Source organism: Pelecanus crispus, chromosome 9 (assembly GCF_030463565.1).
Source record: "Pelecanus crispus isolate bPelCri1 chromosome 9, bPelCri1.pri, whole genome shotgun sequence".
NCBI lineage: Eukaryota > Metazoa > Chordata > Aves > Pelecaniformes > Pelecanidae > Pelecanus > Pelecanus crispus.
In genome coordinates, this window is record NC_134651.1 from 28,711,918 (window position 1) to 28,825,155 (window position 113,238).

General features: G+C 44.3%; 2 protein-coding genes across 3 annotated transcripts; one reads left to right on the plus strand and one right to left on the minus strand.

The window, feature by feature from the left end:
* The first annotated feature begins 9,370 nt into the window (after positions 1-9,370).
* On the plus strand, positions 9,371-86,389 carry VPS8 (VPS8 subunit of CORVET complex). 2 transcript variants are annotated; one of them, XM_075717049.1, is made up of 40 exons: positions 9,371-9,404; positions 10,699-10,785; positions 12,242-12,309; positions 13,512-13,665; positions 13,769-13,828; positions 14,684-14,791; positions 16,282-16,362; positions 17,461-17,631; positions 22,948-23,022; positions 23,709-23,744; positions 25,976-26,066; positions 27,168-27,214; positions 28,065-28,154; positions 28,541-28,587; positions 29,113-29,335; positions 30,293-30,382; positions 31,814-31,865; positions 32,149-32,191; positions 32,975-33,047; positions 37,134-37,253; positions 37,854-37,925; positions 40,570-40,689; positions 41,889-41,945; positions 43,270-43,352; positions 44,710-44,794; positions 45,833-45,931; positions 49,521-49,610; positions 50,069-50,115; positions 55,085-55,226; positions 55,926-56,015; positions 56,441-56,483; positions 57,262-57,365; positions 61,322-61,383; positions 62,011-62,030; positions 62,857-62,939; positions 70,531-70,611; positions 72,025-72,194; positions 72,869-73,037; positions 84,600-84,680; positions 85,413-86,389. In XM_075717049.1, exons 2-40 carry the CDS (start codon positions 10,705-10,707, stop codon positions 85,560-85,562), a joined length of 3,558 nt encoding a protein of 1,185 aa, XP_075573164.1. In that variant the 5' UTR covers positions 9,371-9,404; positions 10,699-10,704; the 3' UTR covers positions 85,563-86,389. The 2 variants fall into 2 exon arrangements, with proteins under 2 accessions (XP_075573164.1, XP_075573165.1); XM_075717050.1 differs by lacking the exons at positions 9,371-9,404; positions 12,242-12,309; positions 62,011-62,030 and having other exon boundaries at positions 10,715-10,785; positions 61,322-61,400.
* Positions 86,390-89,658: 3,269 nt separating this feature from the next.
* C9H3orf70 (chromosome 9 C3orf70 homolog) lies at positions 89,659-109,014 on the minus strand. Its single transcript, XM_075717099.1, has 2 exons — positions 108,843-109,014; positions 89,659-90,215 (listed from the first exon to the last, which is right to left on the minus strand). The coding sequence occupies exons 1-2, from the start codon at positions 109,012-109,014 to the stop codon at positions 89,659-89,661; spliced, it is 729 nt and encodes a 242-aa protein (XP_075573214.1).
* Between the last annotated feature and the right edge of the window lie 4,224 nt (positions 109,015-113,238).

Consider the following 113,238-nt stretch of genomic DNA (forward strand, 5'->3'; position numbering starts at 1 on the left):
GTAATTGTCTAAAGAACCTTTTCTATGTTTAAATATAATTTACTCTGTTTTCATGTGGAAGAAACCAGAATCAGTATACAACCATCATCTCATACAGTATTAATCTTCTTCTCTCCTATGACATAATAGCTGCCAGCATTAGGGAAATTAAAATCTGTTCCTTGGGAACTGGAACTTCTGACCCATGGCTACCTGCAGGCTTGCATCATACGTTTCTCCTTCCCTGACCTTCCCCAGCACCAGTCACCTCTGTGTCCCTTCATTCTGTTATTCTTTCCTTCCTCTTATCACCAAACTTTCTTAAAAATTTCTGAGCTTGTGCCTCTGTTTATCCAGCTTACCAGCTGGGCGAAAACAGCTCTTGAATTGCTCCCATACATGTCGAGTTTTTGTGCGTTTTGTCTATGCAGCACCAAATCCTTAACAATTTTAGAAACTTCATTATCATCTTTACTTTTCTTTCAAAGTTGGCTGAAATTATTCAAGAGACCAAAAGTTATAGGGGACAGGGTACAATGGAAGAATGGGAACGACTGACTGTGAGACTTGCCTTCCTGGGTATTTAGACATTAAACTTTGATGCCATTTGCTTAATCTAGTATTGAAAAAAATTACAGGATGTGCTTCATCTGAATATAAATAACTTATCTGCTACAGTCAACACATGATCTTACTGAGTTTTTAGTAGTAGATCTTTGTGTCTTTTCTAAAATTTGTCTAGTGTGTGGAAATCTCCAATATCACTGCTATGGAACACATTTTTACTCTGATTTTCCTCGTGCTCTGTCTATATGCAGACGCTATGAAGTCAGTAAGTTTTTAAACAAGAAGCTGTTCTCTGCAAGTATCATAATATAGAGAGATTGTTTTTAGCATTTTACACTCAAGAAAGGGCTCTAGGACTCTATATAAGCATGCAAAGAGGAAGGGTCATTCTTACCTTTGTTGTGATTATTTCTGCATCAAGTCCATTTAAAAGGATGGAGTACTGAATGTCCAAGACGCTTAGTATGCTTTGATATTTCAATTGATGTATTTTGTAAGATTTGTTTGTTTGTTTTGCTGAATGCAAGTGTGTTTAAGCAAAGTTTTCTTTGTTACACTGTTGATTACTTTGGCCCAACATGTTTACTGTTATTTTGGCCATGATCTTCGCGAGGCTGTGTAGTCTGTAGTTATTCAGTTCATTTTGTGGCTTTTAGGAAACTTAGCACAATGCCAGCTTTGCACTAATTGGCTTTTATTAAAATAGATGTCAGTGCTTTGAAGAACTTCTCTGCGTACCTGCAACAGGGCCTTTAAAGCTTTCTGATCTCTTGAAACATAGAAAGTTGTTGTTTATACATCCATGTACTGAGCTGTATTATTACAAGGGCATTCAGCAGGTTGAGGAAAATTATGACTCCCCTCCATTCTGCACTTGTGAGATCACATCTGAAGTACTGTGTCCAGTTTTGGGCTGCTCAGGACAAGACATTGATGTACTGCAGCGAGCCCAGTGGAGGGGGGGCCACCAAGATGATTACGGAGCTGACGCACACGAGGAGATGCTGAGAGAATTGGGTTTCTTCTGCATGCAGAGAAGGTGGCTAAGAGGACATCATGTTGCTATCTTCTACTACCTAGTGGAAAGGTATAGAAAAGAGAGACTCAGACCCTTCTCAAAGGTCCATGGTGTTAGATGAGAGGCAGCGGACCTAACTTGCAACATAGGAAGCTCTGATTAAATTTTTCACCATGAGGGTGCTGAAACATTAGATAAGGGTTGAGAGAGGTTGTGGAATCTCCTTCCTTGGGGATATTCAAAACTCAGCAAGGCCCTGAGCAAGCTGATCTTGTTGACTTTGCTTGGAGCAGCAGGACTGGGCCCGAGACCTCCATAGCTCCCTTGCAACCAAAGTTATTCTGTGAATCTATGCTGTAATTTAAAGGTGATGAGGAGTGAAAGTATGTCATCCAACTTTGTTTCAGATACGGGCACAAATGCTTCCTGGACACTTATGTTCTATGCTAAATTCTTCCAGTTCTGTAACTAAAACTTGTGCATTGATCCCAGTGCTCTCAGATTTATCTGCAGAGAGAGAAATCCTCACAGGATATGGCTGTATAAGGCCTTCTTGTGTGCAAAGGGAGAGGATTAGTGCTCTGGCTTGGTTTTATTCTGTAATTTAAACCAGCAGTTTGTGTCTGTAGACCGATCAATTTCTGTACTTTTTTTATGAAACCATTTTTCTAGGTTAAATCAGGATGAGATTTACTTCCTGAAGTTTTGTAATCTGTGCGCATTGTATATACTGTGCAATGGAAACGTCACCTTTTTTTTTCCTGCAAAAATGTGGGTCCATTTTCTGGTTGAACGTTGCTGATGTTTAAATATCTTTGAGTAGTTTTGTGTCACTAGCAAATTTTTTAACCCCTTTTTTTTTTCTTTCATATATTTGACTTTATGCAGCTATTTCGTTTGTCTCTTTTTCATAAGTCCACCTGTACCTCTTGACTTGTCTGCTTTGTCCTTTTTAAGGAAGATTTGGGTAGCTTTTATTCTGCTTTTTTGAATGCTTCTGTTGGCTCTTGAAAAATTGTCACAGGACAGTTCTCAGATTGCGTGTCTAATCTTTGAAAAACAGTATTTTTCTTGTAGATTAGAGTTGGATTAGATGCCAACTCTTCGACATCCTGTAAGTGTTGCAGAAGTGTTGGTAGGAAGGGATGTCTGGAAGCCTGTAGTCACCCCCCGATTTGGTGCAGGACTGTCACCAATAACTGTGTTGGGGCAGCCTTGGCTTTGTCTAGCCAAGTCTTGAAAAACTCTTATGGCTGGAAAATACTGCCCAACAGGCAAATGTGTATGCACAGACTCCTCTGGTAACCGGCTCCAGGGCCACATAATCTTGCATGGGAAAAAGAATTCCTAACAACCCATCTAAGCTCTCAATCTGCCGTTTCTGGTATTTGCCATTTTTTATGTGATCTGACATTACTGAGAAGAGTTTGGTGCTCTCATTTTTTACCTATCTTTCAGATAGTTCATCTTCTATTTGATGCTTTGTTACCACATTTGGATAATGACAGTTTTTTGTGCCTTAGGAGTATGACCCTTAGCTGGTTTCTAGTGCTGTGCTCACTTGGGGGATTTTTTTTTTTTTTTAATATAAATGAGGGCCATCCTTTTGCCAAATTCTTTCTGAAACTTGTTTGGAGTTGTCAGCATTGTGCAACTGAACAATTAGGCTATGTGCCATGACTTTTCTTGAGGATTGCTAGCTGGAGTGGAGAAGTGCTCTCCCAGCAAGCCTATAACAATTAACAAATAATCTTTGGAGGTTTTTTCCTCCATCTTGCTAGAAGAGCTAAGAGGTTTTTACACTACTCCAAAACTAGCCCTTAAACAGAACTCACTGAAGTGTGTTATTTTTCATGAAGACTTTATGTTCTGGACAGAAAATTTCTATATAGCTACACTTTGTTTTGATTAATATTGAACCATTTATTTCCTCTGTTGGCTGTAAAACTTATGGTTAGTGTCCTGAGTCTTTGTTGGGGTGTGGGGGTAGCATGCTATCTTGAGAGAACAGGTAGTGTAAGTACCTAAAGACAACATTAAAACTAGATTTTGGGGACTGTTGTCCTTGGTTGTTTTTTGAAGTTAATGGGGAGTTGATTTTTTTTTTCTTTTGTCTTCAATACAATGAAGTCCAAATTTATAAACTCATTTTTCTTCAGTGATTCCATATGCTTTTTAAACCGCTTGGTTTTAAAACACTAGCTATCACAGTATCCTCTCAGTTACTTGAATAAGTCAAAAGGGGAAATGTTAACAAGAGGAAACACTATCAGCAAAATATGAAGGTTGTCTCTGTCTTTGAAGATTATCACATATATGATGTTCGTTACTTTAGTCCTTTATTTTATATTGATTTCTGGCTTTTTCTTTCCTCTTTTGGCCCTTTCTGTGTGGACTGAAAAGGAAAAGGTACAGTAACACTGCACTGTGCACGTACCCTGCATGAACAACTCCTGTCTTGCCCAGTTTGCATGTTGTCTGTGCCAGAATTTAAGATGCCAGATAAGCAGCAAGTAAGGTAGTGCAGTAACCACTCAGTGGATAATACTGCTGGCCAGTCTGGGAATTGGTTATTGAATGCATGTGCATTGCACACTTCCAAATTCTCCAGGCAAGAACAGCAGAGGAAGAGGTAACTGTGCTATTTATAATGTTTTAGGGCAGCAGGTCCATAGCTGTTTGTAAAGGCATTATTTTGGGGCAGGACAAAGGCTCTTCCATGAGATCACCATCCATCTGTTTCTGCCTGAGAGCTGTCAAGTGGGAGCACTGTGGAGTAGGAACCCAATTTAAAGAGCCCACAAGCCAGAAACTCTGTGAAACCCATGCAAGCAGCTTCTGAAAGCCCTGCTCATGCACCAGTTATGCAGCTGAGGAGGGAGCAGTGGGTTCCTAATGTGGGTAGGCACAGGTGGTCTGACTTAACCCCTGCTCTGAGTAATCATTTTACTAGCTTAAGCTGAGGGCAGGGGGTGGGGAGGAGGGTTCAGCATGCCGTCGTTTAGGGGACAGATGTGTTATTGAGGGAAATGGTGTCTGCAGCCTGTCCCATTAGCTCACCATCTATTGTCCCCCTGATCCCCAGGCCCAAGAGGGAGGAAAGGACCTATTTGTAGAATTTGTAACATTTGAGTAATTCTGCAGGAAATAAAGCAGGCCTTTCAAACCTCAGGAAAATCATGGCTTAAGGAAAAGGTCTTGATAAAAACCTGGTGATCTGAGAAGTAATAACTTCTGGAGTGCTATGCTTATTCCTTTTTTTTGGGAAGTGACTTAATTCATATTCACAAACTCATTTTTATTCTTCACTTGTAGAGCTGTATCAAAGTCCCATCTTGTTTTGACTTCAGACTTTGAGAGCAACACAAATCATTACTACCAGAAATTTTTGAGATGAAGAATTACTTTATGTAAATTGCAAAATTAAAAACATATTTTTGACAATTGATAGCCACCTTTGTTTCAAGCATTTGCAAAAAGCTTTTTATGCTTAATCCTAAATGTGCCTTAATTCAAAGCTGATAATATTAGTCTGGAAAATCATGAGACTAGCTTTTATAATCTTTTGCTTTTATCCATTTTTATTACTTTACCAATTGATTAATAGGAGCTCATTGATTCAGGCATCTTGCTTTGCTTTGGAAGTGATTTCGTCCATCTTATTCGTAGTTATTTTTTAAAAAAAAATTATCTGATGGCTACTCCTTGTCTGTCCTCTTTTGACTGGCTGCTGGAAGCAAGAACAAGTACTGGTATGGTGTCATGGTTTAACCCCAGCCAGCAACTAAGCACCACGCAGCTGCTCACTCACTCGCCCTGCCCTGGTGGGATGGGGGAGAGAATCGGAGGAGTAAGAGTGAGAAACACTCCTGGGTTGAGATAAGAACAGTTTAATAATTGAAATAAAATAAAGTAAAATAGTAATAGCAATAATAACAATATAATAATAACAGTAATAATAATATACAGAGCAAGTGGTGCACAATGCAATTGCTCACCACCCACCAACTGATACCCAGCCAGTTCCCAAGCAGCAAGCGCTGCCCCCTGGCCAACTCCCCCCAGTTTATATACTGAGCATGATGTCATATGGTATGGAGTAGCCCTTTGGGCAGTTTGGGTCAACTATTCTGGCTGTGCCCCCTCCCAGTTTCTTGTGCACCTGGCAGAGCATGGGAAGCTGAAAAGTCCTTGACTAGCATAAGCAGTACTTAGCAACAACTAAAGCATCAGTGTGTTACCAACATTCTTCTCCTACTAAATCCAAAACACAGCACTATGCCAGCTACTAGGAAGAAAATTAACTCTATCCCAGCCAAAGCCAGGACACATGGGTTTCTCTGGGGTTAGCTTTCCAAGTGATCATTTCTCAACTCTGAAAATGCATGTCTGGCAAACAATGGGCGCTTCCTTCTTAGGAAGGAATAACTTGAGTCATACAAAACATTTAATTTTGGGGTGGAGTGGGGTTATTGTTTATTTTGAAGTGACGTTGTGGGTGAGGGAAGAAGAAAATGGATTTGAAAGTTCATGTGGGTATACATACAGAGGTGTGAAGCTGGATTGAAAGTAGTAGTGATTCTGAAGCTGCTGCCCTTTTCAGAGAAAGCTGTGAAAGATTCTCCTTTTCTGTGCCTTACAGGAATCAGGTTATTGATTGACTTACTGACAGGTTTAAGCTGAAGTGGAAGGAACAGAATGCAATTTAATAGCAAGAGCTGCAGTATTCACCTTATTCTTAAACATATTTCTATGGGTAGCAGATGCTCTTTTTGTAAATGAACTGTATTTCCAGACCTCTGGAATAGGAATTATTTATTTGGGACGTGAAGGACACCATTTGGAGAATACCTCTCTGGGGAACTTGTTTTCCAGCTGTAGCTCTGTGTTCTCTGAGCTTCCATGGAAATCTTCCATGATTTTTCTTCCTTTCTTTGACCTGTTCTGATCTATGCCATGCACACCCTTGTCACAGTGATGTCAAGGTGTTTTCTAGTAGCATGGGAATAGATGATTTTTATTTCCATCACATGGCTTCTGCTTTCATCTTGTCCTAATAAGGAGAGTTGTGTGCAGAGCAACGGCCTTAGTTTTGAAGTATTTCCACTGCCTTGTGCTTGGTAACAGAGGTGGTGGCTGAAACATCCTGCCTGGCCCCTGGAGGAGAAGGTGCTGTGGTTTGCTGTAGCTCCCTGGCGTCAGACTGACCTTCAGGAAGTCTCTGCATTGTGCTTGAGTGGCAGATGCAACAAATTCATTGCGTGTTGCTTTTTAAATTTCGCACTATAGCAATACTGAAGTAGTTTTGGCTCCATGTTCCTCTTACGTGTTGAATGATGGCAGCCATTCACAGTATAGTCACTTGAATTGTGTACATCCTTTGTTTACTTAAACATGAGTGTCAAGGCTTACAAAATTTAGATATCTACTTAAACAGTAACTTGTGTGACTGTCAGAGCTTTCAGAGCTGCTTCTGTACACGTAGGTTCAGACAGCTTGAACCCTCACATTCTCCTTGGCTTTCAGAGGATTTTTTCTTGAACAATGTCACATTCATCTGGAAAGCTAATGAAAAGTAGTGTTTTACACAGTTTCAGATAATTTAACTGTGAAAAATAATCTTCATCTACCTGTAGTTTAACTGAACATCCCTTACAGTAGAAGCAGTATCTTTATGAAATGTTTTTAAGTGTAAACAAGCAAATGTCAGTTCTCATTTGAAAATGCAGCTCCCTTGTTCTGTGTTTGGCATAAGCCAGACTGCAGAGGAAGAAAGGGGAGATGCTTCCTTCTTCATGCAGCATCAGGTGTTGTGCTGGCAGGCACAGCAGAGCAGAAGTACAAGAAGAACAGGTAGTCTTTTCCAGAACTGCCTGGGCTGCTTGTCACCTGATGGAGATGATGATTTTCATTGATAAGGTCAAGCAAAGGCACCTTTCTCTTTTCCTCCCACAGATTTCAAGAGCAGAGCTCTTCAACATTCACAAGAATCCTGATGTCTCTGAGCACCCATAACATATGGTGTTCTCTTGACCACTACTGTTGTCATGTTTTAGATAAAAACTGACAGTTTTCTATAAAACCTGAGCCTTCCTTGCGCATTTGCAAGACAGAGCATGGCCTTTCTGTCTCTCTCAGGCTCTGTCTTACTTGGTGTGCAGAACAAGTGGTGTTTGTAACACCCTCTCTATGCCTACCTCTCTGCTACCACTATGCAGATATTGCAGGAAAAGGAATTTTTTACTTTCTTTTGGGTCACCACAGCGGACGAGTTTATCGAGGTAGATGCAGGAAAACAAGGAATAGAGTGGAAAAAGTATTTGAACATGGCCCTAGCCTCTTTCTCCTCACCCTAAAGAGTACTTTAGAGTAATCCATGAGTTCAGGTACTCTTCTTGCTAGTGTTTATTTTGGTCCTCCCACTAATGCCTCTTCATACTGGTAGAATTTGAAAGGTGATTCCCACTGTGTGTGTGCTCAGCCATCAGTCTGTCTGTGCAGATTGATGAATACATCACTTCATATTGGGGATGAAATGAGAGATATATCCATGCTCTGTTTCACATCTAGCACATTGCTAGTGGTGCTGAAACTTGGAAAAATATGTCCCATGCCTTGGGCGGTTCTTCCAGGGGGTTTCTGGTGCTCAGCTGCTGTCTGTTCCCCTGGATGCTGTCCTTTCCCTTCCTTGCTCAAGGTGTACATACTGTAGACAGTGTTACCGTGGTGCTTCTGATGCATTTGGAATCTCTAGTCTTCATTCCAACAGTCCTCACAAAGCATTTTTTATTCCTCCCCCACTCAAAAGCAGGACAGAACTGGAGAGAGGTGGAAAAAGCAGATCCAGGACATTTGTTTTCTTAGCTTTTAAGAGCAATGCACCAAAGACAGGCAGAGGGTTATCATTTGTAACGCCTGAAGTGCAACATCTTATAAAGCAAATTTTAGTCTCTTGTGGTGGAAGCACACAAGAACTGAGCACAGACAGAGGTGCCTGTTGTTTGCTGTCTGCAGGGGGCAGACAGGGCATGGCCACGCAGCAGTCCAGTCCCCTAGGAGGCTGTGCAGGCATTAGCACCTCTTTTGCAGTAGCCTGTGTCTCAGGAAAGGAGGTTCTGTCACAGTGTGGTGATCATTACTGTTGCCTTATAAAGTAAGAGCTATGTGCACTAGAGCTCACCGAGCATTTTAGCTGTGCAGCTTGGGGACACAAGTTCGTTTTCCCTCCAGCTTCTGGCCTTTATCAACAAAACCAAGTTATGTAAAATTACACTTACCAAAAACCTGTGTTGGGGATTTGTAGTTGATGTTCAAATCGGCATGCAGAAGCATAAGGCTCAGAAGACAGAATTAATTTTCTGTCATCTTCTTTGCTACAACTTAAGCACCATTGTAGAATAGTAAAAGGAAAGCTAGATACTGCTTTGATTTTTCTAGGAGTTTCTTCAGTTTTTAATACCTCTGCACTTCCATATTCCCTGTGCCTGTTTTGTACTTTTAAAAATAATTTTTGTATGTCCCTGCAAGACAGAGTCCCTCTCTCTCTGTACTAACATGTGCTCTCATCTTGTAAACTCTTTCTAAGAACTTAACTGTAAGCCTATGAATCATTAATGTATCCCTAAGTGAATTGTATATGTAAATAATTGCATGATGTTAATTTTAATAATTGCTCTGTCTTTCTCTTTAATTTCTTACTAATTGTTCTGCTCTAGATCAAAACCAGGCTCTTCGACTGTGTCTGGGCAGCACTGCTGTTGGGGCCCAGTATGGGGCTATCTCTGCTCTCAGCATCAACAACGACTGTTCAAGACTCCTGTGTGGCTTTGCGAAAGGACAGGTAATTCCTACAGGATAAAACGGTCCAGTGCTCTGTCCTTCTGCAGACTGTTACTGAGAGACTATCCAGAGGTGACAATAGCTCCAAGCCAAGCACACTCAATATGTAGCTGTTTGGTAGTCGGTTTTGTGCTGAGAAGCAGTATGCATGACTTGATCTGCCCAGAGCTTTTTTGGCCAGCCAGTTCCTGCATCCAGCGAGCTAACTCAGACAGATTGTTTGGGATAGGTTCCTGTAGAGGAAATGGGTAACGCAGAATATAGTGAAGTATTCAATTAATCATGGCTCATTGTGACACAAGTCCTGCTCCTGATAAACTGAAATGTGCAATGGCGCACCAGGACAACCAGCTTAGTCTTTCTAGGTCACTCTGAGATATATGCTTTGTAATTAAAGCTTGTTTTACTGTGCTTTGTTTTTCTTTTTAGTTTCATTTCCTTTTGCTCCTTTGGCTTTCACCTTCATTTCTAGATAAAACACACTCCAGTGCATATGATAGGGCTAAATGACAGACTGCTCCAGACTGTGTGGAAATACAGATTTGATCCATGCAGAGCAGTGGTCAGTTTTAAATGATACTCAGATAAAATATTTTGGAGCGGCAGTTCTGAAACATCTGGTCTATGAAGCTTTGATAGATGATTTATGGAACCATATAAAATAGTATTTCCAATAAAAAGTTTGATTCAAATTGTAATCTCAGCTTTTCTGGGCTAAATATTCCTCAGCTAGGCAGTAAGTAGTTTGGGACTCCCTGTTTGTTAGTTGAGAAATTGCCTGAATTTAATATCCAAGCACAAGCCAAGCTGTATACTGCTACCTGACCTGCCATACTGGGCAAATGCAGGAGGAGAGGGGTGACAAGGTTCATGGTAGCCATGGAGATGCTTGAGTTTTGCTAATGGGCGTTAGCAGAGATTATTCAACTGTTCACTGATTCTGTGAGAGAGAAATACATTGAGTGGTGGCAAAGTTATCGTACATTCTTTAATGGTATTATCAGGCGGATAGCTGTGAGGTGAGTGAGTTCAGGCATGTGGTGAGAGCTTGCCAAAAGGACATGATTCAGAGTTGTGAAGATAAGTCTAATGTTGTCAACAAGAGTATAATCAGATAAGTAAACTGCTTGTAAAAACAGGGTAGAAACAGATTTCAGATCACTTTTCTTTGATATGAAGACCCTACTAACCTAGGATGATATTGGGAATATAGAAATTTGTTGATGTACTAATGCACAAGGTGATGGAGAGAAGCCCTTGGCAGTAAATGTGTACTGAGAACAATCTGCTTGCAGATCACAATGTGGGATCTGGCCAGTGGGAAGCTGCTACGATCAATAACAGATGCCCACCCACCAGGAACAGCCATTTTGCACATTAAGGTAACAAACACTACATGTATTCCTTGTATACTACTTTTTTTTTTTTTCCCTTTAAAACACACTTGTGTTCAGTCAGATGTATTGACTTTCCTTGTGTAGTACTTTTAGATTTACAGATGAGAGCAGCTACCTAGGAACTATATGGCGATAGTATCCAGAGGTGAGAAAAATGAGCAGAAATTCTATTTAAAAAAGAAACTGAGTATTTTGAGAGCTGAAATAATAGTATTGGCTGTGTGTTATACTATAACAACAGTTGTTGTCTGTTACAGCTCCTCTCTCTGATGTCAAAATCTGTGAAGAATTAGTTGCTAGAATACATTTCTCTAAAACTTGCAGTGGTTTGAACTGGATACATGACTTGCCAACTTTAAACTTAAAAGAGTCTGAAGTGTAGAAAGTAGTTTCTGTCAGTACTTTTTCAAATAACTTGTTGGGAATGTTTGGGTTGAAAGACAAATCATCTATGGCTTCTTGTTCAACATACTGTTACCATCGCACACAGAAACTCATATCTGATTTTGTGCATGGCTTTGTTTTATGTAGACCTTTCGTACCAGAGCATAATGCTCCTTGGCAGCCTGGTCAGAGCAGTGACTTTGGCGCATCACCCAAATTCTTCTCTCTCTCCTCCTTTCCCAGACCTTGCTGAGACATCCCAGACCCATACAGTGTCACACATGGAACCAGTGTAGTGGGTCTGGTGGGGCACATTGCTCAAGGACAAGTTCTCATGTACTGGTTGGTCTGACCTGGCTAACCGAAAATGTTTTGTGGGCATGAAGGTGCCCCCTTACTGCTGCATCTTCCACAGTTCCATCTCTGCCATCTTTGCCCTGTGCATAAAGATTAATGTTCCCCTGTGCCAGGTCCCCTGCTCCTAGTGGCCCCCTTCTCTAGCTCATGACCTGATGGCAGTACCAGCGTGGAAAAGTACTCAGACACTGCTATACAGTTCAGATGCTTGTGCTGCTAGATGCTGGGTTGCAAAGTCCTCCGGAAGCATGCCTCAGCTGTGGCTGTGACCCATACTTACCTTGATTATTTGGTATCATTAGTAGTTCTGGATGTTTCTCTTTTTGGTCTGTTTGTGACTGCAGCCCATTCACCAGCTCTGGCACCAACCCATGGGCTTGAGGCTGTGAGCTGTTCTAGTGGTAACACAGGTTTTGCTATGCTGTAGTTCTGAGCTGCAGTGGAAAGTAATGGGACTTTGGTAACAAAATCTAGCAATAGGGCTTGCTGGAGAGGTGAAGATGAAACACAAAACCTTGTTTTTCTTACACATCATAAAAAAGCCAGTAATTGCCACAACTCTGTATGTTAAAGGTGTCTTTCTGGTAGGTATGATGCTTGTACTTTTGTGTGCTGTTAATAATGCCATAGCATACATTTTTCTATCATTTTTTTTGTAGTTTATTTCTTAGTGCCACTTTTAATCTAATTATCTGCTCAGTTTACAGATGACCCAACGCTTGCAATTTGCAATGACAGCGGAGGCTCCGTATTTGAACTGTCATTTAAGTAAGACAATAACTCTAAGTACCCATAGAAAGTACAAGAAACTAATGCTGGGTCATAGTTTCTAAAACCTAAACAAAAAGCCCCATTGGAACCAATAAAGCTGCTGTCGGAATGTTGAAGGTGTAATTTTGGGTTGCAGTATAATTTCACAGCTGAAGCAAGATGCTATCTGGCAGTGTAATAGTCAAAGAATAGCCTAAGTTGTTAAGGTATTGTCGTGGTTTAGCCCCAGCCAGCAACTAAGCACCACGCGGCTGCTCGCTCACTCCCCCTACCCCCGGTGGGATGGGGGAGAGAATCAGAAGAGTAAGAGTGAGAAACACTCCTGGGTTGAGATAAGAACAGTTTAATAATTGGAATAAAGTAAAATAGTAATGATAATAATAACAATATAATAATGATAATAATAATATACAAAGCAAGTGGTGCACAATGCAATTGCTCATCACCCACCAACTGATACCCAGCCAGTTCCCAAGCAGCAATCGCTGCCCCCTGGCCAACTCCCCCCAGTTTATATATTTAGCATGATGTCATATGGTATGGAGTAGCCCTTTGGGCAGTTTGGGTCAACTATTCTGGCTGTGCCCCCTCCCAGTTTCTTGTGCACCTGGCAGAGCATGGGAAGCTGAAAAGTCCTTGACTAGCATAAGCAATACTTAGCAACAACTAAAACATCAGTGTGTTATCAACATTCTTCCCATCCTAAATCCAAAACACAGCACTATGCCAGCTACTAGGAAGAAAATTAACTCTATCCCAGCCAAAACCAGGACAGGTATCAATGTATTGTCCAGAGTCTTGGCATTCCTTGTGGGTTCTTGGTAGTCGTCATAAAAGTGCTGCCTCTTGGTTTTCCTTGTTTCATTAGTGAGAGCTGCCATGCAGTAAGGGCTTGTTTTTCTTCTTGGCCTCTTCAGGGGGAGTAGAGACAAGGAGGAATGATTGACAGTCTAGGGAGTCTGATCATGTCCAGAAATTTCCAAAACATTACTGTTAAATAAGGTCTTAAGGAATTCTTGTCCGTATCTGAGCAGCTGCATAGGATTGCTTCCAGTGACACACTAAAAGTGATCCCTGGAGCTGTGTAAAGGACTTTTTAAAAACAATATTTATGAAGGATCACTCTTGAGATTTCATGAGATGGTTGGGCTGATCTCTTCTTGATAGCTAGCCACCAAGCTGATTTCTCTTCTTTGCAGGAGGGTTATGGGAGTGAGAACGTGTGAATCTCGATGTCTCTTCAGCGGCTCAAAGGGGGAAGTTTGCTGTATTGAACCATTACACGCAAAAGTTGAGCTGAGAGACCATCCTATCACCCAGTATTCACTGCTGGCCATGGCCTCCCTAACAAAGGTAACTTGCTGTTTGCAGAAAGCTTTGTGTGAGAAATCACAAAGGAGAAGTTTTCTGGTATATACTTAAACATTTTATTTTGCCTTTTTGTTTTTCTTGAAAGATACTGGTTATTGGCCTAAAACCATCTCTGAAGGTGTGGATGACCTTTCCCTACGGTCGTGTGAGTAATGAAGCCAAACAGTTGCTCTTTGGATTATGGCTACAAACAGTTCCTAGAGTGACAGGGATGAGATTAGGACCAGGTGTTTGGTATGCTACTTTATCAGTACACAGTAAACTCTGCATTGTAGAATTGCAGTGATAATCCGTTGTTCTGGTGTGTGCAGATTGTGGGCAGAGAGGAGGTGAAAAGGTTGCTTCAGCTGTAGCGATGTGAAGATGCTGAATTTCTCCATTAAGTAGGAAGGGAGGGAACACAGGAGCCCCTCAGCTTCTGGTCTTCCTTGCTGCAGCCTAGATGCAGCTACAGATGGGATGTTGACCTGATTATGGCTACAATCACCTTGGACTGGGGCCATTGCTTTACATAAGAACCATACAATAGAACCCTTAGTTGCAAGGACAGAAACAAAGTGGAATTAGAGCGCTAAACAGTCTTCTAAACTCTTGCTTACTCGCTTTCACTAGTTGCTGGTATAATTTCTCTTGGAAAAGCAGCTGGGGAATGCTGTGGCATATGTTGGATTGGGAGAATGGAGACAAGGCTGCTAGCAAGCTGCAGCTTGTCATAGTCCATCAATCCATGTGAGATTGGATCTACATTAAGCAGCTAGGACACAGGTTTTGTTCTGACTGGCTGTCCACTTTGCCAAGAGACACACGTTGCCCCTAAACCATGTGGCTGGACCAAAGGGCACAAGCTACTGCTCAGCTGCCGGCAGACCAGGAAATTGCTTTAAAGCCTGTGTGTGTACATGGCAATGCCAGTGAGTAGCAGCTGATGAACAGCATGTGTCCTGGAACTGAAATTCTGCCTTGCGTACCTTAAATACTGGCTGTGCTTTTTGTCTAACAGATGGACCCTTCTAGTGTCCCTCTTCTGGCGTGGCACTTTGTGGCTGTACAGAACGCTGTGAACCCCATGCTTGCATTTTGTCGAGGAGATGTCGTTCATTTTCTTCTGGTAAGCCTTGGATGTTTTATGCTGCTTTTCGGATAGTCACATCTTACTCGCATATTCAGTTGACTGAGCCTCTGTCTCAGTGAAAGTATGATATCTGCGTGCTAGGGATGTCTGCAGCTTGCAACCAGCTTGGGGACACAAACTTGTTCGTCATTGCTCTTCAGCAAACAGTGGTGCCCTTCCCTGAGAATCTGGAGGCATTGAGCTTTATGCATTCCAGAAGTGTTGACTTGCAGCTTATCTCATTTCTACTGGAGGCAGAAGAATGTGGATTGTTTTCAGGGAGATCACGTGAATTTGAGATAACATTTTATTTTTTGCTTTAAAATATGAGTCTGGAAAAACTTGTATAAACCACTGAGACAACAGCTTTCAGGTCCTGTTGGCATGTGACTTTAGGGCATGCTGCTTGTCCTGTTTAGATCTGCAGAAGTTACATATGCAGATATGGTTGTTTGAAGATGATTTCATGTCTGATTTCAGTATGAGAGCAGTACTTAGGCTTCAGAAAATCTGGCATTTTGGCTTTGGAGTGCTAAGCTTGTTTCCCAGCTGTGCTATCACCTTGGACCTTAAGCTTTGCTCAAGCACCCAGACATTGTGTTGTCTGGATTGAATCCTCTTTCTCCTCTATCTTCTCTCTTGGTAAACTTCTGGAGGAAGAAAATGGTGTATGTTTAAGCCTGTCTTGCTGGAGATGTCTGTGCCTGCAGTAGCACGAGCCTCTGCACAGATACCCAGCTTAGCTTTGGCCAGTGGTGCTGCTCTGCTTATAGGTTACTAAGCAGCAGCCATGTCACCTGCACGCAGGTCCCTCTTGCTGTACTTCAAATTTTCAAAATGTAAAAAACCCCCTTATTTTTCTTTGCAGAATGCTTTTTTTAGTGATGATGAATTAAAGCCAGTTTCACATTAGCGTTCTGTAGTTCTGACTTTACGAGCAGGAAGTACAGTAGTTCCTGCATGGGATGAGGAGAACCCTTGACTGGGAGTTATCATGCGACATCTCCCTTCAATTCAGTATTCCAGTGGGGCTGAGCCCCTTGGGAGTCAGTGAATGAGAATCAGTCCTCCTTTGGTGCTCTCTATACAGATGCTGGAGGTTTGCCCCCTTTTTAGAAACTGAATTGCCTTATATAATAGGTGAGGTGGAGCCGAGGGGAACAATTCCTTGAACACCTGTAGCGCCAGCTTGTTTATGACATACGACTCTTGTAGTACAAATAAATGATTTAAAATTCATCCAGCAGAGGGCAGATGCCTCCTGCCCCCTGCTCAGAGCCTTCTGTTTCCTCACTTACATGAGTGCATTTGAAAGTGAGACGTTACGCTCCATTTGAGAAGCGTGTGTGCTGCTACTGTACGCTCAGCAATCTTCTCTGAGGGGAGATCCAGACTCCTGAAGTTGGTGTGATGCCTTCTGGGAACAGAGAGGTTGAGCTGAGGAAAGTCTTTGAGTTTGAGTCAGCCTTGTCTGATTCCTCTTTTAGGTAAAGAGAGATGATACTGGTGCAATACATGTCACTAAGCAGAGGCAGCTTCATCTACACTATGACCTCATCAACTTTACTGTAAGTCTCAATACTATAGAATTGTTACTTTTTTTTTGCACTCGTTTTCTTGTAAATGTATCTCGATAGCCCTTAGTTCTATACTATCAGCTTTACAAATGTAGCATAAGAAGTGGCTGTGTTTATCTGGGGCTAACTAACTGAAAATGTCCTTAAATTTGGGACTAAGTGGAAAACCAGCACAAGTGAGATAGCAAGTAGTAGCTAAAGGACAAAAAATTAGTAGCATGGAGACAACAATACTGCCCTTTCTTGGGAAGGAGGGGTAGCCTTGTTGAGGAAATATTTTCAAGAGCCAGAGAGAGTCTGGCAAGAAAGATTTTTATTCTATATTCTCACTACAAAGAATGCAAAATTCTGTGTAATTGGCTCAGTAAAATTCTAGTGTTTCCATATATGAGTGCTTGCTAGAGCACCATAATTGTTTGATTCTTTCAACAAAAAAAATTGTTCAACTCTAAAACACATTTACAGAATACAATGAGTAAAACGTGAAAGGCCAAAATACCAAGATGGACATCCACATCAGCTGGAATTTGAAGTTTGTTAACAAATATGCTTGGCTGTTAAAAAAAAAAATAATCTGAAAGCAGTGGAAAAAAGCCTTTTTATTTGCAGGGTTTTGAACATAAAAGTAGAAGCCACAGAATATGAATGACAGGCTTTGAGTTAAACTTAGATGTACTATTTCTCTTTTTAATGCCTCCTGATGCCATATTTACCTCCTAAAGGATTTAAGAACAGGTGGTGTAGTAGTCCTGTTTTTGAGACCTTTGGATAGAAAGTATGCTAGAGCATAAATAGTGCACCAAGAGGACAAGAACTCTGGTGGATTACCATTTGTCTACAGGTGTTTTCTGTGAAGAAGGTTCCTTGTAATTTTTCTCAGCGTTAAAGCTGATACTCCAGAAGGACCCTCCCTATTTTTACCTTTGGAGTTATGCACAGGTGCTGTTTTGAAGTGACCGTGTATAGTAACAAAACTACTAGCCATCCTAGAACTTCCAGTATTGATACTCAGGCATATGGTCAGAGCCTGTTTAGTTGGCCTCTAATTGTGTATGCATTGCTGAAATCTGCAATTTGTTGCTTTGTCAGTGGATAAACTCACGGACAGCAGTGCTTCTGGACAGTGTGGAGAAGCTGCATGTTATAGATCGTCAGACACAGGAGGAGCTGGAGACCATAGAGATCTCAGAAGTTCAGCTAGTCTACAACAGCAGCCACTTCAAATCGCTGGCTACAGGAGGCAACGTCAGCGAAGCCCTGGTAGGCACAAATGACCTGCTTGTGTTAGCTAACTGTTTCAGAACAGTGGCCCTAAGTGGAAGCCTGAAGCTTTGGAAAAAAGCCTTTTTGAAGCATCTCAGAAGTCATACGTGGTGTTGATGTGGCTAACTGACAGACGGTTCATGTTTCCTTTTGTGCACTGATGTTTTTAGGAGCTGCTCTTAAGTTACTAAGGTTTGGAATACTCTATATAGGGAAAAAGCTGATGTGCTTTATTCTTCAAGAGATGACTATAGCCTTTTCTACTTTGTATGCCACAGTGCCTGTGCAGTACATGCATTCCCTGCCCTCATCTCGTAGATTGTCACGCAGGGGTAGAGAGGATGAAACATAGTATCTGTGCTTGTAGGTACTACAGTTCTTTTCTTGTTTGAAGTAAAACAACAAAACCATCCATGCTAGTGGAAGTTGCAACACTTCAAACATTGTGCTTTCTACACTTTCCTCTTTTGTTTTATTTGTCTGTCTTTTTTTTTGACTTTCATGCTTGGTTTGGGTTTTTTTTTTCTGGACCCTGGCCCACCTGGTGTCTAGACATGTTCTGTTCCTGAAGTAGGTGTTATTTTCAGTGGCTCCTGGTAGCTCCTGTAACCCACCTGTGCCTTCTGCAGCAGACTCACTTTGATGTGGTATTTGTATTGCCATAGCATTGTGGAGGTTTTTTTAAAGCCATGATTGTGGGATGAGTTATTGCCTTCAGTAAAAAATCATTTTCTCTTATTTTGGAAACAGTTTGCCAAGAGTGTGTGTAGGAAAGGGCCTTCCATCCTTGCATTCAAGCCTCCCAATGCTTCAGAGATAGCCCAGGGGTTCTGAAATTCCACAGCTGGACAGTATGGTTCCTATTTAATTCTGCTATAGCCCTGTGAGACTTGCTGGCCCAAACAACTAGCAGAAGGCTCATGTGGGTCTGTAGTTTGGATTGCAATTTCAAGCCCAGCATATGGTCATGACAGCTTCAGAAGCCCAAGGAGAAGTGCCTTCAGTGCAGGATGGCAGGATTTCATAAAAAAGACCTCTTTGTCATTGTTCCCTTTGAGCACCAAGGAACAGAGTGCTTCTTCCAGTCTGAATCATAGAATCATAGAATGCTTTGGGTTGGAAGGGACCTTTAGAGGTCATCTAGCCCAACCCCCCTGCAGTGAGCAGGGACAGCTTTAACTAGATCAGGCTGCTCAGAGCCCCATCCAACCTGACCTTCAATGTTTCCAGGGATGGGGCCTCTACCACCTCTCTGGGCAACCTGTTCCAGTGCTTCACCACCCTCATTGTAAAAAAATTTCTTTCTAATGTCTAGTCTAAATCTATTCTTCTTTAGTTTAAATCCATTAGTCCTTGTCCTGTCACAACAGGACTTGCTAAAAAGATTGTCCCCAACTTTCCTGTAGGCCCCCTTTAAGTACTGAAAGGCCGCAATAAGGTCTCCCCACAGCCTTCTCTTCTCCAGGCTGAATAACCCCACTGTCTCAGCCTGTCCTCGTAGGAGAGGTGCTCCAGCCCTTGGATCATTTTTGTGGCCCTCCTATGGACCCACTCCAACAGGTCCATGTCCTTCTTGTGCTGAGGGCTCCAGAGCTGGACACAGTACTCCAGGTGAGGTCTCATCAGAGCAGAGTAGAGGGGCAGAATCACCTCCCTCGACCTGCTGGCCACGCTTCTTTTGATGCAGCCCAGGATTTGGTTGGCTTTCTGGGCTGCAAGCGCGCATATTGCCGGCTCATGTCCAGCTTTTCATCTACCAGTACCCCCAAGTCCTTCTCCGCAGGGCTGCTCTCAATCCCTTAATCTCCCAACCTGTACTGATACCGGGGGTTGCCCCGTCCCAGGTGCAGGACCTTGCAGTTGCCCTTGTTGAACCTCATGAGGTTCACACAGGCCCACCTCTCCAGCTTGTTCAGGTCCCTTTGGATGACATCTCGTCCTCCTGGTGTGTCAACCACACCACTCAGCTTGGTGTCATCTGCAAACTTGCTGAGGGTGCACTCAATCCCACTGTCTGTGTCATTGATGAAGATGTTAAATAGTACCGGTCCCAGTACGGACCCCTGAGGGACCCCACTTGTCACCGGTCTCCATGTGGACATCGAGCCGTTGACCATGACCCTCTGGATGTGACCATCCAACCAATTCCTTATCCATCAAACAGTCCACCCATCAAACCCATATCTCTCCAATTTAGAGAGAAGGATGTTGTGGGGGACTGTGTCGAACGCTTTACAGAAATCCAAGTAGATGACATCCATTGCTTTTCCGTTGTCCACTGATGCAGTCACTCCTTCATAGAAAGCCACTAGGTTGGTCAGGCAGGACTTGCCCTTGGTGAATCCATGCTGGCTGTCTCGAATCACCTCCCTGTCCTCCATGTGCTTGAGCATATCTTCTAGGAGGATCTGTTCCATGATCTTCCCAGGCACAGAGGTGAGGCTGACAGGTCGATAGTTCCCAGGGTCCTCCTTTCTTCCCTTTTTAAAAATGGGCACAACATTCCCCTTTTTCCAGTCAGCAGGGACTTCACCTGATTGCCATGACTTTTCCAGTGTCATGGAGAGTGGCTTGGCAACTACATCAGCCAATTCCCTCAGGACTCTGGGATGCATCTCATCAGGTCCCATAGACTTGTGTACATTGAGGTTCCTCAGGTGGTCTCGAACCTGATCTTCCCTTACAGTGGGAGGGGCTTTACCCCCCTGGTCCCCATCTTTTGGTCCATCGATTCGGGAGGGGTGAGGAGAGAGGTTGCCGGTGAAGACCGAGGCAAAGAAGTTGTTGAGTACCTCAGCCTTCTCCTCGTCCGTTGATACAAGTTCGCCTTTCTTGTTCATCAAGGGGGGTACACTTTCTTTAACCTTCCTTTTCTGGTTGATATACCTGTAGAAGCCCTTCTTGTTACTCTTTACATGCCTTGCCAAATTCAGCTCCATCCTCGCCTTGGCCTTCCTGACCCCCTCCCTACACAACCGTGACGTTTCCCTGTATTCCCACCAGGACACCTGTCCCTGCTTCCACTGCCTGTGCAGTTCCCTCTTACTCTTTAGTTTGACCAGCAGGTCTCGACTCGGCCATGCTGGTCTCTTCCCTTCCTTGCCTGATTTTTTACACTTGGGCACTGAGAACTCTTGTGCTTTATGGAAGGTGTCCTTAAATATCTGCCAGCTCTGTTCCATTCCCCTGTCCCTGAGGGCCGTCTCCCAGGGGGTCCTTCTGACTAACTCCTCAAAGAGCTGCAAGTTTGCTTTTCTAAAATGTAGGGTCCTGACTGTACTCCTCGCTTTTCCCATGTCCCTCAGGAGCGTGAACTCCATCAATGCGTGATCACTGCAGCCCAGGCTGCCTCCAGTCTTGACATCACCGATGAGCTCACTTGCATTGGTGACCATCAGATCCAGTATCGCATCCCCTCAGGTAGGGGTGTCTATTACCTGGCTTAGGAAGTTGTCGTCTATGCATTCCAGGAATCTCCTGGATTGCCTACTGCTCGCCGTGTTGCTTTTCCAGCAAATGTCGGGGTGGTTGAAGTCCCCCAGCAGGACAAGAGTCTGCAAGCGCGAAGCCTCCCGGAGCTGGAGGAAGAAGGCTTCATCAGCAGGCTCCCCTTGATCAGGCGGCCTGTAGTAGACACCAACCACAAGGTTCCCTTTGTTGCCTCTGTCTCTGATTCTTACCCATAAGCTTTCGACCTGCTCGTGGCTATTCTTCAGGGACAGATCTTCACACTGTATTGATTTCTTTATGTAGAGGGCAATGCCTCTGCCCCTCCTTCCTCGCCTGTCCCTGAATGGCCAGATCTATGAGGAGTCGTTGCAGCCTTCAGATCTACATAGCTGCTGCTTATCTGGCTTTCACTGCTTTATCTGCTTCACACTGCTAGCATTGCTGTCATTCTTTCTGCTGCAGGTACGTACAGAGGAAGAAAGAGTCAGAAAGTGGAGTCGAGTCTTAAGTTAGCTTATGTACTGCCTGCCACATGATCTGAAATTGCCAGGCACAACCTCACAGAACATAGCTAGATATTGGCACTAAGGTGGTATACGAGCTCTCCTTGCTAGGATACGTTGTTATTCAGAGCCTTTCACTCAGTTCCAGAAACTCTGCAGTGTCCTGTGAGGACTTCTGGTGATTACCATCAAAGCCAGAGACATGTGGCTTGAAAAACTGGTGGGCTCAAATAAGTGCTGCCTGTTACAATGCTATTGTGAGTCTAGAAGAGACCCCTACTTAATTCACAGACTGCAAGTGGCAGATGAGATCTGAAGTCTGTAACGCCATTTTGAAATACTGAGGATATGAAACAGGCAGTCGCTTTCCCTGCATTTCAGTAGGAATTACAAGACAGCTATTCCAGAGTGATTGAGTCAAGGACAACTTCTGTTGGGAAGCTTTTTTTTTTCATGGCTCAGAGGATCAGAAATATACCTTTTCCTTTGTTACTTCTGCAGACACACTGGAAGGCAAATCTTAGATGAGGCTGCTACTCTCGTAAGAGACATTCTGGTTTCAGAGATGCCTGGGTTTGTGGATGAAGATTGTCAGACTCCATTCTTCTACTGCAGCATCTAAACAAAGATGCAGGGAATATCTGCTACTTCAGCCTTAGGTTCTGTGCTGAGCAGATTGAAATGTAACTATGGCAGTCCCTGGAATAGACACACTTTTCAGCAGTTGGAAGAGATACAGGAAGCTTCCCTACCTGAAAAGTACAGGACAAACAGCTCTAGCCTGTGTAATTGTGCAGCAGAGTGGGAAGCAAGCACTGCCCATGCACTGTGGTAAAATCTCTAATTTTGATGTGATCCTCCATTTCTCACTTTATAAATGTACCCATATACAGCCTTCTGAACACTAGTTACTGTCATTCAGACTTCTGTTGTAGCAGCTCTCACTTCAACAATATTCTTTCCATCTGTGTCTCCTACACATTTGCTCTTGAGGAAGATTTATGAAGAAGCAGATGGCAAGGAAAGAGCCCACATAACTTTTTTTGCATCTGAGGATAGACACAGAGCACTGCTTGTGGGTCCTCATGACTCTGTCATGTTTTCTGGGCAGCCAGAGCTCAGTAGCACTTTAAGCTGCATTCACAAGCAGGAAGGAGTAACAGCAGAGGTTTTTTACTTACTACTGCCTGGCAATCTGTGTTGTTCTCTCCCAATCCTCATTTTGATTTCTGAATTACAGAGTGTCTCTGAAGTTCAAGTGAGTATATGTTTCTTGGGAAATCTCCCCCCACCCCACCCCCCCCCCCCCAAAAAAAAAAAAAAAGGCAGTTTTACTTGTGTCTAATTTTTCTCCCCACAGGCATTGGTTGGAGAGAAAGCTTGTTATCAGTCCATCAGCAGCTGTGGTGGACAGATCTTTTACCTTGGAACTAAGGTAAATGTGGGGAGTTTTTAGTAAAAATACAGAGCATTCACTGTTGATGGTAGCTCATCTTCTGGAGAAGGGCAATTTTTTATTCTATGGAGATGTGAATCAGGGATCGGTTCTTTGTGCACTTACGTTGAGGGATTAAAGAAATGTGCAATAATTTGGTCTTAGCCAAGGTATGGGCTAAGTAAGACATCATAGTTTCACAGTATCCTGGTTCATGCTGCTTCAGGGTAGACTTAGCATTACTTTACTGACATCTCCTCTGTCCTAAGCTTCAATTTCTCTGTCCTAAATGTGCTAGTGAGTAAACAGAAGAAAATAAGACAGCAGGGAAAACTAGTCTGTCTTGCATGGAATGATAAAAGGAATATCTTATGCACTTTTCCTGTCCTGCAGTGCAGGCTGTCTGTGAAAGGGCGAAGAGAGGTGGCCTCTAGGATGGTGTGTGGAAGTAGGGGAAGAAGTGAGGGATGGTATATTAGAGCAAATGGGGTTTAAGGCCATGTAAAGGATGTTTTCTGTTAAATATAAACATCCAATTTATTCCTGCCATGACAAGCTTGAGGGTTGCTTTACTTAGCTTCATCTGTACCAGCATGCTCTGGTGGGTCTATGGGATACCACAGGCTGCATGAGCAACTGTAAGTAAATAACTTTTTGGTTTTTTTTTCTTCCCACTTCTCTTCTAGTCTGTTCACGTCATGACACTGAGAAGCTGGAGAGAGGTACGTTCAGAGGAAAACTGTATAGCTTAGTAGGTTTGAATTGATTAAATATAGCTTGAGAGGAGGGAGGGAGCACTTGTGAAGCATGTTCTGAGCACTGTGTTCAGGATCCCCGATTGCTACACACAGCCAGCACTGTAGGTACACTGCTTTCCACAGTGGGACGCTATGGGACTCCTGCTTGTGTAAACTTGCAGGCTGAATGGAGACCTTGTTCTCCTGAGCAAGACATAATGCCTTGCTATGTTTCAGCTTCTGTTAACAAGAGTTAGTATAATGTATGACTTCGGAGAACTGTGTAAGTGTAAGCCTTCTATCTGCCAGATAAGCATACAGGAGTGGAAGGAAATCTGGTTCATTGTATTTTGTCTCCAGCTACTGCAGGAGCTATGTCATAAAATCCATCAAAGACTACCTAGAAAGTTCATTGGATTTTAGATCCTTGTTTCTGTTGGTAGAAGATTTTTTTGGAACACCATTTCTCTGACAGCTGAAACCTTATCAATTTCCACACTAAAGTTCTTAGTGATCTATTTATGTCTATTTGTTCCTGAGTTGTTCTTTTCTCTTGAGTTAAACAGCAGTTTGTCCTTTCCGATAATCACTTTGCAGTATGTTTATTCAGTGCATGCATGTTCTCTCTCAGACTTTGTTTTGCAAGGCTAAGCAAAGCTCTTTCATCATTCTCTTGTAAGATTACCTCTCGATTGCTTTCTTTTTTCATAGTCACTGTTCTCTGCACCTCCTTTGTGCTCAGTTTCTTGAACATAGGTACGCACTTTGGCGCATATTACTCTGGGTAGGGTCTTACAAGTGCCACGCACAATGTCACCTGTTCTTCACTGTCTCTACTAGATATGTCATTCCTCGTGCTTCCTTGGGTCTCATTTTGCTGCTCCTTTCGCTACATGATATCAGTGGCTTGTGGCACTCTGGAGATTTACCAGTACCCCATAGTCAAACTTGATTTCTGCTGTAAGTTTTTTCTACCATTGGATTGCAGTGTACTTCTGTTACCCAGCTTTAGGGGCAATCCTATTGTGTCTGTCTTTCTGGTCTGCTGTTTCACATCACATGTTGACAGTTGGTCATCAGCAAACTTCATTAGTAAATTCAGCTTATGTCAAGTTAGTTGACCAAATAGTCATGCAGAAGAGGGCTTCAAGGCTGATTCTCAAGGAACTCCAATAGTCGTTTCTTTCCCGTCTCACGTTTCTCCTTTAAGCAGTGACCTTCACCATTTTTCCTCTTGTACTCATCCATGATTATAAGCTCCTCCATGTGACATTGTATCAGGACCTTTAATAAAATATGAACGGTTTAGCTCTGTTGAACTTTTATATGGTTGCTGCTTTTAGTTACCAAGATTGCTTTCCTCTGCTAGTTTTCCCTCCAGCCATTCACTACTGACTTTGGTTTAGTAAACTGTTAATGAAAAGTCTTGCTTCGACCCGTGATTTCATGTACTGGTTTTCCTAGAATTCAGAAGTCAATCACAACGTACATGCTCTGAGCCAACCTCCTTCTAAATTAGTGTATGGTTTCTGTTGTGCTGCAGGCCTCTTTATTGTAGGGAACTTACTTAAGAGTTGTAATTGAGTATGTTGGGGATTAGGGTGTGAAGCTAAGAGTTACTTCTTGCTGCAGTACAGAATGCTGGTCTGAGACTCAGAATCTCTCTTCTCTCAAACAGTACTTTAACATTTTGACCTAACATACCAAGACTAGTGGTGTTCGACCTTGTGTGCTAATAATTCCTTAAAGCAGAAAACACTTGTGATCAACTTCAATCCTTGTTGATTGTGAGCTCAGGAGAAAATAAAGGGTAGGATGAGTACAACCATATGTTGAAAACATGGCAGAGTTTTTTGTTGTGCTCTAAGTGATGAGGCAAGGATGGGAAATGGAAAATTTTTATTCTTTGTGATTGCAGACACTCGCTGATCCTGTGGGTCTCCATCCATCAAGCATCTGATCTAAAATGTAGCCCCACAGGGGTGTGATGTACTGAGGACTGATATTTCTTAGTCTTTTTTAACTGTCCAGAAGAAAATGTACATATGAGAGAATCTTTTTGAGATACTGTCCTTTACTGCAATGTGTTGACAGCTTTTGAGGTTTTCTGTCTCCTTGCTGTAAGGGATCATGACGTACTACTGGGAAATGCTGATCTTAAATGGGAGGGGATCATCTTTTCTGTAATACTAAGGTCCGTATTACTTGTTATTTAGAGAGTTGACCACCTTCTGAAACAAGAGCGTCTCACTGATGCCCTGGCTCTAGCTTGGTCTTTTTATGAAGGTAAAGCAAAGGCTGTAGTAGGTAAGTTTGTGTTTGGTGTGTGTGTGTGTTTGTTTCTTTGAAACCACTAGGGAAGGTTTTAAACTTATGCATGTACAGAAATCGCTTTCTCAGGGGAAAAGAAAAAAAGGTAATTGAATTGAAGAAGAGAAAGTAGGATGTGCTGCTTTGGGTTTGGCAGAAACTAGCACCTTTATATGGATTGGTTTGATTTTTTGAGAGGCCTAGTCCCTTTAGCAGCCTGCTGTTTTCAAATGAAAATCAGACTTGGTCTGTGTTGCGACTCCTATCTGTTACCACTTTGCCATGAAGGAGGTAGATCCAGGTGTTGAATATCTAGCCTGCGAAAATACTCCTGAAGGTCATGCATAACCTGTAGGTAATTTTCAGTGTGATGTTCTGTCAGCTCTGCCAAACAGGTACTTTCAGGTCTTCTCTGACTATACAACTGACTGAAAGAACTGCTGGGTTTTGGCACCATGTTTCCTATGAAGGTGGATGCTTTGAGAGCACTTAGCTTGTTATGATAAACATGTTAATTATACCAGAAACTGCTGCTTGAATGGTCTGATTTGGACCGGACACATTGACTTTTCAGCAAATAACTTCTGATGGTTTTGACAGATGAGACACAAATTCTACAATCCTCCTGCTGTGAAATTGCTAGTATATGAAGAGGTGTCTCATTTTAATGCATGAATGTAATGCATTTAAGCAGATAGTTTTTCAGTATTCAAAGAATTACTGTCTTTTTGAGTTGGCATTTAAGAAACTTTTTTCCCTTATAGTGCACTTAATTCAGCTTCTTTGCATCAAGGCATCCTCCAGCAATTAGCCTCATGTACACAGTCTTTGACAGCCCTCCATTAATTGTACTCTCAATGTTAAATGTCACTCAGATCTGTTCTTGCTATTCCTGTGCTGGAACAGTCTTTACATTGGGAGAATAAGCTCTTCAGAAGAAGACTGGGCTAAACACAAAATTGTGTATTTAGATATCCTGACCTCTGCATCTCAAGGGTAGTGGTGTTAGCATCTGAACTGCGGGATTTTTATATTTCCACTGATAGCTTAGACGAGAAAAGCTTCATTTCTTTCCCCCCCCCCGGCCCTTCTTTCCAGGTTTGTCTGGGGACACAAGCAAGCGGAAAGCAGTCATTGCAGACAGAGTGAGTCACTGATCTCTTCCTAACTGGATTTTCATGTATGCTGATGTGATACTAACTGTGTTCCTGGAAGGAATAGCTTCTATCCTCCAGAAGTTAATCCAGCTAACTCAAGAACGTGTGCTTGTGCCTCTCTTGCCAAGATCGTGAGCTGGATTTTAGAAGAAACTTGGAAATATCTTTTGGGTAACGGTGGGGATAAAATCTGCAGCATTAGCAAATCAACACGTGACATTATCATCCAGGCCTTGAGATCTCTGGTCCCCTCACAGTGGAGAGAAACCTTTTTTGTAGGTAACTCCAGAGTTTCCTGAACTTTGGTTGGCAAGTGTCTGTCAGTATGTAACTTGCTGACTCTCAGGATGGAAACTGCTCCATGCATATGTGAACATGGAATAAACTCTTCAACTGATCCTGTTCAGTTGTTACAGGAACCTTTTTCTGGGAAGGGTATGTTTAAAATACACAACTGTTGCAATAATTATTCAGCTGTACTTTGTTCTTGATGTATATTTTATTTGCAGGTAAATAAGTTTTGCTGTTTAAGATACTGTAACTTAAGCTTTTGGTAAAAACATGGTCCAGATGGCCTTATGCTTCAGGATGTGTTCATCTGCCTGAAAATTTGCTGGCAGACTGGCTGCCCAGTTTCTCGGTCAGTTAAAGTTAGTGTAGGCCTTCAGTATCCCACTGGGTCACTTCTGCGCCATGTCATGCCATTGTCTCTTGGCAGCCTCTTCCCTCTTCTCCTTCCTGCCCACAGTAGTTCATACGCAAAAGTCTATTAAATGTGCTACCAAGTAGGGCCTCTAGTGTAGGATTTGAATGAATTTTCTTGTTTATTGTATTTCAGATGGTTGAAATCCTTCTCCACTATGCTGATCGGACTTTGAAGAAATGTCCTGACCAAGGAAAAATCCAGGTTATGGAACAACATTTTCAGGTATGGTGCTCCAGAGGACTCTCTTGTATAGATCTTTTGAATTTTTTTAACCAGACTTTGCTTTGCTGCAAAAATTACTTGTCTGTTTTTTAAAAATATTACTGTGGTTCACCTGAACTCTCACCTCTGTTGTGTGCGCTAATGAAATCAGGACTTAGTTATGGCTAGGCGGCAGAGCAGAACCTGTACGTCCTCTGTTCTCTATGGAAGTGTGACTAGAGTTTTTCTCCATATGAACCAGCATACGGGAAAACCTGTAACTGTGCCAGCTACCAGCTGATTCAAATAACTCATTGATTCTGCTCTGTATTGGCCAGGCTTCATTTTGTACTCTGCAGGATGTGCTTTTTGGCAGTCCCTACAGCTTTTTTATGTTTCTTCTGCAGGACGTGGTGCCGGTCATAGTTGATTACTGTCTCTTACTCCAGCGCACGTAAGTCTGAGTTTGCAAGCCTGTCTCCCAAGGCAGATCACCGACCCATGTAGTCTTGAGTGCTGTCTCCTACAGTATCACATGGTTTAGAGGAATGATATCACATCATCATATCGTATATCACATCACATTTTAGAGGAATGCTTAAAAACTGATATTAAAGTCGGGGTACTCAGTACTCAAAGGAAAGTGTGCCGTAAATTTTCATTGATGTGTTGAGGAAGAAAACTTTGCTTCAAACTGTTTCTCCCACACCATCCCATTAAGAAAGAAGCTTCCTTGATAGATTTTCCTGTTGTCATCATTTCCCCTCCAACAGCAGTTTTTTTGCTGCAACATCCATAGCCAGTTTATTCTGTGTAGCTGCCTGTAGTATACTCCCATCAGTATAGGAGCTGAACAGGCCATTCAGCTCCTGAGTTTGAGAAATACAGAGAAAATGGAGTTTAATTTGGAACCCTCAGAAAGATAAGTAAGGAGATTTTAATAAGATTATTTGGTAACTAAACACTTCTTTCCCCCTAGGGATCTATTATTTAACCAGATATATGATAAGATGAGTGAGAATTCTGTAGCTAAAGGCATCTTTCTGGAGTGCTTGGAGCCATATATCTTAAGTGATAAGCTGATGGGAATCACAGCTCAAGTGATGAAAGACTTGCTGCTTCACTTCCAAGATAAGAACAGGTTGGAAAATTTGGAAGCCTGCATTGTGCATATGGATATCACCAGCTTAGACATACAGCAGGTGAGCTGTTGTACTGCATACTGTATTGAGTTCTTCTGAATAAATGACAACATCCCCTAGTCGCTGATGCAAACTTCTTGTGCTTTTAAGCACGGCATAGCATGTGGAAAACAAGGTGTCATCTTTCAACAGACAAAACTTATGTAGTCCAAACCATTCATGCCTTTTGGTCACTAATTTGTAACAGAACTTAGCCCTGTGTCCCTGGCATCAAATTCAATGAATGTGGGAATTATTTAGCATGGCTTTGTCCATCCTGTAACATACATGCTCCTATAAACATGTTTTGCTCCCCCAGTTTGTGTCCTGGCATAGGTTAATGCATCAGCAGCTAAATGTGTTGGAAACTACTAGTCCGTCAGGATTAGTCTGATATTCACAATCAGTCTTTTCTGTTTTGAGTACCTTACCTAGTATCAAAGGCTGCAGGGGCACAAAAAACTAGAGTTGTGTTTTGTCAGTTTGGCCTGTCAGCCTGCTTTGCTCAGATGCTTGCTCTTGCACGACAAAATTAATCGAGCAAGATGTTGCTGCTGGGTAGTCCTGTTTTCCTTGGCCAGTTTTTATTCCCACAGCATGGCTTTCCATTCCAAGGAGGGAACTGCTTGGGAACTCGACGAAATGATTCACTAACCCAACCAAAAGTCAAACTAGTGCAATCAAGGTTTTTGAAGAACTGATTTTTTTATTCCTTAACCTCATGCAGGTTATGAATGTTAGCATCTAGATGGTTAGATTCCATGTTTGCTGTGTGAGCAATAAGCTGGATACTCCTTTTGGGGATTTGGGGTCCTTGCAGAGACTAGTTCTGCAAGTGGAAATTCTCATTCGGCTTTAAATCATACTATTGGATGATGCAAATGCAAGGACAGAGATTGCATTTGAGGGACCGGGGAATGAGAAAACTGGGAGCTAAGAGCAGCTGTACAACTACTTTGTGTTTTGTTTGTGTTGCAGGTAGTTCTTCTATGCTGGGAGAACCATCTCTATGATGCCATGATCTATGTCTACAACAGTGGGATGAATGACTTCATTAGTCCCATGGAGGTAGGGAAGATGCTCAGTGCAGTGAGTTGTTGTTTGTGTGTTCAGCATACAGTGTTTCTGAGAAACAGCATTTCAAACCCAGTGCATTATCTTCTCATTCAGTGTGTATATATTCTTGTTCTTTTTCATTTCAAGGGAGAAATCATGTATGATATGCAGTTTATTTGACTAGATGCAGTAGAGGAGAAAAGTAATTTGAAATTACTGTGTTTTAGAACACAAATTTCCCAGCTGAGGTAGCAATGCTTTGCAAAGTTAAAGTGGGATATTTAGTTGTGTTAATAAAATAAATATAAAACAAAAGCAGCAGAAGAGAATAACATGATTACTTAGGGAGATTGCATTGCAAAACTGTCTGCTAACAGCTTTGTTGCTGGTGGTGAGCCTGGCCTATGTGGCATGACGTGCTGAGAAGGCATCAGCTTTCTGCACGATGGAATTAATGGGGGTGTAGGCATCAGAGGTTCTATGAACACCTCATACTTTTTTTGCTTCATACTGTTCTTCCTCTGCTGACACAATAGTAGATTAATAATGTATTAAATAGTAATGGAAACAAAGGGTGAACTTACCTGTGTACAGAATTCAGAAAAAAGGCTAGAAACAGTCCTTGCATTGAGGCAGGCTTTGTTCTTAGCACTTGGGTGTGATCTGTCAACAGTAAGCCCAGAAGTCAATGTAACGCTGTAACTGAAGGCCCTGTTGATGCTGCTGCAGGGAATCCTGAAGATGTGCCTGATAACCAATTGCTCTTGAAACCTATAGCTATAACGTCAAGATGATTCATTATGGAAACACTGCTGGTATTTTCTCAGTAGTGCTGAAATAGAGAGCTGGGTCCATTTGAGTGTGAAAATCTTAAACTGCCCAATTTTTAGCAGTTATAATCTCATTTGATTTTTCTCAGGAAGGAGACTCTTTAGGTGTTCATGATTTTAAAAAGGACTCCTGGAAACCTAGCACTAGCTGTACGAGTACAAATAACTTTTTCTGCTTTCTAGAGCTAAGTATTTAGACAAGTCCTCATTCTACATACCCAAACTAAAGGCTCTCTGGTGACCCTGCTAGGTAGGCTGAAGATTTGTCTAATCTCTGGTGGCAGAAGATTCAGGAACAGCAGTCGGGGCTGGTCACTTATGCTCTGACTGTTACTTCTGGGACTACTGAACATTGCTTTTTTTAAGTGTGGCCTGTGCTTAGGGTTAGATCTGATTGAATGACGGCTGTTTTTTCATATGTCATAACATCAGCTGGGAAAAGCATCCTTTGCCACATGTTGGTGTCCTCTGTGCCTTTTAATTGTAAGATGTGGTGAGAAAGCAGAGAGTTTCTGTGGGGAAGATGCCCTATTGATCTCTGCTTTAAAACCACGCAGATTCTTTGCTCTTAGCTTTTCCAGCTGCTTGAGCACTGCCTTCTTTCTTGTTACAGAAGCTGTTCAAAGTCATTGCTCCTCCACTGAATGCTGGAAAGTCTCTCACAGGTACAGAATTTTCCCTTCAAGGGTTTCTAGTTTTGATACTTTGAATATCTCTAGTCACTTCTAGCAGAGGGATGCAAAAAGGAAATACATATGCAATATAAGGGTCTCGGAGAACAAAAAAGTGTTCTAGTACTATTTACTGTGTGTAAATCTGCTCAACTTACTGTGTGTAAAACTCTGCATGCGTGTCAGATGAGATGTTTTGCTAATAGCTTGGAAAGAGAATTGCATCTCTTTATGTTGTCTTGTGAAGAAAAGGTAACAAATAATTTTTGTTTTGTAGATGAGCAGGTGGTAATGGGCAACAAGCTGCTTGTATATATAAGGTAAGGTCCTTTAGAAAGTATGTGAGGTGTCGCCTACCGGTGGCACCAGACTTTTAACTCACTATAGTTGCATAATCTTATAGTGTGTTTCAGGGTCTGAAAGATTGCGTAAAATAGCAATGGCTACTTTGTACAGCTAACTTAAAGTTACAATGGCTTCTTGTTAACACATTGTGTGAGTGGATAGGTAGAATAAAGTTGGAGACTTAGAGCTCAAGTTACTGCTGGTATGCCAAGACTGGGTCTTCATCTTTAGAATTTGGTTAGAGTGAGTTCTGTGTGTGACACGGTGCTCCTTGAACAAGGACTCCATAGCCTGAAAAGCTGTATTTTAGCCCTTTCTGCCATGCCTTTTGGGATAGCTATGTTCAGTTGCTGCTTACTATGTTGCCTATCATTTGCAGGAGGTCATTCTGAGATTGCACAGTAGTGATTAATTAGTGAATTCCTCTTTCTGGAATCTATTCAAGATTGTGAACATTAGATTCTGCATTGTTCCTGCTTCCTAAAATGCAAGAGTAAAGACTTTTGTGAGAAATATGGAGTTTCCCCATTACTATTCTGCTGCAGAATGGCATACCTTGGATGCAAATACATGCAGTGCATTGGCTTATTGTGTATTAACAGCAGTTCAGTACAATGCTTGCTTTCATGATTTACAAAATAAATTTGTTTGGCTTGTTTTAAGAACATCCTGAAAACCACCTCAAAAAATAAACTGTTCTCCTCAATCTGTTTAATGTCAGGATGTATTAAAAATGCCTTTCCCCTCCTTTTCTATAGTTGTTGCTTGGCAGGCCGTGCATATCCATTGGGTGATATTCCTGAAGATTTGGTACCTTTGGTTAAAAATCAGGTGAGCAACCTTTGGAAGGAAATTTTCCCATATGAGGTTTTTAGAAGAAGCTGCCTGTGTCTTATTTCATGGGTTTCTGATAGAAAACTGTTATCAATCTGATAGCTGTATCCTTGTGATATGAGTATATAGCACTGTAAATACCAAATGAGTTTTTAAAGAATTAAATCAAACAGTTGTTGCAGTCTGAACATTTAAACTTAATATTTTTCTTTCAACTGTAAATTGGGGTGTGGGAACATAAGAGTTCTTAGTGGCACTAATTTTGATTGTTTTTTTTCCTTATTCTTTATCACAAAGTTACCAGAAATTTGTAGCTGTCTCTTCTTTCTAAACTTCACTATAATGTGTCAAATATGGGAGGATCTTCCCTGTTTTCAAATGCATGTAACACAGGATTGACAGGAGTAGAAAGTGAGATAACATCAAAGAACATTAACTAAATATTCCTTCCTCTGTTTGCCTGTTGCTAAAACTTGAGTTCATGTTGGAGTTTTCCTGCCTCAGATATTGCCTTTGGCCTCTTTGCACAGCAAAGTGTAAAGTTCAGCACAGTCTTTTTCCACGATGAAGGTCCCATTAGATGCATTTCTGTCAGTCTTTGCCCTAGTATCCTGTCACCATATCTTCACCTCTGAGGCTTACCCAGTCTCAGGTATTCAGGACACACATGCATCTGTCCTCTAGGTGTAATTCCCATGTGCAGGGTGAGTATGTCTGCCCTACCAATTCAGTCCGGATCACACATCCACAGATACTTAGTAAATGGGTGGATGAGGTGGAGTGTGCCATGACTGCTGAGTTAGGTAGCATTAGGTAGAGTTCAGTAGGTAGAAATATCTCTAAGTAGCTCTTGGTTGCAGGTTTCTCTGAGGCTTTTGATTTTATGCTCATAATTATATTATTGTGTGTTCGTGCTCATCTGTGCTCATCAAGACACTGTATTTGCTGATGATAAATTTCCAGCCTTGTAATAACTGCAGGTATTCAGCTGAGGTCAAGAGTGCATTGTGATCAAGTGCTCCAAACTGCATCCTTGTACCCTTGGCTGGCGGGGTCAGCCAGCTACCTGTTTCAGTGGTGGCTGCTCCTCTGCCACTTCATACAGTCATATGTGGGCAATTGTTTGCCAGAGCTACTTAATAGGTTCAGGGTGCTGCAACACATCTCTCCTTAGGCTTATCTCAGGAACCCCTCTTGAGAGCCTCCTTTGGCAGGAGATTCTGGGGCCACAGAACTGGGAACGGGTTTAACATTAGATGCCTTTTGGTACTTGGAGAGAAAGGAGGATGCAGTCAGTTCTGAACTTAAACTCCCGTATGCATTTGATTCCAGTTGATGTGATTCCAGCTTTTTGTATGGGGATTTTGGGGTTGGCCTACAGCTTACGTTCCTGTTGTCCCTAATGTCTATGACTATATCTGAGATTTGGAGCTGAGGTGAATCTGTGATGGCTGTGAGGTCTGTGATTCAGGCTGTTTGACAACCGCTTCCCTTATGTCCTTATTACTACCTCCTGCCCACAGCACTGAAGGGAAGAGGCTTTCCCAAAAGACTATTCTACAGTGATGGTGTTTGGAAAGACAGTTTTCCTTTTCTGATAGTCCGTGCCACTTTGAGACAACTTAAAAGGTAGCCAATTTCTTCCTTCTGTTGAGAAAAGGCATAAAGCAACCCATGGCTTGATATTTTCCAGTCTTGTAGTGACTGTGTTAAGATCACCTGTTTTCTCAGTCTATTCCAGCTCTGGTTAGGAGGCAATAGGCTGGTACTACACTCCTCTTCATCCACCCATCTTGTCCATCCTTAGTTTGAGAGAGTTGGCATATAAGGCAGGATCTTAGCTGCTTCAGAAGAGTCTATACATATGTCTATAGGCTCTGAAGCTGCTTGTTTTACACCCTGTGGGCTGAGCACAGGCTGACTACTCATCTCTCATTCTTTTGTTGTTCTGCCTAGTCCCTCTAGGAAGAACTGTGACCTAACATCCAAATCATCTTCCCAGGGCACTTTAGGAACAGCAGCCGATGCCTTAAGGCTTCTGTGTGCTGCTATTATCCTGTGGCAGTGCAGGCTTATCCTACTGTCCTCCTTTGGGACAAGGTTTGATTCTTGAGCTACATCTCTTCATGTTGTTTGCCACCCTGTTCAGTGGACCATCTTTGGTTGACCGGATTCACCACACTGTTCCAAGTCTGCAACAGTAACTTTCCTATCAGGAGAAATAGCCTTTTCCATCTGGATTGCCCAAGAGATTGGCAGGTTGTTTCAAGGCAATAAGTATTATTGCATATGCCTTACATATTTGTTCAGGACAAGTGTGAGCATGTTCTTAATGGTTTCATTGTAGGGAGAGAGTACCTAGCTAAAATCACAGTGAACTTATGCCAAAAGTATGACTAGACATGCAGGTTACATGTCATGAAAGTTGGCTTGGTCACTGCCAAATAAATCTCCTTTCCTTATTCATTATTTCAGTCAGAGCCCTCAAGCTGACTATTTCTTTCTCTTTAAGCTGTGTCTGAAGCTTGGCCTAAGGCAAAGCTTAACTCCTTTGGAGTCATCTCTGACAATTTCTTAAAACAGAGGATGCTCCTGATCATAATTTTGTGCTCATAAAACTCTTTCCTGAGTTTCTGGCCAGTTTTACTGCAAACATTTTTTTGGGGTCTCTAGCATTTCACTTCAGTTTCAGGGTTTCAATAAGAGGAAGCGCTTTCTGTTTTGCACTTTCTCTTTGCATTACAATGGAACAGATATTTTTTGGTTGTAGGGTGGTTTTTTTTGTTTGTTTGGTTGTTTTTTTTTATGCTAATCCAGAGCTTGTAGCTATATGTATGTGGTAGCTCTGGGTTAACTGCAAACCCTTTCCTCACAGGATGTGCAAACCAGTCTGGCTCCCCTTTGCTGGATCAAGCACTAGGCTGTCGCCCTCTCCCATGGTCCTTATCAAGTTGTCCCCTGCACACACTGGAGCTGACACAGCAACAGACTATCACTTCCCCTCAAGGTCTGAGGGGAAGTGATAGCCCAACCAGCAGCAGTAGTTCTGGGGAAGAGCCATTTTATGGCTCTCCTTTTTATGACCTCTGATAGCATTCCTGAGAGCTTGGCTTAAGTAACACCTTTATGTCTGGATACTCGAACCCACTCTAGCTACAGTCTGGGTTTTTAGTTTTGTTTTGTTTTCTTAAGAGTTCCTAGCTGACAGGTGGGTATCAGGAGGCGAACAGGGAAGGTTGTGGGTCTGAAAGTCAAGCTGCTAACTCCTCCTGGCTTCACTGCCACTGTGGTGACAGGAAAATTAACTTGGAACAGGAGTAAATGAGAGAATGTGGCATTTCCTGAGGATGCCTGGGAGAGTGTATTGCCTGTCAGTTCTCCATGGGATCCCAGTGTGTATCTCAACACATACTCATGAGCACTAGCCAGTCTGCAGCAGTCTGCTCTCTTTCTGCTGGTAGCCAGATCTGTTGTGAGTGTGCTTGAGACAAGTGGAGTTGCCGCTGCCCTGTTCATTCCCTGGGAGGGTCTGGACACCTCTGTCAGTGGTTCAATAAAGGGAGTTGCCTTCATTTTGAAAGACGCTCAAATTTCAGGAACTAGAAAGTCAGTGGAGAAGATAAGAGTTGAATAGCACCAAAGTCAGTCTTTGCAGGGTGAAAAGCTTTGTGCCTCAAAGTGAGGGGGCAGATTGACTGGCTCTTCCCAAGGGAACTGCTGACAAGGAGAGGAGCTGTGCCCTGGATAAGGAGGAGTTGCACAGCTTCTCAGGAGAGCTGCCAGGAAGGGGAGGAAGTTTCCTAATTTCACATGCTTTGGTCTGCAAGTGTAAGCCTTAATTTTTGCTTGATCTTAAATATTGATTGATCTTAAATTGATTGGCGAGTCTAAGGAGGGGGAATTTTTTTTCTTAATAACAAGCAGCAGAAAACATCATTCAAGTAAGAACACTGATAAGACTCCTAAGGTACTTTAAAGCTTAAGTGCAAAGCAGGTAATGATGCTGGTTTCCCATGTGCTTGTGCTATCAGTTATCTGAAATCCATAGGAAATCTGCTGCGTTTGTTTGAATTTTCATTGCAGGTCTTTGAATTTCTCATCCGTCTGCATTCAACTGAGGGATCTGTGGATGAAGAGGTCTACCCTTATGTTCGTACCTTGCTGCACTTTGACACTCGGGAATTCCTTAATGTTCTTGCTCTGGTAAGAGATCGCTGATCTCCTCCAAGAGAAAAATGCAACACCAGTTCTGCCGTCATCTATGTCACGGTTGCATGATCTGTAAGATTCCTATCGAAAAGTTCGTGCTTTAGCTCAACCAGTAGTTACTGGCTTGAGGCAGGAACAGTTTTGATGTGTGTTCTGTAAGGTATCAGAGCAGATCATAATAGTCCTTTATGTCCTTAAATATAAATTGATGTACATGACATTATACCGTGAAGACTCTGGTAACAGAGGTCATCTTTAAAGCACAGCCAAAACAAGAATAAAGTATTTGTAAAGAGTGTTTTAGTACCTACATCTTTCTTCTGCATAAAGATTCATCTTCCTTCCTTTCCAAATTTGCTGAATTTCCTCTGTCTATTTCGACCTGTTACTTTTACCCAAATATGTAAGAGCCATTTTGGTAGTTACAAAAGAGAAAATTGTATCTTGGAACCTGCTGCCTAGGTGATATGCACAGAAAGGTCTTAAAAGCATTGTCAGCTTTATGATATGGCTGCTTCTTTGTGTTTGCTTGTATTTATGGGGTTGGCAGTGGAGAGCATTCTTCTCAAGGTGTCAGTGTTTTGCCTCATGCAGACTTTTGAAGACTTTAAGAATGACAAGCAAGCTGTGGAATATCAGCAGAGAATTGTGGACATACTTCTGAAAGTGAGTATGCCTAAAAATTAACCTGTGTTTACATCTGACTGATTATATACAACACTGTGCAGTAAAACCTGTAATTTGGATGAGGTGTTTCCAGTCCTGCCCTGGATGGGCACCTCTGAGGAGGTGGTGGGCTGGAGTGTGGATTCACCTCAGCCAAGGCTGTTGGTTGGATATTTGGAAGTGATGCTTCATGCACATTAAATATAGTGACAGAGGGGTCTCCTTTCCTGACTGTGCTTTCACCTGGGTTGTACTTTGTTGTCAAATTTTTCCTCTCTGCGCTGTTAAGTTTATTTTTATCTGCTTCTCATTGATTCCACTCCCTGATTCTTTCTGAGCAGGAAAAAAGGTCCCAGGAATCCTGTGCTTGGCAGAGTGCCAATGCTCTTCTGATAAAACCCTGCTCCCTGTATCTCTAAATGCTGTGTTTGGGATGTAACGTACCCAGAATGACAGGCCTATCTTTAGTAAATGGGAGAGAAGAGGAATGGCAGAGTTATCAGCCTGGTGCTCTAGAAATCACTTGTCATCTTCAGACCGTGTTCCTTAACAATGAATGTTCTCATTAAAAGCTATCGCTGCCAAATGTCGTTTGCTTTCCCCTTCAAAGCTGTCAGCATTAATAATGAGTAATTCCACTTGGAAGCTGTTTATGTATAAACATATCATAAGTAGCATTTCCCTGTCACTGTTATCATTGGAAGATGAGAGCAAGGGCACCAGTGAGTGAATTTGGTGACAGCACTACTGCAGCAGGCTGTGTTGGAGGTCCTGAGATAATGCCACTGTGGGGGAACTTTTGTGAGCCTGCCTGCGTAGGACATTGCTGTAAGGATGTTAGTTAGCCCTGTGCTGGGTTAGACCATGCTTTTTTGTGTCTTTAGCTGCTGTCAGCAGGAGGTGGCACATGGCAGCTGTGTTCTGGAGCTACCATAGGATGTGTTCCTGTGGCACGATGTAGGCTGGATCAAGCTTTACAGCCCTACTCTGTGCTGCTGGCCACGTAGCAAACGTCCACGACAACAGAACTCAACCTTGCTCTTGGAGGGGGAAAGGAGGGCAATTGTGAGAAGTGCTGCAGGAATAAATGCATTTGCAGGCAAACAATTTGGTGTTACGAGAACTGTCAGACCCTTGGTCTGGAATCTGCTCTCCTTTGGATAAAAATAAAAAAAACTTGGAACTTTTTGTTTAAATTTATCATTGGCAAAAAAACCCACTTAGGAAATAGCTGTGCTTTTAAAATAGTTTGGTCAACATAGATGTTCTGCTAATGCTAATCTAAACTTTGCCAAATATATAATCTTTTAGAAAGTCCACGTGGTTGGCCTGCAGCCTCTGTAAGGTTGCTCTGTTTCAGAGGTACAGTATTTTCACCTTCACATGGACTGACAAGGACCCAGTTTGTGAAAAACAAAGCCAAAATGAATAAAACACTCCTATTGTTTTAGTGAGCCATATTTTTAATGCTATTAGGTAACTTCATTCTGGCTAGACTCCTGAATGAAATAGCATTTTTAAACAGAAAATGAAGATTAAAAAAGAATGATAGCATTAGTTGATGTTTCAAGCAGAGCTCTACTTGATTCCTTAATGTCTTACCTGTCTGCCTCCACTTGTGTAACATAACCATTAGCATCTCGTGGGCATCTGGAACTCTGGGTCACTTTAAGAAATCAATTGTATCTCCCAAGCTTAGACTGAATGAGGTTATAAACTGTGACATGCTCCATGTCTAGGCTTTGCTAGAGCAATTCTTAGATGTCAGCTGACAGAGTTATTCAGGTGATGTATTTCCTCCCACCTAAACCCACTGCTCTTAGAGGTGGACTCTCCAAACAGGAGCATTTCACTTTCTCTTAGTGTTTAGGATTTTTTAGAAGGGTGAGACACCAAGTCAGGACACATCATGCTCATTTTTTATATGCCAGACAGGTGACAAGCACTTCTCAGGTTTCAAATCCTTTTGTAGCGACTCTTGGATATTCCGTTTTTCTGTAATTTCAAGTCAAATCAGCACAGCCACAAGTTTCTCAAAATATTCATAGACTAAGGGCTAATTTAATGTGAGAAAAGAAACTTTTCCCCACACCTACAGCTGTTTCTTAGTCATTTGATCAGTTCTTCTGCATACCACAACAGAAGTGGTGAGTGCCTGGGGCTTGAAGTCAAATGTATTTTTTTTTTCCTCCTATAATTATTAATTTTATCTTTTCTCCTCATATGACAACATTTCTCTGCTCAGAAGCGCTGTTACATGTCCAGTGATCAGCACTGACTACAGAGATAAGTGTGGGTTTGGAGCCCCTTCACGCCTGAAAATCAGGGACATGCAAGAATACTTCCCTTGAGTATACGACAGAAAGGTTGAGCCTCTTCAGCTTTAGGACAGAGGTGATTTAACAAGGGCACATACACTGTCTGTGTCTTCAGATGATACGGTTAAATGCCATGGAAGGTGGCTTCTCTTTTGACCTTCAGCATGGACTAGAACCAGGAGATTGTGTATATGTCTGGGGTAGGAGGAGACATGATGGCTGTACAGGGATTTCTTGTTGCAGTGTCCTGATTGCTCTCCCAAAGGCAGCTGCAGAATAAATCACCTGTGGTTTTATTTTTTCCTGTTCTCTCTAATGCTTCTCAGGTCATGGTAGAGAATTCTGACTTCACCCCATCGCAGGTTGGCTGTCTCTTTACCTTCCTTGCCCGTCAGCTCGCCAAGCCCAACAACACATTGTTTGTGAACAGGACACTTTTTGACCAGGCAAGTATTGCTTTGTGAGGGGTGGAAGAAGTTCCAAACAGAGTGCAGCACCGCAGAAAGCGTGGCTAGTGCTGTGGACTGAAGCAATTCTGGAAGGACTGGTGCATTGTAAAACAGGTAGCATCTTGCTGGGACTTTGTTGTGGTTTCAAAGAAGCAGAGTAGGAGAGACCACAGAAGCACAGTAAGCTATATTTCAGCTTGCCTGCTGGAATTGTGTGAGAAATAGGGTCAGGTCCTAGGACATGGAACGGCCTCTGCTCCTCTCCATGGAATGGCAGATTCTTGTGGTCACTAGTGTGTCAGGAGGGGCAAAGCAAAAGCCCATAAGGGCTGGAATCAAGCTGTTTATCTTTAAGCCCCAGTGAGCATTTGGTGGCTCTGTTGTCACTTGTTATATGTATGAAGATGCTGAGATAGGGAGATAAAGGATGCCAACTAAAACGACACTAGCAAGCTTATAGAGCTTGTATACATAGCTGGTAATTTCTAGTTTGCATGGCCACCATCCTTCTCTGCTGTTTGAAGTAGGCTGATATGCACCAATGCATGTCTAAAGCTTGCACGGGTTAAGTTTATATCTCGGTTTAAGTCCCAGAAATTCCTGGGACTGAGGAAGTGGCTTCAATGGCTACAGCAGTTCTGCTTTGATGATAATATGGATATATGAACACTAATAAAAAACGGTTAGAAAATATATGTCCTTTGTCATAATTTAAGACCAAAGAAGTCTGTGGAGGCTAAATGGATTTGGATTAAACACTGTAATTACAGATATATTAAATTTTATGAATTACATGCTTTCCTGTTTTTCTGGCAGGGATGGCACAGTCCAGGAGAGAAGTCGAAAGGGTCAGTGTAGTGGTTCCAGCTGTTTGGTGTGTGGTCCAAGGCAGGGTCATGGGGTCCCCTGAGTTCTTCTATATTCCCTGGGTTCCCCAAAGTTTGGTTCTAGATCCTAGTGCAGAGTCATGGGTTTCCCTCCCTGGAGTCTTTCAGCAGTTCTTGGTTACTCCAGTATTCTTAAGTGTCCTTACTTACAGGGCCAAGTAGATCACAGATGAATAGTACATTCAAATTGCACTGTTGTATTCTGATTTGCTGTTGTTATTATTGGTGCTCACAGTCTGCTTGTTAGGTTTATGTTAACAGCCTCTTTAACCAGGCCTAACTCATGCTAACCTCTGCATCCATGCACAGGTCCTTGAATTTCTGTGCAGTCCGGATGATGACTCCCGCCATTCAGAGAGGCAACAGGTAATGGCCTTCAAGGGAATATTTCTTTAAGCAACAGATATGACCAGACTGTAGAGCGAAGTTCAGCCTCATTGGGAACATATGCTGTCTGGAGGTCATATGCTAAAGCAGTCACCTAGTGTAGGGATGGTGGCCAGCATGGAAGAATTGGGCAGTGCTGTACACAGCAGAAGTGAAGGAGGATCCCACCCCAGCATTGCCCGCAGGAGAGGTTTGACAGCAGTAAGAACAGAGGCAGAAAAAGTCCTGGATAAGCGCATGACCCTCATACTTAATGGACAGTCAATTTAAAAAAATCTGTAAAATAAGCCCTGTGTTAATACAAAGTTTAATGGAGCAGGCACAGTGTACTTCTGAATCGTTAGGTTGGAAAAGACCTTTAAGATCATCCAGTCCAACCATTAACCTAACACTACCAAGTCCACCACTAAACCAGTTAAGGATAGAGTAATAATTTCATGTTTCCTGGCTTGGTGGCTGGATTATTTTTTAATGAAGGTAAAAACTAGGAATCATTAAAGTTCAAAAGGATCTCTAAGACCATCAGTCCAACCATCAACCCAACACCACCATGCCTACTAAACCATGTCCCCAAGTGCCACGTCTACCTGTTTTTTGAACACTTCCAGGGATGGTGACTCCACCACCTCTCTGGGCAGCCCGTTCCAATGCTTGACTACCCTTTCCGTGAAGAAATTTTTCCTGATAGCCAATCTAAGCTTCCCCTGACGCAGCTTGAGCCCATTTCCTCTTGTTGTATCGCTAACTACTTGGGAGAAGAGCCCAACCTCAGTACAACCTCCTTTCAGGTAGTTGTAGAGAGTGATAAGGTCTCCCCTCAGCCTCCTCTTCTCCAGGCTAAACAACCCCAGTTTCCTCAGCCACTCCTCATAAGACTTGTGCTCCAGACTCTTCACCAGCTTTGTTGCCCTTCTCTGGACATGCTCCAGCACCTCAGTGTCTTTCTTGTAGTGAGGGTCCCAAAACTGGACACAGTATTCCAGGTGTGGCCTCACCAGTGCTGAGTACAGGGGGACAATCACTTCCCTGCTCCTGCTGGCCACACTATTCCTGATACAAGCCAGGATGCTGTTGGCCTTCTTGGCCACCTTGGCACACTGCTGGCTCATGCTCAGCCGGCTGTTGACCAGCACCCCCAGGTCCTTTTCTGCCAGGCAGCTTCCCAGCCACTCTTCCCCAAGCCTGTAGCGTTGCATGGGGCTCTTGTGACCGAAGTGCAGGACCTGGCACTTAGCCTTGTTGAAATGGCACTGGCTGTCCAGCTACTACTGCAATATAAATAACTGGCCTTCAATATCTGCAGGTCCTTTTAGAATTGCTCCAGGCAGGAGGGATAGTACAGTTTGAAGAGAGCCGTCTTATCCAAATGGCAGAAAAAGCAGAATTGTAAGTTGCCCCATACTATATATAAATACTGCCTTTAAATCTCCTCCTAAGCTTTTTTCCCTCCACATTTCTTGTTCCTACTTTGCAGCTGTGTTTGGGATTATTTTTCCTATGCATTTACATATGCTTCATTTAATATGTTCAATATTTAGCCCAGTCTTTCTATCTTATCTCTACTGGGTGTTCTTACAGAAAGCATTGTTAAGATAAGAGGGGGTAGAGCTGTGGAAACCCTTCAGCATGAAACCCTGTATGGCTTGATGAGTTTTGGCACTTCCTATCCTAGAGCCCAGGCTTTGTTCAAAGGTATAGTTGTATATCTGAATGCTCTACCACTGACAGATGGAGATGACTCGTTGGGGTGAGATCTACAGGTGGATTTAAAAGCACGAAGGGGTCTGAAGCCACCCCCATGGCACTCATTTTAGAATTGAGTAGGAGAGACAAACAGTGTCTGGAAAGGCTAAAAATTCCCACCATCTCCTTTAGATGCTTTACACTTCCAGAAGGAGTCTGTCATGCCTGAACGGAGTCAGCCAGGGAGGGCATCTTCATCCAAGTCTTGAATTTGGATGTTACATGAATTAATCCACTGTACTACAAAGGACCAGAGGGATAGAAGTGGAGTGGTGGGGTATGCCATGCCTGTTTTCCTGCGTGTCCTAGAAGGAGTTACTCAACCAAATTTTTCAGACTCAAGAAATGCATTTTTTCTCCTTGTTTCAGAGAGTTTAACAGCCAGAACCACCAGCTCAGCCACTTCCATCAGAGCTAAAAGAACTATAGTGTAATGTTATTTAGCTGACTTTTCATTTGTTTTGCCTCAGTTGCATCTGGTTTTACCTAAAGTCTCAAAATATTAAAGATGTTTATTAAAATCTGAAGGTAGGAAGCTGTGTCATAACACATTATTGAGTCATGTTCACCATATTTCTTCAAATTACTATTGTGGATTGGCCTAGCTTAGAGCTGAATGTGTTATGGAAATAAGGAAGATGATCTATGAACAGCAGAACCCATGAAACCTGATTTCTTTAAGGATTTTTGTCCTCTGTCCCTTGCCTCTCACCTTAGTAACTTCAGTTTCTCTGTTCTGTATGATACCTTCCCAAAAAGAGGGAGGTTAATAGGCTGATTGGCCGGTGGCTGATACTAAATGGCATCTGTAAACTGGAGCCACCCAACCTGCGTGCTGAAAACCTTAATGTAAGATACTTTCAAATGCTTTTTGTAAAACATGCTGTATTTTCTTTTGAGTGCTGCCAAACTGTGCTGGATCTGAGCTACCTACTTCTATTCTGCTGACTCAGCTGAGTGAGTGTGTTTTTCCTAATGTGGAAAGTATTTTTCATTTTAGCTATCAGATTTGCGAGTTCATGTATGAACGAGAGCTGCGCTATGACAAAATAATTGGCTGTTACCTACATGATCCTGTGAGAAAGGTGAGTAAACCTGGTGCTTCTGGCCTTTCTTCTTCATAGCAATGCAGCCTGTCTTGCTGGCCAGAGTGTGAATGGGCACAACAGGCCTGCTCTTCTGTTGTACTTCTCTATCTTAAAAAGCGTCCTCCTTTTACAGTTGAGTTTTCTTATAGTCAGGCTTTTTGTGTTTGTGTGTGTGTTGGAGAGGAGTTGATTTTTTTAAAGCTTTGGAGTTTTTTGTTTCTTTTTAAATTTAAACAATGCTAATACATAAAACCTGAGTGCAAGGTGGGATTTATTGCAAATATTGCTAACTGCAATACTTCTTCATTTCTGCCATCAGTCCCCTCTTTTCTCCCCCTGGACCAAGTCTCTCTGCCCTTACTATCTCTTTGCAGTTACCTTCTGCATGTCCATAAGTTGCATATCTGCCACAGTTTTTGAGGTATTCTCTTCCCTACCACCAACAGAAGTTGGGGGGAGAGTCTGGCAAATTTGATCTCACCAGCTCCTTATGAAACCACTATGTTGAAAGTTGTGTGGGTGAACGAGTCAGAAGAGATAGGTTGTGCCAGTGAGACGGTCAAAAATACTATACAGGAGAGCATCTGAGCTGAGGACAGTGCAGGAGAACCTGGGGAGAGGCTAGTATTGAAGAGGAATTTGGGAATATGCTGGGAAAACTGACCTATCCTCTGGTATAGCATTCTTTTCTATGCCTGCTAAAGAGTGATGTCCTGTCCTTTTTCCCTGTGAGCAAGAGGGGGACATTTCTAATAGTGGAAGAACAATTCTCTTTGACCTCAGTGCTTAACGCATTTAGCATCAATTCTGTTCCTCTTGGCTTTTTTTTTTTTTCCTGGCAGTTCTTCAGGAACTATTTGAGGACATACAGTCTCGCCTGCAGATAACTTATCCTGACTTGCTAAGACATGACTAGCCCTGAGGTCATCCTAAGACTGTTTGAAATGCTCTTCCTTAGCAAAATCTAATGCTGCTAGTGGTTCTGCTGCTGCGCTGCAGAACATACTATAACATTTATGGTTTTATGCCTTACAGGAAGAAGTTTTCAACTATATTCACAACATCCTGTCCATGCCTGGCTACAGTGCTGAAGAAAAGCAGTCGGTGTGGCAGAAAGCTTTGGAACATATAGAGGTACAGTGTATCCTAAATCCATGGTATCTGAGCTACTGCTAACTCCTGTTGGATCTGCCTAGTGCTGTTCTCTAAGCAGAAATGTCACAATTTTGAATCCCAACTGTTTAGGAAGCTCTGACTTTAAGGTTTAATAGTCCCATACATTAGTATAAGGGCATATCTTAGATTCAGGCTGGCCTCCTTGGTTTCCTGGTTTCAAGTATTGCTCTCTGGATAATGGGACCTTATCAGGGGATGATAGCTAGTGAGTGCTGTGTAGCAGGGAAGGGAACTATTAGCAAGTCTTTTGTCTCCTGAGCCTGCAGCAGCAGCAAGGTCAGGACATTGATATCACTGACCTCACAGTCTGTGGTATTAAATTCCTTGTCTTACAATGGTAATAGCATTCAACCTTGGTACCCTGGCACTTCAAACCTGTGGGAAGATGGGGTCATGTCTTCTACTGTATGACACAGGCTGTTCTAGACTTCTCTAGCTAGTAACTTTTCCCATCTCTGCAATCTCTCTTTGCTTCAGGCGATGGAGATGTGTCTGAAAGAATTGTCCAGTCAGTAGACGTGGGGAATCCATAATATCTCTAGTTCCTACAAGGTGGTGTCAGTCCCCTCCTGGGTGATCTGGAGATAAGCCAGGAAAATAACTCTGTCTGTAAAACAAGCAGTCATGGACTTGCCCAGAATACTTAGCAGAAAATGGCCACAGAATTTTCTGTCCTGTGAGGTGGACAAAAAAGTACCAGGTACATTTGAAAGATACAGAATACTTTTAGTCTCTATCAGCATCTGCAAGTAGCGCATGACTAATGAGAAAATGGACCAAGAGGGAAAATGATTCGAAAGACAATAAACAAAGAAATGCTGTGAATCCAGCTATATGACATGCAAGTCGCTGAGCTCATGCCCGCTCTCCAGATGCACTTTCAGAGCCTATGGGAATTGGTGGTGGTGATGGTTGTGCTGTGGCTGAGTGGGCCTGGCTCATTACTTACCTCATCAGAGCAACTGTGGTTCCACACTGGGTTTTCCAAGTTGAGCAAACTGCTGTCTACTTTGCTGCTTCCTTGTGTCTGCTTCATTCTTCTCCTACTGCATCCCTTGTCTCTGCTTGTATTGGTACATGCAGCCCAAATTGTTTGGCATTATGAGTGAGTCGGCCTCCCGCTGTAAGCCTTATTTTGTGTCTTTATCAAATCACAGGTAGGTCTCCTTGTTTGGTCTCTTCAGCCTGAGGCCTTTACAATTGCTGTTCCATGCTTGGGTGTCTCAGGACAAATCAGAAATGTCCTGGGTTGCCCTTCCTGATGTTTCCCACTGCATTGTACCAGCTTTGATAAGCTTGTTGTAGGCTAAGACTGCAAACTTTTCATATTGAGTTTGTTTCTGTTTTCTCAGTCTGGTGGAGCCTCATCTTGATTGTTGTACAGCATCAGAAGTGCCCAGTGGCCAACTTGTCAGAGCTGTGTACTTTTCTGAAGCTGGCAAACAACAGAAAAAATTCCTCTGAACTTGTCCATGCCCATCCTTGGAAACAGGGTTTCTTGCACTGTTCCACCAGCCTTGCAGGTAACTGCTGGCTGCTTTTACCTGTGATTTTTGCAGCTTCCTCCAAAAAGCTGCTGGGCAGATGATCAGTTCTGTAGGTCACCCTTCTTGGGTCCTGTCATTGAGATCAGCTTCTTCTTCCCTTTTGGCATCTTCCTTTTCCCAGGACTGGTGAACAATATACACAGTTTCATGTGGTTTAACAGCTTATTGGCTGCTATGGGGTTTTGGTTTTTCCATTGTATTAATCCTGCTCTCAGACCTTCAGAAGACTTAAAATAGTAAACAACATTTTACTAGGATGGTGCTGTGATTTCAGGCCTTTGAACAACTGTCCTTTCATCTGCTGAGGTATGAAAGTAGCACACCAGCCTCTTCAGTTCAAACTAGCAGTGTCTAGAGAGGCTTTTCTAGTGATCATATGACAGAAAGTGGGGTTTGTGATCAGTGCCACTTCTTATTTTCGCCATCATCCTACATACCTGTTGTTCCTTGATGTTTACCTTGAAAATAAAGCCTAAGGCTTCTCTTCAATTGTAGTGCTGTTTGTGGTGGTCACTTTCTGTCCTCAGACCCACGTGCCTTGTGTCAGTACTGTCTTCTCAAGGGTTGTCTACCTAAGAAGTACCATGTTTGCAAACCTGGGAGAGGATGAAAACCCAAGCACAAAACCTTTTGTTTGGGTGTAAGCTGTGAAGGTCACACTGATCCAAGAGCTGCAGTCAGTTACAGGGAGGCTGGGCCATCTCCCTCCAGTCAGTCAGTGAGGACTCCCAGGGAAGGTTTGTCCAGAGAAAGAAACAAATGAAGGCAGTCACATTACATCCGTTCTGCATTCCTCTGCACTGCTGTGGTTAAGATCTTCTGGGTCCTTTGGATTCCCTGGGCTTGTGAGATGAAGGAGTTGTGCTCCTGAGTTCTGGGGAAGCAACTAAGAGCTGTGGCTTTTGCAGTAAAGCTGTGGGGTCAAGCACTGCGGGGCTGGTTTACATACAATATGGTAGGTAAATTTTGCTTTGGAAACCTCACAAAATGCATCTTTCGTGATAGCGTTTCTTTAAAGAGCTTGTGGAGTAGTCGCACTCTTCCTTGTTACTTCCTTTCTTCCCTTCACCCTGGTCTGTTGCTGGCATTGGCTGAATTTGGTGGCTGCTACATCTGTCTGGAGACCAAGCTAGTGCTTAAGTAACTTTTTCAGACTTCTTTTTCTTTCTTCCGGAGGTATGTTTATAAAATTTTCCTTTCCTTTCTTTACCACTATAGCAGTTGTTTTGTTCAGTAAAGCAATGTTGTCTCCTTTGTAGGCTTAGCAGGGGCTTTTGAGAAGGGTTACCAGGTACCAAATATTGGTTTGAAGCAGTTGCTTCTCATTTGTTTGGAAGCATTAGGAGCAAAAAACCTCATGTTCTGGGTTGTGTAAACTTCTACGATATAAAGCCTTTTAGATCAAGGTTGACAGGATGCAAACCCACAGGCATCTTAGAATTTTTTCCTTTCACTACAGTAAAGCAATTACTCATTTTTTTTTTTCAGGCCTGGACAACTATCAGTTACAGTTAACAGTTACCGGAAACCTGCTTTTAAACCTCTGGTTCAGTTCACTTCAAGCCACTTAAACACTGTTTCCATTTGACTTAAGAAATTCTCTAGGGTCAATTGAGGGCTTTGTTTCCTCTTTACTGCTGGTTTCTAGTTGGCATTAGCTGGTCTTGTTGGCAGGGGATAGAAGGCAGTTGTCAGAAAACCTGATGAAATAGTTTCCTTGCCTTAGGACTGAGATGTGTTCGCGTTGGTGTGAAGAGTTTTGCATTCTTACATGGCCTACTGTGTAGTAAAATCGTCAACTTTCAAAAATGCCTTTTTACAAACTACCCTTCCTTCTAATTTTTTTTCAAAACCACTTTTTGTGTGATGGTATTCATTATTTTACAGCTTTCATCTAGGCAAAAGTGCAGTTATAATATGAATGGACTCAGTGAAACTGCATAATTGTATTGCCTATGAAATTAAAAGTAATTATTTTTGTTGTGTTTCCCTCTCTGAAGGAGTTGCTGTTGGTGAGCCCATGTAAAGCAGCTGATTTGGTAGCCATTCACTTCAGTGAGCAGATTGAGAGCATCATTACGAACCTCCAGGTAAAGTGTCAAACTTCATTGATGTTGGTGCTTCTTTACAGTGGGGTTGCCATTCTTGTAAGAAATGATTGATAAGAGTAATGGTAAGTTGTTGCTGTGTCATAAATGGAAGAAAAATAGCTTGATAGTTACTCAGCTGCAGGAATTGCTACATTTAAATTATTTGGCCTGTTTGTAGAGTTCTGGCCATAAAAATGTATGATCTCTGAGGTACTGGTTGCATCATTTGATAATGCAGTTTTCAGTTTGGAGTTCAGTATGGCTTGCACTCAGAGATCAGACAGAGCTGTTGTCAGCAAACGTATCCTCTGAGTATTTATACAAGACAAATGCTGAAACCAACTTCTTCAGCAGGCACCAGCTGTGAACAGTATTTTCTTCAATGGATATTGTTCAGGAATCACTGGTTTATAGCACATTATTTAAAATAGTAATACTTTGTCTCTTCTGTTGTACAGGACCAGTCTTTACTCTTCTGGTTTCTGAGGAGTCTCCTTGATCCGAGGTATGTAAGAAAAGTAGACCATTTGCAAACTACAGCTTTGAAAACATGGGTTAAAATAAATTCCTTTGAAACAGTGTACCAGTACACAGCCTACAGCCAAGTTTAGGGCTTGGAAAAGGTGACTTGCTCTTCAAACTGCACAAAGATGAGAAGGATAGCACAGAAATAAGTGTTCTGGGGAGTATCCTTTAGCAGAGCCCATGCTGGCTTCCTAACTGGGAAGCGGTGTGGGTTCCAGTATGTGCAATGTGACGCCTCCCCCATGCTGGTGGGAGTTTGGGCATTGCTGTAACAGCTTCTTTGAGAAGGCTGTGAAATGGTTACCCTGTGACTGAAACTGCCATTTCTGTTCTTAGAAATGGCAGTTTCTGTTCTCAGCCCACCGATTGATTACTTGACCAAGGTGCCCAAGTTTACCATGAATAGAAAAGTGTTTTGGTCTATTGGCATTTTTCATTTCTATCTTATTTCAGAATTGCTGCCATATTTCACTGCAAACTTCTCTTTAACTACTTGCTTGCTCCATCTGCTCTTGTTCTTTCAGTATTTCAGCACTGAGTGTTCTCTTTCTGTTGACTCAGTTTCAAATACTACAAGACCTTGGTTTTATTTATTTATTTTGTAAGACATTTATATATGCATAACTCCAATTGCCCTCAAGCAATTGTTAATGCAATTTAAGGCAAGATCTTGTTTTGTCAATTAGCTACAAATTAATTGTGCTTTAGGAGGAGGAGGAGGAAAATGTAATATTATCTAAATTCAAGTGTCAATGTTTCAGTTCTTGTTGAAGTGGAATAAAAAGCATGCTTTGGAAGTTAGAACCTGGAATTAATCACTTTTTGGATTTTGTTAGGATGTAAATAAATAAAAAAAAAAAGGACATTTTGCTTTTTCCTGAGTTTTACAGCCATGTTTGTTTGGAAGGTGCGAACTTCCACACCTATTTTGTTTCTTAGAAGTCAACATAAAATCAGCATTTTGCCAAGAAAATATCTTGGTTGGGTTTTATAGGAGAGAAATTAGATTATTTAGTTAATAAATGATTTTTTTTTAAAATTGAATAGTTAAGCAGAAATGATACCCAGCTGGATGTTAAGTAGGACTTTGTTTATGCCATGATGTCACTTGCAGCAAGTGAGACCCAGTGAAGGTAGTAATTAACCTGGATTTTTATCTTATGCGTACAGTGGCTTCCATAATCTCTGAGTAATAAACATATCTAATTTAGCTCTACCATAATTAGAGCTAAATACAACCATTTCTCCTGTATTTATCTTCTAATCAAAAGCAACACATGGTGTGTTCAAACCAGCAATAGGAAGCAACTTTCTGCATCTGACCTTTCAAAAGATCTCTGCTTTTTCTTCCAAGGCTGATGTTCAGCATGGTGGCATTAGGCCACATGGCTTGTCACACTGTGTCGTGTGTCCCTTAGGAAAGCTTATGAGCAGTTCCTCTTCCCTCTGTGTTCCAAAGTCCACTAATTCTCTGTACTGCAGTAAGATACTCAGTAAGTTCCAAGTAATGGAGATAAACAGTGTACTGACTGGATTGTTGTTGCCAGAATACTCAATAAGCAAAAGCTAAGTGGGACAGTTATGCAGAAAAATGAACAAAATACTACTAAATACTTTGGATTCACATGTGCTAGTGACTGACTGTAAAGCAGAAGGTCTGCAAACCCAAGGTTTAATCTATTGTTATTAAACTATGTTGTCAGTAAGAAGTGTTCTGTAGAGATCCTAGATTGCTGGAGGACCTTTTTTTATTAATAACACTCAAGGTTCTGTGGTCTGTTTTTGGTGCTATGAGGTTTTCTGCTTCTAAGACCTATCAAAATGAGCTGAACTGTATCCTGAGAGAGGTGGGGAAGGAGGGACAAATCTTGCTATACAAAACCCAATCTGCCTATATACCTATACTTTGTAGTATATCTATACATAAAATAGTGATTAGGTTCTTCTGAAAACGTCTGTCTCTTTTCAGTCAATCTAAATGTTTATATGATTTTTTGAGCAAAATTCTTAGTAAATTAAAGACTCTTAGAGCAGTAAATGAGCTTTTAATGTCGCAAATACAAATGATTGCTTGATCATATGGGGACAAGACTCATCATGCTAGTGTAACTATCCTAGTTGGTGGAATTGCATTAGGGATTAATTTGGCCCATTTAATTTAGCTAGAGATTTATTTTAAAGGAGGTGGAAGGGGGAAGGGAGGAAACAGGGTTAACATAAATTGCCTGGGGAAATTAAAACCAAATGTCCATATGTTTGTATCTTATAAGCAGCCACAAAAACCAGAATGTAGTGTGTATTGCTCAGCTTGTTAATCACAGCCTTTGCTACATTTCCGTTTAAAACTGTTTTTTCCTCTAAAAAAACAACGCAGTGAAGCATGTCTGTTTGCAGCATGTGTTTGTGTACTATACCAACAATATTAACTTATTTAGCAATAGAGTGTTCTGGGTCTATAAATATATTAACAGATACCTGAACTTTTAGATTCTGTTCCAATGGCTCTTCTCACTGATCAGCTATCCGTGACACTCCCAAGGCTCACTTGTGCCAGGTTTTGTGAGAAACCAGTGATTATGTCTTTCTTTTAGGAAAGAGCACATAGAGTATGGCAGAGGAGTGTTTGGCATCGTTATATTGGAGATGAACCTGATCACACTGAGCTAAGCAGGACCTCCAAGTCTCAAGACTGTTGGTTAAACATTGTCAAAATCCAGCTTTCTTTCCATTCTCTCTTCTCTGCATTTCTCAGTGAAATGGTTAAAGAAAAGGTTGGTTTGCTCATGAAGTCATGAATACTAGGTGCCAGAGGTATTTTCAGACTAGAAGTTTGTTCTCATAATAAAAATATATGACTTACCATTTTTTCACATTTTGGTAAACAGAGATCATTTTAGATAGAAAGCGCTTCTTTATTTTAGTCTGGTTGCAAAAAGTGTAGAACACTCACTTCCTTGCAGGCATTGGGGGACTTTATAGGGTGTATGTTGTGGGAGGAGTGAATGGTGAATGCAGGAGGCCAGAGTTCAGGGTTCTTGTTTGGTCCTTCAAAAGTCCATCCTTTATTTCATGTCAGAACACAACAGTTTGGATACCAATTTTTGTACAACTGTGTCCATACTTCAGACACTGTGATCAGTACCTGCGTGAGGCTTTCATTTCTGGGCAAATATAATTTATAATCAAGTGATTGACATTGTAATCGCAGTAAGCTTCTTTTGGCTTGATAGGAGCACAGCATTCTCCTGGCCTTTCTTGGATGTTAATAATCCTGTTAGCTCTTTTAGCTCCCAGGAAATACAGAATCATATTGTATATCAGACCTTTTTCATTCCAGGGTTGTAGGGTTTGCCCATCAACACATCTTCTTGTGATTAGGAATTTCTGTTCAGAAAGGTAACAAAACTAAATACATACCTTGATCTGTTTTCTTTCCTAGCAGGAGCCTCAGAACAGGTTTAAGAGCCCTGTTTCCTAGACAGGATAAACTTCTGCTGTTTCTCTGCATGATGCATCAATCCTAGAACTGCCACATGAAGTTTTACCTACAGTGGTGGTGAACTGCTGTTCACTTTGAAGGGTTGCAGGTGCTATATCTGTCTCTAGGAAAGTATCATCCTTTCTGTCGTAACTCTTTGAAATATCTTGTTTCATGTTGCTCTTTTTAAAAACAAGATCAGTAGAAAACTGTCAGGACACAGGGACAGTCCTGGGCACTGCATGCCATTCTGTTCTCTGTTTTGTTTCCCCCACGTTAGGTGTTTACTTAATAATAAGACAAGGGATTAGAAAATGGCCACTGCACGAACCACTGCAGTGCCAGCAGCTGCTGCTGGAAAGGAATTAGAGAAATCCTTTTTACAGGGACATCCTTATTAAATGAGTTTAATTGTACTCTGAACTTCACCTGCAGAAATTACTTTGGCTAGAAGCAGAAGGAAAGCCCTAGTCCGGCCTCCTGAATGGCTCAGGCCAGGCAGCATTATCCACAGCCCTAACCACAAGAGAAGTGTGTCAGGTTTGCACTGCTGAGTGCCTGACCATCATGGCAGTGTTGCTTGTGGTCAGAGGAGGTCAGGGAGGTGACAAGGGCAGGAAACACAGCAGAGGTTGGAGACTTCACCTACCTGTGTTGATTGAGCAGGTCCCATGCTGGGAGCTGAGGTAGATGTCTTTAGTTCCAGCTGAATATGGTTCTGTAGTGCAGCTGGTTGCAAAACCCTTGAGAGAGGATGCAGCCTTTGGCTGAACAATATGGAGGGTCTGGTTCAAAACCTTACAGTTGGTGATCTGCTCTACCAATGACCATAAAGTGCACAGAGTTACTGCCTCTGCAAGATCAAAACCCAATTCACCAGTTTTGTTCTGTCTGAGAGGAGGAACTAAATAAAAATGGGGATGTTTCCCTAACGGAAGCATGAAGTCATATCTCAATGAGGTAGATAAAAGGGGTCATATTCTAGCAGATGAAACATTAAAATGTGATAAAGCAGGTCAAAGAAGAATTTCAGGAGCAGTAATCAAAAAGCAACAAAATATTTCTTCAAACACATGCAGAGAAGGTCTATAGGACAAATAGATCATCGGTAAAAGACCACTCAGAGACCGTAAGGTTTCACTGAAGAAATTAGGTAAGTTCTTTGTACCTCTTTGCCATAGAATTGCTGAAGAGGTGTATGTGCTGGAATCTTTCTTCATAGGGGTCCTTGATAGTCTAATTTATACTGAGGCATCAGTAGAATATGTTGTAGAACAAATGAAATGCCTACTAACAGACCTCCAGCACCAGTAACTAGTAGAAACAGCATATTTTTTTCCTCTTGAAACCAGATTTTTTACTTCTGTATTAAGGATAAAAGATGATACACAACTGAATAAGAAACTCTTCTTTCCAGCCAAACTTCTGGGCTAGAATTTGACTTGAGTCTCCTGTGCCTTTTTTATTCCAGAGAAGGCATTAACCAAGACCTGATACACTTACCGCCCTGCATCACTGAGCAGTTCATTGAGCTGCTGTGTCAGTACAGCCCAGACCAGGTTTTGGAGACACTTAAAGTTCTGGAATACTGCAGACTGGAAGAAACCATCCAGGTAGGAAAGACGATATGTATAAGGCAGGGGCCAGGGGAAGCATTCAAATCAGCACCTACCTCTTTAAAGTATTCTAAAAGTGCTTTAGCCTAGGTTGTGGATTAGTTCCTGGATACTCTTCCCATCCATTTCTTACACTGTTTGTCCCTTCGAGTTGCTAAACTGCTCTCCTGCAGCATGGTTAGCTATATTTAATATACTGATTCTGAATTTAGTCTCAGAGCTAATAAGAAAAGGCCATTAGTGCACTGAAGCTACTGAGTGACTACAGAATGCAGATTGGCTGTGTTAATGTTGATTAATATGTTGAAGGAATATGAAATCATGGGCCTGGGGTTTTTGGAAAGCCATGCTACCAAAATTTGAGTAGTACTGGAAGAACAACTATTTCTTCCCTTTATGAAAATTTTAACAATAATCTGCCCTTGATCTTGATTCATAGATTTGGGTTTTGTTTTTTTTTTTTTTTCTTGAAAAGATTTTAATCCTGGTGGTGGCAATACTGCAAGTTGAGAAACAAATGCAGTATAGCCAGTGGAGGAGGGGAAGTAGGACGACTCAGACTTGGGTAATGTGCCTGTGAACACATGGAGACACAATCCTTTCTGACCCTCTGGTCATTGTTGTCTTGTGGAGTAAACAAACACTGGCAAATTTCTTGAGATAGACATGCACCTTTGTTTTTTTCTTTTAACTCAGATAACCCAGAAACATCAGCTCCATGAAGCTTCTTCATATTTACTGGAGAAGAAGGGCGATATCCATGGAGCCTTTCTGGTTATGCTTGAGGTACAGTGCACTGAAATCCTGAATGTGGCATTTTTGCCATGCCAGCGTGGCATGACATGCCATCAGCATGATGGCATATGTTAAGGTTTGATATTGTCATTGCTCCTCAATTTGTTTCCACTAGAATCCATGGAAGCATTTAGATTCTGTCAAATAACAATATGTTGTCTGCAGAGTCAGCAGATCACTATATTTTTCTAGCATGTCTGCAACCATCTAGTAGATAATAGCTACTGAAATTTGTTTTTCTTAATCAAAAAAGATCTTTCAGCTCCCGTTTTTCTTTCCGTACTTGGAAAGGCATTTATGCTATGTTAGTCACATTGAGGAAGAAAATTAGGGTAAGCCTTTGTAACCACACCTTTTAAAAGCGCTACTGTTAAGATTCTGCAAGTTTACTGTTCTGAGTTCTCTCTTTGTTTCAGCGGTTGCAGAGCAAGTTGCTGATGCTTACTCAAGATGATGAAAGTAAGAGTTATCAAAGTTAAATTCCTTTTTTTTTTTTTAAAAAGAGATAAACACAAAAATGTAAAGTGCATATGTCTGACACCTGGCATGATGAGATAATAACCTCTTTCAGGTTTCTAGGTATTGTGGTGACATTTTTTAAATCTATATTCACATGGCTGTGGTAGTTACTCTGATGACGCTTTCTTACTCTGTTACTCTGATCTCTAGCAAGATCAGAGTAAACAAAATGTGATGGATTTTCATGTGTGTGGTCATCTGCCCTGTTAGCTCTTTTTATTGTTACTGGTACTTTTACTGGCTTACCAGACACATTTCCTATGTTAGAATCCATTCAAACTCATTACTGAGCTTTAGCAGGCATTATATGTGAACAGTGATGAGAGATATCTGGAAGTAGCTTTTTTTGAAGCAAACTTCTCAGAGAAGTAAGAATGTTCTGCCTACAGAAAAATGAGTATATGCACAGGTGTACTGTTCCCTAGCCCAAGGACTCATGGGCACCTAATTAAATGCAGTGCCCATATTTCTTACTTAATTGTATCCTAAACTTCAGCTAAGATCTTCCTCATTTGATTACATGAAATGTTTTATACGCCTAATTTCTTGTGCTATTCAGGAAAAGTGCCAAAAATCAGGACCTGTCTTTATAATTTAGTTCCTCGCTGTAGTGAACAGATTTTAGAACAGCATGATTTTATTTTGCAGAATGATTGGTAGTTAACGTATCTAATGGTTTTTTTGTAATTGTAATTTGTTTTTTCCCAAAAAACCTTAGACTCAACCGAACTCCCCTTGCTAGAAAACATTGAAGATACTTTAATGAAAACAATTGCCCTTTGCCGGAGGAATTCACACAATTTAGACCAGCAACAGCGAGAGGTAAGGTAATAAAAAAATGTGTCACTAAAATTAACAAAGGCCTCTGCATCTCCTGAAACTTTCTCTTCACGTGCTTCTTCCTTTTCCCATGTATTGGATACCGATGTCTCAAGCAGTCATTGTTTTCCTCTGCCTTGTGTTCTTGCAGTGGTTCAGGTTTTAGATCCACGAGAAAGAAATCCTCACTTGTAGGGATGAAGCACAAAATAAAGCGCATATCAGCAGTGGATAAGCAGATGAGACAACATCCTTTCCCCATTTTTAGCTCCAGTTGAAATTTTGGCTTGAATGTCAATCAGACACTAAAGAAGGCATAGTAATGTTTGAGCCAACTTTATGGTGGCACAAAGCTGATGCTGCTGTCACTGTGGCTGCAGAATATTGCTGTTCTGAATATGTTCACAAATCCTGAATTTAACGTCAGCCTGGCCTTTGAGGGATGGAGACAACACAGCTTGCTTGAGCTCTTGCAGAGAGAACTGGGTTTGCCTGTCTCCTTGTACTGAGGTTGTGTTTCCATTTTGCCAACGCTGGTGACATAGAAGACCTCTTTACTCTTAAGATTATGCATAACTTACATAACTGAACTCAAAACTGAGAACGTTGTTCCCATGTCTGAAGAGGTGGCATGTCTGTAAGTCAAGTGGAGTTTCTTGAGCACTGTCCAGTGTATGACGTGACCTGCTCAGTTTCTTCTCTTAAATGATCTTACTGTGCAACAGATAGTTGCTGTGTTTTATTGAAGAGGTGTCCACGTGCACACCCTGAGTGCTTGTGGCCTACCTGCCTAATTGGATAGATTTGAGTTAGTGTTTGCTCTCACTCTGGGTCCTGTTCCACCTGCTGGAATTGCTTTGTTGATGCCCAAGTAAGATTTGACTCTGGTCACTATATGAAGGACTAGCTTCCCCAGTACAATATTATACAAATTTTCACAACTCCTGTATACTTCCTGGAGAATTTAGATGCTCCTTTCCAGTTGGGATCCATTTACTGGGCTACCTGTTATATAAGCAGTCTCTACCCCAGACAGTTTGCATCTCACATGGAGAAGTAGTTGGGGACTGAATGAAGTAAAAGTAAATTTCTTATGTTGTCACAATTCCAGTAAAGAAACAGGTGAGAATGGAGAAGAGGGAGCAAGAGAAGCCAAAGGTCTTCTGTGCTCGGAGCCCAATGAATCATAGAATCATGGAATCGTTTAGGTTGGAAAAGACTTTTAAGATCATCCAGTCCAACCATTAACCTAACATTACCAAGTCCACACTAAACCAGTTAAGGGTAGACTAGACTAAACCATGTCCCAAAGTGCCACATCTACCCAATTTTTGAACACTTCCAGGGATGGTGACTCCACCACCTCTCTGCGCAGCCTGTTCCAATGCTTGACTACCCTTCCCATGAAGAAATTTTTCCGAATATCCAATCTAAATCTCCCCTGGCACAGCTTGAGCCCATTTCCTCTCGTATGGCTAACTACTTGGGAGAAGAGCCCAACACCCACCTCAGTACAACCTCCTTTCAGGTAGTTGTAGAGAGCGATAAGGTCTCCCCTCAGCCTCCTCTTCTCCAGCCTAAACAACCCCAGTTCCCTCAGCCACTCCTCATAAGACTTGTGCTCCAGACTCTTCACCAGCTTTGTTGCCCTTCTCTGGACATGCTCCAGCACCTCAGTGTCTTTCTTGTAGTGAGGGTCCCAAAACTGGACACAGTATTCCAGGTGTGGCCTCACCAGTGCTGAGTACAGGGGGACAATCACTTCCCTGCTCCTGCTGGCCACACTATTCCTGATACAAGCCAGGATGCTGTTGGCCTTCTTGGCCACCTTGGCACACTGCTGCCTCGTGTTCAGCCAGCTGTCAGCCAGCACCCCCAGGTCCTTTTCTGCCAGGCAGCTTTCCAGCCACTCTTCCCCAAGCCTGTAGCATTGCATGGGGTTGTTGTGACCCAAGTGCAGGACCCGACACTTGGCCTTGTTAAACCTCATACAGTTGGCCTCGGCCCATTGGTCCAGCCTGTCCACGTCCCTCTGCAGGGCCATCCTACCCTCCAGCAGATCGACACTCCCACCCAGCTTGGTGTCATCTGCAAACTTACTGAGGGTGCACTCAATCCCCTCATCCAGATCATTGATAAAGATATTAAACAAGGCTGGCCCCAAAACAGAGCCCTGGGGAACACTGCTCATGACCGGCCGCCAACTGGAGTTAACTCCATTTACCACAACTCTCTGGGCTCGGCCACCCAACCAGTTTTTTACCCAGCGAAGAGTACACCTGTCCAAGCCATGAGCTGCCAGCTTCCCAAGGAGAATGTTATGGGAGACTGTGTCAAAGGCTTTGCTAAAGTCCAGGTAGATGACGTCCACAGCCCTCCCTTCATCCACCAGTCAGGTCACCAGGTTATATACAAGGAGATCAGGTTGGTCAAGCAGGACCTGCCTTTCATGAACCCATGCTGGCCGGGCCTGATCCCCCAGTTGATCTGCACTTGCCTGTTGAGTTCATTCAATATGAACCACTCCATAATCTTTCCTGGCATCGAGGTCAGGCTGACAGGCCTGTAGTTCTCTGGGTCCTCCTTCCAGCCCTTCTTATAGATGGGCGTCACACTGGCAAGCCTCCAGTCATCAGGGACCTCCCCTGTTAACCAGGACTGCTGACAGATGATGTAAAGTGGCTTGGAAAGCTCCTCCACCAGCTCCCTCAATACTCTTGGATGGATCCCATCTGGCCCCATAGACTTGTGAGCATCCAGGTGGCATAACAGGTTATTAACTGCTTCCTCCTGGACTATGAGGGCTCCATTCTGCTCCCCATCCCTGTCTTCCAGCTCAGGGGCCTGAGTACCCTGGGGTTGACTGGTCTGGCTGTTAAACACAGAGGCAAAGGCAGCATTAAGTACCTCAGCCTTTTCCTTGTCCTCGGTGACAAATCCCCCACATCCAGCAAAGGATGGAGATTCTCCTTGGCTCTCCTTTTATTGTTGATGTACTTATAAAAACATTTTTTATTATCTTTTACAAAAGTGGCCAGATTGAGTTCTAGCTGGGCTTTTGCTTTTCTAATTTTCCCTCTGTATGACCTAACAAGATCCCTGTACTCCTCCTGAGTTGCCCGCCCCTTCTTCCAAAGGCGGTAGACTCTCCTTTTTTCCCTGAGTCCCAGCAAAAGCTCCCTGTTCAGCCAGGCCGGTTGTCTTTCCCGCCAGTTGGTCTTATGGCACACGGGGACAGCCCGCTCCTGCGCCCTTAAGACTTCCTTCTTGAAGAAGGCCCAGCCTTCCTGCACCCCTTTGCCCTTCAGGACTGCCTCCCAAGGGACCTTCCCAACCAGCATCCTGAACAGGCCAGAGTCTGCCCTCTGGAAGTCCATGGTAACAGTTTTGCTGCCCCTCCTCTTTACATCGCCAAGAATCGAGAACTCTATCATATCACGGTCGCTAAACACAAGACGGCCTCCGACCACGACATTTCCCACAAGCCCTTCTCTGTTTGTAAACAGCAGGTCAAGTGAGGCACCTCCCCTGGTGGGCTCGCTTACCAGCTGTGTCAGGAAGTTATCCTCCACACACTGTAGGAACTTCCTAGACTGTTGCCTCTCTGCTGTGTTGTATTTCCAGCAGATGTCTGGCAAGTTGAAGTCCCCCGCGAGAACAAGGGCTAGTGATTGCGAGACTTCTGCCAGCCGCTTGTAGAATGCTTCATCTGTCTCTACATGAAGTAGTATCTTATTCTAAGGTACAAGCAATCTAGACTGAAAGCAGATCCCTAAGTGCTTTGCTCTGAGGTTATTTTAACATGTTTCAGTTCTGTTCCATTGCAGCCATAAGAAATGTAGTTCTGTTCTTCAGAATGTGGAAGTGAGTCTGTGGAAATGGACTCTGACATCGGTCACAGCTCATTTTTAATACTGCTGTGTTCTTACTGGTTTTTTCCTTGCATTCAATTATGTCAGGCCCTCTGGTTTCCCCTGCTGGAGGCTATGATGTCCCCACAGAAATTATCTGGTTCTTCACAGTGTCGATACTCCGAATGTAAGTATTTTGGCCTTTGTGATCCCAAATACTAATCAAAATCTGTGTGCTGTCTCTCCTCCTCTACTGAATGAATAGAAGAAAAGCAGTTTTGTTACTCAGTTCCTAAATTTGCTGCTCCTGCAGTAGATCTGAACTGCAGTGACTGTAGGACTGAGCTCAGGTTGGGCATTTGGTAGGCTGCAGTTGTCAGATACTTTTTTTTTCAGTCCTGAGTGGAAGAGGGACCCTACCGCAGCCTCTGCTCATAAGCTGGTTCCATTGAGGATGGTCTCTATGAAAAAGCCAAGGTGCACAGTGTGTACAAAGGCTTTCTAGGTTGTAAGTAGGTTGCATTCTGCACTTTGGGAACTTCTGACATAATGCGCTGTCATCTTCCATGCCTAACCTCTTTGTACGCTTATCCCTGCACCTGTCTATTGTATATAAAATCAGTAGAACTTGAATACACTAGCTAAATTCTCTACTCCAGTTCTAGTGCCCTGAATCTGTTGTGGGTGTCAGCAGCACATCTTGAAAAGCCTCCCTTTATGCGACATTTAAGACTAGTTAAAAAGGGGCTTAGATACTGTGGTCTTGGGACAGAATAATGTCTTTTGGTCCATTCCAGCCCTGTGCTCCACAGTGACTGTAGTTGTGCATGGTTAGGGATCGCAACATACTACGAGTAAGTGCGGTGGTGACCATGCTGTCCATTCTCCCTCTATTTCTTTCCTTCCAGTGACTGTTAGCTATATCTGGACTCCTGGGGATAGTCTTGCAGAGATCAGTAACCCAAAAATATAAATCACCTCTCTTCCCTCAACTCATCTTTTCCCCTTATTCAGAATGTCCCCTAGATTATCCATTTTTGGGAGCTAAATGCCTGCAGAAAAGTAATCCTCTGAAGTGATACCAGAAATGATGAGAGGGTAATATACTTGGATCCTGCATATTTGTTTTCATTCCTAATGTGCATACTTCCCAAACTGCTCTAACTAGCTAATTATCCCCACAAGGAAGCTGAATTGCTGGGTCCATGCATATTTCAATATTGGCTCTTACTTTGAGGAATTGGGGATTGAGGAACAAGTTTCATGCAAAGGTTAATGCTAGGAAGTCTTAGAGTCTGTGGGACTATAACGCGGACAAGGTATCCAAATCGTTTTTTGGTAGCAGTAGGAAAAGTGAATGACAGTGCTACAAAGTAAGTCTCAAAATGTAGAAGTTTACTGTAGGTAGGGCATGGGAGGGGAAGGGAGAGGCATTGTGGTATCGAAAACTTTTAAGTATACTTTCTGATACAAAAAGCTGCATGTGCTTAGTGCAAAACATGTGCAGAAGAAAAAAATATAAAAACCATTTTCAAAATAGAAAACAGGAATTGAAATAAAACTCTCTTACTCAGAAAGATTGATCTCTCTCAACTCCTTGAATCCTAATGAACTGCTGGTGGCTTTTATGTTTGATATTTCAGCTCTGAAGAGTTTGACAATGCAAGTCCTGAACAACATGGCTGCATTTATCGCTCTTCCTTCAATCCTGCAGAGAATCCTACAGGTGAGTTTCTGAAGAGAAGAAACTTTTACTAAGCTGTGCCACTCAGTTATTGGGAAGAGCTGAACACATTCCTGATGTGATAGCAATTTCCATGTCGTTAAAGATCAGATTAGCTAATGGTCTCGTTCAAAGTATTTCAGTAAAAGTTCAGTTGGTGAGATAAAAGTTGGAAAAGTTGATAGAATGACCTGGAAGACTTGATGCTCTGAGGAGACATGTGGGAACACATAGACCTGTGAGAAGATAATTGAGGTAATTTCTGCAAACCAAATAAAATATTATCTCAAAGGTTGCAATTACTTTGAACTGGAACTTAGCAGCTTTAGGGGCAAAGCCACTATGAATTTCTCAAAACTTGGAACTAAATTTGTTGAAAGCCATTTAGCTAAGGCTCTGGGATGGACATTTGTGAAAACACTAAAGCAAAGTTTGTAGGCTTTGGAGAAAGAGATCAAGACTGGGACATTTTGATTGATGGTGCAATGTATTATTTTAGAGATGTCTGTTAGTGAGCAGCAAACATCTTGTAGAAGAGCTGATTTCAAAATGGGATCTTGAGTGATCACAAGCAGGTATGATTTGTTAATTTGCAAAATAGATGTGGGGATTTAATAGCAAACCTTGAGAAATGCAGAAAATGAATTGGAGAAATTGTCTGCTTTGTGGAGTGGAATGATTGAAGGGTTGAGAAAGAGTTGAATTACTCTTCAGGGTTTCTGTTCCAGATGAGAGAAGAAAATGTAGAAAAGGGCTTACAGGCTTCACAGGGTGAACAAACACCTCTAGCAACCTATTAGTTTGATCTTAATATTATGCATAATCTTGGATTTTGGAAAAAAAATCATAATTAAAGACAGTGAAAAATGTTGTAAAAGAGTCGATAGAAAGCATGATCAAATGAAATACGGTTTTATCAAAGGTAGAAAGTGTCGAGCAAACTTAATGCCTCTTCAATAACTTCATCTAGTTCTAACTGGGCATTAGATATAGTTTCCTATTGAGCTTTGTTTGATGTTTAATGTAGACAGGAGATGATACAGAAGCTGTGAATGAATAAGTGGGGAGGTTGACAGGGAGGCTTTCCTGGGTTATGTTGAGAATTACCAGAATGGGGTGAGAGGCAAACTGGCGACCACTGTGAAGATAACACAGCCGGGAGGTATTACAGTGTGGAGGAAGATCCTGTTCTCCCTTGGGAAGAATAGAAGTTCTTGTTTGCAGTCTTCAAATATTTCATCCCATTTCTGTTCTTACAGACTCTTTCAGCAGAAATAGAAAAACCCTTATCTAGAGGCTGGCATTCATGTCCTAGAGGCAACAGATGAGTGAAATGTATTTGTCAGTTGTACAGGGAAGTGGTTGGTGTGATGGCACTATTGCAAAGGATAATGGGATGCTTACAGTGGATCAGGTGAAGTAATTTTACTAGGGACAGAAATGTGTAAGGCATTATTTAAAGCACCATGTGCAACTCCGGTCACTGGGTTTGGAGGCAGGGGGTAATTGCTCCTGCTCATTCCACTTCCCTGGTCAGCCTTGCAAATTCAGTCTGACAAAATAGAGATTTAAAAAGGAAGATGTTTTTGTACAACTACAGCAAAAAATGAGCAGAGATGATAACTTCTTAAAATGCATTTAGAGAGAAGGACTGAATTCCAGGTAAAAAATATTAGTATCAGAACTTCAGAAAATAGGAGTAGTAATTGGTACCTTGTAGCTCAGAAACAGGTGTAGGGCAAATAGTGTCGTAAAATTCATTAGAAGATTCTATGGAAGAGAAGGTGGTATTTATTTACAGGATCTCTAAATAAGTTGACTTTGCCTCTTAACACTTATTCTTTTATAGATTTCATTCACTCACACTCACGTATTTGCAAACACCTAAGATGTGTGGGAATGAGTGATCTTACCTGGATCATTTTGGGGCAGTAGAGTTATTTGTGTCAGCTGCTTACTGCATGTCTGGGGTTCCTCTCATTAATGGTGACAGCTTAGGTTTGGACAGCTTAGTTATGTCCATTAGAAGTTGCTGGCTGTTACAAGGTGGATTTTTGCCTCTGAATCTCACTTAAGCTTCTGTAAATCATAGGCCAGGTTGCTGCACATTTTGTTTTCCCTTGTTTGGAACCTAGGTTTGAAATGCATGTCTGTAGTCTGTTCTCCTGTTGGGCTAACAGAAAAATGGTGCATGATATTCAGCAAACCTGTCGTCATCCTCATGTTAGGACATGGGGTCTTCCACTGATAAAATGCCTGTGCTGGGCTCTTACCAGTCTGCTGCCTTCAGTGCTTGACACCATCCTCAGCTTTGCAGCTGGGAACAGTGTCCTTTGTTACCAAGACAAACCATTCATTCATTTAACTCCTTGTTCTTGTGCTTAAAACCATGCATTTCCATTCAGACTGTGTTCACACCAACCTTTATGTCTGGATTTCTGGGATTGCATTACTCTAGGTTACTTTTGCTTGTGTGTTTGTAGATGTGTTGTATTAAACTATTGCTTCAGGACTCGCACCAGATGCCTGTGGGAGGTTTTCTTTGGGTTTTATTTTGGTGCACAGCTTGGCCCTTGGAAAACAACATTGCTTTGAATTCAGCTTGGGAAGATGATGTCGGCAATGGTGATGAGTATGTCTTACTGTGTGGCCCTGTCTTTGAGTTCACAGCTCAGACGTTCAGGGGTTCTGAAACCTTGCCATGTTTCAGATCAGGAAAGAAACTCGCCCTGTGTTAAACAGCAGGGAGCACTGGATTTCTTGCCTTCCTGTGTAGTGTGACCTGTCATCTGCTTCCTTGGATTATCTGGGAATGCCATTTAAGTGCCCTGCGGGGAAGAATCACAATATGGCATGCATACATGGTGTTTCCCCAGAACACACTGTCTCAACAGCTTTCTCAGCTAGAAAGATCTCTATTTTGTTCGCCCTGGGTGGGTATTCCTTTTGCAAAGCTGTGTCATTGCTCTTTGAAGCCATGTAAAATTCCAAACCCTGGTGCCAAACTGTTCTGTATTGGTTCTGAGCAGTATGTAGGGCCTCGTTCAAAATGTTACTGAAGTGCCACTTTAACTGTGACCATAAGTAAATTCTTGCCCTGGAGAACATAGAGCCTTTCCCAAGCCCTCAAAATATTTCTGTGAAACCCAGAATTATAAGCAGTGCTTGTCTGAAAATGCCTTCAAAAGCTGTTCCACAGAGGCCAAATCTTGGTGGTAGAGCATAGATGCACTGGAGCTGCAGGTCTGGAAGGTAGAACAGCTGCCCAGGAATTAACTGGGGGATTTTTTGTAAGGTGGATGACATCAATAAACTGAGGTAGATTATCTTGCCTTTTCCGAAAAGGAATTAGAGTATTCCAATTTTAGTGGACTATTTTTCTTCCTCTTCTGGGCTTAACTGCTTACAGATTATACCTTATGCAAATGTTAACTTTGCAACCAAAATGCTTTGCTAAAGGGCACCTTGTAAAGGTCTATGACCAGACTCCACAGCTTTCACAGAAAATAGGTAGGCTCCTGGCATCTGCCTATTACAGCATATTGATTCAACTTTATATAATTCAAGTAATATGAAATAACAATTGGTATATTTATGTTCTTGCTCATCCTTAATAATGTTGTAAAGTTAAATAGGAAAGTCTGAAATATTATATATAATTATTTTTTTTATATATTATTAAATAGGAAGTCTGAATTAACTGTATTAGGAGAGGTACTAGAGGAATCCTCTTGAGCATTAAGAAAAATTCTTTGTCATTAAGGATGTGAATGCTGTCTGAAGAGGGCTGAGCGGTTGAGTGTTAATTCCATTACAGAGCTGTAATCCTTCATGAATGTTTTGTAAGTAGATGCAGCTGATGCCTCTTACAAAATGGAGAACTGGAGAAGCCAGAAATTTAAAACCTACCTGTAGGAACCCCAAAGTGGGAAAGGAAGGAATCTCTAAAAACTGTTCCAGAGTGGAAGCAGAAAGATCCAGAAAGCCTTTGCTTGAATTTTTTCCATCCCTGCTTAGGGCTCTGCCTGTTGTGTTTTTTTTTTTTTTCTTTCCAGCCCTGAAAGTCAATGCTGGGATTAGTTTTGTGTACAATAGTTGCTCTGTCCCCTTGTAGATGGGACAAGCTGCAAGTGAATGCGTTTTCTGAGTTCATAGTGCATTTATTAGCCTGGTTCTATAAGTGCTGTTAGCAAAGAAAGTGCTATTTCCTGGACACGGGAAGAAATTGGAAATGTAGGAGACAGAACTGGCTGAAAGGCTGTATGAGTACCTCTGGCTTGCATTTGGATACCTGCCAGCTTTTCCTGATCTGTTTGTTGGTAGTGGCACTGGGCAGTGAGTTTGGCTTTGACTTACCATGCTGAGCGTTGCCATGCACTCAAGGAAATACCAGCCTGGAAACAGTAGCTCTGATCTGTTCCTGGCTTGGTGCAACTGACTTATTAATGTGCCATCCTGTACAGTGTATTTGGAGCATGCATAAATTCCAAACTGAGGCAAATTTTACAAGGTGGAATTAATGGAACGTATTCCTCCATAAAAGTAATTGATCCCACAAGGCTCTTGTGACTGTAAATTTTGTGGAGGCTGAAACCAGCAAATTGGAAGAAAGCTTTATAACTTGTTGAAAAAGTGAAATTACAGCTCTGGATTTCATGCTCAAGGCAGGTAGACAGCTGCAACCCAGGCCTGTGAAGCACTGTCTCATGGCTGCTGGCAGGAAATGTGCATGAACTTCACCATTTGCACTTGACTGCAGGCTCGGTATAAGGCTTTGCTAGACCACATGCCTTCTCTTTAGAGAAAAGTCCATTCTCTTCCTACTTGCCATTTTTTTAGATATCATCAAGAATGACTTGAGAAAAAATGAGCAACTGAAAGTTGGCCCTCAGACTCAATGTTCCTCCGCTGCAAAGCTGTAGGTGGCTCTTTTATTCTTCTCTCCTCTTCATATCTCCTCTTCCTCCTCTGTCTCTATCCAGACAAGAAACAAGTTGCTTTGAAAGTCTCTGCTTGCAGCTTGGGAAGTTTGAGTTGCTATATGTCAATGGTTGCATCTGTACAGTTTGTGAGTTACCTGTTTGGGTTTGGCCATGCACTTGAGTGCTCTACAAGAATGAGTATCTGGTGGATACAGAAATAACTTGCCCTATGTTATGGATCACGTACATGCTGCATTGGAAGTCCTGAGTTCCCTGTTGCCCTCCATAATTCATATGGTGACTCAGTGTAGTGTACTTCCTATGCTGTTGCTTTTAAATTATGCATGCAGAAAGAAAACTTAGTGTTGTTTGAGGCTGTGCTGTTCACCTAGCAAAAAAGTAGCCTCTGCAGCATGTCGAACTCTTCTGTACATTCTAAATCTACAGCTGGTTTTGACTGAAGTGCTATTACTCAGTGCTGTTTTTATTTAGGCTTGAATGTTGGCATTTCTGCCTGTCACATTTCCTCTGAAGACTGTTGTTCAAAAATTGCCTGACTTGCTTTCTATAGCTGTTTTGGTGATCTCTCTGGGTATCTTGCTTCCATGCTACTTTAGTCATCTTTGTCAACTTGATTTTTCACTTGATTCTCCTTTCTCTCCCTCGCTCTCAATCCCAGCATGGAATCAGCCTTTCTCCTACTCCTTTTCTCATTCATCACATCCAGAGCTTGTTCATCTAGCTCCTTCTGTTCCTGCTTCCACTGTGTCTCCATCATTTTTCTGCTCTCTAGGTTAGTTTCCTTTTCACATCTTGCCAGTCTGCCTATTTTTGCCAATGGCTTGTCCATTCCACCAGTCAGCTTCTCTTAGCTTCGAGCAGGCTTCCCCCAGTACCCTTCCACTGCCTCCCAGCAGAGCAAAATGCTTTTTTTCCAGGTCCAACTCAATGACTGTCTGTCAGCCTTGAGGATTTGTGTGTTACACAAAGACTAATTCCCCTGATCCTCTTCTGAGGCATTCCTGAATAGACTTATTCTGATTATAGGCACGTATGTGCCTCACTGGTGCCAGTTTGGGGTGGGGAGGGCACAGCCTTGCCCTTTTGCAGATCAGACTCTCTGGGCCACAGAGACAGAACTGAAGCTGGGCTGCAAGGTGTGGATCACACCAATGCAGTAGCTAATAGCAGATCCTGCTACTAAACTGACTCCTCTTCCTTGCTTCCCATTTATATTAAAGACACAAATATTGGCTGGATCCCAGCCAGTTAGCCAACAGCTTGCAGGGCATCTTCCTTAGTGAAATATCACTGTGTTGCATTCTAGTCTGATCTTGCTGCTGCTGCAAAGACAAGTAGGAGGAAGTTGTGTTCCTGGCACGTGCATGTTGGAAGTGGTGCCACGTTGTGTGTTGGTAGGGCACAGGGCACCTCTGCAACTGCATGGAGAGGTCTTTCAGGGTCAGTTCTGCCCAGGAGACACTAGTGCTGGTGGCTGCTAGCGCTTGTGGCCACTAGGAGCTGTCAGCAAACTCTCACCATGCTGGCTGTTGGGCAGAGGTATTTCCTGGCATGGTCCAGTGTGTCCATGAGCAGGAGCCTGCTCTCTTGTGCAACAGGGCCTGGCAGGAAGGAAGGGTGTTGCAGAAGTCTCTCCCCTCTGCCGGTGCTTTGCCTGTTTCTGCCTGTTTGAGAGGCTGTGCACTGTAATGGAGAACAGCTCCCAAAGGGCTCCTTGCTAAGCCCACCCCCGAACAGGGAGAAGCACTAGAATCCTAGACTAGGGTTCCTGTCCTGCACTGAGTGATGCTTCAGAGGGTGCCAGGGTGGCTGTGGAGGAGAAGGGGATGTTTGGTTTGGAGCAGGCCTAAGGAAGCTGGTTGAGATGCACCAGGGCAATGACTTGTACCACAACCCTTCGCTTGTGCTGCAGGCACATGGAAATAAAGCTGCTCAGGGTGTGTGGAAATCATCCCTGCAGTAACAGAGGAGCCTGCCAGGCCCCTGTTCCCTAGATGATACTCTATCATCTGGGATGTGAGACCAGGATTGACCGGGATTCTTGCATACTGCTGTGCAGCTGCACAGCCCACTGGATCTGTGTGCTTTCAACCTGCAGCTGAGGGGGTGCTGAATGAGCTTGGGGATGACCTGTGGATGCACAGAGACCGAGGAGTGAATTACCCTCTGACCTGGGCAAAAAGCACACTGTGACAGCATGGGGCCTGGAGCCCTGCAGGCAGCCCAGGAGCTCCCTGTCCAGCAAACACCCATAGCAGTCGGTGGCAAATGGCAGCACACACAGAGTTGATGCCTCCTGTGTTGCTGCAGGGTGTTTCTGCTGTTTTCTTTGATATTCAAATGCGCTCTCCAATCAGCTCTTGCATTTCCTGAATGAAGTTTCCAAGGTCACATTTGAAGTCTTTTGACCCAAGCACAGTAATTAGTATTGATGTTGTCATCTACTCAGTTTTGCTAATTACCAATTTTCCCATCAATACATAGGATTATTCTGCTGTCCTTGTGCATGTACAGCATCTTTAAATCTGGAGTCATAACTTCCATTTGCAATGCCAATCTGGAGGGGGGAAAAAAAAAGATTAAAAAAACAATGATTAAAAGAAAGCCAGAATGGTCATATCCTGTGATATGCTTTTTATTTCCTTATACAGGATCCAGTTTATGGAAAAGGGAAACTTGGAGAAATTCAAGGACTTGTCCTGGGAATGCTGGACACTTTTAACTACGAACAAGTAAGTTGCATGCATTTCTGTTCTGTCCACTGCTGTATACAGGGATTACTTTTAGCTGTCTGGCCTACTACTCTCTCTCATTTGTCATTTCTCTCTGCAGGGCAAGGTAGATGGACATGCAAGTGACTTATATTTGTGTGATTGGGGGAAGGGGAATGAGTTTGTATTGCTCACAGACAGATTGCGAGTGAAAGGACTGGCAGGTACATGGTGATGTGAACACCTCTGTAGTTCAGTTTTATGTTAAATGTACTGGAAGGTTAAACACCTGCTTTTTCTCCAGCTCATCCTGCAGTTAGGGATTCAAAGGCACAAAACCAGTATGTTTTGTCTTTTTACGGGGTTTGAAATAAGTGCCTTTTAAATTAGGCTGTTCTGCCACTTCCCAATGGTAATGCTACACTTCCTTTGTCACCTGATGAGATTTCACCTTTATCTCACTCCTACCTTTCTCTGTCCAGTCTCAAAAGCCAGGCAGTCTCCAAACTTCAACAGTTCACTAAAACTCATTTTCCCCAAAACAGAATGTGTAGGCTTCCTCCAAACTTACCCTCCCTCATTCTGCCTACCATATGCCACTACCATCCTAGCTACTGCTCAGGTCTCCATGCAGCAGCATCCAATTTAAAAATAAAAAGGGAAATAGGTTTACTGTAGAGGGCTGAACATAAAGAGCCATTATCTGTTTGGGTTTTTGGTAAAGGTCTGCTCTGCTCAGAGCAGCATAGGTCCTCTGTTGTTGCCTGGCAGTTGTCTGGTACAGGCTGCATGCCACATCTGGATTAGGCCAGATGTGAACCACTGGTGCAATCTCTGCGGCCTTTTGTGAGTTGCTGCTACAGAGCATCGATAGATCACAGACAAGAGCACCTATGCCTGATACCTGTTGTTGCTGAAAGAAGCACTGACCGCTAAGAACTAAGGGTATTTTGCTTTTGGCTCTTCAGAAGTGGAAATCTCAGTTGGGAAGAACTAGCAGATGAGAAGTTCAGTGGGTTTTTTTGTATTTTAATTGCAATAGTGCATTTGGGCTTTGATTTTTATCAGCATGTTTCTCCTAAAATGGGGGATGTAAGCAGTAGCTTACTAGGTAGAGCGGAAAAAAAGGGGGGTCTGTTATGGAAGATGACAAAATGAGCCTACCATGTCTCTTTTAATGCTCTTTGACAGAAATCAGTAAAGGACTTATCTATTTAAAAGTGAAAAGGTATTTCCTCCATTAACATGTGATGAAAGGATAAGTATTTTGAGGGCAGTGGCTAGAAAACATATAAAGAGAAGCAATTTTGTTGGGTTGGTTTTGCCCTTGGTAATCTGCAAAGCAGCTTGTTGTGAAGAATTGATCAGTATGGAGATCTGCAGTCTGGAGATGACAAAATGACCTAGTTATTCTGTATATTGTCTTCCACACAGACCCTTTTAGAGACAACTACGAATCTTTTAAACCATGATCTCCACTGGTCCCTGTGTAACCTAAGAGCTTCTGTCACTAGAGGGCTTACCCCAAAGCAGGATTACTGCTGCATTTGTCTACAGCAGTACAAAAGGCGGCAAGAAACTACTGATGAAATCATTGTTTTCAGGTAAAGTTAAGGGGTAGGGTCACAGCTGTGATCATGTTAGTAGTTTTAAAAGGGAAAAAAATTTTAAAAAAAGCTACTGGTTTTTGACTTGCACAAGTAATCATATGTATTCCTGTGAGCATGTATCCCTGCTCCCTGGCACTGTAGAAGGGCTGGCTAATCAAACCCATCAGAGCCAGCCTTCTTTGCATGCAGCCAGCTCTGTCTCGGCTGGAGAGAATTGCCTTACAATGCTGTGAGAGCTGTTCAGTAAGCTGTCAGTTTATCTGTCATCTCACCCAGCAATGCAGCTAGTGCAACTGCAGCACCCTGAGTTCATTTGCCTGTATTTGTACATCTGAGATCTACTGCAGCCCTGACTACATACTCTGTTGGCATCTCCGATATTCCTGTCTGTGACCAGGTGGCTATAAAATCAGACAAGATCATTATTACCTTAGTATTATGATCTGTAGCTGTATCAGTAAATGGGCATCTACTGTTATTTTTGCAAGTCTAGAAATACTACAGGAGGGTGTGGAGGTATGAAGGGAGTGTATATACACTGCTGATCTGTATTTACAGATGAGCAGCCTTGTTTTCCATTGACCAGCAATTTCCCCTCCAAAGTGTAGAGCTGTCAGGCTGCATTACCCTGCTTTCAAGCACCTAGCAGAGTTCTCTTCTCTTCACAGCTGTGGCCACTTGTACCATTCACTGTGTCTGCTGAGTAAAGAGTGTGGGATGGTAACCAAAGGCCTGATGAGGTGGATGTGCTATAAATGCAACTCAAGTAACAAGGGAGGAAAACTGAGCGAGAACTTCTTAGAGCTAAAAAAAGGAAGTGGAGCATCCGTGGCACAGGTAAGGTTTGTGAGGTGGTTTCTCTTCAAGTAAACTTCGAGCAGTGCTTAGAGACTTCATCACTTTGTTCTCATGTCTGTCTTTGCTTCCAGACAAACCCATGATCAGTAACTGTCAAACAGTATCAGCAGCTAACTAGTCATGTTATGAAAGTCATTTTGTTTTGGCATGGGTATACAGAGCTGTGGAAGTAAATGGAAATGTGTTCATCTAGAAGGTCTGGGAACTGCTAGCCAGCATGAGGGGAAGTTGCGTGCTTGCAGCTGATTGCCTCCTGCACGCATCCACCGCTTTGTCTTGTTTGTGAGAGCCTGGGATGGGCCATTGGGGGCAGTTCCTTTCAAACTAGTTTTAGGTGTGTTTTTATATAAAACGTGCGTTAAAAGCTGGCATGTTCTTGTGGCTGGATTGTGGAGCCTCCGTTCTACCTTCCTAACAGATAACTTGGTTCTGGGTAAAAGATCTGGAATTGATTTGACTTGCTAAGTACTTGCGCAGTGTTTTAAGAAGCTTGTGTGTAAACAAGACCGATGCAGCTGGATTTGGGTGAGAGAACAGATAAGTAGTTTGTATTTATTGTCAGTATGTGTATGCAAGAAGTTTCACCATCCCTAATTCAAACAGAGGTCCAGTCTCAATATGCATGCTTCTGTCTTTTCGCAGGCATGGTACTGTGGATTGTAAGCAAAAATGGCAGGTAGCTTGTTGGGATGTCTTTTAGGGTTATTGCACTGTGGGGAGCTGAACTCTGCTGCCCCATCTTCCAGCAAAGGCAGTCACTGATGCGGGTTTGTTCCTAAATGCCTCAAGGTACTTTATGCATTTGTCACCACACACATGCATGCAAAGCAACATTTTTCCACTTTTGAAACCAAAGTAATTCAATCTTGGAGTACGTTTTTATAGCAGTACTTTAGTTTTCTTCTAGCAGATTATTTCAATTTCTGTCAAATCAATTCTGATCAAAAGATAGCTAACAGCATTAGTCAACTTCCATCAGCTTCTGCATTAACAAAAAAAGAAGCTTCCTGCTTGAAGGGAGACTTGGGGGGAAAGTAATCTCTGAGGAATGTATGGAGCACAAAGCAGTCTTTGCAGACAAATTGTGTTAGTTTCTTATATGATGACAGAAAGAAAAGCCTTCACAGGAGATTGCAAATCAACTGTGGTCCAAACAGTCTGCTTACAGATGCTCGTCATTTTGTGTACTGTCCTGCTACAGTGAAATAATGGATGCTGGCTCTAAAGTTAGGCAGATTCAGCAGCCCCGTATTTTACCCTCTACACTTCTGCTCCAAAGGAATGTGTGCAAATGGGCATGACAGACCAGGTTTAACTTTAAAAGCTGAAGGCAAAATTAAGTACTAAAACTGCATTCATTGTTAAAGTAGCTGACATTTTAAGGCACCTGACTGGTGCCTTATAACTTGGTTATCAGTGGATTTCTCATGGGCTAGTCGGTCAGAGAACCCCTGTGTCTCCCCGTACCCCGCAGCAGAATGAAACTGAAAATGCTCCAGATGACATGGGAATGGTCGGGGCAGGGAGGAGAAGATGCTTCCCTTTATTTAACTGATCCATCTGTAAAAGTGAGGGGCTGGCTGGAACTCAGGGCTTAAAGGGAGATGTGGAGAGACTGGATTGGGAAGAAAAAGGGTTACAGCGTGGATCATCTAGCGCTAGCTAGAAAATGTCCATGCCAGACCATCTGAGAGTGCTGGATGCTTCCCTGCTGTCTGTCATGTGCTCTTGGCAGACAAGCCCATCGCTTCCTGCTCCGCACGCAGCCGGCCCAGCAGAGCTTGGCTCTGGCTCATCAGAGCTCGAGCACGGCTTCCAGCCCCCCCACCTCCTCCTCCTAATGTCCCAGATCCACTCCAAGTTTGTGATGTTCCTCATGTATTTAAATTATAATATTTAACTGTTGTACTCGCATGTGATTAAACTGTTGTGCAGTCAGATCTTTAAAAAGCTGAATATATTTAGCCTTGGCAAAAGACTCTAAAATCTCTAGCTTCTCCAGGAAGTTTGTTTGCTTAACAATTGCCACTCGGTAGTGCTAATTAACCCTGTGATGATTCATCTGGCCAGGCAGTAGTCTGAGAACAGACCTTTTCTTCTGGGGAAAGTGCTGGGAATGCAAAATGGAGGAGATGGATGTGTGTATTGCCTGGCTCCACTGGAGCCAAAAGTAGAAGGGTGAGGAGGGTTGCCTGGAGCGCAGAAGCGCTTGCTGGAGGCAGGCTGGTGCATGCCGGTATGGCAGGGTTTGGTCTTGTGCAGCCTTAAATAAATTCAAGCAGAGAATTAAGCATGAAAAAAAGCTAAGCTCCCCACGCTTGTTTTGACATGTCTGTGCAGAATTTTGATCTGTGTTTGAAAGGTGCATTTTCTACAGTAGCCTGGTGGATGATGCATGATGCTGGAGCGAGGAGGTGTGGGCAAGCAAAGGGACTGAAGGAAAGGGGAGACTTGCAGGGCTACACACCCCCCACACACCCCGCCCCCAAGCCACATTCATGTGTTCCCAAGGGCCCTTCTCAGCCTGGGTTCAAGACAGACTGCACCAGTCTCTGGTGCCACCCCAGGCACAGAAGGGATTTATTTCTGTTTGTCACAAGGTTTGTTCAACCTTTTGGTGCTGCAGTTCTCTGGTGAAGGGCTTCTCTGCATCCCCTCTCAACTCCGCTGACACTGGGCAGACCCTGAGGTCTGTGTTGGTCAAGCTGCTCTTGCTTCCACAGCTGGTGCTTCTGCAAAAAATGAACAGGAAATCCCAGAGGAAGGTTCCGCTAACACAGTTGTGCTTCCAGCCCTGCCTTTCCTAGACCCCGGAGAGCCAGCTCTGAAGCTTCTGGGACATTTTGCACGTAGCTCTGTGGGGAGGGTATTTCTTTGCAACCACTTTGAGGACCCTAAAGGCTTAGTCTGTGTCTTGGCAAAACCTAATGTGGGGTTTTTTTCCACAGTGAAATCTTCAGTTTAAGTATTTATTTTCTTAGCAAGCCTTGAATTAGGAATAGATTCATAGTGGGAAATGCCATTGAGCATCTGGAGTGCATTTCATAGTACCGATTCTGCTCTGTTGAAATAAAGACTGTCAGTTTGAATTTTGCAATGATGTTGAGATTTATATGTGAAACGACAGCCCAACAGACAGTGTTTTCCCTATCCCTGCTTTGCATGTGTGACTTCTGTAGCAATCGCCTTGAAATTGGGGGAGGTGGAGAGATGCCACAAGCCAGCCCTGAACCATTATAGCACTTATTTAAATGGTGCCTTGCTGTGATGAGGGCTTGAGACATTCTGCCCCAGCGAAGGGGAATAGTGACAGAAGGGCAAAGGGGCTTTTCCCCTGGTTTTGCTACCAAAAGTTTGTGCTTTCTGTGTTATCCTCTAAACCTTTCTGTCTTACCAAGGGTAATCTTCTGTGTCTAAACTGATCATCTTTCCTGTCCTCCTTACCTTATATCATCCCATAAACAAGTGTGGCAAGAAATGAAAGATTGTGTGATTGTGGTGGTTTTTTAATCTGATTTAAAACTTGCAATGCTTTTTTGCATTATGGTGTTTGAAGTTAACAGAGGCATATTAGGTGAAAGCACAGTAGCTGGGCTTCTGCCTAAATACATAAGTCAAATAGTCCTGATATCTTAGTCATTGATCTCCAAAACTAATTTGCCTTGTTACAGTGAGCTAGTTTGTGTTTTCCATTTATTCTGCCAGCCTACATACTAGGGATTGGGGAGAACACAGTCTTGGCTCTTGGGCCATAAGCTCTGCAGAAAACGCCATGAACCCCTAAGCTGACATGCTCTGGTTAGTCCGTGTTTGAGAATGCATGTGGGTTTTAAGGGCACCATTGTTAAAGGCTGTCCAGATGGCAAATATGTTTTATTCAGGAGTTTAATCCTGTCAAGTCACGCCAGGACGGACAATGAATGTGATCCGTAGTTAATCCAGTTTATCAGACTCTACCTTTGAGCTCTGTTCTGCAGCCTGCCACCAGTGTCCCTCTTTGCAGTTCAGCCTTCCATCCAACTTGGAACTTCTTGACCGACTTCCACCTGTGAGGTGTTGGTACCATACTGTATCACTTAACTGAGATGTTAAATGTCCCTCTGCAGCATGTCTGTGTGCTTTTTATTGGGTAACAATGAAGGTTTAGGACATTTTTTTCACCAATGCTTATTTTAGAGCAAGTTAAATGTTACATGACCCCCGTTGATCATAGACAAAGCCAATTTTACTGTTTTCAGTGTAACGGTGACCATCAGTTATTAGCTTGACTCCCAGCAATATCAAAATTTTCCAAGGGCTTTATAACTTTGAAAATATCCAGGCATGTTTGTTTTCCCCCAAAAGACACCAAGCAGATAATTAGCATTTTATACAGTTACAAGATTATGCATTGTCTTCTAGAGAATATTCCCACATATGTATTAACTGAGAAAATTCCCAGTCCTTTAGCTTTGGAGTTGGTTTTGGTGGTAGGTTCCTTAATGTCTTCAACAATGCATAGGAAATCCATGTGAGGAAGGAACAGAAGACACTTTGTACCATTGGCTTCTGCAGAACATCTGTTTTCTAAGATATCTTGTAATATATTGGAAACAAAAGTGATTTAGTTAGAAGAAAACCCAGTGCGGGAGTCTGAACTAGGAGCTAGAGGAGCACTGGCAGCAAAGCTAAAACTGAAAATAAGATACAAATTTAAAACTGGTAATTTCAAAACCATAATTATCCTTTAGCAGCTTTTAAATAAAAATTGACTATTTTCTTGTACTTTTCATAGGTTAGTTCGTTCTGTTGGGATTTTATTTGAGAAAATCAGACTGAATTGTAGTTGTTTCCCCTATCCTTCATATACAGCAATCTGTAGCCTGGCAGAAGTTTCCTCTTCCTGCCTGCAGTCCAAATTCTTGTGCTCTAGGACCTGTGAGAGGCTAACACGAAGCAGAGACAGCTGACTTTCAGACTGCCTAAAGCGAAGACCGGTGAGACTGGTCTGTGCTCCTAGGATCACCTAGGGAAGTGTTACGTCCTGGTCAAGAGAAAAGACGGCAAACTTTCAGTGGGTTGCTTTACTTTACATCTTAATTTCAAAGAAACTATTGTTACAGTTTAATGAAAATTTCCTCCCTTTTAATAAAACATTTCATATCTAGGAGGATCTGTAGAACAGAGTAATTTAAATACGGTGACAGATGTGGGGCTGTTGCAACCTGTTGATATTCCCACAAACTGCATCAGTCCCTGTTGCCAATAGTTATGTGTAGTTTAACACACTGCTTGACAGTCATATATCTGTTCTCCAAGGAACTGGCACAGCTCATTACATACGTCTTCATTGTGAAATTGCAAGCTTTCAGTCTGTCTTCGCAGATCTGCCTTGGAGCATAGGCAGGAAAGAAAGTGCGTGACTTTCCATCTGGTAGGAGAGGCTGCTTTTCCAGACCCAGCGTGGGCTGGGAGAGTCAGTGTGCTGCACTGCCAGTAACCTCTGCCTCTGATGCTGTGCTTGCTGCTGCTGCTGGAGGGGCGATTGCTGCTCCCCTCCGTGGTTTGTACTCATTCCAAGCTGAGAAATAACCAAAAGGCCGAAGGGTTAAGAAGGGTGCAGATGACTCCTTTCTTCTGATGTTCCTCTGAAGGAAGGGAGCGAAATAAATAGAAGCTGAGGTTTTGGTTCAGTTTGTAGTCCCCGGATGGGAGGGTACGAGAGGGAATTGCAGCTGTTTCAGTGGTGTTTGCTGTAGCCGAGGGTGTCACTGGCTGTTCTGGAGGGCGGCTTTCAGAAATGCAGGTGGCAGATGAGCGTCTGTCTCTTGTAAATCCCTTAAATGGAAAGCTGCAGTTTCCGTGTCCTGCCTCCCTCGCCATTCCTTTTACCCTCATGTTGCACAATGAAAACAATATGTTTTGTTGGTTTATATGTGAATTGAGTGTAGACAGGCTTGGGCAGCTGCAGCTGAGCTCCCAGGGCCAGAGTTGTTCTTAAGCACATTATAAACTTCCCCCTTAAACAGCAGTAACAGATTGCTGCACCAGTGTCAGCAGCTATGAAGGCGACAGATAGCAGAGGTGTCCGCTTAGGTTTTCTGTAAGGTTTGGGGTCACGTTGTCAATAAGCCTCTGGCAGGAGGGGTCACTAATCCTTCTTATACCAAGTAGAACTTCTTTCTTCTACAAGTCTTTACCTTCCCTTTCTCTCCCCAAACTCCTGCCATTGAGAGAACACTGCACCTCTTGAGTCTTCTGTGGTTGGCTCCTGCGGGATGCTGTTTAACAGCGTCTTAGCTCATGTTTAGAAAATGAATTATTTGCCTTCATGCATGACACTTCTGTCCTCTTGGGTTGAGGCACTGAATGGAGATCAGCCTGAGCACAGGCCTGTCGTGCATCATCTTTATGTAATGTTTAATCCATGTGCTGCCATGCTCCCCTCAAAGCCTTGCTATGTTATAAATAAATATCTCATCTGCTGGGCCATAGTGTCCAGTGAGGATATGTGGGGTTTTTGTTTATCTTAATTAATCCTGAACAGTGGTATTGCTCCTTTGGCTGAAGGCATCAACGGAAGTCCAAGGGACTATTCCAACAGTGCTGCTAAACAGACCAGCTAGCAGAGGGAGAATGGACGTATGCCAATGTGTTTCTAGATATTTAATACAGACAGTTCTCCTTCCTCCTGTCTCTTCAGTCACTGCAGTATCTCATGTTGCAGCAGCAGTGAGTCTATTAGAGGACAAATAAGCCTGTCCTCTCCCTTGCCTTGAGTGGGAGGTTTGCTCCTTAAGTTCAGCTAAGTTCAACTGGAAATAAGAGACATCTGCCTTTCCCATTCTGCTCCTGAAGAGATCAGAGGACAGAGCCGCAGCACAGACCTGTGTGACAGATTGCTTCTGCTGTAGCAGTGCTGAGGGAAGGCTGCTCTGCGATGGGCTTTGGTGAGTCAGTGCTTCTGTTCACTTGCAGGCAGCAGGTCCTGGTTTGCCTGCCACTGCCAGCCCCAGTGGTACTGGCTGCCGCTGCATCCAAACAGGAGCAGGCAGGGCCTGGCCTGCTGCCAGGGGTTTTGCTCCTGTGTGCGCTAGCAGAGGTAAGTGGTGAAACGCTGTGGAGGCTGGTCTTGAAGCAGCACGTTCTTCTGCCGTAGCGCAGCTACAGTGGCTCTGGGACTTCTTCCCAGCAAAGGTTTGCCCACTTGCCGCATTGCCCAGAGTGACTTGCAAGACTCTGTTTCCACCTCCACAGCGATCGGCCGGTCTGCATCTGTCCCGTAGCAGTGGTGCATCATGCTGCAGTAGCTCTGCAGAGGTCTGCAGCAGCACGCTTTTGTTCTACGAGAGATGTCCTGAGGCTTTCTGAAGTTCATTAACAATTTTGTAAAGTTAGTGTCATTCTAGCGACTTCGGGTCAGAGCAGCTGCTTGCCTTGCTCTCTTTTTGGTTGATTGTTCCAGGTTTCTGGGAGTACAATGAAAACAGCAGGTCCTTATCCTGCAGAAGAGAAGTAGGTTTACTTAGTTTTACATTAATTGGCTCAGCTCTCGTTAAAAAACTGAATTTGGGTACCTTTTTGTAAGGCTACTTGAGCCATGGTGAAATAAGTGTCCAGCTACAGGGGAGGAATGGCAGAAGGTGGACTTGGTGTCCATTGCCTGTGGATTTGGCTCTGTAAATGAGGGAGGTGGGTGTTGCTTTTGTTCCTAGGAATCCTGAAACTTTCCCCAGGACTTCTGGCTGCATCTGCACTTCGTTATGGAGCAGCCCCCTGGGGTAATGTGGTGCTTTGATGCTCTAATTGGTGTAGCAGTATCTTTTGTGGAAGGTATGGCTCTGAGAGGCAGCACTTAGATGGATCTCTTGGCGTGACTATTAATGGTGCCTCTACTTACAACTGCTGTATGATCTGCTTTGCTTAGGCACTAGCTGATGATGGATTTTGTAGCTGCTAAATTAAAGATAATTGCAGGCTTAGAAGGGCTGTGTGGTGACTACAAGAGGCGGGTGGAATATATGCAAGCAAAATGTGCAATGGAGATTAGCATTATAGTGGTGGGATCTATGAGAACAGTAAAACAAAAAGGAACCTTTCTTCTCCTTGCTGGCCCAGATCCTCAAGGGCATAAATTGCATCCCTTGGGTTCTGCATGTAGTCTGAGGCCTTTCCGAAGGGGCATAAGGATTTGACTGAAAATGGCTTGGAGGTGCTGAACCGCTTCGTATTGATCTAGACAAGAACGAGCTGGGTAGCCCTGCAGTAGCACCGGAGGCAGAAGCTGTGTTGCGGTGTGAGCAAGTGAGCCAAGTGGATTCCACTGATGCCTGAGTGCTGATGCTGGACTCTGAGAGCCTCCCCGTAGCTCTTGAATGAAAACATGCCTTTAGTGACACGGTTAAAAAAGGAAAAGGCCTGACAGCAGTTGTTTCCATGACAACAGAAAGAACTGCCTGCAATATTTCAGCTCATCAGCCTGGAGAACAGTCTGATTGATAGTTACATACACGTGGTAGAGAGATAGCAGAAGAGGGGAGGCCAATTATATTGTATTTTCCTTGTCCTTGAATGCCTGTGGCCACAGCCACTGTGGAGGGCAGTTTTTCCTTGCTTTTTGTTGTTTTTTTCCAAGTGAGAATGACCTGCATGTCCCTTGGAAGTGCCTGTACAACCTGTCAGCTGACCCTCACTGTCATAGGCTCTCTGATTCAAAGCCTATGCTGTGTGTACAGGGAATATGGACATTTGGCTCCTTGATTGGTGATTAGCAAATAGTTATTTACAATGTGAAGAATATCTTGGAGGGGCAAGAAGTGAGCTTGAGCACATGCTTCCAGCATAAGCGATCTGCACTCAGGACATTCCTCTCTTCTCAGACTGTCTCATGAACATCTCAAAGGCAAGATGCATGTGGCTTCAGGAGAGTAATGGAATGATTCAGGCTTCAGGAAACCCATGGCAGGTTCAGTGCATCTTCCCCCAGAGCACTCCTGGGCTCATCAGCTCTGAGCCATCTCTGGGCCATTCACGTGATGAAGGAGTGGGTGGCCAGATTCTGCCCTGGCTGTGTTTTGCTCAGAGCTGAGTAGGAAGGGGAGCATGTGATGGAGGAGCTGCCAGAAGAGAGGGAAAGGTAAAGGTGCTCTGGGAGAGCATGAGAAGACAAACCCAAGGCTCTGGGTAAAGCGTTCCCAGATCAAGAGTTTTGCTGAGGTCTGGGGACAACATGGCTCTCAGGTGGAGCAGAAGGCCCTGCCAGTGCAGGGTGGAGGGCTGCTGCTGGGAGGGGGCATTGTGTCGCCTGGGGAAACCAAGGCTGATGCCAGTGGCAGTGCTCTGCGTGGTGGCATTCCCATCTCCCCACAGTGTGTGCGCTCCAGGTTTTGTCCACAGTAACTTTCTTTCAAGGCAGCTCACTTTAGTTGATTTTCATTGCACGGTTGCCAGCAGGGTTTCCCTTTTTCCTTGGGTAGTGATTAAAAATTGAGTCAAAGACTAAGACAGTGTGACCTCTGGCAAAATGTTGTCCCCTCTGCCCCCAGGCCTTATCCATTGCAGACTGCAGCTCATCATCCGCTTTGGGCAGGGCTGCTCAGAAGGAGCCTTGTCCAAGAGGTCCTTAGCTCTGCCCAGGACATAGGGTGCTTCGCCAGGGCCGTGAGACAGAGCTGTAATGCAGCCTGCAGTCCCCCCAGGCAGGAGCATCCATAAGCTGTACCTTAAACCTGGATGGCAGTGTACCCCAGGCTTAGGATAATTGCAGGCTTAGGATAACTATCGGAGTGTGCTTTCTAGGGTGTTTGCCGAGTCTTGCTGGCTCTTGTGACAAGCTGATGGCGAGCTCTTCCAGAGAAGCTTGGGAGCAAGCGTGCTGTGCCCTGCACAGCACCATATTGCTGTGGCATGTGCTTATTTCCCCAGATAGGACTGGGAGTCATCTTCACAGGGCTTTTGAACATGCTTTTTAAACACACCATAAAGCATGAGACGTACAAAGCAAGCTGGGTGTTGCAAGCGAATGTGCTGCAGCCCCAAAGGAGAATGCCTCTCCTGGGAGAAGGGCCTCGCTGCTGGTAGGAGCCTGTAAAGGCAGAGAGGAGCACGCTTGTGCCTGACAAGGAACGGTCCCAGCTCCTGGTGACCCTGCTTGACTTTCGAGGAACAGCCAAGGCCCTTCTGCCTTCGTGGGGCCAGGAGCTCAGCCCTAGTTCCAGTTGATCGCACTCCTTGAAGGCAGCAATACTAGTTCTTCAGGTTGGGCTTGATCCATTGCCAAAGAGAGTTTGCAGTAAACGCAACTTCAGTCAGTACCCACTGGTAGGACTGTAGCATTTTGGGTTAATAGCCCTTGGGAAATGTATTTTGGGGAAAATATTTGAGAATGAACATTGAATGTTCCCTTAAAAATAGATCCCCAGAGACAACAGATGCCAGATTGCTGCTCATGAGGGAGGCTGTTCTCCCTGGCTCCTGTTGTAGTTTCTTGATGATGCTTTTGCTTTGGAATATGAGCAGAAACATTCAAAATAGAAACATTGTGATGTGATAAAATGGAACAAACTGACAAGAATCTGTGATGCTTTGTCATGTCTCCCCGAGATGATGCCTTTTAAAGCAGTTTGAGTATGTATGCAGCCCTCCTTGTGTTAATGCTCTTGTTGGAGGCTGTGGTCCCGCTATTTGCAATTCTGTTTGCTCTCACCTGCAACTCTGGAACTGCCCCAGTGCTGCTGGGCTGACACTTACCCTTGTACCCAACTGCTCGTACCCCGCAAATGCTGACACTGCTGGGCAGTACTGCGATGTGTGTTGTGTCCAGTTTCTCAGGGGATGTGGCTGCCACTGATGTGTGAGTCACCTTGCCTCCCCCCCCTTTTTCAGCCCTCATTTTCCAGGTTTTAGTCTGTAACATCCTACTAGGGGAAAAAATGGACCTTAGGAGAGATACCATTAGTAGATAATAGTCATTGGCGCAGTAATCATTCCCCGTAACAGCCACGCACAATCTGTGCCTGATCACAGCATGCTGCAGTCAGCGCTGTGTCGGGACCCAGTAGGGAGGCTGAACGGGGCTGTGGGAGACCACCAGGAGATGACGAGAAAGGACTGGGGGGAGCTGCTGCTGCCTGGGGAAGAGCCCAGGAGAGGCTGCTCGTCCGCAGAGACCCATTACTTCTCTTCCTAGCTGGCTATGGGGGAAGCTTTTCCCTTTTCTTTCTCTCTTTTTCTGCCTCTCCTTTTTCCTTTTTTTTTTTCCTTCCCCCAAAGGTAACTTAGTACTGTTAGTCTGTCTGCCATCAGCTACAGACCCCAACAATAAGTCATTGTCGATGTAAGGGTGTCTGTCCTTTGTGCAACAATAGGATTTTTTTTTTCTTCCAAAATGAAGGTGCACACAATGACCTCAAGCCAAAGGAAACATGGCTAAAAAAGCCCCCTGAACAGGTTGCAGACTGGCTCCTCCAGGCCCAAGGACAGGAGCTGGGATGAATTTCTGTGTATATGAACTTGACATCTTGTTGTGTGTTGCTTCTGTAACCTTCTCACTCTCCTTATCAGACAAGTTCAGAGTCTCTGTTGGATCCTCAGCAAATCCAAGCTTTTGACCAACTCTGCCGACTCAACCGAGGAACTTCCAGAGTACGTACCACCTGTTTTCCTTTTGGTTTTAAATTGGTGAAGGGTATTTTGCATGTTGTCAAGCCAGATATTAGCACTGGCAGCATGGGCTTTGGCTTTTCTCTTGGGTTTCGTTTAGTGCTGGCAATTTACTGTGCATAGAGCTGGCTGTTTCACATCACAAGGCCAGCTACACTGCCGCTGACAGAGCTGGGGAATTCACTGGCAGTGAAAGCATGGAAATGCCTCTGGCTTTGGGGCTGGGCCTGAAAAGTGTCTGTGGTGTGAGGTTTCTCGGATTCTTTTTAGATTTGCAAATAACCTCCCCTCCAGACACTGTGTGGCTCCTGCGATCACACAGAAGGCTCCCTCCTCCTGACCCCCCCTCCATGTTGTCCCAAGGAGAGTGCAGCTCCGTGTCCCTTGCATTTTCCTTGTGCCTCCTGCCTGTTTTGGCTGCAGTTGTTGGCACTTTCAGCTCTTTCTGGGATTGTTTTTCAATTATGTAACTCTAAAACAACCTAAAGGCACCTGGAAAGTTGTTTAGTTCAGGACTTGTTGTCCTGCATTGAGCTCTGTAGGGTCACTACATACCATATGTACCCTTTTCTTTACATGTGTTAAGGTTTTTCTAATTGCTGCAGCAAAAAGGTGAGCCCCTGATGAGCACTGTCTTTCTGCAGCTTGTACGAGTGCTTCTAGGCAGTCTGCCCAGGCTGCTGGACAGTGATCTGTCTGGGTTTTGTCTTGCAGCTAGCTCTCCTGACAGAACTCTCTCGTGGCCATGGCAGTGAAAAGCACGGGCTGCTCAGTGTTTCCCACGGTGACCCGGCCACCAGTAGTGTCTTCCAGAATGAGAACTTCCAGCTCCATCTGGCCCCCCCTCCGCTGGCTGAAGACTAGTGCTCCTGCCTCCAGACCTGGCTGCAACAAGGCCTCGGCTGGTTTCAGGTCTCCATGCTGGGAAGCCTTTCCATCCCAACACTGGACTTTCTCCTCCTCTGCCGCCTTTCCCAGAACCCTCTGTGCTGCGTTGAGTCTTGCTGGGCACTGGTGGGTTTGTAGCAGCGGGTGATCTCCCAGCTCTGCTGCTGCCTCTCACTAAACCAAGGCAGCCATGGGGCAGCTGGGCTGGAAGCTGTGAACTCTGGGGGCAAAACCAAGCGTGCCCAAGCACCGTGCAGCACTGGGCTGCCTGCGCTGACCCGGAGGCTCGCAGCAGTGGCGGTAACTTTGCTGAATAACCGAGTCAGCTCCACTCCACTGGAGGAGTGTGGCCTGTCCTGTGCCCAGAGCCTGTGTTTCATGGTGCTGTGTTGTTTTTGTGGACGGGTACCATACCTGAGTTATAATTGTAGTATTAGTAAAAGCAGTTGTTTTGCCAAGGCCTGGCCCATTGTCTTATGGCAGCAGCCACGGGGTCTGAGGGCACAGAACAGGCAAACCTGGAAAAGGCTGAAGAATGCAGAAGATGATACATGCGTAAGCAAACTAACCTGCGCACAGTGAGTTCCTACAAACTTCCATTAAAAAGGCCCTTGTTTGAACCTTCCTGCGTGAGCTGTGCAGGTGGGGAGTGGGTAAGAAGGCAGCTGGTCTGGCAGTGCTGCTGGCTGCTGTTTTCTTAGTACAGTTGCCACTGAACTCTGGTAGAGAAAGATGGATCTTGTCACTGCGGGTGAAGCACAAACCTCCCCTCTCACCTTGTTGCACCTGTGTTGGGGGGGGGCTGGGGGGAGCTTGTGTGTGTGTGCGTGCGTGCGTGTAAAAAAAGGTGCTGCAGGCCCTTGGGGGCTGCAAGGGGAGAGGATCGGTGTGATGGGCGCTGATGGTCAGAGAGGTTTGTCACTACTAAGCTCAACCCACTGTTTTGCAATACCAACCTGGGCAGTGTTCTCTTCCTTTTCTGTCCTATTAAACTGCCTTTATCTCAACCCACAGATTTTACTTTTTTTTTCCGATTCTCTCCCCCATCCCACCGGGGTGAGGGGGGGCGTTCTGAGCAAGCGGCTGTGTGGTGCTCAGTTGCCGACTGGGGTTAAACCACGACACTGGGGCAGCTCTTCTTTTACAGGCACGTGAGAACTGGGCTGTGAGGTTGCCCACCAGCCCCAGTACTTACCAGGTGCCCAAACCCAGGTGGGGCTGGGCCTGGTGTGCTCCACCTGGTTATTACACTTCTCTGCCTAGCACTGGGTGCGTTTCAGGTGCCACCATCTGAAGCCATAAGTGACCCTTCCTTTGCTGGAAATATCAGAATGTTTCACTGTAGTATGGAAAATGCACAGTTAGTTAGGACAAGCAGAACTTCAGTTGTTTAGTATTTTATTAAAGAGGAAATATACACACCTCTCCCTGGCAGAGTGGAGCAACGAGCCCAGGGCATGTCTCTTACAGCACGTCTATGCCAGTGTTTGTGCAAAAAGAAATCACGTTTCTGTGAAGAGCGTGTTTCTGAACTGGGGTGCGTGATGGAGCACAGTGAGAAACCTGCCACTGTGCTGGCTGCTGAAACGCTTTCCAGAACTACTAGCCCTGTCCCACGCCAGGCTGCTCCACTGACATTTCACAGGGACAACAGAAGGAAGAGGCAGCTTATTGTGCTTAAGACATCTGAACAAATCCTGGGTAAGAGACACTCACAGCTTGTGAATATTGCTAATTACTTACAGTTAAGAAAGAATGTATCCTGACGACAGTGATATGAACCTGCAAGACCACAGGATCTTACGGTAAGTCTTGGTCATAAATACCCAACTGAATTTCACTGTGCTCACAGCCGGTGCCCCCTCAACAGCAGGAGCAGGCGGCTCCTGCTTGCTTGCAAACAAGGTGAGCTCATGCCACGTCAGAGGGCCCTGATGGCCTTTCCTGTGCTTGGCGCCCGCAGCGAGAGCTGGCGAGGAGCACCCTGTCCCCGGGAAAGGCCCCGCTGCCACTAGTCCCTTGGGAGGACGCATCTGCCAGCCCACCCCGTCCTCCTGGGAAGGAGAAGCCGCCTCTGGGAAGAAAGTTCAGGCAGGCCAGGCACAAGAGTGAGCTTTTTCAGCTCTCCACGCAGATTACAATTGAAAGATTAAATATGAATAAATGCTGTAGGTTTATACATAATGCTTCCTTCTACCTATGGAATGTGTCTGAGCGGTCAAAAGACACTAAAACATTGTTAGGAACCTTAGTTAACCAAGAAAGACAACCCCGCCCTTAAAAAATAAATAAATCCTATTTAGTTTTACTACGGCCTTCGTTTAAATGCCCTCAGAAAAACAGAGTATTTTCAGGTGCCTTGTGAGAATGTATCTGTTCATGCAATGGCCCAAGTTCCTCATTTAACAAGCATTGCACTTTTTTATGTAAGTCATCAAAACTATAAAACCTATTATTTTTGTCTGAAAGTGTTAGTCTAAAAAGTACAGTATTACTTTATAACCATTTATGGTAAACTCCTAGCACACGCGCATGTGCACATACACACACTGTTGCCTAAACATTTTCTAAAGGTACTGATTACAAAGTGTATAAAATTAGTAATACATTGTCAGGATACAGTGAGAGAGATGAGCCATCCTATAACACGGACTATAATCTAGTATCAATCACTAAACTGTACACATTTATACAGCCTTAAATTCACCAATGACTTTTGAAACGTAAACAGCAAATACACAAAGAAATTCAGTAATGCTGTTGAAAACACAGTTATTACTGACTCCAACTGATTCAAGCTGACCGAAATCTTCTGAGAATGACATTTTTGTTTCATCAAGCAGGGCTGAAACCAAACCACCAGCGAGACAGCTTGCTCTTACCAGCTATTTGAGGAAACCCCTGTTCAGAATCCGCTCTTGAACTGGGTGCAAAGGAGCGGGAGCCGAAGCTTCCTCTCTCCGCTAGATTGACCTTAGGCTGTATTTTAACAAGCACACGCACTACTGAGCCTGTGGGCCACCTCCCACGGGCACCTCCACGCTATCCCCGAGCTCTGCCAACACAGTGGTGTGGCTGATAAACTTTTTTTTTTTAATTTTGTTATTCTTCAGGCAAATGCAGGCCCTGAGGCCTTTTGGTCCTGAGTGCACGTGTCTGGCACCAAACAGCACAGGAGGAAGCAGCAGGCAAAGCTGAGGGTGGATTTTGTGTGTTTGGAGGTAGTCACTTGCTTCGCCTATCATTTTACACCCCAGTCTAGCATGGTATTGGTTAGACAGCCACGCTTCATCTCTGCCTGCTCCCCCTCCTACTGAGCTGCAAAACCAAATCCCCTTCCCAAGATCCATGTAGGGAAAAGGGACCAGCTGGAGCCAGGCAACTTATTTCCCCTCTGGAGCAACAGTTGCCTTCTCAGGAGATTTCGGAGCCTGACCTAACTCAGCAGATGCTTGGTGCATAGCCTGGAGAAAAGTTGGAGGCACTTTGTGCATTCTCTAGCCTGCCATACCAACCTGCTTGGAAGAGTGGTGCCAACAGCCTTCGAGAAGGGTCGCACCAGCACTAGAGAAAGGATGGACAACGCGCAAGGACAGACAGAGGCAGAAGGAGCCTCTTGTTGCCACACCTCGCGTAGCTGTTTGAGAAAGAATAAGGGCAACTTGGTTTTGCTGCTCGCAGGCGTGCTGTGCCAGCTCACCCTCTGTGCTTTGAAGGCCCACCGCAAACATCCTGACAGATGGAAACATCTCAAGTGGCACATCCTTGTGTGAGTAGTATATGCTGTAACCCAGACCAAGAAAAGGGCCTATTTCGGCTATAAAAGTCTTAAGATTTATCACTACCTTACGTGCAGATGTGGGAGATCTGATCAGGCTGAGAACATGTTAAAATTGCTCAGGCTGCTGCTAAGTTCACCAATATGCAAGTCCCGTAACCGCACTCCCATGAGGAATCTGAAATATCAAGTGCACTGGAAAAAAGGGATTGTCAGAAAAAAACCAAAATATAAATACTACAAAAGCAACATTACTGAGTGGGAACTGGACTGATCTGATACCAACTCGTCGGATCACACAGTGGTTTCTATAGTCTCAATCACTTCCATTTCACACTGCGAGGGTGACAAGAGCGGGCATTCATCTGGTTCCCAGCTGCTATCCGGGCTGTAATCTTCTTCTGAACTTAGCTCGGCAACCCCCTCCGTGTCCTCGTCACACGACTCCATGTAGTGAACCCCCACTGCGTTGATCCCAGAGTCCTCAGAGCTGGAAGGGGACGAGCAGTGATCTGGTTTTGGTGTATTGCTCTCTTTTGTGATTAAGGCATTGCGAACAGGGACTTCCTCAGGCTTTATCTTGTGGGGCATGGGGGGAGGCTGCCTCTGCACGTAGCACATCTTCCCATTGATGCATTTCACACGGTAATTGTCAATGAAGAGGTCTGCAATCGTACAGAACTGCGGGGAGTCGGGGGGCAGAGGGGGCTGGAAGACCGGTGCAAACTTCAGAAAGTGCTCGGTGAGCGAAACAGAGATCTGGATGGTGTTTGTGGACTCCCGAGGGCGAACAGGTATTTCAGTGCTGGGAAGCTGCTCTACAGGTGTCATGGGCTGATAGACATATTTACCTGCGGGGACAACAGAAAAGCATTTAAAGATCGTTGTCTTTAAGTCAGAAACAAACTGATGACATGATGCTTTCCCTTGGCCATTAATAATCACCAACAGTTCCCTGCAGTCAGCAGCCGCGCTGTTTTCAATGGCCTCAAAGTGTTTAATCCTCTCCTGGTATGGATTCTGATACTTAATACTGTAGGTAAGCATAACCTCCCTTACTGCAGTCCTGCTCCTCTCCCTGCCCTTGCTTTGAAGACATCTGTAGGACATCACTAACTCTAGAAAATTAGCTCTGGGGGCACAAATCCACAGCTAAGAAGTGGGACAGATGGCTAGGCTGCCTGCACCCCTTTCTAGGGGAAAGAAAACTGAAAAAATGCTCAGAGATTTTTTTTTTTTTTCCCCCACCGAACACAGAGCAGTTCTAGCTTACATCTTTGCTACAATGATCTAAATTTTATTATATCATTATTCCAAATTACGAGTCCCCCTGCATGTGTTTCCATGTTCTTTTGTTTTTTCTGAGGACTAAATCATGTTTTTCTGTATTATAAACCAGCAGTTCATGCATGACTGCAAGTTTAACACAGAAAATAACAGAATTCCCAAGCCATAGAAATGTTCTTGGCATCTTGATTATCTGGTTTAGTAGTAAGAAAATAGGATGATGTTAGTTATATAGACCTGAACCAAGTCTGAACTGAAAATCTTTACTAAAATAAACAAAAGAGCAGAAAATCAGTACTTTGTTAGCAAAAACTGAGAAACCTGAGGCTATGCCTAAGACGGTAAAATACTGCATTTTATTTGCATGAAGCCTCTGAAAGATTCATGTCTCCCTAGGGGTTCATAGACTATGAAAGCACAAATTTCCAGAAGACTTGCAAGTAGCAAGGCGCTCAGAAGAGTTTTGATACATGAGCTGCCATTAGTGCTTTGCAAAGGCAGAAAAAGTATCAAAGCGCTGAAGGACTGTTTTGATGCTTGAAGCTCTCCAGGTAAGGAGCAGAAAGCCACCAAAGTCTTGCTGCATTAATGAATCCAGCCGTGCTGGGATGAGATCTGCCACGTTTTTGTGTCTGTGGCTCAGAGGTAGGTGCAGTCCTTCTCCCCCAAATTATCCATTCCTTTGGACAATTGGAGCAGTGATTGTGTTTCTGCTCAGGAAGGCTGAGCAGGGCCTGGGCCAGCGGCAGGAGAGAAGGTCCCCAAGGAATGGCTGGCTCCCCCCCACCATGCCTCTCTGCAGTAAAAAAAAATCCCATCCTCAGCCTGGGAATCCTTCCCAGATATGGGAAGAGCTCTGACTGCAACAAGTTCCCAGCCAGCGTGGCAGTCAGTGCCCCCAGCCGCCTGTTGAAAGCACTGGCACTGGGATAAGCTGAGAGAGCCCAACTCTTGGCTGCAGCAGCCTCCGGGACGTTCACTGGCTCTGCCGAGCCAGGGCCCACGCACAGGCTGTGCTTTGCCAGCCCAGCTCCAGTACGTCACCAGGGGAAACCTTGAGCGCTGGGGAAGGCTCTTTCTTTCCACTCCTGCTGCGCTGTTGGTACTGGAGGGGAAATGGTTCGTGTGAAAGTCAGCTGTGCTCTGCTGGGACTTCGCACCCCCATCACTGAAGGACGCGGAGAACAGAGGAAATGCCACAAAGAGTGCAGAGCCGAAAGAACGGCTCAGGGAGCGCTGGAGCGTGGGAGAGGCATGCTGCAAGTCCAGTGCACGGAGAAAGCAGGCTCAAAGGAATGAGCACCAGGCACGCTGAAGACAAAAGCCCACCCCTGTCATGCCATGGGAGAGAACAGCCAACCGAGCCAGACTGAGAGCAGAGAGACGGTGGCAGTGGGTGGGCAGGGGAAAAGAACATTCTGTGAATACATTTGACCAAGCTCCCCTCAAATCACTCCACCTCAAATCACATCAAGCACTCTTTTTCCTACTATCTGTGGAATCATAATTGTTAACAGAGCCACTGGAAAAGCTCAGTGAATAGCTTTTTTTCCCCTCCTGTTTGATTATGGCTGGATGGCAGAAAATACAAAGACATCCTTTCCACTTGCCATCTTTTTTAACATACCATGGTCTAGTTTCTAAACTTGCTGTGATGCAGAGGAATTAAGTGCTAGCATCAAACAACTGAACACTTCAACCACAGGCAGAGCAGAGCTCACTCTTCTCTGGTGCCCTTTGGAGCAGCAGCACAGCTATTTCAGTTCTGGCAGTCACCAAGGGCTGGGGTCTCTCAGGCATTTTTGTAAATCTTGCTGACACAACTTCTCTGGGAAGCTCTCCGGGGCAGGTGAGCAGACCTTACCTTCACAACCCGCCGTAACAGCAGCAGCCCATGGCTTCCTGCCATCTGCTCTTCTCCAGAAATCCTTCTTTGAAATTAGTCAACATTAAATATGCTACTGTCTTTGCAAAGCAACACAGACTGATCAGCGTGCTGCTGGTTGGAGTAGTATCTGATGAAATTCAGCTCACGGAAACTGAAATGCAGCCTACCCTTACCTGAAACCACGATGCTGTATTTATTCATGTATTTGGAGCGCTTCTGTGTGGGCTCCTATTCCATTCCATTGACAACCAATGATAAAAACTACATACTAGTGAAAAAAAAATTCTCAACTCAATTTTGTGCCACCTCTATTTGAAGTGTCCAAGGAAGGCCCTGGTGAAGATTTTAACAGGATCAAGGAAAAAAGGTATATGCACAACAAGACTGTATTTTTCCACTTAAAATAGCCACCACGTGCTGGCAGAAGGCTGGGGGATGTTGGGAGAAGAAAGCAGGGAAATTATGCCAAGGTAGCTTACAGCATGGACATTGAACGATGAATCTTTGATTTAGCAGTTTGACTTTTTTTTTCTTCCCCAAAAAGTGGCGGCAGGGAGAGATGAGGTGTTACCCGGGAGCTCAGCTGGTTGTTTTACCATCGCAGAAGCATGTGGTAATTCTCTGCGTGTTTCAGAACTGCCCTGCTGGCATTAATTTCAGGGTAGAAGAAAACAGCAGCTATTCTGTTAATAGAGGATTTCAGTTCCCCATTTGTGTGACCTTACAGTGGCTGAAACCATTTCCTCACGTTCCAAGGACAAGCTCTACCAAGGTAAAGCAGGAATCACCCAATGGAAAAAAGGGAATTTTCTACATGAACGGATTTCTACATTTCTTTAGAATTCTGGTACAAGTTTGTTAAGTTTCAGCTAGTTTTAGGGACAAGTTTGTTTGGTTTAGACAGATTAAACGTCTGCTTTAAAACATGATCGGGTCCCTCTTTAAGGGATGCTGGTGCTCACAGCTGGGACTGTCAGACTGGATCATGGACAAAGCCGTGGTTACAGCCTCAGTCATAACTCCTTACCTTACATAAGGCATGTAAACACATCAGCCATGATGCATCCTATGAACAATAAATGCAGAAATTTAAAAATCAGATCAACCCCCTGACCCTGCAGCTTGCAGGGATGTCTTTTTCCCAGAAAATTATCCCAAAAGCACAAGTCCCCAAGTTCTCTTATAATACATCTTAGTTTGATCAAACTCCCACTGAAATAAACAGCAATATTTTTGCTGACTTCTAACAGCTGGCAAAAGTCTACGATAAAATAGTACTTTGAACACCTATTCTGATACATTCCTTTTAATACGCTAGCACGTAATTTATTGCCTATTTATTCCAACCAAGTTAGTTGAAGAACTCTGCAATTGAGCTGCGCTGATGAATGCTCCTGTAAATTACAGTGTTTTGCACAAATACAGATGCCAGGCTAGACACTGCATCGCAAGTTGTTTCCTGGGTCACTTGCCACCGCTGCCTATACGGAAGACGGTAATTTGGTGAAGGAAAAATACTGCACGTGCCAAACACATGTCCAAAAAAAATCAAACTCCAGATTCTGTGAAAAGCAGTTTGCTGCATTTGCAGAAGTTTGGGAAGCTCTCGAGCACTGTAACAGCTGCTATGGAGAAGCATCACCGGTCTGGCTCTGCAGTTCCACCACCACGGCAAAGGGCTCAGGGGAAACAAGAGCCCATTCCTCTCCTGGGTGTTTAACAGGAAATGTGTGAAACCAGGCTCTGCCAAAATTATTTTCATGATAAGTCTCAATTATCCATGACAGCCATATGCTAACAGATGATGATGAAATGCGAGACAATGAGAGACTTCAGAAGTAGGTATGTAGGCTATGCTTAACTATGTCACAACTTAAAGCCTGCACCAGCACCTACACTTTCTGCTGCTACATGCTCGCTGTTATCCTCCATAAATGCTGCACCTCTTTTTCTGATCCCAGTCACACAGTGACATCAGTTTGTGCATAACTAAAAAGGGCTGACTGTATTTCCATTTCTTCATTATTCAACCGACCCTTGTGAAAGCCTAAAAAACAAATCCTCCAGAGAAATAGCACACACTAAAGCCAATACTCAACTGCAAAAGAGCTATTCCAAACCTGGCCAAAGAGGTACGTACTGGGCAGTGCACAACTCCCTGCTGCTCTGTTCACAGAAATACGACTTTTATTGCCAAATCAGATGGATGCTGTTCACCAAAGCCTTCGCTCCATGCCTCCAGTGCCACCTGCCAGCAGGTTAAGGCAGAACCCAGCATAGCAGTGAGCTCTATTGTGACCTGCAGATCTTGAGCAAACACATGCAACTTGGATCCCCAAAAGTACATATACACTTCCATATTATATATATAGAGATATATATATTAAAAAAGTCTGTTTGTGGCACTGATTACCAGAACTATGTGGTTGATTGACTGGAACCTGTATTATAGTGTCTCCTGCTTACAAAAAACAAATACAAGCCTTTAGAAGCAAGCCACAAGGTCTTTTCTTTCTGATTTTTTTTGCTAATTGAGCAGTCTGCATGCATCCTCACCGAACAGACACAGCAGCAATTTCCGTGGCTAATACAAAATAACTTAACCATGAAATAAGCAGAGGTGCTGCTTAAACATTTTATTTTCCACTTCCCTTCATGCCAGCATTCTAGTTTACCTCTGACACTCATTAACATGCTTAGCATAGTAAAAAAAAAAAAAAAAAAAAAATCCATCTTTCAGCAGTGAGGTTTCTTATAACAAAGTCTCAAGTTTTGCTGTCTCAAAATGCTACCTTGTAGGATTTTTTTTCACAATAAACACCACCACAAATTGCAATGCACTTCAGAAAATAGTAAAAGATTGCTGTAGATCTTCAGTTGTGGATCTTACGAGTCTAAGTCAGTGATAGGTACTGTGTGTATTTGTTTGCATGCAAGACATTTAGACACCTTTTAACTGAAACATAAAAGCTTTTTTAATATGTATTCTTTCCCCTGCAGTTGCTTGGACAAAGATTTCTACACCCTCTAATCTGCCAGCTCACCTACTCTCTAAAAATCAGCCAGGTTAATGAAGGCCTACTAACCACACGCTATTTAACCATAACCTGGCTCAATTTAACCCATACAGCTTAGGAACTGCTCTCAGGCACCTGAGCTGGCTGAGCGCTTGTGGTGAAAGCACCTAGCTGAGGTGTGCTGAAGGAGAACCAGCTCTGATCTCACCAGAGATTTCAGTACCTTTGGCTGTGACATGTGATTCAGGGAGGCTGAAGCAGTGACCTCAACTGGCAAGCACATCAAGAGTGACCTCAAGGGCAAAGCACATGGGCTGACATTTAGGCAGCGGTCTGTTCCCACCAAATAAGGGTGTGCAAAGGGTGCATGTAGTCAGTGTCCATGGTTTAACAGCAGAGTTAACGTTTAAGTATTGGTAATTTGTTTCTGCTTGTACCTACACCTTTGTAACAGCACCAGTGATCTTCGGTTACAAAGTCAGCCAGAATTCTCACTCCAGCCATGCAAGGCTCTCCTATTGCCACACACAACCCTGCCAAAAAAATCAGCATACGTGGGAGGGAAATCAGTCCCACTATGAAGAACATAAAAAAAAAAAATTCTAATTAAATACTGCACAGCTTTGTGAAGGAGTGAAGGCAAAGCGAGTGTTCATAATGCATGTGTAACAGAATACAGTATTAGCTTGGAGGGATTCTGCATTAGTCTAAGGAGAGTTCACAACACGGGGGGCTCTTCCACATCTCTCTGCATGGGGAAACGTTGGAGATCAGCTTCTCAAACACTGGCTTTCTTCACAGCAAAAGATGGAGAACTACCAAGTGTTCTTCCAGTGGGACTTGTTTCATATGTCACCAGTGTGGCAGGAGAGACAGCCCTGTCTCTCTAGGAAGAGCTGACTGGATGCACACCCCTCTGACGCCTAAATGAAGTTGTCTTGCAGGTGATGACAGCTACAAGCTGGAGTAGTGTGTTGCTGCCTGGATTGGCACAGTAGCCCAAGGACAACATCTAAGCTGTCAAACACCCAGCTGGTTCTCCAAGATCCCCGGGGCGGTAGGTGGCACAGGTGGCAGACAGCTCTACCGTAACGGACTGGCCTGCAGTCAGCCCCAGCCCATGCACGGGAAGGAACCGGGTATAGTTTCACCACTGACAAAGCAGAAAGTTGGGGCAGTCGGAGGGCTTTCCTCATTTACAGACTAAAGCAAAGCTTGCTGCCCACAGTCTGGAGCTGTATATTGAAGGGCACTCAGCACCCTAAGCCTGCTTGAGGTACCCACCACACCTTTTCTTCAGAAGCATTCAGCAGAGTAGAAGGGTCATCTGCAAGTGTGATACTGGTCTGAGCACCTACATGGGGATGCTGCCTTCCAGCCCTGCAGGCTGCAACAGTGGACAAAATGACTGCCTCTGGCCTTCCTCCTTTCTCTCTCCAGTTATATGCACAGCTTGGGACAACAAACCTTTGCAAACAAAGATTGCCCTAACCATAAATACTCACCAAGGACTATTATAGCTTCAAATTACACTTTGCTTAGAGCACAGTAACAGCCTTCCCAGCGGGGCAAGAACAAATGGAAGGAGAAACCCAGAGTACACGTGCAGATGGCACATATAAAAAAAAACACTGCTAACCCAGTTTCCATTTCTTTGTATCATATGGAATAGCCATCATGCTGTATCTAGCAAAACATCATGGGCTGTGTTGGGAACGTGAGACATGGAATAAGCCACCAGAAGAAAAGAAAAATATTTCAGGACACTGAGGCACTGTCAGATTTATGGTACAAGCTCAAGTAGAGCTGAACTGTGCCATTGGTTGTTATAATGAACCATAACTAAAATGCTTGCCAATGTTGAAGGAGCGTCGTAGATAAAGATATGCAGCACCTTAATGCAAGTGACATTTTTGCCCTGAGCTTCTTCCAAACAACTTTGAAAAAGCACTGAGATTGTTCAAACAATTTTTTAGTGCAGGGAACACAAACAGAGCATCCTGCACATTTCCAGTACTTCTGGCATAGCTAGAAGACACAGTAAGGAATCATAAAAGAGACTCCAAGGACACAAGCCAACTCTGCAAAGGAACACCAGTTACCCCACCACCACCATAAAAGAAAAAGAAGTCATGCAACAGGACCTTAGCAGTCTGGAAATACACTAGGCAACATTAGCAGGCTCTGACCTTACAGAGGTCTATCATTACAAACAGCACCTTCTCACAGAAGCACCTGCATCAGAGCACTAACAAATCCATTCCACTCCTGACCTCATCCAAGCAGAGAAAAGAACTTATTCTAGTACTGTTTCTACAGTGGCTCCCCCAGCAGCAATTTTGTACAGTTGCCAGTTCTCTTCTCCTGTGAAGGAGAGGTGTTCCCTCTCATTGCTGTATAGCGAGAGGCAGCTGTGACAGCCCTTGACTTGATGAGCCGTAAGTTTTTCACAGGAAACCAAGAAAGAAGGAGGAAAAATCAGCAAGTTTTTCTTCATCAAATTTGTATTTTAATGCCCTTTTGTCTTGATTTGTTTTAAATACAAAAAGGATCATGATTGTACATGCTGTGAGCTGTCTAAGCCTTTCAGAGTTTTCTGTGCTTGTCTGCTTAAGAGCAGGTAACTCTTAAATGCAAACAGACCCTGGAGCTTCCTTCCATCATCCCTGCTCCTTCCTCTCATTTCTTACATGGATTTACCAGACTTAAAGAAAAAGCAACCCTGGAGGCTTGAGGAATGTTTCATGCAGCCATAAATCCTCTTAAAGGGGCCATATTTGCTTACTAACCATTGTAAGGGAGCAGAATATTGACACCCAAAAAAAGCAATGAACAATAATGCACACCACATGTGCGTTCTGAACGGAGCAGTACCTGTGAGAAGTGTCACACTTACCACAGGTACTAGTAACCCCAGCCCCAGCACAGCCCCATGCTGGGTTACAAGAACACGCACGCACCACAGCACAGACATGAAAAGCGTAGCAGACAGTCTCAGGTACCTCCACAAGCACAGCTTACCATGAGCACAGCAGCTAAGTGCTGGCTATCATAATCCAAGCTCCAAAGCCAAGGATATTTCCCTTCCAACACCCCTTTAGAAAGCCACCTACCCCCGCAAAGGGAACAGCCACTCTTTGCACATTTCCCTGAAAAATTTTATCCCCAACTTACACTAATGATATTTTTTAAATTCAGTAGAGAAGATAGCAAAAAACTGCTTAGTGCTAACTATTTATTCTACAAACCCAACCCTGTGCACCATCTGCTCAAGCTTCAGCATCCCATCATTTTCATGCAGTCAGTGTGCTGATATGGTAACAAAGGATAAGCATAGATCAGTGTCGCGAGCTACCTAGAAAATGAAGGTATTTCCTGGTATAGAGAAACCACAGGCACTAGAGAGACAAGTTACGGTCTTCTTCCAGGTGTGTAGTACATGCTGCAAAAGCATGAGCCCCTGTATGCAATGGGAATGTCTTCCTGTGAATTCTCAAATAAGCAGAACAGCTCATGGGTTCTTGAATGGAAAGTCCTGTCCAAAGGACTGTACCATGCAAGACAGACCTGCACTCTGCACCCACAGTAGACAGCCCCGACGGACAGCTGAGGCAGAAGGTTGGGTTTTGTAGCTTGGAATAGACTCATCTTTATGGCTACAGCTTGTCTTCCTGGTGGGCTGACAGGAGAAACAATGGCATATGCGATGTGGTGTACCTGTGCTGCTCCCTTCCTGTTGTCAGAGTACAGGGTCTCCTGCTGACAAGGCATCTGTGCAATGGCCTTACCAGAGCGCGAGCCTTCTGGGCTTGACAAACAGCACATTCTTCAACTTCATCGCTGGGAACAGTGTCCTTATTATCGATACAGGCCATTCTTTTAACCCTCATCCAATTGCTTCTTCTGGTACCTATCTATGCACATTTCCATTCATACTTCATTCAAACCGATCTTTGTTTTTCTATTACAAGCCTCTACCAAACCCATTTCTGGAGAATTTAAAGGACTACTCTCCCTACTTACGCCCAGAATGCATCACCATGTGGGGCTGGTGTGTGCAGGTATGTGTGCCAACCCTTCCCTCGGAGGGGTGTGGGATCCAGCAATGCTCTGCGTAAAAAAATAAAAGACCAAGTACCACCCTTGGAGGCGGAGGAGGTGGGCCATCATGTCACACAGTGCCACTGCGGGCAAATGGCTCAGAGCAGCAGGACAATGCAGGTGGGAGCAAACTCAGCACGTGCTGCTGTGGCAGAATAAGTGAACACTGGCAGAGAGGTAAAAGCATTGCCCTCAGTCACACCAAGAGGGCCAACAGCACCACCATCCCACAGCATCAGCTGGGGATCACCAAGATCTAGTGGCACAGGGTAAGAAAAACAAAAAGGTGAGTGTCTCCTTTTGCCTGCCCTGCCTACGGACGGGTTAATGCTGGTGGACTGCAGAAGACTGCAAGAGCTGATCAGTCCACCCTGACACAACTGATGGTGTCCAAGCCTTTCAGCAGGGACAAGAGGCAATTGTGAGCGAGTGCAAACATCTGGAATATGGCTCAGGACGAGCAAAGCAGCGAAATCCAAACAACACAGGCAGCCACACAGCACGAAGCATGAAGCAGCCAAGCACCCTGCCTGAAATGGCTGCAGGTGTGCTCCAGCACTGGCATCACATGTCAAGCAGTGAGAGGGACGACAGCAGAGCATGCTCTCACTGGGCACAGCAGGGAAAAGGTTTTAGGGCTGGGTGCAAGTACACAAGCAAAACAAGCAGTTTTGAGAGCACGCGTGTGGGCTCTCAAGCTCCACAGCCACCAGTGAGAACAAGAATACAGATGCATGCCTCTTGTTGAAATTGTTTTACAACATAGGTTATATATAAATTCCAACTGTTACGTTGCCTACATTAAAGTATGGGTATATTAAAAACAAGGCCCAGTTGCCAAGCAATCAGATTTTACTTTCCCAGCAGGTTTTTGACTTCCATCTATGTGAATATACTGAACTATTGGCAAAAACATCTCTAAATTGCACCAACTGCATTTATTGAATTCTGTGATCAGTCACTACATAAAAATTGATTAGTGGAAGAATCAAAGCCATTATGAAAACATACTCTGTATCTTGTGGACAGATAAATTCATGAAGGTGCTGGAATAAAAACCACAACACACTAAAACAGGCTCACTTCATATGCACAGAGAGAGAGAGAGATACATACACGCTACCTGTAATCCGATCTACTGTCAACCAGCTTTTTACATTAGTATAAGGTTGTGCCATCCATCAACAGCTAAGCCCACACTGTCACAGCTATCATTCTGGAACATCTTACAATGTTTGTGAGTAAAGCATTTTGCTCTTTGTCCCTTACAGAAACAAAAATTTCTGGTATAGCCTTTACCAATGTGCAGAACTAATTTACCAAGGCTTGAAGTGAGTCATGAAGTGTAAGGCAGTGTTGGTTAAATTGAGAGCCATTACATAAAACACCCGAAGATGTCCATTCTCTACAATGGACATTCTCTACTCGTTGCATCCACAGGAGTAGCAACAAAACAAATCCTTGATGAGCACACAGGTGCCACCAGGAAATCTGAGGTCCTGTGCCAAGTACCTGAAAGCCCTCTTCAGTGCTTCCAGCAAACCTGAGCACACAGTCAGCTCTGCACACTTGCAGGATGGAAACCATGAAGACAAGAATCCCGTGACTCAGTTTGTCTCATAGGGCAATGCAAGAATATGACCACGGGCTGCAGTTTAAGACACAAGAGACATCCATCAGCAACCACAAGAGTAAGGATAATGTGTTAGAAGGCACTGCAGTCATACACTTTTGCATTTAGGAGCTTGGAGTAAGCACGCTCACAGCTTCAAGCTGGCAAACAGATTTCCTCACCTGCAGAGTCCAGGAAGGAAGCCGCACATTTGCCACAGGCACTGTACTCCAGTACAAATATTATCTTTGAGATGTTACTCTGCAGCGAGAAAAGTGCCTGAAGCCTTTTACCAGAATGAAGATCTCTGAGCAGGAGCAGAGGCTCAGCCTTCACCACAAAGCTGTTCAGAACGTCCTGAATTCAGACAACTGCACCAGCTGTCAGGATGCAACATTAATGAACTTTTCCTTCAGAAGTACTTGCTTCTAGTAGGAAACATCCACAACCTCATCATTTCAGGCTGGTCCTAAGCAGGCTTCATGAAAACAGCAGGTTAACCCTTCAAGCAGCTACAGAGGAGAGGGGCCATTTATCTGCAACTCTCAGAGGCTCTTACTGGCAGATCATTGAGTTTTAGGCAAGCAGACATAATTCTTTGTGAATCACGCTCCTCAGATGGACAGACAGATTATGAAACACAGCCTCATAGTCACGCAAACTAGAGTTTTTGGCTGGCAGAAAGTGTTTTGGTACACAAGGCCCCTTTTTCTCAGGACTTTTGGAGAAAGAAGTGCAGTGATTTCTATTCAATCCTGTATGAGGCATAGAAGAGTTAGTCCTACAAGATGTACTTACAGCAAGAAACTTGAATTCAAAGATTTTCCTGTGGTCTATTCCTGTTAAGTGAGATCAGGGTTTTGTTAATAACAGAACATGCATGTCTCTAAACATAACTGCATTACAGTGAGAATTTCAAAATGAATGCCAGCAGGCTCTTTCAAAGGCGCTGATGTTCCCACAGGGTATAATGAATCTACACATGTAGGTTCTCTTTCTGAGACACAGCATCAATAGTATATTCATACTGTGATTTGTGGATTATAACTAAAACCAGAGCAACAAAACACAATCCAGGTCCAGAATGGTGCACCCATAAAAAATGGCAGATAAGTGTTTTCCCTTAGAGTTACACTTCAGAATATATTAAGCTGACATTCTTTCCGTCATTGTGTACAGCTTAGTGAAATGAAGCTAGAATATCATAGCTCTTCAAAATACAGGTGAAGAGAAGATCTTGCACAGCCACAGGCAGCAAATCGTCATTAAAAGTCTTTTCCCATTACAAGCTGAAAAACTACCTTTCTGCGGCTCTTGCCTGGTGCTCAGTGTAATGCCTTGCTTGTGCACAAACATTTTGTCCAGATACACAGACTTAAACTGGATCAAATCCTTTTCACAGCAAAAGCAAATGAAAAATGCCTATTTCTCCTAGGATTTGTAATCATCCTCCCACCAAGACAAGCTGTGTTTTCAGAGAACACCCAGCCCCAGAGTTCCTAGCCCCACCGCTGCATTCCTGTTTAGACAGTTTTCCACAAAGAAAAATGTATGAGCTACTCCAAATATTAAGTCTCAGAATTTAAAACATAAGCATGTTACAACTCCTTTCTTATGTTTATCCAACAACTCAATCATCAGGATGTAGTTTTGCCCTGTGGAAGAGCACTGCTGGAAATTCAAGTTGCCATTGCTAGTGCCAGGCTGGCTACTTCCAGTAAGCTCCAGCCTACTACCACCTTTCGCAGAGAGATACACGTAAAGCACTGGTACGCTACTGCCCTTCTGCTCTCTCCTGGACGTGGCAAAGAGTTTCGTAGCCACCAAAAACCAATACAAAGAAAACCCACCAGAACAAAAGCAAGGCTTTTGAAGATCTACAATGTATGTAATGCTACGGAGCACCCCAGGGCTTATTTTAGGATCCCCTCCAGGGCTGTAGCTGCTTCTCTAACATGAAGCGATCAACAGAAGCAGGCTGGCAGGCAGACACAACTCCTCTTTAGACCCCCAAGCTCTGTCACGGCACACTTGAATACCTTCAATAACCATTTTAGCTTACTTACCAGTGGTGTTACAGGAAAGAAAGACTGCCTTGCTGATTCCCCGCTTACAGTTCCCACAGGCAGACTGGGGTCTGAATAATTACATGGGCTTCAAAGATTGTCAGAGACCCTGCTGATAGCTTCTGTCGCTCGAGAGGTGGGGGAGACACCATGGAAATGCTACTTGTGTGCACAGAGCTACTTATATGCTGCACACATCACTACATAGGAGGGGAAAACACCAGCACCCGGCGTGTGCGGCCAGGGTGCGTACGCTGCCAGAGGACAGGTAGGAGATGCGATGTGACACACAACACCACATCTTTCTCTCTGGAAGAGACATAGTCAAGGCTGGCCTCGACAGAGAGCTTTCACCAGTTTTGTGGGACAGAAAACAATTTTTTTTATTTAAAAATGTTATAAAATAAACCCACTGGTATTTCAAGTAGAGAAGAATGTGAGAAACAAATATCTGCTTGGAGTACACACAGGTGCAGTGACTGTACTGATTTGCTTCGCTCCCTGACAGCAGCTGCGGGAGATGGATCATCGCCTCTCACCGCCCAACCACACAGCAGAGACCGACCGCAGACCCAAAACTATGACTGGTCCACCTCCAGATGGGGGACCTGCAGATGCCCGTGAAACAGACACAATGAGGAAGTGATGTAGCTTGCTCTGAGAGCAAAGAGACACCCTGGTCTCCCTATTCAGCAGGCAGATGAACAAGAAATGTAAATATATGCTGATTCTGCACCCCCAGAATATGTGCTGGCATGGCCAAAATCAGAGAAGTCCTTCTCCCCAAAACCACCCAGAAAACACATGCCCTTCATGGCGTGCCACCCATCATACAAACCCATTTTCTCCTTTTGGCTGAAGAATGACAGTTTTTTGGGTTTCTTGCCAAGCCTGCCTGACCTCATGCAGAAACTGCCAGGTCTGGATCTAAACTCAGGGCGTTAACAGTCCCATCATTACGTGATGCACACCAGGGAGCAGGAAGCTATTTCAAGGCACACCTGCAAGTGTTATACACCACTTAGCAAAAAGCAAGGGTGGGGGAGCATTTGTATTTTTTAAAACCTATACTGCCACCACAATCCTATTACCTGTCAGAGCCTAGCAACTTTTCTGACTTTCCTTTCCCTTTCTGACCACCCAAAGGAGACCTCACAGCTTTCACCCATGCTCAGTTTGTTTTCTTGTAAATGGTCCAAACAGCTGAATCTTGCAGAAGTGGTGGAACTGAAATTTATTTGCCACATTTATTTTTCAATATAAGATATGCAAGAGTCTTTAAGTAACTAAAGGCCTGCTTTTTTGATGCTGAACCAGGGCAAAAAAAAAGAAAAAAATTAGAGGAAGGCTAATACAAGGTAGCATGATCACTATCTATTGATACAACTACTGTGAAACAAGTATTGTGGAACCATTATTCATAATGTATTTTTGATAACTGCAACATAACATACTGAGAGTTCTGCAAGGTGTTTAACATAATGCAAGATATTAAGATTAAAAAATTAACACAGTTGCAACAGAATACCCTATTTTTGCATTGTCTAGGGATGAAGCCAATCTTGTAATTGTACCAAGTGCGGTGCTTTCTTTGGTGAGCTAATTCTTAGGAATTAAAATGAGCAAAACACAGTCAAAGTCCTGCTCTCAGGACAGATGTAACCCCAAGGATCTGATCCCTTCTGACAGAAGCAGGTACCACCACACAGCCAGCAGCCTTGCAGACAGCATCAGTGCAAATCAAAGCCACAGCGGAAATCCAGAGGTGAGGAAAGGAAGGCAGGCACCTTGCTGCAGACCTGCCTCTGGTGCATGTTTTCTCTGACTCTGGAAAAAGTGGATCTGAGTAATTTAAGGGTCTCAACCTGCATCTAATAAACAAAAGCCCACAAGGCTGTCAGAGGGGAGGGGAGGAAGGTGAACAGGGGGCTGTCACCCTGGCAAGGGGAATGCACGCAGGGATAGTCTGAAAGGGTGCAGTGCAAGCAAGAGAAATGTGTAACAGGACAAACATAAGGGGCTGAAGTCAAAACACCTCTTGGGCCAACACATTCTTCCCTGCAGGGAAGAAGACTCCGAAGGCTTGAGCCCTCATCCTGCTTCCACGTGCAGGCAGGAGTCGGCAGGTGTGCAGATGTCCGGCAGAACACAGGGGAAGGCTGTTGCAGCCATCTGTCGCAGCAGGATACGAGGTGCTGCCTGCTCTCCCGGACCCCTGATGCCCACAGAGCCAGGTGTCTCCAGTGACACCCAATGCACCCTGCCAGCCCTCCCATCCGCAGCCTCCCCAAGCCCACTGGTGCTGCACATTTTGTGCTGCACCTGCTTATGGAGGTTTTATTTGGGTTCAGAGCTCCCCAGGCACAGGGGCACATCAGAGAACCACCTCCCATCTCACAGGGAAATCTGCTCCCCACCAAGCCTGAAACAGACTGAAAATGACCCAAAATAAACTCCCAGGCTTAGACACAGAAGTCATACAGATACCCACAGCACTTGAGGGTCTCAGAGCTGTTTGGATACACTGAACACTCTCTGTGATCTCGCCTGCCAGCTATTATTGCCATTTTATGGACAGAGAAACATTGGAGATAAAGAGAGCGCTTACAGTACTGCTCACTTCAGAGCATGCCAACAAAAACGGCTTTGGGGAATTCAGACTAGGTTCTTTCTCAATTATTACTTCTATAGTCGAGTGGCTCTGCGATGCTAAATTGCTTCTATCACTAAGTAAGCAGATGTAATCCTGAATACACATGAGGAGACAATCAACCCATTGTGGTGGTGGTGAGTTTTTGTAATTTGTTGGTGTAAGTGCACTTTAACTGAGCTGACGTTCTCCAGGACCTTGGACACTGATGGAAAATAATACTTCAAAGGCCATTTTAATTGATGTAGAACTTCCTGTACCCCAATACAGCTCTTAAGAGTCACAGAAAACTACTTTCAAGAACCCTCTGAGGATTCCCAAGTCGGCATTACAGCACTGCATTTATGGAAGATAACTCCCAATACTGTTTAATTACATCTCTGACCTCTATACAACTTTCCATCACAGGCCTCATTCTTACCCCTTTTAAGTCCAACTCAACTCATTCTGCAGGGGCAGGATACAAAGAGATCCTTAGCTCTGAAATTTGCATGAGGAAATAAGGGGGCAAGAAGGGAGCGCACTTCTTCATGGCTTTCAGAAGATTAAACAAGAAAATGAGGTATTTGACTTCCTCCATTTAAAATCATAGTTTCATGCAGCAAATGTATCTCAAAGTTTCCTTAGCTGTAAAGGAGGAATTAAGAAGGAAGCTTGTACTTCTTGCAAAAGCTGTAATTATTTTTAAATCTTATGAATGCCACAGGGAAGCTAAGGGTTGGCTGGGATCTCAAGTGGTCCTTCCAAGAGGGAATCAGCTCCATGTTAACTCCTAAGAGACACCAGTCCAAGCCTTCCTTAAAGGCCTTCAAGGACCACAATTCCTCACCTTCTTAAGTACTCTGTTCCCTTGCCTCATTTCTCTTCCAAGTTAAAATGTTTTCTAATATCCAAACCTAAACTTTCCTTGCCACAGGTAAGTGATAACTGGTTATCTTCCAAGTCTGTGCAGAGGACTAGAACACAGCTTCCTTTGCAAGGCTACCTTCACACTTTGAAAAGCTCATCTCCCCTCCCTCCATCAATCTTTTACAGCCCAAGCAACCCCTTTGCTTTTGCACCCCCTTGTAAATCCTATTTTCAAAGCTGATCACTGTGATCTCCTACAGAACCTCCCCAATTCTTCTACAGCCTTTTAAAGTGCAATGCTCAAAACTAAGCCCGTCAGTCTGGTTTCATCACTACTGAGCTGAAGAGACTAATTAAATTGCATGCTTGCAATGCTCCTGTTAATGCCTCCCCAAGCGGGGGCTTGCGTTCTGGTTTTGGATTTTCTACCACAAAGGCCTCCTGCTGCTGACACACACAGTTTGTGATCCATCTTAATCCCCAGATCCATCTCTGCAATGGCACTTCTCCAGGTGTTCCCAGCTCCGCATTTGACTTCCCCTTCAGAGGACCATCCCCAACTGATTTCAGGTACCATCTCCAGTTTATAAACACCATGTTGAGCTCCGATCCTGTACTCCAGAGTGCTTATAAGTTCATGATGGAGACCACAAATAACTGAGACCAGAGAAATTTTGGAAAAGAAGAGTAGATCTAGGTCATAACTTGAAAGCCTTTGTATCATCGATGAAAGGCCAACGAGACATTCCTGTCCCTGTGCAAGCAGGTGACCATGGCACCTTCTCACATAGCCAGTTGTGCCACCACACAGTACTCATTTCAGGGCACAGACAGAAAAAAAAACATTGTTCTGAACTGATTTCAAATGAACCCCAAATCAAGGTGAAATTCCTAGAATGTGTATTTAATTCAAACAGAAGCTCTCGTCCAAATAAAAGGTGGCCCTTTTCCCCATTAAACAAAATTTGCAAAAAGTGTGCATGAGGGGGAATCCATGTAGGAGATTAAATTACAAGGAGAGATGGCGGCAGACTTAAAAGGAGAATGGGATGGCAAGAGTCAAGGGACGGCAAGAGTCAAGGGACATCTTCAGCAGGACCAAGCAACCCTCACATAAGAGTCCAACTTTAACCCCAACCATCCAGACTTTAAGATCTCCAAAACGCAACACGACCTAAGAACGCAGCTCCATCACCATTTCCTGACCTCATACCAACACACTGTTTGAAAAGCCTGCTCTTCGAGGCTGTATGTGATTAATTATTCATCAAACTATGTTTGGACATCCACAGTTCAATCCCAGCCTCCATGATTACACACATCAGTATCCTGAATACAGATATTCAAGTCATCGGGCGCCTTTTCAACGGAGTTGGATCGACACTGGATTTTGAAACAGTAACTAGCTGCTATATATACCCTAAAGCAGTTACTTCTCTACTCGAGAGATTGTAAACCGTATGCCTGTAAAAAGAAAATAATGAGAACCGAGAACGAAGTAGCTGGCGAACGCTCGCTTCCTCCGCTGAAAAGGACAGCCGCATGCAGCAGCAGCGGTGCGCGAAGGCAGCAGCCGGCGCCGCAGGCAGCTCGCCCTTCGGCCGTCACCGGGCTCCGAGAGGGTTTGGGCGCCAGGCCCCGCGGCAACGCTCCCCGGCACCGCCGCTGCGGCCGCGCCGCCGCCCCGCCCCGCCCCGCCCCGCCCGGCCCGGCCCGGCCCGGCCCGGCCGCCCCTCCGGGAGCAGCCCCGAAGTTTGGGGTCCCACCGCAGGGGGCTGGGCCCCGGGCCGCGAAGCCACCGCGCCGCCGGCCCGCCGCCAGCCGCCGGGGCCGGGCCAGCTGCGGGCACCGCCGCGGGACGGGACGGGACGGGACGGGACGGGGCGGGAGAGGGCGGGGCGGGGCGGTGAGGCGGACGGCGGGCAGGGCGGCGCGCGGGGGCCGTTAGGGCGGCGCGCGGGGGCCGTTGGGGCCGCGCGCGCGCTCGCTCGCTCGCTCGCTCACTCACAGTGGCACCATCCCAGGTGGCAGCACCAGTGGAGGCGGAAGCAGCGGCCGTGGCTATGGGTGGCGCAGAGCGAGAGCCCGTCGCAGGGCTGGAAGTCGGGTCGGCCCGCGCAGCTGCGGGCCAGCGCCTGAGCCTCGTCCAGCTTCTCGCTCTTCGCCGCCGCCCCGCTCATGGCGCCGCCGCTCCGCCCGCAGCCCCCGCGCCGCAGCGGCCAGGAGGAGGAGGAGGAGGTGGTGGAGGAGGAGGAGGAGGAGGAGGAGGAGAAAGAGGAGGAGAAGGCGCCGAGCCGCAGCGGGGACCGCCCGCCCGCCCAGCGCCGCGGGGGGCAGCGCCGCGGGCAGGGCCCGGCCGCCCGCCCCGCCGGCTCCGCCCCGCCCCGCCCGCCCGTCCTTCAGCACCGCCCCGGCCTCCCGGAGCCGGGACGGGGGTGCGCAGAGCCGGGCGTGCGGCGGCAAAGCCGCTCCGGGAGCAAGGTGGTCGGTCGCGGCGTCCCAAGGGCGGGCTGGCCAGGGGTCAGGTTGCCCCTCGGGCTGCCCTGCGGGCCCTGTCACACCGGGAACGCCAGCTCCGCCGCGCCGGGGTGTGCGCGCGAGGGCACCTGCCGTAAATTTCGACCCATTATGAGATTTAACTGATTTTCAAAGGCATCTTGTAGCGGCAGGAGCACACGTGTGTGAGCAGTGACTAGTCCTGGCTAAGGCAGCCTGGCTCCCCGCAGAGATGAGCGATGCCAGCGGGCCACGGTGCCCGGCGCTCCTGGGCCAGGCAGCTCCCCCAAGCATCCCCCTCTCGCCCCTGCCGTGACGGGGCGTGGGTCGCTCCTCTCTGGACCCTGCCGGACTTGTTAAATGGGATCCAAGCACCCTTGCTTCCGGACAGCAGCCTCCAAGGAGTGTGAGGAGGCAAGCAGGCTCGACTACATGATCAGGTACGAGTGATCTGGGGCGCTCCAAGTGTGTGGCTCTTGGCTGTGTCATGAGACAGGTGGACACAGATCGGCCCTGCAGTGCCAGAGTCAATGGAGCAGGAGACAGCTGCTTGCACATGTGGCCCGTGGCAACAGGCAGTTCTTGTTTTGTTTTATTCTTCATGCTGCTTATTCTCAGGTCATCTAATCAGGAAAACCATTTCTTTCTAAGCATGCAGTGATTTTAAAAACACTGATAAACTTTGTCTTCCATTTAGTAAAATAATCAGATATAATTTTGGTTAATAATGATATGAAAGTGTATTCTTATTTTCCAACAATCATATCTCTAGGCCAAAATTAAAGTTTGGATCTATCTTGAGCAGTGGCTACTTTATTTGGTTTCCTAAGTGTAGTGGTGGGCTTGTTTCCCTGTCATGTTTGAAAGTAAATTTTGTTTTTATTGCCCCTCTGCTCAGTACTAAGAGAGCTGAAGTCGTCTTTCTGTTAGAACAGAAATCAAATTGGTCAGTTTTGTAGTCCCTTATCTTTGTACATTACCCAATAGCTCTTTGGCAGAAGTAGTCAAAAAATACTTCTTTTTCTGTGTTCTCCAGAATATCTCCAGACAGTTCCTTTGGAGTCTGTCCTTGGGATAGATCCCAGACGTGTCCCCATGCTGTACACCCTCCTGAAGATGCGCTAAGAGGCTCATTTACTTCTTGCCAACAAAAAGAGCTTACGAACAACCAAGCTGCAGGTGTATCGCTGTGATCAGCTATGCGCTTTCTGCGTAAAAACAAGGGATATGGGTCATCACTGCAGAGCAGAGAGTTGCACTGAGGCTTTGAACAACGTCTGACCATCGTCCCTGACTTGCAGCACAGACCAGCTCCCATGCGGGGCTCACTGGGGGAAGCCTCTGGCCTGTGTTACAATGGAGGCGGCACAAAATGGTCCTGCTGGTCCCTTCTGAACTGAACCCTCCCTCGTTGCTAGGAGTGGGACAAGTGCTTTGCCTCAGCAGATGGGCTGGATGCCAGAGTGGGAGGGCTGGAACGCTCACCCGTGGTACACCCAGCTCCTTTCAATGCAATGCACAATGGCAGTCAGCACATACCTGGTCTGCTGCTGCCCTTACATGGTCCTGGGGAGTCTTTCGCTCCCTCCTGCAGCATCTCAGTGCCAGGCGAGCCCTGGGTACACATGACAGCATCCCAGTTTATGCCCTCGCCTCCTGGGATGTGCAAGCGGGGGCTACAACCTCTCCCTCTCAGCAGGCTGGTCACCCACAGCTCACAGGAGAGCTTTTCACCAAGCTGAAGAGACATTTCTGGGCCTGGTTTTGATTGCTGGGACAAAAATAATCGGAGCTGGCTGAGGGTGGTAGGGAGGTTTACCCTGTTTTTACGGGTGCCTCAGGGACGGGACCCGTTAAACTCAGCCTAACTGGGCAGGAGATGGGTGCCCAGCTGCACCGAGCAGGGGGCTTTGAGCTTTCCTCGGCGCTGGTCCTCAGGACTGAGGGAGCTTCGCAGACCTGTAGATTTTAAATGCCTCCAGGGTTAACTGCACTGGAAAGTGAGTTTTCTGAATCACTCCTCAAGGATTACCTGTCTTTGTTTTGCCAAAATCCCACTGAAATCTGCAAACATTCAGGACCTTGCTCAGCCATTTGCAAGCAGAGGAGAAACTGACTGCAGAATCAGGCATTTTCTTTGACACTGTCCTGTTGTCTTCCTGTTCTCTGGAGCCCACCAGCAGCAAATAGGGATGCAGCTCAGCTCTCACAGACCCCTGGCCCGAGGGGTCTACCTGCTGGCACAAAGTCCTCCCTCTCCACCACCGTTTCACCTCCAGAGCTGCTCTCAGACCCAGCCTGGGCTGTAAGATCACTTTCTGTTAAAAAGAAATAAAGTGAAAGAAGGTGAACTGTGGGTTACAGAAATGGGTGTAGGTGCTTCTGACAAGACTCAAGGGCCCCATCCAATTTGGACATGTGCTGCAGGACAGTGCTTCTTAGCATGCCATAAGACAGGGAGCTTTTTGCCTCACTTTGAAGGCCCAGTGCTGCAGGGGACGCTGATCAAAGCTAAAGCAATTCTCTCCTTTGGTGCACTCCCATTCTTTACTCTTTTGCAAAATGCCTGTGGCTGAGCAGTTAATGGAGGCATCTGCTGCACTGGCAGAGTTCTCCGACTTAATTAAAGACATCTAACGATTCTGCAGCTGCATGTGAGAGATCACGGGTATTCGCAGGGCTGAAACCGAATATCCTCAGCACTGGAAAGCAAGTGTCCCCGCTGTGCAGAAAGCATAGATCTGCAGCCAGGCACTCACATGAGAGTACAAGCAGGGCCCAAAGGTTAAGCATGGACTAGAGCCAGCTTGCAATGCGTGTCGCCAAGGCCTCACCATACTGGAGAACTGTACAACCTCAGCTCACACATAGCTTAGAACAGTCAGACTTGCAACAAGTGAGCAGAGCTGGGGACATTCCTCACCAGTAGGGACGGTTTTACCTGGAAAACATTTTTAACAGATAGTTTCTAACTGAGTGAAAATAGTTAGCTGGTTTAAAAAGACAGGTGGGAAAACTAATGCTGTACCAGGTGGTTATCAAGTTCTCCTCTGCGTGGGACCGTGTTCTCTCCCTGTTAAATGAAGAAACATTTCACTCATGGGCATATTTCTGGTATCACTACATATTTGAGCTGATCAGGGACTTTGCAAGGCTGTTGTTTTAACAACTTACCAAAGAGGCTCACAGAACAGGCTGGTGCTTTCTGATTAGATTGCACATCAGCAGACACCAAGGGCTTCAAATGAGGCTGCTGAGCAGGGCTGGGGGCCGGGGAGCTGCAGTTGCCCTTCGGCGTGCTCTCGCCCTGCTGGGAGCAGAACAGTCGAGAGGCAGGGACTCCCACACACTCCTGCCAGCTGTGGGGAGCCTCGTGCCTGCCCTCTCAGCTGCAAATGCAACCTCTCAGCGCCAGCAATGTCACTGATGGCTGGCTGGGATGTAAAGCAGACAGATCAATGCTGTGCTGCTTTGGTCAATATGAATTTACAAATGAAATTCTTCAGGAGAGGCATTACTAGTGTGAACAGCCTCTGTTCTCAGTAATTTCCGTGAGGGAAGATGAGAAGGGGAATGGGCACATCAAATGCACCAGCACAGAAGTGCTGCAGGTGAGGAGAGGCATTGTGGCCACAGGGTAGAAGCTGGTGGGTCTCAATATCCTGAGACCAGCATCCCTCCTGAAGAGGAAGGGCACGCCTTCTCCTCTGCAGCCTGCTCCTGCTGCAAGGGGAATCGCCCTTTCCCAACTCATCTGCAGTACGGGTGAACACCACAGCACGAGGCACAGGAGAGGGGATGTTAGCCTGGACAGTGCATCGTGTCCAGAGCTGTCCTGCAGATGACATGACAGCTGCCAGCACCAGCCAGTGCTGTTGTGTAACATGTCACGCAGAGTCTGCTCGCAT

Coding starts and splice junctions, on each gene's coding strand:
- C9H3orf70 (XM_075717099.1), bottom strand. CDS start 109,014: ATGAGCGGGGCGGCGGCGAAGAGCGAGAAGCTGGACGAGGCTCAGGCG. Junction 90,216..108,842: donor CCACCTGGGATGGTGCCACT/GTGAGTGAGCGA, acceptor TTGTCCCCGCAG/GTAAATATGTCTATCAGCCC.
- VPS8 (XM_075717049.1), top strand. CDS start 10,705: ATGTGGGATCTGGCCAGTGGGAAGCTGCTACGATCAATAACAGATGCC. Junction 55,227..55,925: donor GACTGGAAGAAACCATCCAG/GTAGGAAAGACG, acceptor CTTTTAACTCAG/ATAACCCAGAAACATCAGCT. Junction 84,681..85,412: donor TCAACCGAGGAACTTCCAGA/GTACGTACCACC, acceptor TTTGTCTTGCAG/CTAGCTCTCCTGACAGAACT.